Raw genomic sequence first — 144179 nt, 5'->3', positions numbered from 1 at the left:
ACTTCAAAACCAAGAGAGAAAAACCGAAGAAAGCTTTGAGTTTCTTAAGTCGGAAGCCGATGTTCATCATCCCGACTTAAGTTCAAAAATTCTCAAACTCCATGAACCACATGTTTTGGACCCAAGGAGTTCATTTATGAACTTATATTTTTGGTTTGAAGTCATTTGCTCATCATTTCAGGTTGATTTCTTCATTTCGGGTAAAGACCGTGCTCTCGGGAGAACAGTACCGGCGCGCATGTCCGCCAGCCGCGCGCACGCCGCGCGCCTGACCCCCTGCCGCGCCTGTGCATGCTCGCGCACGGCCCCGTGCGCCTAGCTCCCCGAACGTGCATGCCCTTGCACCCGAGCACCCTTCCAAGCGTTCAACCGAGTCACCCGACTCTCGAACACTTCCCCGAATCTTTTCTCGCATCCCGAGGCTAGGTTAAACATTCTCGACTTAGAGAAGTTAGAACATTTTACATTATTTGCATGGCTGTGGAGTAGTATGGTGTTTTATGCATGTTTAACTTGCAAGACTTAATTTTTATACACTTTCATGTTATATTATGCATGCTCGTCATCATATAACATGTTAGCATGTCGGGAAACGTTTGGATCGACCCTCGGAAGACCTTCCCGACCCGAAATAAGCAAAAGAGCTCTCGGGTTTGCCTCAAGAAGAGGTAACAGAGATTTGGCTTGCTTTCCTCGGGTTAAGAACGACCTTCTTAGCCCGATCCAAGTTCGATTCCCGAGTTTTCTCGTGTTTTCTTACATGCATGAAGTCGGTATTATTTTATCGATTCCTTAAATAACTTGTTTGTGCATGTTTGCATGTTCGAATGCGTTATTCAAATCATGGCAATACCGACTTTCGTTTAATCGTGTCATTTATCATGTTTGTCGTTTAAGCATGCGAGAAATTATTCGAAACGAGACCGGGAAACCTCGTGGAACCCCATTCGGGCCATGGGACGTCTCGGCTATCTCCAAGGAGAAGTAACCAAGAGCCTCTTAAACTCGTACGGGTTGCATGAGGCTTCCTCTTCCCGTTTTGAGTCCGTTCTTGGCTTTTGTGTGATCTGCAATTTACATTATCGTAGCAATATCGCATGAAAATGTCTTTTCAAAACAAAGCATGCCTGGATTCGGGTATCGATGACTCATTCGGGTCCATTCGGTTATGAGGGTAGTTTCGGTCATTGGACCAAATTATCCTCGATCCTTATGGAATCATCTTGGTCGCCGAGTCACGAATTGTTTTCATAATTAATGCATTCGGCATAACCTTAAGCATTAATTCCACAAACGGGTTAATCGGGACATTCACATGGTTAATTCATTCAATTTAAATAACTTTGCACGAATTGGACATTAATTTGTAACTCGTGTCGACGAATTATAAAACGGTGTTAATGCCCTTTTCAAAACCCTCATACTTTCAAATCCGTATTGTGTTATTCTGCTTTTCTGAAAAACAAATTTTCAAATCAAGAGCAAGTACATCATTTTGTGATTTGGCGTCATCTTAGTATCGTTTAAGATGTCAGTTGGGTATTCTGTATCAAAATTACAATCACCTGACTAATCATTTCATTCGACTTAACCAAATGCTAGAAAATTGTTAGGCTCTAGGTTCCAAATCTAGAGTCAAAACACGAGTTGGGTTAATTCAGTGGTAATTCAGTGTCACAACACCGAATCACTGTAAAAATAATCCACACACACGAAACTTGACTACGGACACCCGATATGTCAGGTTCTCAAACCAAAGCTAAATGCTAAAACATTGGCACGCGTTGTTTGCTTAGCATATGGCATTTGCTTGCAGAAACACACTTGGATTAATAAACTTGTTAATCCACGTACATTCGGTGAATACAAACACATTGTCTGTTATTTACCTGTTGATTGTTATCTTTTCGCACTTGTTTGCTATGCGGGTCGAGCCTGATCCCTAGGCCGAATAATATTAGGGTTCAACGCCCTAATCATCGATTACAGGGTCCAATGCCCTAATCAACACTCACAGGGTCCAACCCCCTATTTAGTGAGAGCGTGCATTGAATTTTAGTTTTTCGGTGTTTCTCTAAACTCACGGTGAGTTAGAGCGGAATAATAGCCGAACGCGAGTCGACTGGAATTCGGCCATTTATAATTTGTATTTATTGTTTTCAGGAGCATTGTAAGGACTTTTATTTTGTACATTCATTCTGTAAGAATTCCAGTCGGTAAACGAACGGTTCGAAAGTCGAATTAATCGAATCGGTTTAATGCTTGCCCAAAGGAAAGTAAATCCAAGAATTCGCTGTTCTGGTTTACGCAGAGATTCAACCTCTATGGTTCGATGAGCTGTAACACAAGATTGTGAACCAACTCCCCGACATACGGGTTTACTTCTCTCTCGGCTTCTCAACCGACATCGTTTAGTTCACCGAATCTCCGGTGTCAAAACGTGCGAGCCGAGTGCAACTTAATTCAAGCGGTAAATAATAAAACATGCAAGCCTAGCAAACCAGACTACCGAGAGGGCGTGCAGGATATAGGCCCGCACGTAACATGAACCCCCGAACACGAATTTTCCGGTTCCGCACAGATCAATGCCTTAACAACAAACCAGGTATTCCATACCCCCAGACCCGGGTAACTTATCCACCCTTGACCTACGGGTCGTAAAATGATAAGTGGCGACTCATTCTCTCACGCGTGTCCGTCACGCATCCCCACGGGAAGGTGGACACTCCCAAGCCGTGCGATCCAAAAGCGCGCATGCAGGCCCCGACGAGAGTCCACATTCGGGTCCGTACAACAATGATTGAGTAAAAGTATAAATGACACCCTTACAATGTGCTCTCAAATAATTGCAAAATACATACATAATATAGTACATGGACCTAGTCGGTTCGCGTTAGGCCAAATATTCCGCTCCAACTCGCTGTGAGATTTTGAACGACCAATAAATAAATTAAGGCAATGCGGGCTCAAAGAGCTGGGGGTCGGGTCCGACCGGACCAACGGATGGCAAAAGAGTCGCTCGACTCTCAAGACAGTTGTAGGATCGATCAAGCTCCCGGGCGATATCTAACCGCGATTCACACATCCGATCGTATTTGTCTTCCACATAGACACTACTCGGAGCAAGGCGATAACTCGAGGCTAGACCCCATTTCGCACTCGGGTTGCGTGCGTTCGCTTTGCATGGGGGGTTGGACACATGATCGATGGTTTGAGGCATTAGACCCATGCAAATCGTGTCTTATGGGTTCGAACTTGAACCGCATCAAATCAGCAAGTAATAGCATAAAACATATAAGAACTGATAGAAATAGATAAAAACAGATGAATACAAACAAGCTGTGTATTAAGTACCTTGTTTACGTGATTAGCCAATTATGAACCGGGGTTGATTAGCAAACAATTTCCTAACCTAGACAGACAAAATGCATGCTTGCGAGCGGTGCTAATTCGACTAAGTGTGTGTGGGTTCGTTTTAAAGTTATTATGTATGATGACAATGCGACTTTAAAAACTATGTCGGGAATGCGTCTTTTGACCCAAGATTCGGAATCTAAAGTTCCTCCTAACCATTTTCTAATGTTTGATTAAGTCATGTGAATGGTTAGTCCGTTTTGTAAACTCATGACAGAGATGCCAGTTCTAAATACCTAAATCTACGCTAGGATGACAAAAACACCTAGATCGAATGAAGCGAGCTATGCAAATGAGAATTCCACCCGAACGGGCTGCCCATCTTTGCCCGCAACTTGAAGTGTTTCGATCATCCTAACGCTTAGGGTGTCGGCGGATCATAAACAGACGGTTATGCACTCGAACTGTAAAATGTGTAAAGTGCTCATGCAAAAAATTGAGACCACGTGACACGGGCTATTGAAAGTCAGTAATTGACGTCGACCGATACCTTGGGCCTATTGGGGTTACACCGACCCAGAAATGACCGAGAAAACGGTCACTCCATCCGAGATTGGTCTAAGGAAAACTCGTGCATCCCGACTTGAGCAGCCTCAAATCGGGTCTAGACTCGAGTCAAGACACACGAGTGCTCTCTAGATGACCATGCTACGCGTGTCATGTGTCGCGATACTTTTCGAAATTGTGCATTTGAAAAGGGCATTTTCAACAGCTTAGAAACCGTCGACGCGATTACAGATTAACAACCGATTTGAGCGACTTGTTTTAGGCCAAGTGATTTATTTAGCCAAATTGCACGTCCCGTTTCCCGTTGGTGGAAATTTTTAATGCTTGTGGCCTAGCGCCTTGAGCGCACGGGTCGATGAAGCGATTTGAGACACGAGGATCGAGACGGGTCCTCGATGGCCAAGAATGCTTGGTCAGTGAGGGCCAGTGCACTCTTAGGCCTTTGTGGGCTCGAGGCGGTTATCGATACACAAATCCATGCAAGTTGCTCAAATTAACGTGCTCGACATGCGGTTTATCGTCCGGTTAATAGCAAAATGGAAAGTGCGATCATAACTAATCTGAGAATCGGTTTTAAACCGAAGGAAAGAGGCCACTCTTGACCCGAGATGGGTCAAGGAGTTCTCAGTTCACCTCCTATTGAGAAGGGCCGAGAGGGTCCTTGACCCGTAACGGGTCTTGTTCAGTCTCTTTGCCTTGGTTTTAATCATTTCTCATGTGCATCACATTCCAAATACAACACGCTCATAGAAAAACACATGCAAACGTTCAAACATGCTCAATAATAGATGGAATCAATAAAACAACACCGACTCATGCAACGACAAAACCTAAAAACACTGGAAGAGGCTAAGATCGAAGAGGAGGCCACCCTTGGCTCAAGAGAGCCAAGGAAGCTCTCGGCTAACCCCCTTGGAGGCATGGCCGAGAGGCCTCTTTGGCTTACTTGAGCCTGGATGGGCTCATCGACCCCGAGCTCGGCCTCTTCTCGTCATGCTAGCATATTACAGACATACATCGTTACAAAGCCAGAATAACGAAACAAGAACAAAATAAACGAAACATGCAAGAGAGTTGGTCGGGGACCGCTTTATCACCCCACAAACTTAAGGAACTAAGAGCCCTAACTTCTCTAAGTCGTAAGAGAGTTATACTTAGCCTCGGGACTTCTTGGATCCTAAGAGGTCATTTGAGGTGGCTGTGGATGGCTCATAGCACACACAAACCTGTGCTAGCCCGAAACACAAGAAGAAACTCGTGAAGTGCGAAGGAAGCCCGAGAAGGGAAAAGAGAGGAGTCTGATGGTTTTGCCAGGGGGCACGGTGGCTCTTCACTCCGAGAGGACCCCTGGGGCCTGCTTAAGGATGTGCTCGAGCCCAAAGGTCAAGAGGCAACCCGCTTAAGAGGAATAGCCCGGACCAAGGACGACTACCCATGAAACGGGTAAGGGACCCGTTTCTGTGTAGGGCTGGAACTGATAGAAGGGAGCTTCAAATGGCAAAACTAACACCACTAATGGACTCGGGAGGTGGAAAACATGGGTGTATGTATTTAGTTTGAGGCTCGGGATAAGTCGGGTGGATGGTCCCCGGAAAATGGTTTGTTTTTTGGTAAGTTTTGCCTTGATTTCGGTGGCTGCAAGGGGCAGAGCTTTTGAGAGGATTTCTTGAGAGGATTTTTTAGTGAAATGCTTGAGAGAAAATGCACTAAGAGAAGTGATTAAGTTGTCTTGCTTTTAGGGTTATATATGAGGGCTTAATGAAGCAAATTGACAAAATTAAGTGCAATTAAGGGAAAATTGGGTCATGGCCGGTGCAAGAGGGCCAATTAGGGGGGAGGATTGGTCAAATTTGGTGGGAAGTAAGTTGAATGCAAGTTGGCCTGATGGGAAGAAGATAGGTGTAAGAGTTGTGTAGAAGAAGAAGAAGAAGAAATTAAATGCAAATTGACAACTTGAGCAATTGGGCAAGGTGAAGTTGGCCAAGGAGGGAATTGCGGCTGGTTTGGTGGCTGAGTAGGTCCCACATGGTTTGGGGATGAATTGGGGGTGTTCGGGTCTCGGTCGATCGCGTGTTTGAGGTTCAAATGAGCGTCGAATTGTCGATGCACACGCAAAAGTGATCCTAACGAGCCCAAATTTGCTATGTTTGGACACTTGGAAATGTTAAAGTGGTCTTGGGTCCTACATGGCTCCGAGGGGGGGGGGGGGGGGTTGGGAAGGCTTAGGTCCCCGTTGTTTGTGCATTCAAGCCTAGCGACTGAAGTGAGCACTGAATAGGCAATGTGCGTGCAAAGGTTATTCGAATGTGCCTAAATTTGCTGTGCTCGGGCTACCCGAGGATGTTTAGGTGGCCCGAGGGTTCGGGGATCGGTTTTGCTCGATTCGGGTGGCCGGAGCAAAATTGACCATTTATGTCGCCTATTCGCGTATCTGCATGCTGTACCGCTCGTTTTAGCATGTTCTGCGCTTTTGGCGAGTCAAATGACCTATTTGCCCCTATCGAGAGGTCTGAAGTAAGAGATGTCCTGGGAATCTGTAATTGGTGATCCCTTGGTATTCTGATGTGCCGGAGACCCCTGTGTTATTTGTTTTATAAAAAAACGGATTTCGATTGTTCATCGAGCACGTGCGTTTGGGCCCATTTTGGATTTGCTCGAGAGATGTGAATCATTTCATGAATATGCTCGGGGCAAATCTCATGTTTGGCACCAAGTGTTCTGATGTACTCGATGATCCCTATATTAGTTGTTTTGTCGAAAATGAATCCCGACTGTTCGCTGAGTGCATTTGAGACCATTTTGGATATGCTCGGGAGATTTGAATGATTTCCCGAATATACTCGAGGCGAATTTCCAGTTTGGCACCAAAAGGGATTTTTGGAGTCTCACACTGAGTATTGTTTGGCGCTCCAATCAATCATTGAAGAATAGCACTGTAATGAACCGACTTATGTCATCTTGGAATCAAATGTCCGGTTAGTCTCTCCGGTTGCCTTCTGCGACTTGTATGGATGTCTTGATGCTTCTTCTGTAGCTCATGCTTCATAATTGTATGATTGCCCTCTGTTGATCCGACTATGAATAGTAGCCTGGGCATTTTTTTGCCTTGTTCTGTTATGTCTATCAGGTTGTGGCCAGATTTGCTACTGACATTATCTATTGGAGTCGATAGACCAAAATGGGGTGCTGACAGCCACCGTGGACCTTTACCTAGAATAGATTTGAGAAAAAAATTAAAATCATGGGATAGATTTGAGAAAAAAAATTAAAACCATAGGATAGATTGGAGAAAAAAATTAAAATCATGGGATAGATTTAGGACCTACTTACGTTTCATTAACGGAAAATATAACGACGTGATAGATTTGAAAATAAAATGTAAATCATGGGATATTTTTGATAATTTTAAAAGCATATGATAGATTTGAAAAAAAGACCATGGGATATATAGGGTAAAAACTCCGTTCGGAAATAATCGAGCAATTACGACTGATGTATTGCGAATGCTTGATGTCGATTTTTATCGAAATTCGATCTCCATCAATGCAAATTGGAATTCTCACAAAACTGATTATCTTTCGAATCTCTTAATTTTGAAGTATTCACTCCGAAAATATCAATAGATTCCGAGAAATTGAATGTTACCCGAAGGCGCCCGTACAAGTAAATAAATAATAAACAAAAAAAAAGGGGTAGAGGGGTCGGGTCAAGTTGTCAGCTTAGCCGACCCCCCATGCTGGCCATGATTCATTTGTTCTTTTCTTTTCTTTTCTTCTTCTTCTGCAGCTACCATTTATCTTCTGCTGCGCGTCCATTCTTACAGCTTCTTCTACAACCACGATCCTCTGCATCTTCTATGTATCTTTTTCTTCTTCTTTGCTCTCTCTCCCTCTCAGCAAGAAGAGGGGTAGCAAACAACAGCTGAAAGGATCAACTCAGATCATCATCTCCATCAACTCCATCAAGCTTCCTCTACAGCCTTGATCTTCTTATTTCATCATCATCGTCTGATCTCCTTCTTTTGTTCTTCCTTTTTTTGCTTCTTTGCATCAACTTGTTCTGGCACTTCTGCTTCCTGGCTTCTGGTCTCGAGCTTGCTACTCCTTGCTCCTTCCCATCCCCTACCTCTCACAACTCTCTCTAGTCTATGTTGTTTCTTCTTTCTTTTCCTTTTTCTCCCGTTTCAGCTGGAGCCTGCAACGTACTGCGGCTCTTGAAGCCTTCTGCATGCCCATCCCCCTGCAGCTTCTACTTTATGCTGCTCTTGAGTCCCCTGTAGCCTCCATGTACACTTCGCAGCTCCTAATCATCTCTGCCACCTCCTCCATTACAGCTACCTAATACAACCACCATAACCATCTTTTTCTGATATGCTACCTTTCACCTCTTTCACTCACTTTTGATCATCACCACCCTCAGTTCACTTCCATGATCATCATTTTAAGAGCCACGTTCACCATTTCCATCCCTTCCTCCTATTCTAATACTCATCTTTGCACCATCACCTCAGCTTACACTCCCTCAATCCAGTTTCACCCTCATCTTCCCTTTTTGCTTTATGCCTTAAGCTTCTCCGACCACCCCCCCCCCCCCCCCCCCCCCAATCTCTGTTCCTTGATCAGCATCATCATCCACCTCCATCCTCATCTTTCTCGGAATGACCATCAACTTCCTAGCCTTTTCCTTCAGCTAACATGCACAGACCAAGGAGCTTCCCCCTCTCCTTCACTGCCTTCAACTCCTCCCGCTCATGACTTTCATTATCCTCTTCTGACCATCATCTTCATCTCTTTCTTCTCCTTTCCTTCCTCTTTCTCAGCTCTAGCAATGTACACACACATAAACACACACACCCTTCACCTCCCTCATCTCCTCAACCGGGTTGCAGGTTGCTTGCTACAGCTTTCCTCTTCCCCTCACCAGCTGTAACTAGCTACTGAACCACTGTCCTCACATCCTCGAGCTCATCCAAGCTCCTTATTAAGCCGTTGCTGTACGGACCCGAATGTGGACTCTCGTCGGGGCCCGCATTGCGCGCTTTTGGATCACGCGGCTTGGGAGTGTCCACCTTCCCATGGGGACGCGTGACGGACACGCGTGAGAGAAGGAGTCGCCACTTATCATTTTACGACCCGAAGGTCGAGGGCGGATAAGTTACTCGAGGTCTAGGGGTATGGAACACCTAGTTTGTCGTTAAGGCATTGATTTGTGCGGAACCGGAAAATCCGTATTTGGGGGTTTATGTTACGTGCGGGCCTATATCCCGCACGCCCTTTCGGTACTCTAATTTGCTAGGCTTGCATGTTTTATGATTTACCGCATGAATTAAGCTGCACTCGGCTCGCACGTTTTGACACCAGAGATTCGGTGAATTAAACGATGTCGGTTGAGAAGCCGAGAGAGAAGTAAACCCGTATGTCGGGGAGTTGGTTCACAATCTTGCGTTACAATTCATCGAACCATGGAGGTTGAATCCCTGCGTGAACCAAAAACCGCGAGGTCTTGGATTTACTTGTGTCTGGGCAAGCATTAGACCGATTCGATTAATTCGACTCTCGGACCGTTCGCTCACCGACTGGAATTCTTACAGAACAAATGTACAAAATAAAAGTCTTTACAATGCTCTCGAAAATAATAAATAAAAATTACAAATGGCCGAATTCCAGTCGACTCGCGTTCGGTTATTATTCCGCTCTAACTCACCGTGAGTTTAGGGAAAAGACCGAAGAACTGAAATTCAATGCACGCTCTCACTGAATAGGGCGTTGGACCCTGTGATCAATGATTAGGGCGTTGAACCCTAATATTATTCGGCCTAGGGATCAGGCTCGACCCGCATGGCAAACAGGTGCGGAAAGATAACACGCAGCAGGTAAATAACAGACAATGTGTTTGTTATTATCGAGTATACGTGTTTTAACAAGTTGTTAATCCGGGGTATTTTGGTATGCAAATCCTACTCTAGACAAACAAGCACGTGCCAATGTTTTAGCATTCGGCTTTGTTTTGAGAACTTGACAAAGAGAGTCAAATCTCATGTGTGTGGATTGCTTTTACAATTGTTTTGTATCGTGACACTGAATTTCCACTAAATTAGCCAAAATCGTGTTTTGACTCTAGATTTGGAATCTAGAATTCCTCCTAACCATTATCTAGTGTTTGGTTAGGTCGAGTGAAAGGTTAATCGGCATTTTGCATGTTTTCTAACAGAGATAACCGTTCTAGTTACCCGAGTCTATGTTAGGATGACAGAAACTCATCAGTTAGATAAGAAAATGCTATGCAGATGAACCCGCACCTGAACAGGTAGCCCGTTCTTATCTCTTACTGTAGTGTTTCTGTCATGCTAACCCTAAGGGTGTCGCTGAATTGTGAAAAGACGATTTTGCCCTTTATTTGAAAATTGTTTTCAGAAAAAGGGAAACATCGCAGTGCGGGCCACCTCGGCCTGTAGCCGGTATCGACCAATTCCCTGGATTGTCCAGGGTTGTGCAAGAACCCCGAAAAAGCCAAAGAACCGGTCGATCTGCCCGGAAGTGATCTAAAAAGATCTTCTGTATCCTGACTTGAGCTACCTGGAATTAGGTAAAAACTCAAGTTAAGACACAGAAGTCCTTTTCAGAAGTCCATGCTACATCGAACCGCGTGTTTCGGGTTTTGAAATTGATAAGTTTGAAAAGGGCACCAACGTCATTTGACAACTCATCGACGCGAGTTATCAGTTAATGGTCAATTCGTGTAAACTTTATCAGTGTGAAGTGGGTTTAATCATGTGAGCGTCCCGATTAACCCGTTTGTGAAATTAATGCTTAAGGGTTGTGCTGAATGCATTAATTGTAAAAACGATTCGTGACTCGGCGACCAAGACGGGTCAAGAAAGACCGAGGATGATTCGGCCAACGATGGCCGAAACGCCCTTTGATCCTAATAGGCCTGAAAGGGTCTCCGAATTGCGAATCCATGCATATTTTGGTTTGGAAAGACATTTCATGTGAGATTCTCGATGTAATTGAACTTGCAAATTACACGAAATCCGAGAACGGATTTAAAACGGGAAGAGGAAGCCTCATGGAACCCGAATAACTCCATGAGACTCTCGGCCTATTCTCCTTGGAGAAAGCCGAGAGGTCTCATGGCTTGTATTTGTTTTCACGAGTTTTCCCCGTCTTGTTTTGAATCGTTTCTCGCATGCTCAAACATCAAACATGTTAAATAACACGATTAAACGAAAGTCGGTATTATCATGATTTAAATAACACATTCAAACATGCAAACATGCAAACATGCACAAACATATTATTTAAGGAATCGATAAAACAATACCGATTTCATGGATGTGAGAAAAACAATTAAACTCAGGAAATAATTTAAATCGGGGCAAAGGAATCCGGTCTTGACCCAAAAAGGTCAAGAATGCTCTAGGTTACCTCATGGAGAGGTTAACCCGAACGATCTCGGCTTTTCCGGGTCGGGATAGTTTCCTCGACTTTGATTTAAATATTTCCCGACATACTAGCACGTTAAACGATGATAAACATGCATGGTGTAATAAGGAAATTGCATAATATTAAAGTTCGGAATTAAAATCATGCTTAAAACCCCTTAAAACTCCATAAACACAACAATAATGTAAAAGTCCTAGCTCCTCTAAGTCGGGAATGGTCATACCTAGTCCCGAGATGCGGGATGGTACCTTCAAGAGTCGGGTTGGACCGTTGATGGGTCGGGTTTGGGCTGTTTTCCGTTGAACAGACCCGAATGGCACCAAACAGACCCGAATGGAAGGGTGGACAGACCCGACTGGCACAGGTCGGGTCGGACGTCGCCACGGAGGCTCCCGATGGAATTTTGAAGCAAGGTCGGCGGCCTTGGATAGCCAAGGGACCCCTCTAGGTGACCGTGGTGGTCGTTTGTTCCCAGAGTTATCGGGTCGACCCGTACAGTCCTGCAAAAATCACCCAAAACAGTGCACGTCTGGAATTTCGGACCCGACTGGCACAAGTCGGGTCGGATGTCGCCACGGAGGCTCCCGATGGAATTTTTGAGCAAGGCCAACGGCTCTCGACTTCTAACTCACCTCCGAAGGTGGCTGCGGTAGTCTTTTTCCTAAAAGAGTCCTGGATCGACCCGATCTGCAAGAAAAACGTACAAACAGTCAGAAATTTCGACCCGACTGGGCAGTCGGGCTGTTTCTTCTTCCTTGGGTTAAACCGACGGGTTTTTCTTGGATTTATTGCCTCCTTGACACCCTAGGGTTGTGTGGGGAGGTGTTTGATGGGTTTTGGTAGCTCAAACCGACTTGGAGAGGCTTGAAACCCGGTTTGACATTTTTGACCTGAGAAGGACGAAATTTGTCCAGATTTTGTTCAAGGCTGGTTCTATGGCTTAGAGGCTTCAAACTGAAAATCTAGACTCAGAAATGGATAGAGGGGGTCAAAAACATGTGGGATATGAAGTTTGGTGAAGTTTGGATTTAAGTCGGGATGGATTCCGACTTAAGTCTTGAGTGTTTTGCTTGGTTTTTGAGTGGTTCCTGCTTGCTGCGATTTTGCTGAACTCCTTGAGAGTTTGAGAGCTTTTGTTTGAGTGAGAAATGCTAGAGAGAGAGTGCTTGAAGGTGTCTCTTTAAGTTAATGACATTTGGACAATATATAGGCTATGCTTAAGTGCAATTAGTGAAAGAAAAGTGCAATTAAGGGGCATGGATTAGGAGATCCGAATTTGCTTAATGAAGGAAGAAGATATTCTTGCAAGTGGCATTGATGGAGAAGAGATAAGAAACATTAATGGCTTGGATTGGAAGTTGGAGTGTTGAATTGAAACACTTAGATATTTTGCAAAAGGAAGACAAAGGCAAGTTGTCTTCTTGGCTTGAAGAAGAAGATGACAAGAGAGGGGTGGTTCTTCTTGTCTTTGGCAAGGGGAAGAAGGTCCCGTGGGTCCCACACGAGATTGGAGGTGAATCGGGAATGCTCGGATGTCGATCGGTTACGTGTTCAAGTTCCGTGACTTGAAAGAACGTTGTATCGACAATGTGCGCGAGAAAACGATCCAGATAAGCCCAAGATTGTCAATTTTCGTGGAAGAATGCTTCGGGTGCGTTCGAGGCTCGGAAGCCGTTTTTGCCCGTTCCGGGTGACCGGAGCGAAGTTAACCGCTTCTGACAGCATATCTTGTATCTGCATCCCACGTCGGTCATTTTGACATAAATTGTCAAATTACGTGGGCACTTGACCCTTAAGCCGGTAAATGCAAATATGGAGCCGGAGATGTCCTAGGAGGCCGAAACTGGATTTCTCAGATTGATTTCTGAGTTTCTTGGGCGATCCGGAGATCACTGTGATCTCTGTTTGTCGAGATTGGGCCTCTAAGGACATGAAAAGTGCATCTGAGACCCTTAAAGCACTGCTCCGGGGATCTACATGAGTTGTGTGATTCATTCCGACGATTCCACATTGAGCCTTGAGAAGGCTATCACTATGTAGGGTAGACATCCGGCGTCAAGTTTCCATAAAAAGGACCTCCGGATATGCATTTCTATTGAAAAATGGAATTTCTGCTCCTCGGAGGTTACTCGGGAAACTGAAAAGGGTTTTGCTGTCTGATTTGCCCAATTGCGTCCGTCCGCTGGAGTTTTCAGGGCAATGCAGTATGAACTTCGTTTGCTGTAATTCCGTCAGACCAGTCTCCGGTTATGCATTTCCGAATAGGGGCATACCCGTTTTGTCACTCGAAAGTCATTTGAAGTGTCTGTGTGGCTTCCAAGAGACAATCTGAAGCATTGCTCATGTTCTGTATACTTGTGGGGCATGGTCGTATCTGACATTTGGAATTAACTTTTCTCCAGGAAACCGGCATTTTTAGACTTCCACTGAAAAGTTGTTTGTATACAGAAAGTTGTTATGTATAGAGCAGATGATTTGCGAAATGCGTTTGTAGACACTTTTCATTTGTTTGGCATCGATGTGGATTTTTGAAGTCCAATGTTGGCTATCTTCCGACGGTCGAGCGAACTATCGGAAAATAGGACTGTCCATGTGGTAAACTGGAAATGCCGGTTTTGGACATTATTGAGCTCTCTAGTCACTTTGTTGCCCTTTGGTGACCCCTGGAGTCCTTCTGTCGTGTGTACATGTCATCTGCTTGATTTTGCCGACTTGAGGATGAATAGTGATTTCCTGCTTAGTTGAGCCATTTTTCTGTATTCTGCTCAAGTCATGGCTTGGATCATTGCTGATGATGTAATTTAAATCGGTGAGCCAAAATGGGGTGCTAACAGCTTGCCCCTTTTTGACTGCGTGCTCGAGTAGAGGATGCAGCCAAAGACTTCAGAAGCACCCCAGTTTGATAGCAATGATCGATATAGAAATTCCTATAATGGTCTTCTCCTTCTTGTTTTGGATATATGGGATATTGTGCCTAATTGAAAATTAAAGGAAGTGAGGTGAGATGTGCATAAGTTTGGCAGCAACAAGCATGGTGCATGCATAAAGGAAATTGCAGTTAATGGAAAATTCCTTGTTTAATTAAAAAAACGATATGCCAAGTTTAATGAAAACTGCTGAGCTTAATGAAAGGTGTGTTACTTAGGTAGGTGTGGAATCCGAAAGTAATAAATGTAGGGTGTATAACCCGAAAACGGTAAATGTTGGGTGTGCATCCGGAAAGTAGTAAATGTAGGGTGTATAACCCGAAAGCAGTAAATGTGTGGGTGTGAAACCCGAAAGCAGTAAATGTGTGGGTGTATAACCCGAAAGCAGTAAATGTGTGGGTGTGTAACCCGAAAGCAGTAAATGTGTGGGTGTGAAACCCGAAAGCAGTAAATGTGTGGGTGTGTAACCCGAAAGCAGTAAATGCGCGGGTGTGTAACCCGAAAGCAGTAAATGTTGGGTGTGAAACCCGTGTGGGTGTGAAACCCGAAAGCAGTAAATGTTGGGTGTGTAACCCGAAAGCAGTAAATGTTGGGTGTGAAACCCGTGTGGGTGTGAAACCCAGAAGCTGTAGAATAGTGGTGGTGTGGCTGTATGGGACGGATGTTGCCCCGAAAGTGCTGATCCGTCAAAGGCACGTATTGCTGGAATGGTTACGCTTTGCTGAAGACCAGTTTTACTGGCTTTTGCAATCGTACTTTGACCTACTGGAAGTTCGCAAGGATTCGGCATCTTGTCCTGTGAGACTCAAGCTCTAGGGTAGGAGCGCCTACATATCCCATGTGGTCGGGAATCAGAGTCCGTCGTAGTTCTTGCGATGCTTGTGATACCTGTGATCCTGGCATTACTAGTAAATTATAAGAGAAATACTAATAAGTGATGGACACAGGTAAGCATGAAAATGTTGTTGCGACACGCAGATCTTCAGTTTTGGGTCGCCTGAGCAACCCATGAAGATTTTTGCTTTGAAAGTGTAAGTATGTCCCGTTCTCGGAGGCCTAGATGTGAGGCCTCCAGGGGCTCCCGTTAGCTATGTATTGGGCATATCGAGACATCCCCGACAATGTCCTAGCAGCTCTATCGGTTGTTCAACACGCTCGTCAGCTTTGGACCCTTCTCATCGGGATGCCATAAGGCGACTGCTTTTGTAACCTGCATGGAGATATTTACCCAGATTTGATCAGACTAGGTCTGACCATTTCCAGAATACTATGACTAGACCTCGGAAAGGAATGTCTGGGATTTGGCTTTGTGGTAGCCTGTTGAAGGGTGGCTGTGACCCATTCTGGAGTTATGCAAAGATAAAGAGAAAAGAGAAAGCTTGGGGGAACGCGCAGCCCCAAGCTAAAAGGATACACGAGTTCACGCCTGCAGCGAGATGTACCCCTTTTCCTCTGTTCTTCTGTTGTGAAGGCTATCCCAAACTGCTTGGATGGCATGCTCGGTTTGCCCACTGTGTTTGAGGAGGAATCCGCGTTGGACGGTTGAGCTGTGTTGGAGGGCTGATCGAGGATCATGTTGGAGTAGATAATCTGGCCACTTTCGTTGAGGATCCCTAGTCCGCTCGATGTGTGAGGAACCAGGGGGTCATTTTTATCCATCTCTCGTTTAACTCTCCTTTTGCAACGGTCACCCACCTCGGGGCCGTACCTCTCAACCTAAAGGGGATGAGCTCTCCTTTTGCCACGACTGCCCACAAAGGAGTTTCCGATCGTGCCTCTCGTTTGCCCTAACTTTTGCCTAGGCTGCCCCGAAAAGGGGTTTTCGACCTAGCGGGCTCGATTCTTTTATCTCTCGAGTTTGCAAGGGCGAAGGTTTTGAAGGATTCAATCTCGAGTGCATTGTGTTCTGTCTCCATCGAGGACTGGTGTCTGCTGCTTCCCCTTTTTGTCAGGGTTTGTTGATCGTCTGGATTGGCGGCGCCGGCGCTTTTGGTGAACGTCGGCGTTGCCCTGTTTTGTTGGTTGGCGGGTTTTTCCCGCTTCTTTTTCTCTCTCTTCATTGGCGGATTTTTCCGCTTCTTTTCACTTTGTTTTTTTCTTGCAGCTGGGGTTTGTTTTGTGCCCCGTGTCTTTGTTTGAAACTCCTCGACTTTGCATTGCCGAGGCCACTTTGGTATGCTTCGCCTCGTGGAGACTCGTTGCATGTTGCTAGCCCTATTTGTGAGGACCAGCTTTCTTAGAAGTTTGACTTTGGTGCACTCAGAAGCCGAACTCCGTGTCATTTGCCCTTGCAAGCATTGCATGTGAATTTCCCCTGTTGACTAGAAAGAGAATGTAAAATTGCCCCATGAATAGGGAACCGAGGTTGCCCCGGTGTGAATGTTGATCGGGGATGCCCCGGTCTTCATTTTGTGGAAGTGGCATATGGCAGGCGCCTTGTGCGATGTCTCCGATCATCTCTTGCTGTTCTTTGCAGTACGTGCCTCTTGGAGGGTGCACGCTGCTGAAGTCACTGGATGTTCAAGGAAGACGGTTGCATAAATGCTGAGTGATTCGTTTGATTGTCCTCGTCTTCGACTTCATAGGGGGTACCTAATCGTCGAACACCTCCCTCGTCAAAGTATAAGGAAAAGGTCCGAGATAAGTTCTCGGGGAAGCGTGAACTCGCGCATCGCTCTTCGCTTGTGGTCAATGTGCCCCTGTGAAGGATGACAAAGAAGACAATGCATTAGGCGATTATGCGGGGGGATATGTGGTAAGAAATATGGGGTGGACCCATGGGAAAATCCCTTTTGTCCCACACGCGACCCATGGGGTGTCGTGTGTGGGTGACATTTGTTTCCGAGAATCTAGTCATCACCACTCTGGAGTGGTTAGACCATGACTAAGGTCACATAAGCATGTTTTCCCTAATTGCGAGTAGGCATGTGCAGCCGTCCTAGGGAAGGCTCGAGGAGCCAGGTCCCATGAGGATAGGTGAGTCGAACAGGTCCAACAGAACTAATAGGGCGTCTTCGAGACTGTCCTAATGCTCCATTGAAGGATTTGTTCATGTCGAGAGCCCATTTGTGGGAATGCATTTGAATGAAAGCAACAGAGAGTTTAAAGGAAACTGCACGTGTTGGCCCAGTGTTTAGTCGGCGACCACAACGGAGGTGGATGAGATCCATTCTTTGATCGGAGGCATGACCGTGCTGGTCTGCGATCGAGAGTTGGGTCATGCTCTGTTTGTGGAGCTGTCATTTTCGGTCTTTGCAGTGGAAGGATTAGACTTGCTCCTCGAAGTATCGCTTGGATGAATTTGAATCCAAGTCTATTTTGGATTTCAGATGAGCAGGGCGTTGCAAAGCAGTGACGCTGATTTGCTTGCGGTCTTGCTCTGTGAAGCAAGGATGGGGACTTAGTGTTGAAATCCCAAGGAGCTGGATGAGAGACGTTTGTTGTCTCAATTGTGGTCGCTCAGTATTCAGGCTGCCTTCTTGTTGCGGATTTCCTGCAATGGAAGAAGGAAACAATGAAGGAGCATGAACTGTTTAAGATTTCAATGCAAGAGTGTAGAGAAGCGAACTAGCCTGGTAGGTGTTGTGCGAACCCGCCGAGAGACATGTATTGATACTCTGAGCATGCGTGTATGAGTTGCTGTGAACATGCTTGGACATGTGTGAGGCACGCTTGATCATTGGTAGATGCGTGGGGTCACGCGGAGGGATGTGCGTCAGATCACGCGGTGACACTCTCTGTTAGGAAGAAGTTAGTGTTGGTTAACTTCGCCTGGGAAGGTTGGTCGACCCTCGGGCCACAGCTCGTCTTGTCGTGGAGGAAGGGTGAAGGCCGCGAGTGGCCTACCCGCGAAAGTGGGCACGACTCGCCTGTCGTGCGGGGTGGGTGGCCGGGATGGACTCGGCTTCTGGTCATAGCACATCTCGCTATGGAGAAATAAAGACCGTGGGTGGTCTACCCGCAAAGGTTGGCATAACTCGTCTGTCGTGCGGGACATGGTAGTTGCTGTGCAAACATTGGATGCAGGCAATGTATGAGTTTTCAAAAGCTAATGTCGTTGCATTGATTTGATTCAAGTTCCCCGATTTACAAAGATGGTTCATTTGAAAAAGGGAACTTAAGCAATAAACCAATGCAATGTCCTAGTTTGTTTGAAAACATGCATGCAGTGCAGAAAAGTAAAGTATAATTGTATCTGTTACAATATACATCGCTCTTTGTGAAAAATAGCAAAAGGCCCGCCTAAAGGAAAAACTACAGGCCGACTCAAAGACTCAACTTTTGGGTCGGTTGACGGACTTAAAACGGGAGGAGGAAGCCTCGTGCAACCTGTACGAGTCTAAGAGACTCTCGGCCATTTCTCCTTGGAGAAAACCGAGAGGTCTCATGGTCCACATCGGGTTCCACGAGTTTTTCCCGTCTCGTTAAGAATCATTTCTTGCATGCTCAAACAACAAACACGATAAATGACACGTTTTTTACAAAAGCCGGTACTGCCATGATTTGTTTAGCGCATTCAAACATGGAAGCATGCACAAACATGTTATTTACGGAATCGATAAAACAATACCGACTTCATGCACGTAAGAAAATACGATAAGACTCGGGAATCGAGCTTGGATCGGGCTAAGAAGGTCGATCTTAACCCGAGGAAAGCAAACCAAGCCTCAGTCACCTCTTCTTGAGGCAAACCCGAGAGCTCTTTTGCTTGTTTCAGGTCGGGATGGTCTTCCGAGTGATGATCCAAACGTTTCCCGACATGTTAGCACGTTAATCGAGGATGAACATGCATGGCATAATGTGAAAATGCATAAAAATATAAACTTGCAAGTGAAACATGCGTAGAACGCCATATTACTTCATAAACATACAAATAATGTAGAAGTCCTAATTTCTCTAAGTCGAGAATGTTATACCTTGCCTCGGGATACGAGGAAAGAGTCGGAGAAGTGTTCGTGAGTCGGGTGACTCGGTTGAACGCTTGGAAGGGTGCTCGGGTGCAAAGGATGCACGATCAGCAAAGATGGGCGCGCGGGAGGACGTCAGGCGCGCGGACAGGCACGTGGGCGTGCGGGTGGTGCGCGGGGCGCAGGCGTGCGAGGCAGCGGGCGCGCTCGGGGCGCAGGCGTGCGAGGCAGCAGGCGCGCGCGGGGGAGCGCGATCATGCTCGAGCGCGCTGGGGACGCGCAGGCGTGCATGGTAGCAAGTGCGCGCGGGCGAGCGCGCGGGGGACGCGCAGGCGTGCGCGGCAGCGAGCGGATACGGGTGCACTGTTCACCTGAGAGCACGTCCTTCACCCGGAATGATGGAATTGACCTGAAATCATGAGCAAATGACTTCAAACCAAAAAACTAAGTTCATAAATGAACTCCTTGGGCCCAAAACTTGTGGTCCATGGAGTTTGAGAATTTTTGAACTTAAGTCGGGATGATGAACATCGGCTTCCGACTTAAGGACTCAAAGCTTTCTTCGGGTTTTCTTTGGTCTTTCTCTCTTGGTTTTGAAGTGTTGAAGCTTGCTGGTTTTGGCTATGGAGTTGAGAGCTTTTCTTGAGGGAGAAAGCTTGGAGAGAGTGTGCAAGAGGAGAAATGATTAACTTAATCACTTTTGGGCAATTTATAGGCAAAACTAATGAGCAATTAAGCAAAAGCAAGTGCTCTTAACCCCTTGGATTATGCTTGGACGGTTTGATTAAGAAAATATCAAGCCTCATCTTCTTCCATTGCATTAATGAAGAAGAGATAAGACATTGATGAGCATTGATGAAGATGGAGTGTTGTTTTCAAATTGTAGGCTTGATATTTTCCTAAGAGGATGCAAGTTGCATGGAGAAGATGACAAGGAGATGAGGGTGAATGTGGACCATGCAATCTTGATGAAGAAGAGCCAAGAAGCATGATGAGCATTGAGTGTTGTCTTGGAAGATTTAGAGATATTTTCGTGCAAGTGTGCAAGAGAAGCTTGGGGTGGACGGTTTGGCAAGGGAAGAGTTGCCCTTGGGCAATTCGTGGGTCCCATGACCGAAGAGGAGAAACTGGGAAAAAGCTCGGGTCTCGATTGATCGCGCATTCGAAGCTCGTGGTTCGAGCTGAACGTTGAATTATCGATATACGTGAGGAAACAGATTTAATGAGTCCGAGATTGGCATTTTTCATGAGAAATTGCCAAATGTCTGTAAGAGGCTCAGAAGCCGGTTTTGCTCCTTTTGCGCATTCAGAGCGAGGTTACCCACTTCTAACATCATATCTTGTATCTGCATCCCATGTCGGTCATTTTGACATAAATTGTCAAACTACGTAGGCACTTGACCCTTAAGCCGGTAATGCAAATATGGAGCCGGAGATGTCGTAGGAGGCCAAAACTGGATTTCTCAGATTGCTTTCTGAGTTGCTTGGGCGATCCGGAGATCACTGTGATCTCTGTTTGCCGAGATTGGGCCTCTAAGGATATGAAAAGTGCATCTGAGACCCGTAAAGCACTGCTCGGGGGGTCTAGATGAGTTGTGTGATTCATTCCGACAATTCCGCATTGAGCCTTGAGAATGCTAGCATTGTATATGGTAAGCATCCGGCATCAAGTTTCCCCAAAGAGGACCTCCGGATATGGATTTTCATTGAAAATGACCTTTTGTGCTCCTCGGAGGTTACTTGGGAAACCATGAAGGGTTTTGCTGTCTGATTTGCCTAATTGCGTCTGTTCGCTGGAGTTTTCGGGGCAATACAGAGTCAACTTCATTTGTCGTTATTCCATCATACCAGTCTTCGGTTGTACTCTTCCGAAGAGAGGTATGCCCATTTTGTTGCTCGGAAGTCATTCAAGGTGTCTGTATGGCTTCCAAAAAACAATATAAAGCACTGCTCGTGCTCTGTATGATTGTGGGGCATGGCCGCATCTGATATTTGGAATTAACTTTTCTCTGAGAAACCGACATTTTTGGACTTCCACTGAAAAGTTGTCTGTATACAGAAAGTTGTTCTGTATAGAGCAGATGATTTGTGAAATGCATTTGAAGACACTTTTCATCTGTTTGGCATTGATGTGGATTTTTGAAGTTCAATATTGGCTATATTCCGACGGTCGAGCGAACTATTGGAAAATAGGACTATCCATGTGGTACACTGGAAATGCCGGTTTTGGACATTGTTGAGCTCTCTAATCACTCTGTTGCCTTTTGGTGACCCCTGGAGTCCTTCTGTCATATTCCTATGTCATCTGCTCAATTTTGCCGACTTGAAGATGAATAGTGATTTCTTGCTCTGCCGAGCCGTTTTCTGTATTCCTGCTCAAGTCATGGTCTTGACCATTGCTGATATCGTTGTTTGGAATGGTGAGCCAAAATGGGGTGCTGACAAGCTTCTTTGGCACCTTACGATCCCTTCATCCTCCCACCACTGCAAGTCACGGACAACACATTCGTTCTTCGTTTGTCGGGTCCCGCACCCGTTTCATTATAACCATTTCCCCTCTCACCCATACTTGTATCTACTCCCGTCATTCTTCCTTACTTCAAAACCTTCTTGAAAAAAGAAAAAAAAAAGAGAATAACTTCCCGCTAGGTTGAAAACCTCCTCGAGGCGGCCTAGGCAAAAGCTAGGGAATGAGGGGCATGGCTTAAAATCCCGTAAATGGGAGCCTTAGCAAAATGAGGGCACAAATCAAGTCCTCGCTAGATCGAAAACCCGTAAAGGGCGGTCTAGGTAAAAGTTAGAGGAACCAAGAGGTGCGATCGAACCCTAACCCTGGCGTTCGTAGCAAAAGGAGAGTTTCATGAGAGAAATGTCAAAACAAAATACCCCGCTAGGTCGTCATGCACTTTGCGGTCTAGGCAAAAATAAGGGGCAATTATCGGCTTGACCATGAAAGAGCAGCGGCACTTCGCGTGAGGCTACAACGAGTAGTGGTTCGGCAGTCTTCGATACAAGCAAACTCTCTTCGACTCTCAAGGGCTCGAGACATGCTGTGAAATGGGTGCTAATTTCACGAGGCCTACAGAAGCATAAAAGGAATAGAAGGTACAGAAGTGTACCTGGAATCTTTTAAACCGTCGACCAAGCGTCCCGCGCGTGACGCCTCTACCGGTATCCACACCGACTTCGTCGACGAGTCTTCGAAATCAGCGGTACTAGCGGCCAATGCTCGAAGGAAACACCGGAATGACTCCGATTACAATAAGACTAATGGACATCTTCAAATCGAACAATTCGATCTGAACTCTCATACACCCATACACTTATATACACAAAACATACATGCACACACATATGTCATGTATATATATCTATCCATCCCATTTATATGCATTCCACAATGCATTGATTTTGCATGACTTTCATGCAAAAAGAGGCCACATGGAATGCACTTGGCATTCATGCAAATGACATGTGTCTCTTGGCATGTATGTGCCAAGTGGCTCCCAATTCGAGTCTCGTATGTCTCTGTGTCGTGTATCGAATTGAGTCCATTAAATCTAATAATTCGAGTCTAATTAGTCGGCAAATTTAATCTCATTAAATATTCGATTAACTAATCACACCGTAACTCGTCTAATCTCTATTAGACGGATTTAGTGTTTCAAAACCATCTCGTATGTGCGCACCCAAATTTTATCTCGTCAGGGCACGCATGCGCGTGCCTAAGCAATGCGGCTTGAGAGTGTCCACCTTCCCGGGGATGCGCGACGGACGCGCGTGAGAAGGAGTCGCCACTCGCCATTTTACGACCCGAAGGTCGAGGGCCGGCAAGTTACCCGGGTCTAGGAGTACGGGTTACACTTAAATACTGAGGCAATGGTCATGCGGAACCGGAAATTCCGAATTCGGGGGTTCTATTACGTGCGGGCCTATATCCTGCACGCCCTTTCGGTACTCTAGTTTGCTAGGCTTGCCGTTTTGTTTATTTACCGCGTGATTTAGGGTTGCACTTGACTCGTCCGTTTTGACACCGTAAAGTCGATGAATTGATCAAGTTGGGCCAAGAACCCAAAAGATGAGTAGGCTCGTGCGTCGAGGAACCGGTTCACTATCCTTACGTTTACAGTTCGTCAAACCACGGCGGTCGACTCCCTGCGTGAACCGACACCGCGAGTATTCGGGCTTACGCGTCTCTAGGCATTAATAGACCAACTTAACCGGTTCAACACTCGGACCTCTCGCTTGCCGATCGGGGATCCTTACAAATGAATGAATAGATGTAGAAATAAGATCCTCACAATGTACACTCGAATAATTACAGAATACAACTGATTAAGTAAATGGATCCCGATCGGTTTGCATTGGGCCAATATTCCACTTCGGCTCTCCGTGTATTTTGAATAACCGATAAATAAATTAAGGCAACGCGGGCTCGAAGAGCCGGGAGTCGAGTCCAATCGAACCGACGGTTTGCAGGAGAACCGATTAGTCCCCACTGTAACCGTTGGACTGATCGAGCTCCTGGGTGATATCTAAACACGTTTCCCACATCCAATCCAAATTGCCTTCCACATAGGCCACATTTGGAGGGTGATTGTGACTCGAGGCTAGATCCCATTTCGCACTCGGGTTGCACGCGCTCAGTTAGTTAGGAGGCGTTGGACCTCGTGTTCGGTGATTTAGGGCGTTGGGCCCCGTGCAGCACGTAACCTATGGACTCGGACTCGAACCGCAACAAATTAGCAAAAGTAAATGGAAAACAGAATAAAACTGATAAACTGATGAAAAACAGACAATAATTGACAAGTATGGATAAATACAGACAAGTTGTATATTAGGCCGATGTACGTGACTTAATCAGTTATTAACCGGGATTGATTACAAACAATGTATCTAGCCTAGGCAAACAAAGAAGTGGGCGAGGATATGGTTCTAGGCCAATTACATGTGTGAATTTGTTTTAGAATTCTATTCGGTGAGGTGTCACTGTGGTTTCACCGAATTGGCCAAACTTGTATTTTTGACTCTAGATTGGAGCCTAGCATTCCACCTATCCATTATCTAATGTTTGATCAAGTCAAGTACATGATTAATCTGGTTCTTCGTGTTTTGTAACGGAAATAAAATGTTCACCACCGAATCTACAATAGGGAGATAGAAACACCGAAAGTGAAACTCGCGCCCGAACGGGTTGCCCTTTTCCGTCCATAGATCAAGGTGTTTCCGACTCCCTAATGCCTAGGATATCGGTGAATCGTGGAATGACAATTATGCCCTTGATTGGTAAAACGCGTGTAGTTGACATATAAATTAAAGATCGTGTGACACGAAGAGGTCTAAAAAAGGACTCGCGCGTCACGACTCGAGCCGCCTCAAATTGGGCCCAGACTCGAGTCATAGTATGCGAGTACTCGCTAGACACCGATTCTATTCGTGTTACACGTCTCGGTGTTTTGAAATTATGAGTTTTTAAAGAAAAGGACATTTCGCCGTTCCGTGAACCATCGATGCGCTTACGAATTAACAATCAATTTATCCAATTATTTAGTCCGATTGATTTAATTAACCGAATAATACGTCCAGTTTCTTCCATTTGTGAAATTATTCGGTGATTATCATTTCATGTAGTTATTATGGTTTTGATGGAGGATTACCCAAAACTAACGTACTCATCATTTAATTATCACGTGATTAACGGTAAAAATGTAAAATACAGATACAATCAATTCCAAGAAATGATTCATGTCGTGTCTTGCATGCATAATACATTTAAACACAAGGGCAATACCCATTTCGACAAAACAAAAGGAAATCGACACCGCCAAGATCTCTAAACGCAATCAAACACACGAATAAGCACACGTAATACGTAACATAAAGGAATCAACAAAAACGGCGTCGATTCATACAATGGAAAAGTGTGAAATGCGGGAACCAACCTATTTCGGAGCCAAAGAGGCCACCTTGGACCCGTGTGGTTCAAAGGAGCTCTCGGCCACATCCCCTCAAGGATGGCCGTGAGCTCCCATGGCTCACATGGGTCAAGGCGGGCTCTTCGACTCCGATCTAAACCTTTTCCCGTCATGCCGATACATCACATGCAATAAACAACGATAAAGACATGGGAACCAACAAGTTTCGGGGAAGAGGAGGCCGATTAAGACTCGGAAGGACCAAAGGAGCCCATGGGTCCCTCCCTCGGGACATAGGCCGTGGGTTTCCATGGTCCAACCGTGGCTTAAATGCCTCTCCTACCTCAATCCTAATCCTTTCCCGTTATGTTAAGACATTATACGTGATAAGCGACGATAAATAAATGGGGACCAACCAAGTTCGGGGGAGAAGAGACCATCATAGCCACGGATGAGCCGAAGGAGCTCACGGGTCCCTTCCTTGAGACTAGGCCGTGAGTTCCCTCGGTTCGACCGTGGCTTGGACGTCTCTCTTACCCCGATCCGAGCCACTTCCCATCATGGCAGGCATGTTATAAGGACGTGTAACATGGTAATCGACGTACATTTTGCATGGGAATATAAAAAGTGTCAAACTTGCATGTATTTCGGTTTTTTTATCACCCTAACGCCTCATAACAAACAAACATTGAAGATCCTAACTTCTTTAAGTCGTAGAGGAGTCTTACCTAGCCTCGGAGTACGAGGAAAAGAGTCGAGGAAGTGGCAAGAGGGTTGGGTGACCCGGCTAGACGTGACGGGCGACGGTACCCGAGAGTAGCGGCAGCGGCAGTTTGAAGGAAAAGAGGTCGGAACGATGACTTCAACCACGGCACGGTGCAAGATCGGGCTCCTTGGACTCCTAAGGGACGGACCTAGACATTCGTGAACGGTCCCGAACGTGCCAAGGCCTGGACAAACCCGAAACAATGAGAGAAGACTCGATAAAAATCGATGAGACCCGATAAGAGGGAGAGAGTGGAACGGAGGTTGTGCACGGTTGTAGGGCTCTCGGACCGTGATCGCCTCTTCACGGGGGAGAGTGAGGCTTGTGAGGAACCCTTTGAATGTGATGGCACGACTCGCCAAGGTCGTGGAGGGAAATGGCACGTCTGGGGAGCTAGGTGCGCCCGATGGAGGCTCTCGGGACCCGACTCTCTTCACGGCTGGAACGTGATGTTGGGGACTTCCAATCGAAAATCTAAGCCCGGAAATGGACTTAGAGGGTGGGAAATATATAGGATAGGAAGTTTGGTTGTATTTGGCTTAAGTCGGGTCGGGTGGTTGTCGGAATACCGGGTGGTTTTCCGTCGGTTTTGGCCGGTTTCGGCCTTGAGATGGGCTGAATGAAATGAGGAAGAGGGCTGGGGCTTGAGAGGGTTTTAGAGAGAAGTTGGCTTGAGAGAGAGTGAGAATCAAGAAGTGATTAAGCTTAATGGTGCAAGGACTTATAAAGGGGAGCTTAATTAAGCAACTAAGGCAAGTTAAGTGAGATTATGGCATGCTTAGGGGGCTGCCGAAATTCAAAGAGGGATTAGGGAGGGGAAATGGTCACTTAGAGTGTGGGGGAAGCAAGAGGAGAAGTGATGGGAGGTGATGGATGTGAGTGTGTGTAAGAAGATATTTCAAATTGTGTGGTGGAGGGAAGAGAGGAGGGATTGAGCCGCCGGCCATAGGGATCTAGCCGTGGCCAGTGTGCGCACCCTAATTTTATCTCGTCGGGGCACGCATGCGCGAAGCCTAAATGCAACGCGGCTTGGGAGTGTCCACCTTCCCGGGGATGCGCGACGGACACGCGTGAGAAGGAGTCACCACTTACTGTTTACGACCCGTAGGTCGAGGGCCGTTTAGTCGCCCGGGTTTAGGGGTACGGGGTACACCTAAACGCTAAGGCAATGGTCGTACGGAACCGAAAATTCCGAATTCGGGGGTTCTATTACGTGCGAGCCTATATCCCGCACGCCTTTTCGGTACTCTAGCTTGCTAGGCTTGCCCGTTTTGTTTATTTACCGCGTGATTTAGAGTTGCACTCGACTCGCCCGTTTTGACACCGTAAAATCGATGAATTGATTTAATTGGGCCAAGAACCCGAAAGGTGAGCAGGCTCATGTGTCGAGGGATCGGTTCACTATCTTATCGTTACAGTTCATCGGACCAAGGCGGTCAATTCCCTGCGCGAACCGAGACCACGATTGTTCAAGCTTACTCATCATTCGGTGATGATAGACCAACTTAACCAATTCGACACTCGAACCTCTCGCTTGCCGATCGGGGATCCTTACAAATGAATGAATAGATGTACAAATAAGATCCTCACAATGTGCACTCGAATAATTACATAATACAATTGAATGAAGTAAATGTATCCCGATCGGTTTGCATTGGGCCAATATTCCGCTCCGGCTCAACGTGTGTTTTGAATGACCGATAAATAAATTAAGGCAACGCGGGCTCAAAGAGTAGGGGGTCAGGTCCAATCGAACCGACGGTTTAGAGGAGAACCGATTAGTTCCCACTGTAACCGTTGAACCGATCGAGCTCCTGGGTGATATCTAAACACGTTTCACACATCCAATCCAAATTGCCTTCCACATAGGCCATATTTGGAGTGTGATGGTGACTCGAGGCTAGATCCCATTCCGCACTCGGGTTGCACGCGCTCAGTGAGTTAGGAGGCGTTGGACCTCGTGTTCGGTGATTTGGGGAGTTGGACCCCGTGCAATACGTAACCTATGGACTCGGGCCCGAACCGCGACAAACTGGTAAAAACAAATGGAAAACAGAAGAAAAATGATAAAACTGACGATAAACAGACAATAATTGACAAGTACCGGTGAATACAGACAAGTGGTGTATTAAGTCGAGTGTACGTGATTTAATCGGTTATTAACCGGAGTTGATTAACAAACAATGTGTCTAACTTAGGCAAGCAAAGAGATGGGTTAGGATATGGTTCTAGGCCAATTACATGTATGAGTTTGTTTTAGAATTCTTATTCAGTGAGGTGACACTGCGGTTTCACCGAATTAACTAAACTCGTGTTTCGACTCTAGATTGGAATCTAGCATTCCACCTATCCGTTATCTAATGTTTGGCTAAGTCAAATGCACGATTAATCCGATTCTTCATGTTTTGTAATTGAAATAAAATGTTCACTACCGAATCTACGATAGGGGGATAGAAACACCGAAAGTGAACGGAATGGGCCGTGCGAATGAAACTCGCACCCGAACGAGTTGCCCTTTCCCGCTCATAGATCGAGGTGTTTCCAACTCCCTAACACCTAGGGTATCGGTGAATCACATAATGACGATTATGCCCTTGGATAATAAAATTGTGATATTCGTATGCAAATTGAAGATCGCGTCACACGAAGGGGTCTAAAAAGAACTCGCGCGTCTCGACTCGAGCCGCCTCAAATTGGGCCCGGACTTGAGTCATAGCACGAGAGTACTCGCTAGACACCGATCCTATTCGTGTCACGTATCTCGGTGTTTTGAAATTGTGATCTTTTAAGGAAAAGAGCATCCCCGCCGTTCCGTGAACCATCGATGCGTTTACGACTTAATAATTGACTTATCCAATTATTTAATCCAAGTAGTTTAATTAATCAAATAACACGTCCCATTTGCCCATTTGTGAGATTCTTCGGTGATTATTGTTCCATGTTGCGATTACGGTTTTAACGGGAAATATCCGGATCTAACAAGTCCCACAAGTAATAAGCATGTAGACAACGATTAAAAGGAAGCGTAATTACGAACAATTCCAAGGATATACTTCGGAACGATGAAGAGGCCAACCGAAACTCCAAAAGAGGTCATGGAGGAGTCGGCCACCCCCTCAAGGGTAGTTGGCCGAATGCTCCTTGACCCGATTTGGGTTTCGGTGGGTCTCTCGCGTCATTCCTAATCGTCCCTTGCATACATCATGTAATATGCACGTGATAACAACACACATTTCATTAAACCGACGTCGTCACGACCCCGATTTGCACAAATAACGTACGAGACACTCAAAACAACATATTCATGAAATCAACGAACGAAATTAACTCGTTTAACGATAAACTCGGAAATAACCCACGGGAATTACACGGCCTCAAGGAAAAAGAGCCTTAGGGCTTCGGGTGGGCCAAGGAACCTCACGATTCCCGTAGCAAGGGGGATGGCCGTGGGTCCTCTTGGAACAACCGAACCCTCCGAGGCCTCTCTCTCTTAGAATCCGAGTATTTCTCGTCATGCTCACACGTTACACGACGTTCGGGACAATAAAACGTGGGGAACGACGAACTTCGGGGCGAAAGAGCACCCGGTGTATCCGTGAGGGGCAAGGGAACTCTCGGCCATCTCTTCGGAAGACATGGCCGCGAGTTCCGTGACCCCCACGGACTTCGAGGGGCTCTCTAGCCACGAAATAAGTCATGCCCTACCATGGCATGCACGTTCATACGACATTAGGACGTAACAAAGGAAATAAAACAAGTAACGATGCATGGGATTGCATGGAAATTTGGATCCGAAAGAAAAAAGGAAGCTTTGATGCATTCGGGTTCTTTAGACCGTATAAACGATTCATATAAGCAAAAATCGAGGATCCTAGCTTCTCTAAGTTGTAAAGAGATGTTACCTAGCCTCGATGCACGAGGAAAAGAGTCGGGGAAGCGGCCTTGAGAGTCGCAAGACTCGGGTTAGACGTTACGGGTTGAGGGACTTGAGAGGTGGCAGCCGCGGTAGTTCGGGGAAATGAGGTTGGCACGCTAGCTCCGACCACGGCACGGTGCAAGATCGGGCTCGTTGGACTCCTAAGGGACGGATCTAGACGTTCGTGGGTGGTCCCGAACGTGCCAAACCCTGGACAAGCTTGAAACCGTGAGAGAAAGCTCGGTAAAGGAAAAGGGACCCGGTAAAGAAAAAACAAGTGGAACGGTGGTTGTGCACGGTGGATCGGCCCTCGGATCGTGACCACCTCTTCACGGGGGAGGGTGAGGATTGTGAGGAACCCTTTGAACGTGATGGCACGACTCGGCGAAGTCGTGGGAGGAAATGGCACGTCGTTAGGGCTCGGATGTGCCCGGCTAGCGGCTTCGGGACCCGATTCCTCGTGAGGGCAGAACGCGATGATGGTGGCTTCAAATGGAAGAACTAAGCCCAGAAATGGACTTAGGGGGCGGGAAATATGTAAGCTAGGGAGTTTGGTGATTTTTGGTTTAAGTCGGGTCGGGTGGTTACCGGAATACCGGGTGGTTTTCCGGTGATTTTGGCCGGTTTCGGCTTTGGCAAGGGCTGGACGGAAATGAGGGAATGGGCTGGAGCTTGAGAGGTTTTTGGAGAGAGATTGGCTTGAGAGAGAGTGAAGTTGAAGAAGTGATTAAGTCTAATGATGCTAGGGAACTTATAGGAGGCTCTAATGGTTCGGTTAAGTGAAGTTAATTGCGGTTTGGAGGCTTAAGCATGGGCTGCCGAAATTTAGAAGGGGATTAGGGAGGGGAAATAGTCATGTTGAGTGAGGGGAAAGCAAAGGAAAGTTGATGGGAGATGATGGAGAGGTGACAGGAAGTGATGGGTGTAAGAAGAATTTGAAATTTGTGGTGGAGGGGGCTTCTTGGGGCTTGGAGCCGCCGGCCATGGAGGGATCTAGCCGAGGCTTGGGCGGCCAAGCCGCGGCTTGGGGTTGAGCCGGGATCTTGGGTTTGAGCCGCGGCTTGGTGGCTTGGCTTGGTTGAGCTGTGGATCCCATTCGACTAAGAGAAAAGTCGGGAAACGCTCGAGACTTGATTGAACGCGCGTCCGATCTCCGGTGTTCGATTAATTAATAGATTTGGAATGCTTGCACGAAGAGGATTTGAATGAGCCTAATATCGCCATATATCATGTGAACGAATGTTCGGACGACTCGGCGCCTCGAGAGCTGGTTTTGTCCCGTTTGGGCATTCAGAGAGGAGTTAACTGTCCCCGTTCTCCGATTGCTCCTTTGTGCATTGTAGTGCTTGTCTCGGTGAGCTTTTTTGTCCAGTGCGGGATCGTTGGCTCGCCGTCCATGACCGAAGACTGTTAGCCGGGGGAGACCTAGGGACTCGGGACCGGGGCTTTCTCAGTGTTTCCTGAGTGTCTCGAGGTGTTCGGGGACCGCTGTGATCTCTGTTTTCCATGAATGTATCCCGAAGACTTGCCGAGGGGTGTTCGCGATCACTGAAATGTCACTCGGGAGACCGAACTGACTTGCTTGGCCCGAGGCGAAATGATTTCCCAAGTCCTAGGAGTTGTAGGGAGTGAGTGGTGTGAAACTCGGACGTCAATTTTCCACCGAATGAGCTCCGAGCGCTAGATCCCATCTGAAAGGGGCCCTTTTTCCGGGTTGGGAATCACCCGAGAGACCAAGACGAGCCCCGAAAGGCGGTCCGAAGCTTGTTCCATGGTCTTGGTGGTCCTTGGATGTGTGTAGGCCCATTCCCGGGTGCCGTTTACTTGTCCGTGGACCGGGTCCTTCGGGAGCCCTGTCAGAAAAGGCGTCTATGAGAGTTCGGGGGTGTCCCGGCTTAAGCAGGATGCCTCCGAAATGCTCTCGGACGTGTTATTGGTCACTTTGGCACCAAGAGGGATTTTTAAAGTCCCACATTGGGCACCTTTCGATGCTTCGGTGATTCGGTGATGAATAATGCCACAGTGCCGGCTCCTATCGCTTCGGGACTTGTCGTTTGTTTGCTCTTCCGATTGCCCTCTCATGCTCTCTTAGTGGACCCTGCTTTCTTTTGTCCTTCATGTCTCCATGCCCGCATGTTCGCCTCCAATTGTCGGGTGATGAATAGTAACCCGGGCTTTGGTCGGGGATTCTCGTGTAGGAAGCCGGTGGGCCGAAATGGGGTGCTGACAGCTAGATGCGGCCAAGCCGTGGCTTGGAGTTGGAGTCGAGGCTTAGGGTTGAGCCGAGGCTCAGGGATTGAGCCGTGGACTCTTGTTGGCTCGAGGAAAAGCCGGGAAAAGCTCGGGGCTCGATTGGTTACGCGCGTGCCTTTCGTGGTTTGTTTGAGCCTTGAATTATCGATTGCGTTGCAGTGGGCCGGGCCTTGGGCCACTTCGATTTCGAGAGGTTCGATGGTGTTTCCCTCTGAGATGCTCGCCATGGACGTGAGTGTTGCAAGTGCGTCCGCGAACTGATTCTTCGCGCGTGGAGTGTAGGTGAATGAGATCTTCTCAAAACTCTTCGCCAATTCTTCAAGGTACTCATGGTACGGGACTAACTTCGCGTCCTTTGTCTTCCATTGCCCCAGCATTTGGAAGATCGTGAGCATGGAGTCACCGAATACCTCTAGCTCCTTCACCTTGAAATCGATCGCCGCTTGCAAACCGAGGATGCACGCCTCGTACTCGGCCACATTATTGGTACAGGAGAAATCCACTTTCGCAGCGACCGGATAATGACGCCTGTCCGAGGATATCAAGACTGCCCCAACTCCTGATCCCACGGAATTGACAGCTCCGTCGAAGTACATCTTCCATGTTGGCTCCTCCTTCTCTTCATCTACCTGGAAATCTGTGTTAATCGGCGTATCGTCGTCGATTTGGAATTCTGCTAGGTGGTCGGCAATCGCTTGCCCCTTGACAGACGTGCGAGGCATGTACTCTATGTTGTATTCCGTCAATTGATAGCGCCATTTTGCGATGTTCCTCATGGAGGAGGGGCTATCGAGCAAATATCGTAGGGGGTCCGCTTTTGACAGCAAGCGGATCGTGTGATAGAGCGTGTACTGTCGGAGCCTCTGCATGACCCACACTAACGGGTAACACATTTTCTCAATCTCCGGATAATTAGATTCCCCTTCAGTGAACTTCTTGCTCAAGTAGTATATCGCCCTTTCCGTGCGCGTCGACTCGTCTTCTTGCCCTAGCATGCACCCCAAGGATTGTCGGCGCACCGTGAGGTATAAAATGAGGGGCCGATTCGGCGCGGGTGGTACCAATATCGGTGGCTGAATTAGGTAGGCCTTGATGGTGTCGAAGGCCTTCTGACATTCGTGGTCCCACTCCATCGCTGCATTTTTGCGGAGCAAGCGAAAGAGTGGTTGACATTTATCCGTCAGGTTTGCAATAAAGCGCGCAATGTAGTTCAGCCGCCCCAAGAAGTCGCTTACCTCTCGAACCGTTGACGGTGGGGGAAGCTCTTTGATCGTCTTGACTTTGTCCGGATCCACTTCGATACCGCGTTCGCTAACCATGAATCCTAGCAGCTTTCCTGATCGAGCACCAAATGTGCATTTTGCCAGATTAAGCCGGAGCTTGTATTCTTTTAAGCGATCGAAAAGGCGCTTTAGGTTGACAAGGTGGTCTTCTCCCTCTTTGGACTTGGCAATCATATCGTCGACATACACCTCGACCTCTTTGTGCATCATGTCGTGGAACAAGGTGACCATAGCCCTCTGATAAGTTGCCCCTGCGTTCTTGAGGCCGAAAGGCATAACGCGGTAGCAAAAAGTCCCCCACATCGTAGTGAACGTCGTATTGAGTTTGTCCTTTTCGGCCATCCGAATTTGATTGTATCCGGAGAAGCCGTCCATGAAAGAGAATTGGGCGTGGCGCGCCGTATTGTCGACTAGGACGTCGATGTGCGGCAGGGGGAAATTGTCCTTAGGGCTAGCTTTGTTGAGGTCCCGGTAGTCGACGCAGACTCGGACCCTTCCACCATTCTTTTCCACTGGCACAATGTTCGCCACCCACTCGGAATAGTTGCAAACTTTGAGGAACCCCGCGTTGATCTGTTTGACGACCTCTGCTTTGATGCGGAGGAGAAGACTAGCCCGTTGTCGTCGTAACTGTTGGCTCTTGGGCGGGAATTTCTCAGTGTCGAGTGGAAGGAAGTGCTCGACTATTGAGGGGTCTAAGCCGGGCATATCAGCGTAGGACCAGGCGAAGACCTCTTGGTATTCCCTTAAGAAATCAATCATCCAGGCACGTTGTGCGGGGTCAAGGGCTGTCCCGATTTTCAAGGTGCGAGGCTCTTCTTCGGTGCCCACGTTAATCTCCTCTGTTGGCTCGACCGAGGTGATTTGATGGTCCTCGAGGTGACGCAAACTCTCTTCTATCTCGGACACTTGACTGTCCTCGGGAAGCCCTTCCCCAAAGTATACGGGTTGGGGCTCATCGAGGTGCTCTTGGAATGGGTTCGATTCGAAGTGTCGGTGATTTGGATTCGAGTGGAGCCTAGAAATTCGAGAGAATCGTCTTAGAAAATTTAGAGTGCTGCAAAATAAAGAATAGGAAAAAGGAGATGAAACGCATGAGAGTTCAAAAGATGCATGTAGAGATTTCATTGATAATGTGAACATGAAGCCATAATAGAAACCCCTCTCCCGTCGTGTGGCGCATGGCTATGTCGACACGCGGGGAACATCTTATACATAGATAAGCCTTACACATCGGCAATCACAGCCGAGTAGCGTAGGACTGAGGTCCAGTTGTCAAGCTCCTCATTTTCCTGCGCTAAGCGGATGTGAACCCCTGAAGGAATCTCCTCGATGACGGCGTACACGGCTGACGGAGCGGCAGGAGTGTCGTCGGAGTCCGAGGAAGGGCCATCAAGGGTGGCCCCGATGGTGTGTGAAGGCCCAGGGAAGAAACGAGACAACGGGGGGATTGGAATGCCTCTGTTGAGCCTCCCATAGTGTGCGGCGAGGCGGTGGAGGTGGTGGCCCCTGCGGGCTTCGATGATTTCATGATAGGAGGGGCGAAAGCCGAGTCCCCTCCTGTGCTTGTATTCCTCGATTTCGATAGGGCGGCTGATCCCTTGTCCGAGTGCCCCGAGGCCGGTGTCGGGGATGTAGTTGTTGCGCTAAAGCACCTTCCCTATCATGCGGTCGGTGCGGGATGGTCCAATCTCTCCATAATCCCGGATGACCGAGATGGTTTCGAACGAATGGAATGGGAAGTTTCCATCATCGCCGACGCTGATGTAGGGCACCGCCGTCTCCTTGTAGATGGCGTAGTCCTCCTCTCCTTTCACCGTGATGAGCTTCTCCTCTACGATAAATTTCAGCCTTTGGTGTAGAGAAGAGGGGACGGCGCCGGCCGAGTGGATCCAAGGCCTCCCGAGTAATAGGCTAAACGCGTTCGGGATGTCGAGCACTTGGAACGTGATGCTGAACAAGCACGGGCCGACGTCTATGAGGAGGTCAATCTCCCTGTTTACCTCCCTTCGTGAGCCGTCGAAGGCTCGGACCGCTGTTTTGCTCGGGCGGACTCGGTTGAGGTCCACATTCATCTGCTTCAAGGTGGTCACCGGGCAAACGTTGAGCGCGGATCCATTATCAATCATGACCCGGCCGATGATGTAATTGTTGCATTTGCAGACAATGTGCAATGCCCGCGAATGTGACCAGCCTTCGGACGGAAGCTCGTCGTCCGAGAACGAGATGGTACTGGAGAAGATGGAACCGACGGTCTCCTCTATCCTATCAGGAGGCGTTTCCTTCGGGACCTGCGCCGCCGTCAATACCCGCAGGAGAGCCTCCCGGTGAGGTTCCGAGCTGAGGAGGAGAGCAAGCAGTGAGATGTGGGCCGGGGACTTGGCCATTTGCTCAACCACTTTGTACTCGCTCGCCTTAATGACCTTCATAAATGCTTCGGCTTCCTCTTCGGTTACCCTCTTGGATGAGAAAGGCTAGCTTTCGGGCACTGCCCTAACTTCAGTGGTGGGCGCCTTCCCTTTGTCCCTGGCTGCTGGGTTCTCGTACACCCGCCCCGAGCGTGTCATACCCATGACACTGAACTGTTGCTCGACGCTCCCGATGCTTCCTTCATATGTCCAAGGGACCTTGTTATCCGAGTATGGCTCTCGAGCGGGGATATCCACGACAAAGGGGGCCGGCGAGACCATGTGTCCCGCGAATCCGACCGTGGGTTCTTCGGGAGTGTAGTCGATCACGAAGGGAAAGGGGTTTTCTTGTGCGTCCTCGTCCCTCCCCGAGGTGCATACGGTGATCATATTGATGGAGGGCCCCGAACTCGGCCTATGATCCGGGAGAGGGTTGTCCTGCACGTTCGGGGGCCTGACGGCATTGAAGGTGAGCCTGTTGCTGTCGATCCTCTTTTGGATCTCGTCTCGCAACCTCCAACAATTATCGAGAGTGTTCACCAGCGCGCCTTGATGATACCCGCAGCGTTTGGATTGATCTTGAACGGACGGGTCAAAATTCGGGCCTGGGGATATCGGTCGAATCTGATCGCCCGCAAGGAGTTGTCGATATATGTGAGAAAGAGGGGCAGGCAGAGGTGTGTACTACCTGCGGGGCCGGTGTGGACCTTGCGAAGTGGGGTTCTGCTGCGCCGGTGGAGGAGCTCTCGACACAGGGGGCCTGGGCGAACTCGGCGCGGGTGCGTTGTGGTGGTCGAACGGTTGTGAGGCCATTGGCGGCGGGACCAGTGGAGCCGAGTAATAAACCGATTGATGTTGATGCTGTGGAGGCGGGGGGAAGTAGGCAGGAGCGGCAGTTGGTGAAGTCGTTGTGCGCACCCGAATTTCATCTCGTCGGGGCGCGCGTGCGCGAAGCCTATGCAACGCGGCTTGGGAGTATCCACCTTCCCAGGGGTGCGCGACAGACACGCGTGAGAAGGAGTCGCCACTTACTGTTTACGACCCATAGGTCGAGGGACGTTGAGTCGCCCGGGTCTAGGGGTACGGGGTACACCTAAATGCTAAGGCAATGGTCATGCGGAACCGAAAATTCCGAATTCGGGGGTTCTATTACGTGCGGGCCTATATCCCGCACGCCCTTTCGGTACTCTAGTTTGCTAGGCTTGCCGTTTTGTTTATTTACCGCGTGATTTAGGGTTGCACTCGACTCGCCCGTTTTGACACCGTAAAGTCGATGAATTGATCAAGTCAGGCCAAGAATCCGAAAGATGAGTAGGCTTGTGCGTCGAGGAATCGGTTCACTATCTTAGCGTTATAGTTCATCGAACCGTGATGGTCGATTCCCTGCGCGAACCGAAACCACGAGTACTCGAGCTTACTCATCTCTTGGTAACAATAGACCGCTTTGACCGGTTCGACACTCGGACCTCTCGCTCGCCGATCAGGGATCCTTACAAATGAATGAATAGATGTACAAATAAGATCCTCACAATGTTCTCTCGAATAATTACAAAGTGTAACTGAATAAGTAAATGGATCCTGATCGGTTTGCATTGGGCCAATATTTCGCTCCGGCTCACCGTGTGTTTTGAATGACCGATAAACAAATTAAGGCAACGCGGGCTCAAAGAGCTGGGGGTCGGGTCCAATCGAGCCGACGGTTTGCAGGAGAACCGATTAGTTCCCACTGTAACCGTTGGACCGATCGAGCTCCCGGGTGATATCTAAACACGTTTCACATATCCAATCCAAATTGCCTTCCACATAGGCCATACTTGGAGTGTGATGGTGACTCGAGGCTAGATCTCATTCCGCACTCGGGTTGCACGCGCTCAGTGAGTTATGAGGCGTTGGACCTCGTGTTCGGTGATATGGGGCATTGGGCCCCGTGCAACACGTAACCTATGGGCTCGGACTCGAACCGCAACAAATTAGCAAAGGTAAATGGAAAACATAAGAAAACTGATAAAACTGATGAAAGACGGATAACAACTGACTAATATAGGTGAATACAGACAAGTTGTGTGTTAAGTCGAATGTATGTGATTTAATCAGTTGTTAGCCGGGGTTGATTAACAAACAATGTGTCTAGCCTAGGCAAACATAGATGGTGGGCTAGAATATGGTTCTAAGCTGATTACATGAGTGAATTTGTTTTAGAGCTCTTATTCGATTAAGTGTCACTGTGGTTTTACCGAATTAGCCAAACTTGTATTTTGACTCTAGATTGGAACCTAGCATTCCACCTATCCATTATCTAATGTTCGTTTAAGTCGAGTGCATGATTAATCCGGTTCTTCGTATTTTGCAACTGAAATAAAATGTTCACCACCGAATCTACGATAGGAAGATAGAAACACCGAAAGTGAACGGAATGGGCCGTGCGAATGAAACTCGCACCCGAACAGGTTGCCCTTTCTCGCTCATAGATCGAGGTGTTTCCAACTCCCTAACACCTAGGATATCGGTGAATCTCAAAATGACGATTATGCTCTTGGATAATAAAACATGTGATGTTCGTGTACAAATTGAAGATCGTGTGACACGAAGAAGTCTAGGGAAGACTCGCGCGTCTCGACTTGAGCCGCCTCAAATCGGGCCCAGACTCGAGTCGTAGCACGCGAGTACTTGCCAGATGTCGATTCTATTCGTGTTACACGTCTTGGTGTTTTGAAATTGTGGGCTTTTTAAGGAAAAGGGCATTCCCGCCACTCCGTGAACCATCGATGCGTTTACGAATTAAAGATCGATTCACCCAATTGTTTAATCCAAGTGATTTAATTAGTCACATGATACGTCCCATTTATCCGTTTGTGAGATTCTTGGACATTTATTATACCATGTTACGATTACGATTTTGACGGTTGACATCCGGATATAACATGTCTAATAAGTAATGAACGCGTAGACAACGATTAAAAGGAAGTGTAATTACGAATAATTCCAAGGATCGATTTCGGAATGAAGGAGAGACCAACCGAGGCTCCAAGGGGATCACGGATGACTCAGCCACCCCTTTTGAGGGTGAATGGCCGAATACTCCTTGACCCGATTCGAGTTTCGGTGGGTCTTTCACGTCGTTCCTAATCACCCATTGCATGCAACAAACAACATACACACGAGGATGACATACGTTTTATTAGATTGACATCAACGCAACACCGATTTACACAAATAAACACACAAGACATTCAAAAATATCGTATTCACGAAATCAACAAACAATCTTAGCTACTTTCACGGTGGGATTAGGAGTGGTGTGCGGGAATTATGCGGCCTCGAGGAAAGGAGAGCCCGAAGGCTTCGGGCACACCAAGGAGCCTCACGGCCCCTATTGCAAAGGGGATGGTCGTGGGTTCCTTGGCATGGCCGAACCCTTCTAAAGCTCTTCTTCCTAGATCCCGTATTATTCCCTTCGTTTAATCACGTTTTAGCCATGGTCATAATCATATAAAACCGGGCCAAAATACACACGAATAAAGCGTTTAAACGAGAACAACAGTACGGTATCATTTCAACTAATAACGAAACGGATAAAACACGGGAATTGACCCGTCTCAAGGTGGAAGAAAGCCTCCCGGACTCGTGTGGTCCAAGGAAGCTCTCGGCCACATTCCTCCAAGGATGGCCGTGAGCTTCCATGACTCACACGGGTCGGGAGGACTTCTTCGACCCCGATTCGGATCGTTTCTCGTCATGCTAACATGTTACGTATGATTAACGGTAGAGGGACATAGGAATCCACTCGATTCGGGAGGAGAGAGATCGTCCTTGCCCCGGGTAAGCCAAGGGAGCTCACGGGTCTCTCCTTAGAGACTAGGCCGTGAGTCCCGTGGCTCAACCGTGGCTAAGAAGGCCTCTCCCGTCCGGATCCGAGCCGTTTCCTATCATGGCACGCAAGCTCTTGCATCATATAAACACGGCATGGTCACACGAATGGATATCACGGATGCACGTTGCATGGAAATGCATGGGAATCATGGATCCGAAAGAAAAATATAAACTTTCATGCATTCCGGATCTTGAACTATATTAACGTTTCATGTAAACAAATGTCAGAGATCCTAGCTTCTCTAAGTCGTGAAGAAGTGTTACCTAGCCTCGATGCTCGAGGAAAAAAGTCGGGGAAGCGGCCTTGAGAGTTGCGAGACTCGGTTGAAGCTACGGGTGGAGTGACCAGAGAGGGGGTACAGCCGCGGCAGTTTCGGGAAAATGGGTCGGCACGCTTGCTCCGGCCACGGCACGATGCTAGATCGAGTTCGTTGGACTCCTAAGAGACGGATCTAGAGGCCCGTGGGTATTCCCGAACGTGCCGAGCCCTGGACAAGCTTGAAAATGTGAGAGAAAGTTCGGTAAAAACGTGAAGAACCCGGTAAAGAAGAAACAGATGAACGATGGTTGTGCACGGTTGATCGGCCCTCGGACCGTGACCACCTCTTCACGGGGGAGGGTGAGGGTTGTGAGGAACCCTTTGAACGTGATGGCACGACTCGGTAAAGTCGTGGGAGGAAATGGCACGCGTGGAAGGCTCGGTGCACCCGGCTAGTGACTCTCGGGACCCGATTGTTCTTGTGGCTGGAACGTGATGTCGGGGGCCTCAAATGGAAAATCTAAGCCTGGAAATGGACTTAGAAGGGGGGAAATATGTAGGCTAGGGAGTTTAGGAATTTTTGGCTTAAGTCGGGTGGGTGGTCGTCGGAATACCGGGTGGCTTTCCGTCAGTTTTGGCGGGGTTCGGCCTTGGGACTGGCTGTGCGAGGATGAGGGAAGAGGCTGAAGGTTGAGAGCTTTTTAGAGAGAGGTTGGCTTGAGAGAGAGTGAGCATGAAGAAGTGATTAAGCTTAATGATGAATGAGAATTTATAGGGAAGACTAATGGCTTGCTTTTGTGAAGTTAATTGCGGTTTTGAGGGTTAAGTGAGGGCTGCCGAATTTTGAGGGAGGATTAGGGAGGGGTTTGTGTCATGTTGAGTGTGGGGAAAGGAAGGGAAAGTTGATGGGAGGTGATGGGTGTGCGCACCCGAATTTCATCTCGTCGGGGCACGCATGCGCGCGCCTAAGCAAACGCGGCTTGGGAGTGTCCACCTTCCCGGGGAAGCGCGACGAACGCACGTGAGAAGGAGTCGCCACTTACCATTTTACGACCCGAGGGTCGAGGGCCGGCAAGTTACCCGGGTCTAGGGGTACGGGGTACACCTAAATGCTAAGGCAATGGTCGTATGGAACCGAAAATTCCGAATTCGGGGGTTCTATTACGTGCGGGCCTATACCCCGCACGCCCTCTCGGTACTCTAGCTTGCTAGGCTTGCCATTTTGTTTATTTACCGCGTGATTTAAAGTTGCGCTCGACTCGCCCGTTTTGACACCGTAAATTCGATGAATTGATCAAGTTGGACCAAGAGTCCGAAAGATGAGTAGGCTTGTGCATCGAGGAGTCAGTTCACTATCTTAGCGTTACAGTTCGTCGAACCGTGATGGTTGATTCCCTGCGTGAACCGAAACCACGAGTATCCAAGCTTACTCACCCTTTGGTGGCGAAAGGCCAACTTAACCGATCCAGCACTCGGACCTCTCGCTCACCGATCGGGGATCCTTACAAGGAGATGAATGAACATACAAATAGAATCCTCACAATGTTCTCTCGAACAATTACAAAGTATAACCGAATAAGTAAATGGATCCCGATCGGTTTGCATTGGGCCACTATTCCGCTCCTGCTCACCGTGTATTTTGAATAACCGATAAATAAATTAAGGCAATGCGGGCTCAAAGAGCCAGGGGTCGGGTCCGATCGAACCGTCGGTTTGCAGAAAAACGACTTGTTTCCACTGTAACCGTTGGATCGATCGAGCTCCCGAGTGATATCTAAACACGTTTCACGCGCTCAATCCAAATCCGCCTTCCACATAGGCCGTATTCGGAGTGTGACGGTGAATCGAGGCTAGATCCCATTCCGCACTCGGGTTGCACGGGCTCGGTGAGTTAAGAGGCGTTGGACCTCGTGTTCGGTGATTTGGGGCGTTGGACCCCATGCAACACGTGACCTATGGGTTCGGGCACGAACCGCAATAAATCATCAAAAGCAAGAATAAAACGGAAGAAAACTGATGTAACTGACACGATACAGAAAGCAACTGACAATTGTCGGTGAATACAGACAAGTGGTGTATTAAGTCGAATGTACGTGATTTAATCAGTTATTACCCGTGGTTGATTGGCAAACAATGCATCTAACCTAGGCAAACATAGAGGGCGGGCTAGGATAAGGTTCTAAGCCGATTACATGTGTGTGTTCGTTTTATGACTCTTATTCAGTTAAGTGTCACTGCGGTTTCACTGAATTAGCCAAACTCGTGTTTTGACTCTAGATTGGAATCTAATATTCCACCTATCCATTATCTAACGTTTATTTAAGTCAAGTGCATGATTAATCCGGTTCTTCGTCGTTTTCAACTGAAATAAAAAGGTTCACCACCGAATCTACGATAGGAAGATAGAAACACCGAAAGTGAACGGAATGGGCCGTACGAATGAAACTCGCACCCGAGCGGGCCGTCCCTTTCCGTCCATAGATCGAGGTGTTTTCGACTCCCTAAAGCCTAGGATATCGATGAATCACGGAATGACGACTATGCCCTTGAGTGGTAAAACATGTGATGTTCATATATAAATTAAAGATCGTGTGACACGAAGAGGTCTAAAGAGGACTCGCGCATCTCGACTCGAGCCGCCTCAAATTGGGCCCGGACTCGAGTCATAGTACGCGAGTACTTGCTAGACACGATTCTATTCGTGTTACACGTCTCGATGTTTTGAAATTATGAGCTTTTAAGGAAAAGGGCATTTCCGCCGTTCCATGAACCATCGATACGTTTACGAATTAATATTCAATTTGTCCAATTATTTAGTCCGAGTGATTTAATTAATCAAATGATGCGTCCCATCTCTCGTTTGTGGAATGGTTTAGTGATTGAGGAGTTAAACCTTGATTATTATGGGCTAATGAGATGATTGTTCGGGGTTAATGCGCCTAACATGTAAATTAATCGTGAAGCTAATGATTTAAACAAAAAAATATAATTGCAATCAATTACAAGAATCGGTTTTAATCGTTTCTTGCATGCGTAAGACGCCAAACATAATAAGAACACACACATTTACAAAGTCGATGCCACCATGGTCTTGGAATCACAAATAAACATGTAATACAAACACAAACATGATATATAATGGAATCAATAAAATGGCATCGGCACGAAAAACGAGGTAAATCGAAAATGTAATAAACATGAAAACAGAGTCGGATCAGGGTCAAGGGGTCTATTTTGGATCTAGATTCAGTTTGGAGAGGGCTAAATTAGACCCAAAAAAACAGTGTGATCTGATTTGTCGAATATACGAAAAGTTCGGTAAATAATTTTTATTTGGAGTTTCAGCGCCCATAAATATATGAAATTTTGTGTGGAACCTTAAAATAACATCAGGAATGTGTGGTAAAAATTTCAGTTCATTTTGAAGTCGGATGGTTCGGGAGATCTATCAAAATCAGACCGGAAACACAGAAATAACGGGTAAACATTTTTTATCCGGAGATTCAGTGCACAGAAAAATCTGAAATTTTGTATGGAGACTTAAAATAACATCAAGTGTCTGTGGTAAAACTTTCAGCTCATTTCGAACTCGGATGGTTCACGAGACGTATCAAAATCTGGCCGAGAATACCGAAATAACGGGTAAACATTTTTTATCCAGAGATCCAGCGCCCAGAAAAATCTGAAATTTTATGTGGGGACTTAAAATAACATCAAGAGTCTGTGGTAAAAATTTCAGCTCATTTCGAAGTCGGATGGTTCACGAAGTTGCTCAAGGGCCAAACCCGGGATCTAAGGAAAATCATGCGAAATGAGCCCCTAACACCCCATATCAAACAAATATCGAAGAACTTAGCTTCTCTAAGTCATAGAGGAGTCTTACCTAGCCTCGGAACACGAGGTAGGAGTCGGAGAAGTGGCCGTGGGAGTCGCAAGACTCGGCTTGAAGTCGCGGAAGTGAGCAATCCGAGAGAAAACAGCCGCGGCTAGTCTCGGGAGAACGGCTTGGCACGCGAGCTCCGGGCACGGCACGGTGCAAGGTCGGGCTCGTTGGACTCCTAAGAGGTAGATCTAGACGAGCACGGGCAGACCCGAGCGTGCCGAGCCCTAGACAAGCTCGAAAAACGTGAGAGAAGTTCGGGTATGAACACGGAAAACCCGGTAAGTGAAAAACAAAGAAACGGAGGTTGTGCACGGTGGATCGGCCCTCGGATCGTGACCACCTCTTCACGAGAGAGGGTGAGGGTCGTGAGGAACCCTTTGAACGTGATGGCACGACTCTCCGAAGTCGCGGGAGAAAATGGCACGTCGAGGAGCTCGGTTGCACGCGGCTTGGAGACTCGGGACCCGATTACAACATTGGCTGGAAAGTGATGTTAGGGACCTCAAATGAAAAATCTAAGCCCGGAAACGGACTTAGGGGATGGAAAATAGGTAGGCTAGGGAGTTTGGTGATTTTTGGTTTAAGTCGGGTCGGGTGGTTACCGGAATACCGGGTGGTTTTCCGACGGTTTTGGCCGGTTTCGGCCTTGGCAAGGAGTGGTACGAGCTGTGGGAGTGGGCTGACAGTTGAGAGGATTTTAGAGGGAGATTGGCTTGAGAGAGAAGGAGAATAAAGAAGTCATTAAGTCTAATGGTGAAAGGGCTTATAAAGGGAAGGCTAATGACTTGCTTTTGGGGAGTTAATTGCGGTTTTTGGGCTTAATGGGGCTGCCGAAATGGCTTAATGGGGCTGCTGAAATATATCATGGGATTAGGGAGGGGGAGATGTCACATAGTGTGTGGGGGAAGCAAGGTGGAAGTGATGGGAGGTGATGGGAGTTGATGGGTGTGTAAGAGGAAATGAAAGAAGTGAGGGAAATTTGAAATGTGTGGTGGGGGGTGCTTGGAGCCGACGGTGGGAAGGGCTTGAGCCGCGGCTTGGGCTGTCCAATCCGAGCCGAGGGTTGAGCCGTGGCTTGGGGTTGAGCCGTGGCTTAATGGCTTGGCTTGGCTAGGCTGTGGGTCCCATCCGATTAGGAGAAAAGCCGGCAAACGCTTGAGACTTGATTGAGCTCGCGTCCGACCTCCGATGTCCAATTAATTTGAAGATTTGGAATGCTTGGACTACGAGGATTTGAGCGAGCCCAATATCGCCATGCGTCGCGTGGACGAACGTTCGGGCGACTCGGCGCCTCGGGAGTCGGTTTCGCCCCGTTTGGACGTTCGGAGTGGAATTTAGCGCCCCTCGACCCCCGATTGACCTTTGTGCATCCTTGCATTTGTTTTGACGATCCTTTTGCCCCGCGGGGGATCATTGGCCCGTTGTCCTCGGTCGGGGACCGTTGGCCCGGGAAGGCCTAGGGACTTCGACCGGGATTTTCTCAGTGTGCCCTGAATGCCTTGAGGTGCTTGGAGGTTATCGTGAGGTACTCAGAGATCGTTGTGGTCTCTGCTTTCCGTGGAAATACCCGAAGGTTCATCGGGAGGCGTTCGTGATCACTGAAGCGTACTTCGGGAGATCGAGCCGAGTTCCGGAAGGTTGTCTGAAACTTGTTCCCCGGCCCTGGTGGTCCCTGGGCGCCTGTAGACCCGTTTTGAGGGGCCGTTTGCTTGTCAGTGGAGCGAACCCCGGGAGCTCTGTCAGAAAAGGCGTCCGTGGGGGATCGGGGTGTCTCGGCTTAAGCAGGATGTCCCGGAAATGCGCCCGGACGTGTCATTGGTCATTTTGGCACTGGGAGGGATTTTTGGAGCCCCATATTGGGCACCTTTCGGTGCTTCGGTGACTCAGTGATGAATAGTGCCATAGTGCCAGCTCCGTTGTTTTCGGGATTCCTCGTTCGTCTGTTCTTCTGACTGCTTTCTTCCGCCTTTCTCAGTGGACCGTGTTTTTCTTTATTGTTCATGACCCCGTGCCCGCCTATTTGCCTCCGATTGCCGGGCGATGAATAGTGTCCCGAACTTCAGTCGGGAATCCTTGTGCGGGAAGCCGGTAGGCCAAAATGGGGTGCTGACAGCTTGCCCCTCTTTGGTTGCATGCTCGGTTAGAGGATGTAGCCAAAGACCATGAGAGGCACCCTTTTTGGCCTCGGCGACCACTTCTGTCGTCGCTCTCTGTGATAACTTGCTCCCTCGTGTTGGATACTTAGGGAGGATGTGCGAAGGTGCCCGGACCTGTCATAGGGTAACCACTTGTTTAGGAAGCGAACATTATGAAATTTAGATGAGGGGTCTAAACCCCGTACAACAGCATGCGCAGGGCCAAGGCCCGTGGGAAGCAGTAAAATGGACGCGAAGTCCGTGGACGCGAAATCCGGAAAGCAGTGAAATGGACGCGAAGCCCGTGGACGCGAAGTCCGGAAAGCGATACAGTCACTAGGCCGAAGCCCGAGGAAAGCAGTAAAATGGACGCGAAGTCCATGGACGCGAAGTCCGGAAAGAAGTAAAGTCACTAGGCCGAAGCCCGAGGAAAGCAGTAAAATGGACGCGAAGTCCGGAAAGCGATAAAGTCACTAGGCCGAAGTCCGAGAAAAGCAGTAAAATGGACGCGAAGTCCATGGACGCGAAGTCCGGAAAGCGATAAAGTCACTAGGCCGAAGCCCGAGGAAAGCAGTAAAATGGACGCGAAGTCCGTGGACGCGAAGTCCGGAAAGCAGTAAAGTCACTAGGCCGAAGCCCGAGGAAAGCAGTAAAATGGACGCGAAGTCCGTGGACGCGAAGTCCAGAAAGCGATAAAGTCACTAGGCCGAAGCCCGAGGAAAGCAGTAAAATGGACGCGAAGTCCGTGGACGCGAAGTCCGGAAAGCGATAAAGTCACTAGGCCGAAGCCCGAGGAAAGCAGTAAAATGGACGCGAAGTCCGGAAGGCAGTAAAGTCACTAGGCCGAAGCCCGAGAAAAGCAGTAAAATGGACGCGAAGTCCGTGGACGCGAAGTCCGGAAAGCGATAAAGTCACTAGGCCGAAGCCCGAGGAAAGCAGTAAAATGGACGCGAAGTCCGTGGACGCGAAGTCCGGAAAGCGATAAAGTCACTAGGCCGAAGCCCGAGGAAAGCAGTAAAATGGACGCGAAGTCCGTGGACGCGAAGTCCGGAAAGCGATAAAGTCACTAGGCCGAAGCCCGAGGAAAGCAGTAAAGTGGAGAGAGCGAGGGGAAGTAAGGGTGGGGAAGGATGCTAAGCGGTTCGTCGGGGACGTCGGCAGGGGCAGATTGTCCCATTCCAGGTTGAGCTTGTCATTTGTCGTTTCCTTGAGTCAGGGTCGGAAGGGTTCCTTATCATGCCCTTCGTTTGGTTCGGTGCCCCGATCTGCCGCACAAGCCAAATGCGCATTCGTCAAGAAGGAGATGCCTCCTGGGATTCCCGATCACACCTGTGCATGGAAATGAAGGAACCTACAAAGGGCGTCAGTTGCACTTAGTCGGCGAGACAGGCATACGTAAGAGGAATCTATGTAAAGATGCGTAGGGGATTTGATATCGGTGACTATTGTAGGGTGGTCGTGTCCCTATCGAAGAATGGCTTTTTTAGAAACGGGTAGCCCGTGGAATATGTGCGTAAAGGTAAGAGGAGGGATCTCATGGGATCCTCCAAGTCAAGGATACGTTGATTCGACCCCCATTTCGAAGCGTGTCTCGAGCTTGGAGAGTTGAAGAGAGTTTGCTTGCGTCGGAGAGTGCCGAACCACTACTCGGTGTAGCTTCACAGGGAGAGTGTCGCTTTTCTTTCGTGGTCGAGCCGACATTTTTTTCCCTAACTTTTGCCTAGGCCGCGGGATGCGTGACGGCCTAGCGGGGTATTTTATTTAATTTCTCTCACATGAATGCTCACCTTTTGCTACGATTCCCCATGTTTAGGTGGGATCGTACCCCTCGGGTCCTCTAACTTTTGCCTAGGCCACCTCAAAGAGGTTTTCGACCTAGCGAGAAGTGATTTGTGCTCTCCTTTTGCCGCGACCCCCCTTTGCGGGATTTTAAGTCGTGCCGCTCGTTCCCTAGTTTTTGCCTAGGCCGCCTCAAAGAGGTTTTCGACCTAGCGGGAAAATTTATTTTTCTCTCAAGAAAGCTTAGTGTTGGACAGATGGTGGGAATTGAAGCTCGTCCACGGAAATATAAATGTCTTACAATGAAAGGGGCACGACGCCCGGAGAATAAAGAATATACAAGTGTTCACGGATAATACTTCTTAATGGCGTCAGCGTTGACGGGAAGGGCATTTTCAGTGCCGTCCATGTCGCTCAAGATGACCGCTCCTCCGGAGAAAACCTCTTTGACGACAAAGGGGCCATCGTATTTGTACGAGAACTTCCCTCGAGAGTCCGGCGTGACGTGTAAAACTTTCCTTAAAACGAGGTCGCCGGGGTTGAAATCGCGGTGGCGGACTCTTGCGTTGAAGGCTCGAGCCATTCTTTGTTGATAGCACTGTCCGTGGCATAGCGCTTTCAGCCTCTTCTCATCAATGAAATTTAACTGTTCGAACCGCTGCTTTGCCCATTCCGCTTCTTCAAGCTCGGCCTCGGCAAGAATCCTCATGGAAGGGATCTCTACTTCGATTGGGAGGACGGCCTCCATGCCATAGACTAGCGAGTACGGGGTTGCCCCGGTTGAGGTCCGTATGGACGTACGGTACGCCAAGAGTGCATAGGGGAGCATCTCGTGCCAATCCTTATAGTTCACCGTCATTTTTTCGATGATATTTTTGATGTTCTTATTCGCCGCTTCCACCGCACCGTTTATTTGGGGACGGTACGGGGTGGAATTGCGGTGTCGGATTTTGAATTGTGCACAAAGCTCGTCGATGACCTTGTTGTTCAGGTTCTTGGCGTTGTCTGTGATGATTGTCGCAGGGACCCCGTATCGGGCAATGACGTCGCGTCTGAGAAAACGGGCCATAGCCTTTGCGGTGACTGACGCAAGAGTGACGGCTTCGATCCACTTGGTAAAGTAGTCAATTGCCACCAAAATGAACATGTGACCGTTGGACGCTTTGGGGTTGATCGGGCCGATCACATCCATTCCCCACATTGAAAAAGGCCATGGTGCCGTCATGGGGCGCAATTCGTTGGGCGGCGCTTTGATTTGATCGGCGTAGACCTGACATCGGTGGCAATGCCTAACATGCTTCACACAATCAGTCTCCATGGTGGACCAATAATAACCCAGGCGCATGATCTTCTTAGCGAGCATGAGGCCGTTCATATGGGGTCCACAGTTTCCCCCGTGCACCTCCTCCATGAGACGTCGCGATTCGTGTTCGTCGATGCACCGGAGGAGTGTGGAGTCGAAGGAGCGGCGGTAGAGTATCTCGCTACTCAAGAAGTAGTGTATCGCGAGGCGTCTGAGAGTCTTCCGGTCGCGGCGGTCGGCGAATGGGGGGTATTGGCCGGTTCGCAGAAGGTTCTTGATGTCTTCGTACCACGGCTTCGCCTCGGATGCTTCGATTGAATTGCAGTGCGCCGGTCCTTCGGCTATCTCAATCTCGAGGGGCTCAATAAGGTTCTCCTTCGTGATGCTCACCATGGAGGCGAGCGTTGCAAGCGCGTCCGCGAATTGATTTGTCATGCGCGGAGTATAGGTGAACGAGATGTCCTCGAAGTTCTCGGTTAACTTCTCGAGGTACTCGTGGTACGACACCAATTTTGCGTCCTTTGTCTTCCATTGCCCCAATGTCTGGAAGATAGTGAGCATGGAGTCACCGAACACTTCGAGCTCTTTTACTTTGAAATCAATCGCCGCTTGGAGGCCGAGAATACATGCCTCGTACTCAGCCACATTATTGGTGCAGGGAAAGTCGATCTTTGCCGCTACGGGTAATAGCGCCCGTCCGGGGATATCAGTACCGCGCCGATGCCTGATCCCGTGGAATTGACAGCACCGTCGAAATACATCTTCCATCCCGGCTCCTCTCCCTCGTCGTCTACTCGGAGGATTCCCTCATCCGGGAAGTCGGGATTAATTGGTGTGTGGTCTTCAATTGGGAATTCTGCCAAATGATCCGCAATCGCTTGCCCCTTGACCGAAGTGCGGGACACGTATTCAATATCATACTCCGTTAATTGACAACGCCACTTGGCGAGGTTCCGCGTGGAGGAGGGACTATCAAGTAAGTACTTCAAGGGGTCTGCCTTTGACAGCAAGCGGACCGTGTGATAAAGCGTGTATTGTCGGAGCCTTTGCATGACCCACACCAATGCACAGCACATCTTCTCGATTTCCGGATAATTTGACTCTCCATCGGTGAACTTTTTGCTCAGATAGTAGATCGCGCGTTCCGTGTGCGTGGACTCCTCCTCCTGTCCCAACATGCATCCTAATGATTGGCGGCGTACCGTTAGATAAAGTACGAGGGGACGACCCGGTGTAGGCGGGACCAATACCGGTGGTCGGACCAAATACGCCTTGATGGTGTCAAAGGCCTTCTGACATTCTTCGTCCCATTCAATCGCCGCGTTCTTGCGGAGCAAGCGAAAGAGTGGTTGGCATTTGTCTGTCAGGTTCGCAATGAATCGTGCGATGTAATTCAGCCGCCCCAAGAAGCCTCGTACTTCGCGGACCGAAGATGGCGGAGGAAGCTCCTTGATCGCCTTGACTTTATCGGGATCTACTTCGATGCCGCGCTCGCTGACCACGAATCCTAGTAATTTTCCCGATCGAGCGCCGAACGTGCATTTCGCCGGATTGAGCCGAAGCTTGTACTCTTTTAAGCGGTCGAAGAGACGCTTCAGATTAACGAGGTGGTCCTCTCCTTCTTTGGACTTGGCAATCATGTCGTCAACATAGACCTCGACTTCCTTATGCATCATGTCGTGGAACAATGTGACCATAGCCCTCTGATAAGTTGCCCCGGCGTTCTTGAGACCGAAAGGCATGACGCGATAACAGAAGGTTCCCCACATGGTAGTGAATGTCGTCTTGATCTTGTCTTCCTCGGCCATCCGAATTTGATTGTATCCGGAGAAGCCGTCCATGAAAGAAAACTGAGAGTGGCGCGCCGTGTTGTCAACTAGTATGTCGATGTGGGGCAAGGGAAAGTTGTTCTTGGGGCTGGCCTTAATGAGGTCCCGATAGTCGACGCAGACTCGCACCCTTCCATCTTTCTTCTCCACCGGCACGATGTTTGCAACCCATTCAGAATAATTGCAGACCTCGAGGAAGCCCGCGTTGGTCTGCTTGACAACCTCCTCCTTGATGCGGAGAAGGAGGCTTGCCCGTTGCCGTCGCAATTGTTGTCGTTTGGGCGGGAACTTCTCGGTGTCTAGCGGGAGGAAGTGCTTCACTATTGACGGGTCTAGCCCCGGCATGTCGGCGTAGGACCAGGCAAAAACTTCTTGATACCTGGTCAAGAAATCGATCATTCGGACCCGTTGTGTTGGGTCGAGGCTTGTGCCGATCTTTAGGATGCGGGGCTCCTCTTGAGTACCCACGTTGATCTCTTCTGTTGGCTCGAGCGAGGTGAGTTGGCGATCCTCGAGGCGGCGCAAACTCTCTTCTATCTCAGGCACTAGACTGTCTTCGTCGAGCCCTTCCCGAAGTATATGGGTCCGGGCTCTCCGAGACTTTCTTCGGATGGGTTCGAATCAACGCATCGAAGATTTGGATTCGAGTGGAGCCTGGAGAATTGAAAGAATTGTCTTAGAGAAATTTAGAATGATATGAACAAAAGAGTAAGGAAGAGAGAGTGGAATAGACAAGGATTCAAAAAATGCATATAGGGAATTCATTGATAGTGAGGATCACGAAGCCATAACAGAGTTCCCTCTTCCGTCGTGTGGCCTACGGCTACGCCGACACGCGGGAAACATCTCATACATAGATAAATCTTACACATCGGCGATCACAGCCGAGTAGCGCAGGACTGAGGTCCAATTGTTAAGCTCCTCGTTTTCCTGCGCCGGGCGGATGGGAACCCCTGAAGGAATCTCCTCGGCGACGGCATACACGGTTGGCAAGGTGTCAGTCGCGTCGTCGAAGTCCGAGGAAGGGCCGTCAGAGGTGCTCCCGATGATGAGTGGAGGCCCGGGGAAGAAATGTGATAGCGGGGGGACTGGAATGCCCCTGTGGAGCCTACCATAGTGCGTGGCGAGGCGGTGGAGGTGGTTGCCCCGGCGGGCCTCGATGATTTCATGGCAGGAGGGGCGAAAGCCAAGTCCCCTCCTATGCTTGTACGCTTCAACTTCAATGGGGCGGTTGATTCCTTGCCCGCGCGCCCCAAGTCCGGTGCCGGGAATGTAATTATGGCGCATAAGGACCTTCCCTATCATGCGGTCGGCGCTGGAGGGTCTGACCTCTCCGTAATCCCGGATAACGGAGATAGTCTCAAAGGAGTGGAAAGGCAGGTTTTCGTCGTCCCCGACACTGATGTAGGGAACCGCCGTCTCCTTATAGATGGCGTAATCCTCCTCACCCTCAACCGTGATGATCTTCTCCTCGACGATGAATTTCACCCTCTGATGCAGTGAGGACGGGATAGCGCCGGCCGAGTGGATCCAAGGCCTTCCAAGGAGTAGGCTGAAGGCGTTCGGGATATCCAATACCTGGAATGTGACGCTGAAGGAGCATGGGCCGATATCTATGAGGAGATCGATTTCACCGTTCACCTCTCTCCTCAAACCATCAAAGGCTCGGACCGCTGTTTTGCTAGGGCGGATGCGGTTGAGATCCACATTCATCTGCTTCAAAGTGGTCACCGGGCATACGTTGAGCGCGGAACCGTTGTCGATCATGACCCGGCCCACGATATGGTTGTTGCACTTGCAGACGATGTGCAGTGCCCGGGAGTGCGCGCATCCTTCAGAGGGGAGCTCATCGTCCGAAAACGAGATGGTGTTGGAGAAAATAGAGTTGACGGTTTCCTCTATCCGGTCCGGGGGCGTCCCTTTGGGGACTTGCTCGGCCGTCAGGACGCGCATGAGGGCCTCCCTGTGAGGTTCCGAGTTGAGTAGGAGGGCAAGTAACGAGATGTGGACCGGAGATTTGGCCATCTGCTCTACCACCTCATACTCGCTTGCTTTGATGACCTTCATGAAGGCTTCGGCCTCCTCTTCTGTCACCTTCTTGGACGAAGCAGGCAGGGTGCTAGGCCTCCTCTTTTCTTCGGCAGCGGGTGCCTTCCCTCTGTCAGTGGTCGTCGGATTTTCATATAGTCGCCCTGAGCGGGTTATGCCCATGACACCAAATTGTTGCTCCAGGTTTCCGACAGCTCCGTCATAGATCCAGGGGACCCTATCGCTCGAGTATGGCTCCGGGGCGGGGACGTCTATAACTAGCGGGGCGTGAGGTATGTCCGTCCCGGTGAACCCGACTGCGGCTTCCGCGGGTACGTATTCGATCACTAAGGGGGAGGAACAACTTGGCTCGCCTTCGCCCTCTCCCGATGCGCATATAGTGATCATATTGATAGAGGGCCCCGGAGCCGGTCCATGGTCGGGGAGAGGATTAGCCTGTACGTTCGGAGGCTTTACAGCATTGAATACGAGCTCCTTCGCATCGATCATCTCTTGGATCCTCTCCCTCAATCTCCAACAGGTGTCCAGGGTATGCCCCGGCGCCCCCCGATGATATTCGCACTGCTTGCTTTGATCTTGAATGGTTGGATCGAAGCTCGGGCCGGGCGCTATTGTTCCGATCTTCTCGCGAATTTGTCGGTAGATGTGGGAAGGCGGAACCGGTAGGGTCGGGTATTGTCGGCGGGGTCGCGACGGTGCTGCACCGCCCTGTTGACTTTGCGGGGGCGGGGCCCGTTGTGCCGGCTGAGTAGTCCTAGGAGCCGGAGGTTGATATTGAGGGGCTTGGGATGGAGCAGGGGCATAATGGTGGACGACGGGCGATGATACTGCAGGTAGGGGCGGAGGCGGCGGTGCGGAATAGTAGATCGATTGGGCAGGGGCTTGAGACCGGTATTGAGGCGCCTGCGGGGCGTAGGAGGGGGCCGTGGGAGGCGCCGCCGTGTAGTTCATCGAATATTGCTGAGGGACCTGTTGGGCCGTGTTGACGGTATTCACCGTAACTTCCTTTCCCCTCCTCCCGCTCGAAGATGATGATGTCGTGGGGACCTTCTTTGACGACTCATCTCCTTTGCTGGTGGGGTCCTCCATCCAGCTTTTTCCCTGCCTCGATGAGGTCGGAGAACGAGGAGGTGTGCGCCAACAAGTGCGAGTAATATACCCCTCTCAACGTGGAGTGGAACAATTGGATCTGTTGCACCTCGCTGATTGGAGGGATGTGCTTTGCTGCTTGGGCCCGCCACTTGGCAGCATACTCCTCAAACCCTTGGCCCCTCGCCATCTCTTTGGTGCTTAGCTCCAACAGGGTGGGGGCGCTTCTGCGCAATACCGATACTAGTCGGTGAACTTCCGGGAGAGGTCCTCCCACGTTGGGATGTCTTCGGCCTTCAACGACATGAACCAATCGAGGGCCGATCCTGACAGGCTATCCTGGAAGGAGTGGATGACGAATTCCTCATGTTCCCAATACTGCAGCATCTTCCCTCGATAATGGCGGAGGTGGTGGCGCGGATCCGTCGTGCCTTCATAGGTCTTGAACTCTGGAACCTTGAACTTCGGGGGCAGACGCATGCCCGGGAATAGGCTACAGTCGCCGTAGCGGGTGTTGGGGTGAACGTCGTTCGCTTGCAGGGCCCGTATAGTTTCCTCCACTCGCTTCAACCTACGCTCCTGTTCGGCGTCGGCCTCGGGGAAGAAGTGCGTCGGTGAGGCGAGTTGGGCCGCATGAGTCGGCGTGCCCGGTTCGTGGAAGGTGGTGTTTATGGGGGGTGGTGCCTGGTAGGAGAGACCGACGTGAGGCTGCAGAGTCGGATAAAGAGGGAGCTCCGTGGCTTGAGGATGAGTTGGAGCAGGTGCGGTGGTTGCCGGGAAAACCGTCGGCGGAGGGGCCGTGTAAATCATAGCCGGAGCCGGTATGGGAGCAGGTGGAGGTGCAGACAGGGTGTGCTCCGCGGATAGGAAGGTAGCTGGTGGAAGAGGGACTACCGAAGGGGCCGGCGGTGGCGGAAATTGACTTGTGAAGGGGTGGACCGTGAACGTATACAGCGTTGGTGGTGCGGGAGCTTCAACGTTCTCCGGGGCTTGGATCGGTGGAGCCCACAGGGTCGGATCGACTGTTGGTCCCGGTCCCGGGGGAGGAGTAGAACTCGAGGAGGCCCGGTTAGGTCCTCTGAGCAGGGCGAGTAGCTCCGCCATATTAGTGGCCATTTGGTTGACCGTGCCCTCGAGGGCCGCAATGCAGGCTTGGTCATTGGTGGCGGCGGATGTTGGTGAGGCCGGTGGGAGAGGCGCCCCTGAAGGTGCCGGGGGCGGGAGATGCGTCGGAAGGGCGCCGGAGTATGCCAGGAGTACGCCTGCAGGAGTAAGAGGTGGTAGAGCGTGTGTCTGCGGTGGTTGAGAGAGGGTCGGGACCGAAGGGTTGACTTCTTCGGAAATATCGACGTGATCTCCTTCCGCCATCCTGAGACGTTGACGAGTCGGGTAGTGGTGTGACACCAGTGGTAATCACCTAGATTCCAAGAATGTGTAAGGACAGACACCAATATCTCAAATGATAAGTGCGGAATTAAGTAGAATGACAAAATGTATGAGATGCATGAGCTTTCAAAACACTAATGTCATTACATTGATTGGCTCCAAGTTCCATGGTTTTACAAAATAGAACATTCGGAAGAAAGGAAAGGAACATAAATGTAAAGCCGACATCCCTTTGCGCTCGGTGGCCGCTCGAAAGTGGCGTGGGCCCGAGCGAGGGCAAAAATGGGTGCGTGAATCTGAGCCAACCCGCTCTAAAGCTCTCTGTGGTCAGTGAGTTCCGCGTGAACGTCCGCAAGCTCACAACGGAGTCGATCTCTCTTCTTCGATGGACTGCAACTCTGTGTGCATGACTCCTTGGACTGAGCTCTCCGCGTCTGGAACGTCTGCATGCAGTGTGCGGGGAATCCGTGGCAAACGTCGTCGACGAACGGGTGTGAGTCCCTGCGGATGGAATTGCGCCACATATGCTACGGTAGCTGAGAAAGCTCGTTCGTCGTCGGTAGGGTGCCCCGGGAAATGGAGCTCTTGAACGGTGCGCGTGTTCCATAGATGTTGAACTTCTCTAATCCGCAGAACTCTATCTGGAAGTAAAGTTACAATATCCGTCCACGTGAAGCGGTGGGGAGTGCGATCTGCCTCCCTAGGAATATCCTGTAGGCCGCCAAGTTGTCTGATGACTCGGGCTGGGAAAACAAGTGTGCTCCCTAAGTGACTGATCAGAGGGAGTCCTATGATTGTAGGACATCCAATGGTCATGGGACCACCGGGATTCCAGTGAGCAACCCACAAAAACTGTGCCGGGGTGAGTCTCTTGAAGAACTGGATCCAGTCAGTGTAGTCGCGATCGGAGGGCCGAAACACTTGAAGTAGGCGAGCGATGAGCGAACGCTTGTCAGTGATGCGGGAAAAGGGATGTGATGAACAGAATGGCCTGATGTGTCCGAGGAGCCAAATCTGAAGAAGATGCGGAGCTCCTCTCATTTTACCACGTCGAACCTCTCGTACATAGTCAAGAGACCGAATGGTCTCAGCTAAGACGGCTTCTACATAACTATGGCCCCCTACCACTTGGAGGACAACTTGGGCCAGTGCCCCGTCTATGAGATTCGACGAGTGGGGGAACAGGATGGTCCCGAAGATGAGCAGGAGGAACCCGTGACAGGCGTCACGCTGGTATGATTCCTCCCTGGCATTGAGAGAACGAGCATGTATGAAGTCTATGAGCCATGCGGTCCTAATGCTATGCTCCCGCCCATGTTGAAGTTCAAGACGAATTTCTTCGTCGCGGAGATCTAAGAGGATGGCGAGTCTACTCCGTATTGTGGCGAATTGGTTGGGCACCACGATGTCGAAGGTCGGCGCGGGTCGCTGAATGAGCACCGCGTACTCCTCTACTGTAGGAGCCAGCTCTGACCCCTGAAAACTGAATACAGCCCGCTGAACGTCCCAATAACTAATAGCAGCTTCAAGTAGGGTCCAATCAATGGGGGAATCAGCGAGTAATGGCAAGTCTCCTATGATGAGCCGAAGGAATGCACGGTCAACAGGGCGGAATGTGTTCCAGAGGCGAGTAATGTCTGCGGATGGCGTGATGACGTCATCGAGTCTGAGACAGGGATGCGAGCGATCCATCCTTACCTAGATGGGGGAGATGTCGACTTAACATTTTTAGGATCAAATCAATGTAATGTCCTAGGTTTTTCGAAAAAATGTATGCAGTGCGGAAAGATAAACTATAGTTGTGTTCTTTACAGTATACATCGCTCTTTCTTATAAAAACAACAAAAATGCCCGTCCTAAAAAAAAACTACGGGCTGACTCAAGGACTCGACTTGGGGTCGGTTGACGGCATGGAGGTAAAAATTGGTCCAGCATGACGGTCCCTGTGTATGCATGGTTTTCGGTGCTACTGGGAGAACCGCTAACTAGGGATGGGGGCTCCCGACTCAAGGGTGTGAATTCCTTAAAATCGAGCGAGGATCTTTGGGGGCCGGTTCGGTGGCATAGCCGACTCGATCCATTCCCTTACTCGGAACCTCTGACTAACCTAGCTTACTATATTGGTGCCCGTGGAATGTCGGACAAGGTCCCTAAGAATCTAGTATGATGTGCAATGCATGTGCGGGAAATAAGATGCGTAAAGTAGATAAGCGGGAAATGCGGAAAGCGGTAAATGGACAAGCAAACAAACAAGCGGGAACGAGCCCGAACCCTCTAAGTCCCCAGTGGAGTCGCCAAGCTTTGCGCACCCGAATTTCATCTCGTCGGGGCAAGCATGCGCGCGCCTAAGCAAACGCGGCTTGGGAGTGTCCACTTTCCCGGGGAAGCGCGACGGACGCACGTGAGAAGGAGTCGCCACTTGCCATTTTACGACCCGAGGGTCGAGGGCCGGCAAGTTACCCGGGTCTAGGGGTATGGGTACACCTAAATGCTAAGGCAATGGTCGTACGGAACCGAAAATTCCAAATTCGGGGGTTCTATTACGTGCGGGCCTATACCCCGCACGCCCTCTCGGTACTCTAGCTTGCTAGGCTTGCCATTTTGTTTATTTACCGCGTGATTTAGAGTTGCGCTCGACTCGCCCGTTTTGACACCGTAAATTCGATGAATTGATCAAGTTGGACCAAGAGTCCGAAAGATGAGTAGGCTTGTGCATCGAGGAGTCGGTTCACTATCTTAGCGTTACAGTTCGTCGAACCGTGATGGTTGATTCCCTGCGTGAACCGAAACCACGAGTATCCAAGCTTACTCACCCTTTGGTGGCGATAGACCAACTTAACCGATCCAGCACTCGGACCTCTCGCTCACCGATCGGGGATCCTTACAAGGAGATGAATGAACATACAAATAGAATCCTCACAATGTTCTCTCGAACAATTACAAAGTATAACCGAATAAGTAAATGGATCCCGATCGGTTTGCATTGGGCCACTATTCCGCTCCTGCTCACCGTGTATTTTGAATAACCGATAAATAAATTAAGGCAACGCGGGCTCAAAGAGCCGGGGGTCGGGTCCGATCGAACTGTCGGTTTGCAGAAAAACGACTTATTTCCACTGTAACCGTTGGATCGATCGAGCTCCCGGGTGATATCTAAACACGTTTCACGCGCTCAATCCAAATCCGCCTTCCACATAGGCCGTATTCGGAGTGTGACGGTGAATCGAGGCTAGATCCCATTCCGCACTCGGGTTGCACGCGCTCGGTGAGTTAAGAGGCGTTGGACCTCGTGTTCGGTGATTTGGGGCGTTGGACCCCATGCAACACGTGACCTATGGGTTCGGGCACGAACCGCAATAAATCATCAAAAGCAAGAATAAAACGGAAGAAAACTGATGTAACTGACACGATACAGAAAGCAACTGACAATTGTCGGTGAATACAGACAAGTGGTGTATTAAGTCGAATGTACGTGATTTAATCAGTTATTACCCGTGGTTGATTGGCAAACAATGCATCTAACCTAGGCAAACATAGAGGGCGGGCTAGGATAAGGTTCTAAGCCGATTACATGTGTGTGTTCGTTTTATGACTCTTATTCAGTTAAGTGTCACTGCGGTTTCACTGAATTAGCCAAACTTGTGTTTTGACTCTAGATTGGAATCTAATATTCCACCTATCCATTATCTAATGTTTATTTAAGTCAAGTACATGATTAATCCGGTTCTTCGTCTTTTTCAACTGAAATAAAAAGGTTCACCACCGAATCTACGATAGGAAGATAGAAACACCGAAAGTGAACGGAATGGGCCGTACGAATGAAACTCGCACCCGAACGGGCCGTCCCTTTCCGTCCATAGATCGAGGTGTTTCCGACTCCCTAAAGCCTAGGATATCGATGAATCACGGAATGACGACTATGCCCTTGAGTGGTAAAACATGTGATGTTCATATATAAATTAAAGATCGTGTGACACGAAGAGGTCTAAAGAGGACTCGCGCATCTCGACCTGAGCCGCCTCAAATTGGGCCCGGACTCGAGTCATAGTACGCGAGTACTTGCTAGACACGATTCTATTCGTGTTACACGTCTCGATGTTTTGAAATTATGAGCTTTTAAGGAAAAGGGCATTTCCGCCGTTCCATGAACCATCGATACGTTTACGAATTAATATTCAATTTGTCCAATTGTTTAGTCCGAGTGATTTAATTAATCAAATGATGCGTCCCATTTCTCATTTGTGGAATGGTTTAGTGATTGAGGAGTTAAACCTTGATTATTATGGGCTAATGAGATGATTGTTCGGGGTTAATGCGCCTAACATGTAAATTAATCGTGAAGCTAATGATTTAAACAAAACAATATTATTGCAATCAATTACAAGAATCGGTTTTAATCGTTTCTTGCATGCGTAAGACGCCAAACATAATAAGAACACACACATTTACAAAGTCGATGCCACCATGGTCTTGGAATCACAAATAAACATGTAATACAAACACAAACATGATATATAATGGAATCAATAAAATGGCATCGGCACGAAAAACGAGGTAAATCGTAAATGTAATAAACATGAAAACAGAGTCGGATCAGGGTCAAGGGGTCTATTTTGGATCTAGATTCAGTTTGGAGAGGGCTAAATTAGACCCAAAAAAACAGTGTGATCTGATTTGTCGAATATACGAAAAGTTCGGTAAATAATTTTTATTTGGAGTTTCAGCGCCCATAAAAATATGAAATTTTGTATGGAACCTTAAAATAACATCAGGAATGTGTGGTAAAAATTTCAGTTCATTTTGAAGTCGGATGGTTCGGGAGATCTATCAAAATCAGACCGGAAACACCGAAATAACGGGTAAACATTTTTTATCCGGAGATCCAGTGCACAGAAAAATCTGAAATTTTGTATGGGGACTTAAAATAACATCAAGTGTCTGTGGTAAACATTTCAGCTCATTTCGAACTCGGATGGTTCACGAGACGTATCAAAATCTGGCCGAGAATACCGAAATAACGGGTAAACATTTTTTATCCAGAGATCCAGAGCCCAGAAAAATTTGAAATTTTATGTGGGGACTTAAAATAACATCAAGAGTCTGTGGTAAAAATTTCAGCTCATTTCGAAGTCGGATGGGTCACGAAGTTGCTCAAGGGCCAAACCCAGGATCTAAGGAAAATCATGCGAAATGAGCCCCTAACACCCCATATCAAACAAATATCGAAGAACCTAGCTTCTCTAAGTCATAGAGGAGTCTTACCTAGCCTCGGAACACGAGGAAGGAGTCGGAGAAGTGGCCGTGGGAGTCGCAAGACTCGGCTTGAAGTCGCGGAAGTGAGCAATCCGAGAGAAAACAGCCGCGGCTAGTCTCGGGAGAACGGCTTGGCACGCGAGCTCCGGGCACGGCACGGTGCAAGGTCGGGCTCGTTGGACTCCTAAGAGGTAGATCTAGACGAGCACGGGCAGACTCGAGCGTGCCGAGCCCTAGACAAGCTCGAAAAACGTGAGAGAAGTTCGGGTATGAACACGGAAAACCCGGTAAGTGAAAAACAAAGAAACGGAGGTTGTGCACGGTGGATCGGCCCTCGGATCGTGACCACCTCTTCACGAGAGAGGGTGAGGGTCGTGAGGAACCCTTTGAACGTGATGGCACGACTCTCCGAAGTCGCGGGAGAAAATGGCACGTCGAGGAGCTCGGTTGCGCGCGGCTTGGAGACTCGGGACCCGATTACAACTTTGGCTGGAAAGTGATGTTAGGGACCTCAAATGAAAAATCTAAGCCCGGAAACGGACTTAGGGGATGGAAAATAGGTAGGCTAGGGAGTTTGGTGATTTTTGGTTCAAGTCGGGTCGGGTGGTTACCGGAATACCGGGTGGTTTTCCGACGGTTTTGGCCGGTTTCGGCCTTGGCAAGGAGTGGTACGAGCTGTGGGAGTGGGCTGAAAGTTGAGAGGATTTTAGAGGGAGATTGGCTTGAGAGAGAAGGAGAATGAAGAAGTCATTAAGTCTAATGGTGAAAGGGCTTATAAAGGGAAGGCTAATGACTTGCTTTTGGGGAGTTAATTGCGGTTTTTGGGCTTCATGGGGCTGGCGAAATGGCTTAATGGGGCTGCTGAAATATATCATGGGATTAGGGAGGGGGAGATGTCACATAGTGTGTGGGGGAAGCAAGGTGGAAGTGATGGGAGGTGATGGGAGTTGATGGGTGTGTAAGAGGAAATGAAAGAAGTGAGGGAAATTTGAAATGTGTGGTGGGGGGTGCTTGGAGCCGACGGTGGGAGGGGCTTGAGCCGCGGCTTGGGCTGTCCAATCCGAGCCGAGGGTTGAGCCGTGGCTTGGGGTTGAGCCGTGGCTTGATGGCTTGGCTTGGCTAGGCTGTGGGTCCCATCCAATTAGGAGAAAAGCCGGCAAACGCTTGAGACTTGATTGAGCTCGCGTCCGACCTCCGATGTCCAATTAATTTGAAGATTTGGAATGCTTGGACTACGAGGATTTGAGCGAGCCCAATATCGCCATGCGTCGCGTGGACGAACGTTCGGGCGACTCAGCGCCTCGGGAGTCGGTTTCGCCCCGTTTGGACGTTCGGAGTGGAATTTAGCGCCCCTCGACCCCCGATTGACCTTTGTGCATCCTTGCATTTGTTTTGACGATCCTTTTGCCCCGCGGGGGATCATTGGCCCGTTGTCCTCGGTCGGGGACCGTTGGCCCGGGAAGGCCTAGGGACTTCGATCGGGATTTTCTCAGTGTGCCCTGAATGCCTTGAGGTGCTTGGAGGTTATCGTGAGGTACTCAGAGATCGTTGTGGTCTCTGCTTTCCGTGGAAATACCCGAAGGTTCATCGGGAGGCGTTCGTGATCACTGAAGCGTACTTCGGGAGATCGAGCCGAGTTCCGGAAGGTTGTCTGAAACTTGTTCCCCGGCCCTGGTGGTCCCTGGGCGCCTGTAGACCCGTTTTGAGGGGCCGTTTGCTTGTCAGTGGAGCGAACCCCGGGAGCTCTGTCAGAAAAGGCGTCCGTGGGGGATCGGGGTGTCTCGGCTTAAGCAGGATGTCCCGGAAATGCGCCCGGACGTGTCATTGGTCATTTTGGCACTGGGAGGGATTTTTGGAGCCCCATATTGGGCACCTTTCGGTGCTTCGGTGACTCAGTGATGAATAGTGCCATAGTGCCAGCTCCGTTGTTTTCGGGATTCCTCGTTCGTCTGTTCTTCTGACTGCTTTCTTCCGCCTTTCTCAGTGGACCGTGTTTTTCTTTATTGTTCATGACCCCGTGCCCGCCTATTTGCCTCCGATTGCCGGGCGATGAATAGTGTCCCGAGCTTCAGTCGGGAATCCTTGTGCGGGAAGCCGGTTGGCCAAAATGGGGTGCTGACAATGGGGAAGTGATAGGAAGTGATGGGTGTAAGAGGGATTTGAATCTTGTTGTGGAGGGAAGGGGAAAACCCCATGGAGCCGCCGGTTAGAGGGAATAGCCGCGGCTGATTTCGGCTAGCCGAGGCTTGAGGGGTTGAGCCGTGGCTTTGGGTTGAGCCGCGGCTTGATGGCTTGGCTTGGCTGAGCTGTGGGTCCCATTTGACTAGGAGAAAAGCTGGAAAAAGCTTGAGAATCGATTGAACGAGCATCCGATCTTCGATATCCGATTAATTTATAGGTTTGGAATGCTTGAACGAAGAGGATTGGAATGAGCCTAATATCGCCATACGTCGTGTGAACGAGTGTTCGAGCCACTCGACGCCTCGAGAACCGATTTTGCCCTGTTCGGACGTTCGGAGTGGAGTTGAATGCCCCCGGTCCCCGATTGCTCTTTGTGCATCTTAATATTCGTCTCGGTGACCCTTTTGCCTCGTGGGAGATCGTTGGCTCGTCGTCCTCGGCCGAAGACCGTTGGCTCGGGAAGACCTAGGGACTTGTGACCGGGGCTTTCTCAGTGTTCTCTAAATGTCTCGGGGTGTCCGGGGATCGTTGTGATCTCTGTTTTCCGTGAATGTGCCCCGAAGATTCATCGGGAGGCGCTTGCCACCACTGAAACATCACTCGGGGAGCCCCGTAGAGTTCCGGAAGGTCACCTGAAGCTTATTCCCCGACCCTGGTGGTCACTGGGTGCCTGTAGGCCCGTGTCTGGGTGCCGTTTACTTGTCAGTGGTCGAGCCTCCCGGAGCCCCGTCAGAAAAGGCGTTTGTGAGGGATCGGGGTGTCCCGGCTTAAGCAGGATGTCTCCGGAGCGCGCTCGGATGTGTCATTGGTCAATTTGGCACCGAGGGGGATTTTTAGAGTCCCATATTGGGCACCTTTCGATGCTTCGGTGATTCGGTGATGAATAGTGCCACAGTGCCAGCTCCGCCGTTTTCGGGATTCCTTGTTCGTCTATTCTTCTGACGGTTCTCCTCCGCTTTTCTCGGTGGACCATGCTTTTCTCCCGCAATCCATGACTCTGTGACCGTATGTTTGCCTCTGGTTTCCCGATTGTGAATAATGTCCCGAGCTTTGGTCGGAAGTCCTCCGTTGGAGCCGATGGACCAAAATGGGGTGCTGACAGCTTGCCCCTCTTTGGTTGCGTGCTCGATTAGAGGAGGTAACCAAAGATCATGAGAAGCAACAGTTTTTGGTCCCGGCGACCGCTTCGACCTCACTCCCGATGGCCACTAGTTCCTGAGCTTTGAATGCGCGGGAAGGAATTAAGCATACGTACCTAAATGTATCGAATAGATGTCAGAATCAGCGAATAAGAAGAAGATCAGTCAGATTTAAAGCAATAAATTGTGGGTTCATGGAAAGTAAGAACACGAGTTTATGGGCTCGTGTGATGCATGAAAAGTAAAGACACGGGTTTACCGGCCCGCGCAGTAGGAAAAGTAAAGACACGGGTTTACCGACACGGGTTTATGGGCCCGTGCGGTGCAAGAAAAGTAGGACACGGATTTATGGGCCCGTGCGGCGGGAAAAGTAAGACACGGGTTTATGGGCCCGTGCGGCGGGAAAAGTAAGACACGGGTTTATGGGCCCGTGCGGCGGGAAAAGTAAGACACGGGTTTATGGGCCCGTGCAGCGGGAAAAGTAAAGACAGGGGTTTATGGGCCCGTTCAGCGGGAAAAGTAAAGACACGGGTTTATGGGTACGTGCAGTGCAAGAAAAGTAAGACACGGGTTTATGGACTCGTGCAGTGGGAAAAGTAAAGACACAGACACGGGTTTATGGGCCCATGCAGCAGGAAAAGTAAGACACGGGTTTATGGGGTTCATGGGCCCGTGCACAGGAAAAGTAAGACACGGGTTTATGGGCCCATGCAGTGCAAGAAAAGTAAGGCACGAGTTTATGGGCCCGTACAGTGCAAAAAAGTAAGGCACGGGTTTATGGGTCCGTACCGTGCAAGAAAAGTAAGACACGCATGGAATGCAGGATCAAAGATCAATGTTAAGGAATGGCGCTTTAGTGTTGGAAGGACAGTTCGCTTGACACTCGGCCAAAACCGCACTGGGTGATGCAGTGAAGATTATGGCTTGCGGAACGTCGTGTGACCGAAGCGCTTGTTTGATGATGGCATCATGCATGGCCCCGAGGTCTTCAATTTGTCGAGGACCGGTCTTGCGCTGAGGAGGCTGTTTCACTGGGGATGCCCCGGTCGTGCGATGAGGGGAACGAGCTCTGGGGTAGAGTGCCTATGTATCCCGAAGAGTCGGGGATCAAAGTCTGCCGTGGTTCCCGCCTTTGCTGCACCTTCTCTTTGGTAGGGTTCTCCCCCCAGCTTGAGGTCGCGACCTGCTACATGAACCAATCGCGCGTCCGTCAGGGAAAAGATGCCTCTCAGGGTTCCTAATTGCACCTGCGCGCGGAGAAGAGGAAACCTGCCAAGGATTTCAGTTGTGCTCCATCAACGAAATCTTGATGTGTAAGAGAAATCTATGTGAAGATGTATCGGGGATTTGCTATTGGTGACCGTTGGAGGGCGGTCGTGTCCCTATCGGAGAATGGCTTTTCGGAACGGGTAACCCGTAGAATATGTACATAACGGTAAAGGGAAGGATCTTATGGGATCCTCCAAATCAAGGATACGTTGATTCGACCCCATTACGAGGCGGGTCTTGAGCCTGGAGAACCGAAGAGAGTTTGCTCGCGTCGAAGAATGCCAAACCATTACTCAGTGTAGCTTCATGAGAAAGTGCTGCTGTTCTTTCGTGGTCAAGCCGACAATTGCCCCCTAATTTTTTTTGCCTAGGTCGCAAGATGCGTGGCAACCTAGCGGGGCATTTTTATTTGACTTTTCTCACATGAGTGCTCACATTTTGCTACGATCGCCTCTATTCGGGTCCGATCGCACCTCTCGGTTCCCTTAACTTTTGCCTAGACCGCCCTTTGCGGGTTTTCAGCCTAGCGAGGAATTGATTTATGCTCTCCTTTTACCACGACTCCCCTTTGCGGGATTTAAAATCGTGCCCCTCGTTCCCTAACTTTTGCCTAGGCCGCCTCAAAGAGGTTTTCGACCTAGCGGGAAAATTATTATTTTTCTTTCTCTCAAGAAGGCTTCAGGGTGAAGAGAATGATGAGGGTCTGTATGGGAGAATGAAGAAAGTACTGTAAAAGAGATAGACACGAGATCCAGTCACTGAGATACAAACATGGGCGATCATGGATAATATTTCTTGATGGCGTCCGCGTTGACCGGGAGTGTATTTTCAGTCCCATCCATGTCGCTTAGAATGACGGCTCCTCCGGAGAAGGCCTCCTTGACAACAAAGGGTCCGTCGTATTGGTACGAGAACTTTCTCCGGGAGTCCGGCGCGACGTGGAGGACTTTCCTCAAAACGAGGTCACCGGGGCTGAACTCGCGGTGACGGACTCTCGCGTTGAATGCCCGAGCCATTCTTTGCTGATAGCACTGTCCATGGCACAGCGCTTTCAATCTCTTTTCATCAATGAAGTTTAGCTGTTCATAACGCTGTTTCGCCCATTCTGCTTCTTCAAGTTCGGCTTCGGCAAGGATCCTCATGGAAGGGATTTCAACCTCAATTGGGAGGACTGCTTCCATGCCGTAAACCAAGGAATATGGAGTTGCCCCCGTGGAGGTCCGGATTGATGTTCGGTATGCCAAAAGGGCGTAAGGGAGCATTTCGTGCCAATCTTTGTAATTCACTGTCATCTTCTCAATGATCTTCTTGATGTTTTTGTTCGCTGCTTCCACTGCGCCGTTCATTTGTGGACGCTATGGAGTGGAGTTGCGGTGCTGAAATCTTAAATTGGGTACAAAGCTCGTCGATGACTTTATTGTTCAAATTCTTGGCATTATCCATGATGATCGTCGCCGGGACTCCATATCGGGCAATGACGTCGAGTCTGAGAAAGCGGGCCACTGCTTTTGCAGTGACCGACGCGAGAGTGATAGCCTCGATCCATTTGGTGAAGTAATCGATTGCCACCAAGATAAACATATGTCCGCTAGACGCTTTGGGATTGATCGGGCCAATCACATCCATTCCCCACATTGAAAAGGGCCATGGTGCCGTCATGGGGCGCAGTTCGTTGGGCGGCGCTTTGATCTGATCGGCGTAAACCTGACATCGGTGGCAATGTCTGACATGCTTCACACAATCAGTCTCCATGGTGGACCAATAATAGCCTAGGTGCATGATCTTCTTAGCGAGCATGAGACCGCTCATATGGGGTCCACAGTTTCCCCCGTGCACTTCCTCAATGAGACGTCGCGACTCGTGTTCATCGATACACCGAAGGAGCGTGGAGTCAAAGGAACGGCGGTAAAGTATCTCGCCGCTCAGAAAATAGTGTACCGCGAGGCGTCTGAGCGTCTTTCGGTCGCGGCGATCGGCGAATGGAGGGCATCGGCCGGTTCTTAGAATGTTCTTGATGTCTTCGTACCACGGCTTCGCCTCGGACGCCTCAATCGCGTTGCAGTGTGCCGGTCCTTTGGTTATCTCAATCTCGAGGGGCTCCATAAGGTTTTCCTTTGTGATGCTCACCATGGAGGCAAGCGTTGCGAGCGCATCTGCGAACTGATTATTCATGCGCGGGGTGTAGGTGAACGTGATGTCTTCGAAGTTCTCGGTTAACCTCTCGAGGTACTCGTGGTATGGCACTAACTTCGCATCTTTTGTCTTCCACTGCCCCAATGTTTGGAAGATTGTGAGCATAGAGTCGCCGAATACTTCTAGCTCTTTTACCTTGAAATCAATCGCCACTTGTAAGCCGAGAATACATGCCTCGTATTCGGCCACATTATTGGTTCACAGGAAGTCGATCTTTGCCGCTACCGGGTAATAGCGTCCGTCCGGGGATATTAGCACTGTGCCAATGCCGGACCCCGTGGAATTGACGGCGCCGTCAAAATACATCTTCCATTCCGGTTTCTCTCCCTCATCATCTACTTGAAGAATCCCCTCATCCGGGAAGTTGGGGTCGATCGGCGTGTTGTCTTCAATTGGGAATTCCGCCAAATGGTCCGCGATCGCCTGCCCCTTGATCGAGGTGCGGGACACGTATTCGATGTCATATTCTGTTAACTGACAACGCCATTTGGCGATGTTCCGCATGGAGGAAGGCCTGTCGAGTAAATACTTTAGAGGATCCGCCTTTGACAGCAAGTGGATCGTGTGATAAAGCGTGTATTGTCGGAGCCTCTACATGACCCACACCAATGCACAACACATCTTCTCGATTTCCGGATAATTGGACTCTCCGTTGGTGAACTTTTTGCTTAAATAATAGATCGCGTGCTCTGTGTGTGTGGACTCCTCCTCCTGCCCTAACATGCATCCTAATGATTGTCGGCGCACGGTTAGGTAAAGTATGAGGGGGCGGCCTGGTGTAGGCGGAACCAATACCGGCGGTTGAACCAGATATGTCTTGATGGTGTCGAAGGCCTTCTGACATTCTTCATTCCATTCGATCGCCGCGTTCTTGAGGAACAGGCGAAAGAGTGGTTGGCATTTGTCTGTCAAGTTTGCAATGAATCGCGCGATGTAATTCAATCGCCCTAGAAGGCCTCGTACTTCACGGACCGATGATGGCGGGGGAAGCTCTCTGATTGCCTTGACTTTATCCGGATCTACCTCGATACCGCGCTCGCTGACCACGAATCCTAGCAATTTTCTCGATCGGGCGCCGAACGTGCATTTTGCCGGATTAAGCTTGAGTTTGTACTCTTTTAAGTGGTCGAAAAGACGCTTCAAATTGACGAGGTGATCTTCTCCTTCTTTGGACTTGGCAATCATGTCGTCAACATAGACCTCGACTTCTTTGTGCATCATATCATGGAACAATGTGACCATAGCCCTCTGATAGGTTGCCCCAGCATTCTTGAGACCGAAAGGCATGACGCGGTAACAAAAGGTCCCCCACATTGTAGTGAACGTCGTCTTGATCTTGTCTTCCTCGGCCATCCGAATTTGGTTGTATCCGGAGAAGCCGTCCATGAAAGAAAATTGGGCGTGACGCGCCGTGTTGTCAACTAATATGTCGATGTGGGGAAAGGGAAAATTGTCTTTGGGGCTAGCCTTGTTGAGGTCTTGGTAGTCGACGCAAACTCGAACCCTTCCGTCCTTCTTTTCTACCGGCACAATGTTTGCCACCCATTCGGAATAGTTACAAACTTTGAGAAAACCTGCGTTGATCTGCTTGACAACCTCCTCTTTGATGCAAAGGAGGAGGTTTTCCCGTTGTCGTCGTAATTGCTGCCGTTTGGGCGGGAACTTCTCAGTGTCTAGCGGGAGGAAGTGTTTCACTATCGACGGGTCTAGACCCGGCATGTCGGTGTAGGACCAGGCAAAGACTTCTTGGTATCTTGTTAGGAAGTCGATCATTCGGGCTCGTTGCGTTGGGTCGAGACCCGAGCCAATTTTTAAGGTGCGGGGCTCGTCTTCGGTGCCCACATTAATCTCTTCCGTTGGCTCGACTGAGGTGAGCTGGCGACCCTCGAGGCGGTGCGAACTCTCTTCAATCTCAGGCACTTGACTGTCTTCGTCGAGCCCTTCCCCGAAGTATACGGGTCGGGGCTCTCCGAGACACTCTTCGGATGGGTTCGAATCGACGTGTCAATGATTTGGATTCGAGTGGAGCCTGGAAAATTGAAAGGATCGTCTTAGAAAAATTAAAATGCTGTGAACAAGAGAGCAGGGAAAGAAAAGTAGAACACACGAGAATTCAAAAATTGCATGTAGGGAATTCATTGATAGTATGGATCGTGAAACCATAATAGAAATCCCTCTTCCGTCGTGCGGCCGATGGTTGCGCTAACACGCGGGAAACATCTTTTACATAGCTGAATCTTACACATTGGCGATCACAGCCGAATAGCGCGAGACTGAGGTCCAGTTGTTAAGCTCCTCATTTTCCTGCGCCGGGTAGATGTGAACCCCTGAAGGAATCTCCTCGGTGACGGCATACACGATTGGCAAAGTGCCAGGCGTGTCGTCGAGGTCCGAGGAAGGGCCGTCAGGGTGCTCCCGATGATGAGTGAAGGTCGGGGAAAGAAGTGAGAAAGCGGGGGAATTTGCATGCCCCTGTTGAGCCTCCTATAATGCGTGGCGAGGCGGTGTAGATGGTTGCCTCGGCGGGCTTCAATGATTTCATGGCAGGAGGGGCGAAAGCCGAGTCCCCTCTTATGCTTGTATTCCTCAACCTCAATGGGGCGACTGATCCCTTGCCCGCGCGCCTCAAGGCCGGTGCCGGGTATGTAGTTGTGGCGCAAAAGGACTTTCCCTATCATGCGGTCGGCGCGGGACGGTCCGATCTCTCCGTAGTCCCGAATGACGAAGATGGTCTCGAAGGAATGGAAGGGTAGGTTTTCGTCGTTTCCGATGCTGATGTAAGGGACCGCCGTCTCTTTATAGATGGCGTAGTCTTCCTCCCCCTTGACCGTGATAAGCCTCTCTTCGACGATGAATTTCAGCTTTTGATGTAGAGAAGAGGGGACGGCACCGGCCGAATGGATCCAAGGTCTTCCGAGTAGTAGGCTGAAGGCGTTTGGGATATCGAGCACTTGGAACGTGACGCTGAAAGAGCATGGGCTGACCTCTATGAGGAGGTCAATTTCCCCGCTCACCTCCTTCCGCGAGCCGTCGAAAGCTCGGACCGCGGTCTTGCTCGGGCGGACGCGGTTGAGATCCACGTTCATCTGTTTCAAAGTGGTCATCGGGCACACGTTGAGCGCAAAGCCGTTGTCGATCATGACTCGTCCCACAATATGGTTGTTGCACTTGCAGACAATGTGCAACGCCCGAGAATGTGCGCATCCTTCAGAGGGGAGCTCATCGTCCGAAAACGAGATGGTACTGGAGAAGATGGAGCCGACGGTCTCCTCTATCCGATCCGGAGGTGTCCCTTTTGGAACCTGTGCAGCCGTTAAGACCCGCAGGAGGGCTTCCCTATGTGGTTCTGAGCCAAGGAGGAGAGCGAGCAATGATATATGGACCGGAGATTTGGTCATCTGTTCCACCACCTTATATTAGTTTGCCTTGATGATCTTCATGAAGGCTTCAGCTTCTTCTTCGGTCACTTTCTTGGGCGGAATAGGCGGGGCTTCGGGCGTGGCCTCAACTCCTGCTGCGGGTGCCTTCCCTTTGTCTGTGATTGCCGGACTCTCATATAGCCGTCCCGAGCGGGTTATGCCCATGACGCCAAATTGTTGCTCGAGGTTCCCAACACCTCCCTCATAGGTCCAAGGGACCTTGTCGCCTGAGTACGGTTCTCGGGTGGGAATATCTATGATGAACGGAGCAGGAGGTGCGTCAATCCCGGTGAACCCGACTGCGGCTTCTGCGGGTACATACTCAATCACGAAGGGAGAGGGACAACCTTGCTCGCTCTCGCCCTCCCCTGATGTGCATATGGTGATCATGTTGATGGAGGGCCCCTGAGCCGGTCCATGGTCGGGAAGGGGATTAGCTTGTACGTTCGGGGATCTTACGGCGTTGAATACAAGCTCCTTCGTGTCAATCATCTCCTGGATCCTCTCTCTTAACCTCCAACAAGCGTCCAAGGTGTGCCCTGGCGCCCCCCGATGGTACTCGCACTGCTTGCTTTGATCTTGGTTGGTTGGGTCAAAGCTCGGCCCGGGTGCTATTGTCCCAATCTTGTCGCGAATTTGTTGGTAGATGTGGGAAAGCGGGACCGGCAGGTTCGGGTATTGCTTGCGGGGCCGCGGAGGTGCCGCACTGCCCTGTTGACCTTGTGGGGGTGGGGCTCGTTGCGTTGGCTGAGAAATCCTCGGAGCCGGGGGTTGGTATTGGAGTGCTTCGGATGGAGTAGGGGCATAATGGTGGACGACGGGCGACGGCACCGTAGGTGGGGGTGGAGGCGGTGGTGCGGAATAGTAGATCGGTTGGGTAGGGGGTTGAGGCCGGTATTGAGGTGCATGCAGGGCCTAGGAAGGCGCCACGGGAGGTGCGGTCGTGAAATTCGCCGAATACTGCTGGGACGCCTGATGTGCCGTATTGACGGCGTTCACCGAAACTTCCTTCCCTCTCCTTCCGCCGGAAGATGACGACATTGCGGGGACCTTCTTCGATGACTCATCTCCTTTACTGGCGGGGCCTTCTATCCTGCCAAGCTTAATGCCCAAGTCGAGTTTTTTCCCGGCCTTGATGAGATCGGAGAATGAGGAGGTGTGGGCCAACAAATGCGAGTAATATACTCCTCTCAACGTGGAGTGGAATAGCTGGATCTGTTGTGTCTCGCTGATCGGAGGGATGTGCTTTGCCGCTTGGGCACGCCATTTGGTGGCGTATTTCTCGAATCTTTGGCCTTGCGCCATCTCTTTCATGCTTAGTTCCAAGAGGGTCGGAGGCGTTTCCGCACAATATTAGTACTGGTCAATGAACTTCTAGGAAAGGTCCGCCCATGTTGGAATGTCCTTGGCTTTCAGAGACATGAACCAATCGAGAGCGGATCCCGACAGGCTGTCTTGGAATGAATGAATGACGAATTCCTCGTGGTCCCAGTATTGTAGCATCTTCCCCTAGTAATGGCGGAGATGGTGCCGCGGATCCGTCGTGCCTTCATAAATCCTGAATTCCGGGATCTTGACCTTCGATGGTAATCGCATGCTCGGGAACAGACTACAGTCACCATAGTGTGCATCGGGTCGAATATCGCTTGCTTGTAGGGCCCGTATTGTCTCTTCCATCCTCTTGAGTCTTTGCTCCTGCTCGGTCTCAGCCTCGGCGAAAAAGTGAGTCGGCGAGGCCAATTGGGCCTCGTGAGCTGGTGTGCCCGGTTCGTGGAAAGCGGTGTTTATCGGCGGCGGTGCTTGGTAGGGAAAACTGGTGTGAGGTTGTAGAGGCGGGTAGGGGGGAAGCTCTGCGGCTTGAGGATGAGTCGGAGCAGGTGCGCTTGAGGCCGGGAAAATTGTCGGTGGTGGGGCAGTATAGATCGCGGCCGGGACCAGCATAGAAACCTGTGGCGGTGCGGACAGGACCTGATCCAAAGTGAGGAATGCCGTCGGTGGAAGATGGACGGCCGTGGGGGCTGGCGGAAATGGGCCGGTAAAGGGGTGAGCCATGGACGTATGCAGTGTTGGCGGCGCGGGCACCTCCATGTTCTCCGGGGCCTGAGTCGGCGGAACCCAAGGAGTCGGGTCGGCTGTTGGTCCTTGTCCCGGCGGAGGCGTGGAGCTCGAGGAGCAGCTCTGCCATGTTGGTGGCCATTTGGTTGACCGTGCCCTCGAGTGCCGCGATGCGGGCTTGGTCGTCGGAGGCGGATGAAGTCAGTGAGGCCGGCAGGAGGGGCGCCCCTGAAGACGTCGGGGGCGGGAGATGTGTTGGAGGGGCGCCCGAATACGCCGGGAGTACGCCTGCGGGAGTCGGAGGTGGCGGAGCGTGCATCGGGGGTGGTTGAGAATGGGCCGGAACCGGCGGGTTGACTTCTTCAGAGATATCGACTCGATCCCCTTCCGCCATCCTGAGACGCTGACGAGTCGGGTAACGATGCGACGCCAGTTGCGATCACCTAGATTCCAAGAATGTGTAAGGGCAAACATCGACATTTTGAGATGATAAGTGCGGAATAAATAAAGGGACAAGATGTATGAGATGCATGAGTTTTCGAAATGCTAATGTCATTACATTGATCAGATTCAAGTTCCATAGTTTTACAAATAGAACGCGCGAAAGAAAAGGAACATAAATGTAAAGCCGACATCCCTTTACGCTCGGTGGCCGGTTGAGAGTGGCGTAGATCCGAGCGAGGGCAAAAAAATGGGCGCGTCCGCTAATCCTAGGGGTGTGCAATCTCGCGCGCCCTTGCCCGCACTCGGTCCAACCTCACGCTCAAGCGGGCCATCTCCCTGTCTAGATGCGCGACTCGAGCGCGTGCTCGAGCCAACTCCGTTTGAAGCTCCCTGTAGTCGGCGACCTCTGCGCGGGAATCAACAAGCTCGCAACAGAGCCTATGTCGTTCCTCCCTAATGGCCCGTAGCTCCGCGCGCATGGCCGCTTGGATAGAGTTTTCGGCTTCGGGAGCGGGGGTAGATGTAGCTCGAGGAGTCGGGGTGACCTGGGACCGTTGTGGTGGTGTCGATCCCTGCGGGTAGAACCGGGCCACGTATGCTGATGTGGCGGAGAATGCTCGCTCCTCGTCGGTGAGGTGCTCGGGGAAATACAGACGTTGTATGGCGCTAGCGTCCCGTTGGCGGCGGATCTCCCGAATCTGTAGGAATATTGCGGGGGCCGTGGATGTAGAGTCGGCCCATTGGATGTGGAAAGGTAGGCGGTCCACCTCGGCGGGAATGTCCTGTAGGCCGCCAAGTTGTCTGATTACCCGGCCGGGGAATATGAGCGTGCTCCCCAAGTGGCTAAGAAGGGGGACTCCCACAATCCCGGGACATCCTGTAATCATGGGGCCACCGGGATTCCATCGGGCGACCCATAGGATCCGTGTGGGCGTCAGCTCGCGCCAAAAGTGCCTCCATTCCGAGAAGCTGTGCTCGGGAGGTGGGATAACTGGTACCAGGCGCTCGATCAGCGAGCGCTCGTCGGCGATGTAGGAGAACGGATGTGATGAGCAAAAGGGGCGGATATGGGTGAGAAGCCAAAGCTGCAGTAGGTGCGGGGATCCCCTTATCCTGCTGCGCCGAATCTCTCTAACATACTCTAGAGACCGAATGGTCTCGGCTAGTAAAGCCTCCACGTAACTATGGCCTCCCACCGCTTGGAGGACGACTTGGGCTATAGCCCCGTCAATGAGCTCCGGCGAGTACGGGAACAGGAGAGTGCCAAAGACTAAGAGCAGGAATCCATGACATGCGTCGCGCTGATAGGATGCCGTCGAGGGTGTCAATGCACGGAGGAGCGTCCAATCGGAGAGCCACGCGATCCTGATGTTGTGATCCCATCCTTGGTGAAGCTTTTCGTGGATGTCTTGGGTGGGTATTCCGAGGAGGCTGGAGAGCTGACTCTGAATGATCGCGAACAGGTTGGGCACGAATATGCCTTGGGTCGTGGACGTGGGCCTCTGGATGAGTGCCGTGTACTCCTCGATCGTAGGGGCTAACTCCGTCCCTTGAAAGTTGAATACTGCATGCTCGGGGTCCCAAAACTCCATGGCGGTCCTCAAGAAGATCCAATCCACCGGAGTTTCCGTGAACATGACCATATCTCCGATGATGCCCTGAATTTAGGCGTGATCTACCGGTCGGAGAGTCCTCCAAATGCGCATGATGTCATGCCTTGGTGGGGTGATCGCTTCGAGTCTGAGGCCAGGAGCCGGACGGTCCATCCTTGCCTAGATAGAGGAGATGTCGGCTTAACGCCTTAAGAATCAAATCAGTGTAATGCCCTAAGTTTTTCAGAAATAATGCATGCAGTGCAGAAAGATAAACTATAGTCGCGTTCTTTACAGTATACATCACTCGTTCTTACAAAAAAAACACAAAATCCCCGTCCTAAAGAAAAAACTACGGGCTGACTCAAGGACTCGACTTTTCAGGTCGATTGACGGCATGGAGGCAAAAAAAAATGGGTCCAGCATGACGGTCCCTGTGTATGCATGGTTTTCGGCGCTACTGGGAGAACCACTAAATAGGGATGGGGGCTCCCGATGCAAGGGCGTGAATTCCTTGAAATCGAGCGAGGATCTTTGGGGGCCGGTTCGGTGGCATAGCTGACTCGATCCGTTCCCTTACTCGGAACCTCTGACTAACCTAGCTTCCTATTTCGGTGCCCGTGGGATTTCGGACAAGATACCTAGAAACCCGCTAGAATGATGCGATGCAAATGTGTAAAGTAAATGCTTAAAATAAATGTACGGAAAGCGATAAATAGACACGCAAGCAGGCAAACGGAATCGAGCCCGAAACCACTAAGTATTCCCCAGTGGAGTCGCCAAGCTGTGCGCACCCGAATTTCATCTCGTCGAGGCACGCGTGCGCGAAGCTTATGCAACGCGGCTTGGGGGTATCCACCTTCCTGGGGGCGCGCGACAGACACGCGTGAGAAGGAGTCGCCACTTACTGTTTACGACCCGTAGGTCGAGGGCCGTTGAGTCGCCTGGGTCTAGGGGTACGGGGTACACCTAAATGCTAAGGCAATGGTCATGCGGAACCGAAAATTCCAAATTCGGGGGTTCTATTACATGCGGGCCTATATCCCGCACGCCCTTTCGGTACTCTAGTTTGCTAGGCTTGCTGTTTTGTTTATTTACCGTGTGATTTAGGGTTGCACTCGACTCGCCCGTTTTGACACCGTAAAGTCGATGAATTGATCAAGTTAGGCCAAGAATCCGAAAGATGAGTAGGCTTGTGCGTCGAGGAATCGGTTCACTATCTTAGCGTTACAGTTCATCGAGCCGTGATGGTCGATTCCCTGCGTGAATCGAAACCGCGAGTACTCGAGCTTACTCATCTGTTGGTAACAATAGACCGACTTGACCGGTTCGACACTTGGACCTCTCGCTCGCCGATCGGGGATCCTTACAAATGAATGAATAGATGTACAAATAAGATCCTCACAATGTTCTCTCGAGTAATTACAAAGTGTAACTGAATAAGTAAATGGATCCCGATCGGTTTGCATTGGGCCAATATTTCGCTCCGGCTCACCGTGTGTTTTGAATGACCGATAAACAAATTAAGGGAACGCGGGCTCAAAGAGCCGGGGGTCGGGTCCAATCGAACCGACGGTTTGCAGGAGAACCGATTAGTTCCCACTGTAATTGTTGGACCGATCGAGCTCCCGGGTGATATCTAAACACGTTTCACACATCCAATCCAAATTGCCTTCCACATAGGCCATACTTGGAGTGTGATGGTGACTCGAGGCTAGATCCCATTCCGCACTCGGGTTATGAGGCGTTGGACCTCGTGTTCGGTGATTTGGGGCATTGGGCCCCGTGCAACACGTAACCTATGGGCTCGGACTCGAACCGCAACAAATTAGCAAAGGTAAATGGAAAACAGAAGAAAACTGATAAAACTGATGAAAGACAAATAACAACTGACTAATATAGGTGAATACAGACAAGTTGTGTGTTAAGTCGAATGTACGCGATTTAATCAGTTGTTAGCCGGGGTTGATTAACAAACAATGTGTCTAGCCTAGGCAAACATAGATGGTGGGCTAGAATATGGTTCTAAGCCGATCACATGAGTGAATTTGTTTTAGAGCTCTTATTCGGTTAAGTGTCACTGTGGTTTCACCGAATTAGCCAAACTTGTATTTTGACTCTAGATTGAAACCTAGCATTCCACCTATCCATTATCTAATGTTCGTTTAAGTCGAGTGCATGATTAATCCGGTTCTTCGTATTTTGCAACTGAAATAAAATGTTCACCACCGAATCTACGATAGGAAGATAGAAACACCAAAAGTGAACTGAATGGGCCGTGCGAATGAAACTCGCACCCGAACGGGTTGCCCTTTCTCGCTCATAGATCGAGGTGTTTCCAACTCCCTAACGCCTAGGATATCGGTGAATCTCGAAATGACGATTATGCCTTTGGATAATAAAACGTGTGATGTTCGTGTACAAATTGAAGATCGTGTGACACGAAGAAGTCTAGGGAGGACTCGCACGTCCCGACTCGAGCCGCCTCAAATCGGGCCCAGACTCGAGTCGTAGCACGCGAGTACTCGCTAGACGTCAATTCTATTCGTGTTACACGTCTTGGTGTTTTGAAATTGTGGGCTTTTTAAGGAAAAGGGCATTCCCGCCACTCCGTGAACCATCGATGCGTTTACGAATTAAAGATCGATTCACCCAATGTTTAATCCGAGTGATTTAATTAGTCACATGATACGTCCCATTTATCCGTTTGTGAGATTCTTGGACATTTATTATACCATGTTACGATTACGATTTTGACGGTTGACATCCGGATATAACGTGTCTAATAAGCAATGAACGCGTAGACAACGATTAAAAGGAAGTGTAATTACGAATAATTCCAAGGATCGATTTCGGAATGAAGGAGAGACCAACCGAGGCTCCAAGGGGATCACGGATGACTCAGCCACCCCTTTTGAGGGTGAATGGCCGAATACTCCTTGACCCGATTCGAGTTTCGGTGGGTCTTTCACGTCGTTCCTAATCACCCCTTGCATGTAACAAACAACATACACACGAGGATGACATATGTTTTATTAGATTGACATCAACGAAACACCGATTTACACAAATAAACACACAAGACATTCAAAAACATCGTATTCACAAAATCAACAAACAATCTTAGCTAATTTCACGGTGGGATTAGGAGTGGTGTGCGGGAATTATGCGGCCTCGAGGAAAGGAGAGCCCGAAGGCTTCGGGCACACCAAGGAGCCTCACGGCCCCTATTGCAAAGGGGATGGCCGTGGGTTCCTTGGCATGGCCGAACCCTTCTAAAGCTCTTCTTCCTAGATCCCGTATTATTCCCTTCGTTTAATCACGTTTTAGCCATGGTCATAATCATATAAAACCGTGCCAAAATACACACGAATAAAGCGTTTAAACGAGAACAACAATACGGTATCATTTCAACTAATAACGAAACGGATAAAACACGAGAATCGACCAGTCTCAAGGTGGAAGAAAGCCTCCTGGACTCGTGTGGTCCAAGGAAGCTCTCGGCCACATTCCTCCAAGGATGGCCGTGAGCTTCCATGACTCACACGGGTCGGGAGGACTTCTTCGACCCCGATTCGGATCGTTTCTCGTCATGCTAACATGTTACGTATGACTAACGGTAAAGGGACATAGGAATCAACTCGATTCGAGAGGAGAGAGATCATCCTAGCCCCGGGTAAGCCAAGGGAGCTCACGGGTCTCTCCTTAGAGACTAGGCCGTGAGTCCTGTGGCTCAACCGTGGCTAAGAAGGCCTCTCCCGTCCGGATCTGAGCCGTTTTCCGTCATGGCACGGAAGCTCTTGCATCATATAAACACGGCATGGTCACACGAATGGATATCACGGACGTACGTTGCATGGAAATGCATGGGAATCATGGATCCGAAAGAAAAATATAAACTTTCATGCATTCCGGATCTTGAACTATATTAACGTTTCATGTAAACAAATGTCGGAGATCCTAGCTTCTCTAAGTCGTGAAGAAGTGTTACCTAGCCTCGATGCTCGAGGAAAAGAGCCGGGGAAGCGGCCTTGAGAGTCACGAGACTCGGTTGAAGCTACGGGTGGAGTGACCTGAGAGGGGGTGCAGCCGCGGCAGTTTAGGGAAAATGGGTCGGCACGCTTGCTTCGGCCACGGCACGATGCGAGATCGGGTTCGTTGGACTCCTAAGAGACGGATCTAGAGGCCCATGGGTAGTCCCGATCGTGCCGAGCCCTGGACAAGCTTGAAAATGTGAGAGAAAGTTCGGTAAAAACGTGAAGAACCCGGTAAAGAAGAAACGGATGAACGATGGTTGTGCACGGTTGATCGGCCCTCGGACCGTGACCACCTCTTCACGGGGGAGGGTGAGGGTTGTGAGGAACCCTTTGAACGTGATGGCACGACTCGGCAAAGTTGTGGGAGGAAATGGCACGCGTGGAAGGCTCGGTGCACCCGGCTAGTGACTCTCGAGACCCGATTGTTCTTGTGGCTGGAACGTGATGTTGGGGGCCTCAAATGGAAAATATAAGCCTGGAAATGGACTTAGAAGGGGGGAAATATGTAGGCTAGGGAGTTTGGGAATTTTTGGCTTAAGTCGGGTCGGGTGGTCGTTGGAATACCGGGTGGCTTTCCGTCGGTTTTGGCCGGGTTCGGCCTTGGGACGGGCTGTGCGAGGATGAGGGAAGAGGCTGAAGGTTGAGAGCTTTTTAGAGAGAGGTTGGCTTGAGAGAGAGTGAGCATGAAGAAGTGATTAAGCTTAATGATGAATGGGAATTTATAGGGAAGACTAGTGGCTTGCTTTTGTGAAGTTAATTGCGGTTTTGAGGGTTAAGTGATGGCTGTCGAATTTTGAGGGAGGATTAAGGAGGGGTTTGTGTCATGTTGAGTGTGGGGAAAGGAAGGGAAAGTTAATGGGAGGTGACGGGGAAGTGATAGGAAGTGATAGGTGTAAGAGGGATTTGAATCTTGTGGTGGAGGGAAGGGGAAAACCCCATGGAGCCGCCGGTTGGAGGGAATAGCCGCCGCTGATTGCGGCTAGCCGAGGCTTGAGGGGTTGAGCCATGGCTTTGGGTTGAGCCACGGCTTGATGGCTTGGCTTGGCAGAGCTGTGGGTCCCATTCGACTAGGAGAAAAGCCGGAAAAAGCTTGAGACTCGATTGAACGCGCGTCCGATCTCCGATGTCCGATTAATTTATAGGTTTGGAATGCTTGAACGAAGAGGATTGGAATGAGCCTAATATCGCCATACATCGTGTGAACGAGTGTTCGGGCGACTCGGCGCCTCGAGAGCCGGTTTTGCCCTGTTCGGACGTTCGGAGTGGAGTTGAATGCCCCCGTTCCCCGATTGCTCCTTGTGCATCTTAATATTCGTCTCGGTGACCCTTTTGCCTCGTGGGAGATCGTTGGCTCGTCGTCCCCGGCCGAAGACCGTTGGCCCGGGAAGACCTAGGGACTTGTGACCGGGGCTTTCTCAGTGTTCTCTGAATGTCTCGGGGTGTCCGGGGATCGTTATGATCTCTGTTTTCCGTGAATGTGTCCCGAAGATTCACCGGGAGGCGCTTGCCACCACTGAAACATCACTCGGGGAGCCCCGTAGAGTTTCGGAAGGTCACCTGAAGCTTATTCCCCGACCCTGGTGGTCCCAGGGTGCCTGTAGGCCCGTGTCTGGGTGCCGTTTACTTGTCAGTGGGTCGGGCCTCCTGGAGCCCCGTTAGAAAAGGCGTCTGTGAGGGATCGAGGTGTCCTGGCTTAAGCAGGATGTCTCCGGAGCGCGCTCGGATGTGTCATTGGTCACTTTGGCACCGAGGGGGATTTTTAGAGTCCCATATTGGGCACCTTTCGATGCTTCGGTGATTCGGTGATGAATAGTGCCACAATGCCAGTTCCGCCGTTTTCGGGATTCCTTGTTCGTCTGTTCTTCTGACGGCTCTCCTCCGCTTTTCTCGGTGGACCATGCTTTTCTCCCACAATCCATGACTCTGTGCCCGCATGTTTGCCTCTGGTTTCCCGATTGTGAATAATGTCCCGAGCTTTGGTCGGAAGTCCTCCGTTGGAGCCGGTGAACCAAAATGGGGTGCTGACAGTCGTGAAATTCACCGAGTATTGCTGGGGCGTCGGCTGTGCTGAATTGACGGCGTTCACTGAAACTTCCTTCCCTCTCCTTCCGCTGGAAGACGATGTCGTGGCAGGGACCTTCTTCGAGGATTCCTCTCCTTTACCGATGGGGCCCTCTATCCTGCCGAGCTTGATCCCCAAGTCAAGCTTTTTCTCGGCTTCGATGAGGTCGGAGAATGAAGAGGTGTGGGCCAACAGGTGCGAATAATATATCCCTCTCAGCGTGGAGTGAAACAACTGAATCTGTTGTGCTTCGCTGATCGGAGGGATGTGTTTCGCCACTTGGGCACGCCACTTAGTAGCGTATTTCTCGAACCTTTGGCCCCGCGCCATCTCTTTTGTGCTTAATTCCAAGAGGGTGGGAGGTGCTTCGACGCAATACTGATATTGGTCGATGAACTTCCAGGAAAGGTCTGTCCACATCGGAATGTCTTCGGCCTTCAGTGACATAAACCAATCGAGAGCGGATCCTGAGAGGCTGTCTTGGAAGGAGTGGATGACGAACTCCTCGTACCCCCAATACTGTGGCATCTTCCCCCGATAATGGCGGAGGTGGTGTCACGAATCTGTCGTGCCTCCGTAGGTCTTGAACTTCGGGATCTAAAATTTTGAGGGCAGCCGCATCCCGGGAAAAGACTACAGTCACCGTAGCGCGCATCCGGTGGAGAATCACTTGCTTTTAGGGCTCGTATCGTCTCTTCCATCCTCTTGAGTCTTCGCTCCTGCTCGGTGTCAGCCTCGGCGAAAAAGTGGGTCAGTGAGGTGAACTAGGCCACGTGAGTCGGCGTGCCTGGTTCGTGGAAAGTGGTTTTTACGGGCGGTGGTGCTTGGTAGGGAAAGTTGGTGTGAGGTTGTAGAGGCGGGTAGGAGGGAAGCTCTGCGGCTTGAGGGTGAGTCGGAGCAGGTGCGCTCGGCGCCGAAAAGACCATCGGCGGAGGGACGGTATAGATCGCGGCCGGGGCCGGCATGGAAACAGGTGGCGGCACGGATAGGACCTGATCCGAAGTGAGGAACGCCACCGGTGGAAGAGGAACGGCCGTGGGGGCCGGCGGTGGCGGAAATGGACTGGTAAAGGGGTGAGCCACGGGCGCATCCATGTTCTCTGGGGCTTGAGTTGGCGGAACCCAAGGGGTCGGATCGACTGACGGCCCTTATCCCGGCGGAGGTGTGGAGCTCGAGGATGCGCGGTTCGGTCCTCTATGCAGGGCGAGCAGCTCTGCCATGTTGGCGGCCATTTGGTTGACCGTGCCCTCGAGTGCCGTGATGCGGGCTTGGTCATCGGCGGCGGATGATGTCAGTGAGACTGGTGGAAGGGGCGCCCCTGAAGACGTCGAGGGCGGGAGATGTGTCGGAGGGGCGCCCGATTACGCCGGGAGTATGCCTGCAGGAGTCGGAGGCGGCGGAGCGTGCACCGGGGGCGGTTGGGAATGAGTCGGAACCGGTGGGTCTACTTCCTCGGAGATATCAACTCGGTCCTCTTCCGTCATCCTGAGACGTTGACGAGTCGGGTATCGGTGCCACTCCAGTTGCGATTTGCCTAGATTCCAAGAATGTGTAAAGGCAACATCGACATTTTGAGATGATAAGTACGGAATAAATAAAGGGACAAGATGTATGAGATGCATGAGTTTTCGAAATGCTAATGTCATTACATAGATTTGATTCGAGTTCCATTGTTTTACAAAATATAACGCACGAAAGAAAAGGAACATAAACGTAAAGCCGACATCCCTTTGCGCTCGGTGGCCGTTTGAGAGCAGCATAGGTCCGAGCGAGGGCAAAAACGGGCGTGTGCGCTAATCCTAGAGGTGGGAGATCTCGCGTGCCCTTGCACGCACTCGGTCCAACTTCGTGCTCAAATGGGCCATCTCCCTGTCTAAATGTACGACTCGAGCGTGTACTCGAGCCAACTCCGTCTGAAGCTCTCTGTAGTCCACGACCTCCGCGCGAGAGTCGACAAGCTCGCAACAGAGCCTATCTCGTTCCTCCCTGATGGCCTGTAGCTCTGCGCGCATAGCTGCTTGGGTGGAGCTTTCGGCTTCGGGAGCGGGGGTAGGTGTAGCTCGGGGAGTCGGGGTGGTCTGGGACCGTTGCGGCGATGTCGATCCCTGTGAATAGAACCGGGCCACGTATGCTGATGTGGCAGAGAGTGTTCGCTCTTCGTCGGTGGAGTGCTCGGGGAAGTAAAGACGCTGTATGGTGCTAGCGTCCCGTTGACGGTGGATCTCCCGAATCTGCAGGAATCTTGCGGGAGCCGTGGATGTGGAGTCGGCCCACTGGATGCGGTAGGGTAGGCGGTCAGCCTCGGCGGGAATGTCCTATAAGCCGCCGAGTTGTCTGATTACTCGACCGGGGAATATGAGCGTGCTCCCCAAGTGGCTAAGAAGAGGGACTCCCACGATTCCGGGACGTCCTGTGATCATGGGGCCGTCGGGATTCCATCGAGCGACCCATAAGAACCGTGCAGGCGTCAATTCGCGCCAAAAGTGCCTCCATTCCGAGAAGCTGTGCTCGGGAGGTGGGATGACCGGTACCAGGCGCTCGATCAGCGAACGCTCATCAGTGATGTAGGAGAAAGGATGTGATGAGCAAAAGGGGCGGACGTGCGCGAGAAGCCAAATCTGCAGTAAGTGCGGGGATCCTCTCATCCTGCCGCGCCGAACCTCTCTAGCATAGTCTAGAGACCGAACGGTCTCGGCTAACAAAGCCTCCACGTAACTATGGCCTCCCACCGCTTGGAGGACGACTTGGGCTATAGCACCGTCAATGAGGTTCGGCGAGTACGGGAACAAGAAAGTGCCGAAGACCAAGAGCAGAAATCCGTGACATGCGTCGCGCTGATAAGATGCCGTCGAAGGTGTCAATGCGCGGAGGAGCGTCCAATCAGAGAGCCATGCGATCCTGATGCCGTGGTCCCATCCTTGATGAAGCTCTTGGTGGATTTCTTAGGTGGGTATGCCGAGGAGGTTGGAGAGCTGACTCCGAATGGTTGCGAACGGGTTGGGCATAAAGATGCCTTGGGTCGTGGACGTGGGCCTCTGGATGAGTGCCGTGTACTCTTCGATTGTGGGCGCCAACTCCGTCCCCTGAAAGTTGAATACTGCGTGTTCAGGGTCCCAAAATTCGATGGCGGTCCTCAAGAAGATCCAATCCACCGGGGTTTCAGTGAACATAACCATATCTCCGATGATGCCCTGAATGAAGGCGCGATCCACCGGTCGGAGAGTCCTCCAAATGCGCATGATATCTTGTCTCGGCGGTGTGATTGCTTCGAGTCTGAGACCGGCAGCCGGGCGGTCCATCCTTACCTAAATGGAGGAGATGTCGGCTTAACGCTGTAAAGATAAAACCAATGTAATGTCCTAAGTCTTTTTTGGAAATAATGCATGCAGTGCGGAAAGATAAACTATAATCACGTTCTTTACAGTATACATCACGTTTTCTCGCGGAAAAACAACAAAAGGCCCGTCCTAAAGGAAAACTACGGGCCGACTCAATGACTCGACTTTGGAGTCGGTTGACGGCATGGAGGCAAAGATTAGTCCAGCATGACGGTTCCTGTGTATGCATGGTTTTCGGCTCTACTGGGAAAACCGCTAACTAGGGATAGGGGCTCCCGATACAAGGGTGTGAATTCCTTGAAATCGAGCGAGGATCTTTGGGGGCCGGTTCGGTGGCATAGCCGACTCGATCCGTTCCCTTACTCGGAACCTCTGACTAACCTAGCTTCTTATCTTGGTGCCCGTGGGATTTCGGACAAAGTGCCTAAGAACCCGCTAGAATGATGCGATGCAAATGCAAGAAATAAATGTGCTTAAGAATAAATGTACGGAAAGCGATAAATAAACATGCAAGCAAGCAAAAGGAATCGAGCCCGAACCCTCTAGATGTCCCCAGTGGAGTCGCCAAGCTATGCGCACCCGAATTTTATCTCGTCGGGGCACGCATGCGCGAAGCCTATATGCAACGCGGCTTGGGAGTGTCCACCTTCCCGGGGATGCGCGACGGACACGCGTGAGAAGGAGTCGCCACTTACTGTTTACGACCCGTAGGTCGAGGGCCGATTAGTCGCTCGGGTCTAGGGGTACGGGGTACACCTAAACGCTAAGGCAATGGTCGTACGGAACCGGAAATTCCGAATTCGGGGGTTCTATTACGTGCGGGCCTATATCCCGCACGCCCTTTCGGTACTCTAGATTGCTAGGCTTGCCCGTTTTGTTTATTTACCGCGTGATTTAGAGTTGCACTCGACTCGCCTGTTTTGACACCGTAAAATCGATGAATTGATTAAATTGGGCCAAGAACCCGAAAGGTGAGCAGGCTCGTGTGTCGAGGGATTGGTTCACTATCTTATCGTTACAGTTCATCGGACCAAGGCGGTCAATTCCCTACACGAACCGAGACCACAATTGTTCAAGCTTACTCATCCTTTGGTGATGATAGACCAACTTAACCAATTCGACACTCGGACCTCTTGCTTGCCGATCGGGGATCCTTACAAATGAATGAATAGATGTACAAATAAGATCCTCACAATGTGCACTCGAATAATTACAAAATACAATTGAATGAAGTAAATGGATCCCGATCGGTTTGCATTGGGCCAATATTCCGCTCCGGCTCACCTTGTGTTTTGAATGACCGATAAATAAATTAAGGCAACGCGGGCTCAAAGAGCCGGGGGTCGGGTCCAATCGAACCGACGGTTTGCAGGAGAACCGATTAGTTCCCACTGTAACCGTTGGACCGATCGAGCTCCCGGGTGATATCTAAACACGTTTCACACATCCAATCCAAATTGCCTTCCACATAGGCCATATTTGGAGTGTGATGGTGACTCGAGGCTAGATCCCATTCCGCACTCGGGTTGCACGTGCTTAGTGAGTTAGGAGGCGTTGGACCTCGTATTCGGTGATTTGGGGCGTTGGACCCCCTGCAATACGTAACCTATGGACTCGGGCCCGAACCGCAACAAACTGGTAAAAACAAATGGAAAACAGAAGAAAAATGATAAAACTGACGATAAACGGACAATAATTGACAAGTACCGGTGAATACAGACAAGTGGTGTATTAAGTCGAGTGTACGTGATTTAATCGGTTATTAACCGGAGTTGATTAACAAACAATGTGTCTAAGTTAGGCAAGCAAAGAGATGGGTTAGGATATGGTTCTAGGCCAATTACATGTATGAGTTTGTTTTAGAATTCTTATTCAGTGAGGTGACACTGCGGTTTCACCGAATTAACCAAACTCGTGTTTCGACTCTAGATTGGAATCTAGCATTCCACCTATCCATTATCTAATGTTTGGTTAAGTCGAATGCACGATTAATCCGGTTCTTCATGTTTTGTAATTGAAATAAAATGTTCACCACCGAATCTACGATAGGGGGATAGAAACACCGAAAGTGAACGGAATGGGCCGTGCGAATGAAACTCGCACCCGAACGGGTTGCCCTTTTCCACTCATAGATCGAGGTGTTTCCAACTCCCTAACACCTAGGGTATCGGTGAATCACGGAATGACGGTTATGCCCTAAGATAATAAAATTGTGATATTCGTATGCAAATTGAAGATCGCGTCACATGAAGGGGTCTAGAAAGAACTCGCGCGTCTCAACTCGAGCCGCCTCAAATTGGGCCCGGACTTGAGTCATAGCACGCGAGTACTCGCTAGACACCGATCCTATTCGTGTCACGTATCTCGGTGTTTTGAAATTGTGATCTTTTAAGGAAAAGAGCATCCCCGCCGTTCCGTGAACCATTGATGCATTTACGAATTAATAATTGACTTATCCAATTATTTAATCCAAGTAGTTTAATTAATCAAATAACACGTCCCATTTGCCCATTTGTGAGATTCTTCGGTGATTATTGTTCCATGTTGCAATTACGGTTTTAACGAGAAATATCCGAATCTAACAAGTCCCACAAGTAATAAGCATGTAGACAACGATTAAAAGGAAGCGTAATTACGAACAATTCCAAGGATAGACTTCGGAACGATGAAGAGGCCAACCGCAACTCCAAAAGAGGTCATGGAGGAGTCGGCCACCCCCTCAAAGGTAGTTGGCCGAATGCTCCTTGACCCGATTTGGGTTTCGGTGGGTCTCTCGCGTCATTCCTAATCGTCCCTTGCATACATCATGTAATATGCACGTGATAACAACACACATTTCATTAAACCGACGTCGTCACGACCCCGATTTGCACAAATAACGTACGAGACACTCAAAAACAACATATTCATGAAATCAACGAACGAAATTAACTCGTTTAACGATAAACTCGGAAATAACCTACGAGAATAACACGGCCTCAAGGAAAAAGAGCCCTAGGGCTTCGGGTGGGCCAAGGAACCTCATGATCCCCGTAGTAAGGGGGATGGCCGTGGGTCCTCTTGGAACAACCGAACCCTCCGAGGCCTCTCTCTCTTAGATTCCGAGTATTTCTCGTCATGCTCGCACGTTACACGACGTTCGGGACAATAAAACATGGGGAACGAGGAACTTCGGGGCGAAAGAGCACCCGGTGTGTCCGTGAGGGGCGAGGGAACTCTCGGCCATCTCTTCGGGAGACATGGTCGCGAGTTCCGTGACCCCCACGGACTTCGAGGGGCTCTCTAGCCACGAAATAAGTCATGCCCTACCATGGCATGCACGTTCATATGACATTAGGATGTAACAAAGGAAATAAAACAAGTAACGATGCATGGGATTGCATGGAAATTCGGATCCGAAAGGAAAAAGGAAGCTTTCATGCATTCGGGTTCATTAGACCGTATAAACGATTCATATAAGCAAAAATCGAGAATCCTAGCTTCTCTAAGTTGTAAAGAGATGTTACCTAGCCTCGATGCATGAGGAAAAGAGTCGGGGAAGCAGCCTTGAGAGTCGCAAGACTCGGGTTGGACGTTACGGGTTGAGGGACCCAAGAGGTGGGAGCCGCAGCAGTTCGGGGAAACGGGGTTGGCAAGCTAGCTCCGGCCACGGCACGGTGCAAGATCGGGCTCGTTGGACTCCTAAGGGACGGATCTAGATGTTCGTGGGTGGTCCCGAACGTGCCAAACCCTGGACAAGCTTGAAACCGTGAGAGAAAGCTCGGTAAAGGAAAAGGGACCCGGTAAAGAAAAAACAAGTGGAACGGTGGTTGTGCACGGTGGATCGGCCCTCGGATCGTGACCACCTCTTCACGGGGGAGGGTGAGGATTGTGAGGAACCCTTTGAACGTGATGGCACGACTCGGCGAAGTCGTGGGAGGAAATGGCACGTCGTTAGGGCTCGGATGTGCCCGGCTAGCGGCTTCGGGACCCGATTCCTCGTGAGGGCAGAACGCGATGATGGAGGCTTCAAATGGAAGAACTAAGCCCAGAAATGGACTTAGGGGGCGGGAAATATGTAAGCTAAGGAGTTTGGTGATTTTTGGTTTAAGTCGGGTCGGGTGGTTACCGGAATACCGGGTGGTTTTCCGGTGATTTTGGCCGGTTTCGGCTTTCGCAAGGGCTGGACGGAAATGAGGGAATGGGCTGGAGCTTGAGAGGTTTTTGGAGAGAGATTGGCTTGAGAGAGAGTGAAGTTGAAGAAGTGATTAAGTCTAATGATGCTAGGGAACTTATAGGAGGCTCTAATGGTTTGGTTAAGTGAAGTTAATTGCGGTTTGGAGGCTTAAGCATGGGCTGCCGAAATTTAGAAGGGGATTAGGGAGGGGAAATAGTCATGTTAAGTGAGGGGAAAGCAAAGGAAAGTTGATGGGAGATGATGGAGAGGTGATAGGAAGTGATGGGTGTAAGAAGAATTTGAAATTTGTGGTGGAGGGAGCTTCTTGGGGCTTGGAGCCGCCGGCCATGGAGGGATCTAGCCGAGGCTTGGGCGGCCAAGCCGCGGCTTGGGGTTGAGCCGGGATCTTGGGTTTGAGCCGCGGCTTGGTGGCTTGGCTTGGCTGAGCTGTGGATCCCATTAGACTAAGAGAAAAGCCGGGAAACGCTCGAGACTTGATTGAATGCGCGTCCGATCTCCGGTGTCCGATTAATTAATAGATTTGGAATGCTTGCACGAAGAGGATTTGAATGAGCCTAATATCGCCATATATCATGTGAACGAATGTTCGGACGACTCAACGCCTCAAGAGCCGGTTTTGTCCCGTTTGGGCATTCAGAGAGGAGTTAACCGTCCCCGTTCTCCGATTGCCCCTTTGTGCATTGTAGTGCTTGTCTCGGTGAGCTTTTTTGTCTTGTGTGGGATCGTTGGCTCGCCGTCCCTAACTGAAGACAATTAGCCGGGGGAGACTTAGGGACTCGAGATCGGGGCTTTCTCAGTGTTTCCTGAGTGTCTCGAGGTGTCCGGGGACCGTTGTGATCTCTGTTTTCCATGAATGTATCCCGAAGACTTGCCGAGGGGCGTTCGCGACCACTGAAATGTCACTCGGGAGACCCAACTGACTTGCTTGGCCCGAGGCGAAACGATTTCCCAAGTCCTAGGAGTTGTAGGGAGTGAATGGTGTGAAACTCGGACGTCAATTTTCCACCGAATGAGCTCCGAGCGCTAGATCCCGTCTGAAAGGGGCCCTTTTTCTGGGTCGGGAATCACTCGAGAGACCAAGACGAGCCCCGAAAGGCAGTCCGAAACTTGTTCCATGGTCTTGGTGGTCCTTGGATGTGTGTAGGCTTTTTCCCGGGTGCCGTTTACTTGTCCGTGGACCGGGTACTTCGGGAACCTTGTCAGAAAAGGCGTCTGTGAGAGTTCGGGGGTGTCCCGGCTCAGGCAGGATGCCTCCGAAATGCTCTCGGACGTGTGATTGGTCACTTTGGCACCAAGAGAGATTTTTAGAGTCCCACATTGGGCACCTTTCGATGCTTCGGTGATTCGGTGATGAATAGTGCCATAGTGCCGGCTCTTGTCGCTTCAGGACTTGTCGTCTGTTTGCTCTTCCGATTGCCCTCTCATGCTCTCTTAGTGGACCCTGCTTTCTTTTGTCCTTCATGTCTCCATGCCCGCATGTTCGCCTCCGATTGTCGAGTTATGAATAGTAACCGGGGCTTTGGTCGGGGATTCTTGTGTAGGAAGCCGGTGGGCCGATGGGGTACTGACCGCTAGATGCGGCCAAGCCGTGGCTTGGAGTTGGAGCCGAGGCTTAGGGTTGAGTCGAGGCTCAGGGATTGAGCCATGGACTCTTGTTGGCTCGAGGAAAAGCTCGGGGCTCGATTGGTTACGCGCGTGCCTTTCGTGGTTTGTTTGAGCCTTGAATTATTGATGCACACATGATTACGGTTTAAATGAGCTCAATATTGGCACGCCTTCCATGCGGGATTATTTGGGTGTCCTAGGGCTCCAAAGCCGGTTTTACCTCGTTCGGGCATTCTAAGTGGAGTTGACCGTCCCTATTCTCGAATGACTTCCCTGTGCACTGTATTGTTCGTCTTCGCATGCTCTTTGTTCCTGGGATCATTGGATCACCGTCCTCGATCGAAGACCATTAGCCGAAGGTGACCTAGGGGCTCGTGATCCGGGTTTTATCAGTGTTTACCGAGTGCCTTGAGGTGTTCGGGGACCGCCGTGGCCTCCGTTCGTCAAAAACGAGCCCCGAAGACTTGCCGGGAGGCGTTCGCGACCACTGAAATGCCACTCGGGAGACCTAAATGACTTGTTTTGCTCGAGGCGAAATGATTTCCCCAGTCCTAGGAGTTGTGGGGAGTGAGGGGTGCGAAACTCGGACGTCAACTTTCCACCGAATGAGCTCTGAGCGTTAGATCCCGTTTGAAAGGGCCCATTTTCGGGTCGGGGTCTACTCGGGAGACCAAGTCGAATTCCAAAGGGCAATCTAAAACCTGTTCCAAGGTCCAAGTGGTCCTTGGGTGCGTGCAGGTCCGCTTCCGGGTGCCGTTTATCTGTTTGTGAATCGGGCCTCTCGGGGGCCCCGTTAGGAAGGTGTCTGTGAATGTTCGGGAGTGCCCCGGCTTAAGCAGGGTGCTTCTGAAGTGTGGCCGGATGTGCCATTGGTCATTTTGGCACCAAGAGGGATTTTTAGAGTTCCATATTGGATACCTTCTGACGCTCCAGTAATCCGGTGATGAATAGTACCACAGTGCCGACCCTATTGTTTTCGGGGCTCGTCGTCCGTTTACTCTTTCGATTGCCCTCCTCTGCCTTTTTTAGTGAACCCCGCTTTTCTCTTGTTAATCATGACTCTGTGCCCGCACGTTCGACTCCGGTTTCCCGATCGTGAATAGTGTCCCGAGCTTTTGTCGGAAGTCCTTTGTTGGAGCCGGTGGACCAAAATGGGGTGCTGACATCGTCGATTTGGTCGTAGTGTTTGACCTTGTAGGTTCCCGATTACGTTGACAGTAATATCGAAATCTCTATTTCAATATTACAAATAGTGAGCGGAATCTATCAATACATCACTACTACTCAAGTAATCGGAAAGTCTATTTCTCGACGAACCTTGTGACCTATGTTACCGTGCAGTATAATCCCTTTGTCCTCTATATCTCTATTGGGCATGGTCGCTGTCATCCTTGTATGGCTCAATCTTTCTTTCTTGGTTTACCGGGTAAGTCTATCAAAACAAATGAGATCAATATCTCTATATCGACTCATTTGGGTGTACGGACCCCGAATGTGGACTCTCGTCGGGGCCCGCATGCGCGCTTTTGGATCCGCGGCTTGGGAGTGTCCACCTTCCCGTGGGGACGCGTGACGGACACGCGTGAGAGAAGGAGTCGCCACTTATCATTTTACGACCTGAAGGTCGAGGACGGATAAGTTACCCGGGTCTAAAGGTATGGAACACCTAGTTGTTGTTAAGGCATTGATTTGTGCGGAACCAGAAAATCCGTGTTCGGGGGTTCATGTTACGTGCGGGCCTATATCCCGCACGCCCTTTCGGTACTCTGGCTTGCTAGGCTTGCATGTTTTATTATTTACGGCTTGAATTAAGTTGCACTCGGCTCACATGTTTTGACACCGAATATTCGTTGAATTAGACGATGTCGGTCGAGAAGCCGAGAGAAAAGTAAACTCGCGTGTCGGGGAATTGGTTCACAATCTTGCGTTACAGTTCATCAAACCACGGAGGTTGAATTCCTGCGTGAACCAAAACCACGAGATCTTGGATTGACTTTTATCTGGGTAAGCATAGGACCGATTCGAATGATTCGACTCTCGAACCGTTCCTTCACTGAATGGGATTCTTACAATAACTAATGTAAAAATAAATCCTTACAATGTGCTCTCAGAATAAATACAATAAATTATAAATTACAAATGATTGAATCCCATTCGGTTCGCTTTCAGTTAATATTCCGCTCGACTCGCCGTGAGTTTAGGAAATAACCGAAAATGCAATTCAAAGGGCTCTCAGTGAGTAGGGCCTTGAACCCTGTGAGTGTTGATTAGGGTGTTGGACCCTGTGATCGACCTAGGGATCAGGCTCGACTCGTATGACAAACAAGTGTTGAAAGATAATACGCAGCAGGTAAATAACAGACAAGGTGTTTGTTATTATCGAGTGTACATGTTTTAACAAGTTGTTAATCTGGGGTATTTTGGCATGCAAATCCTACCCTAGGCAAACAAGCACGTGCCAATGTTTTAGCATTCGCCTTTGTTTTGAGAACTTGACAAAGAGAGTCAAATCTAATGTGTGTGGATTGCTTTTACAATTGTTCTGTATTGTGACACTGAATTTCCACTGAATTAGCCAAACTCGTGTTTTGATTCTAGATTTGGAATCTAGAATTCCTCCTAACCATTATCTAGTGTTTGGTTAGGTCGAGTGAAAGGTTAATTAGCATTTTGCATGTTTTCTGACAGAGATAACCGGTCTAGTTACCCGAGTCTATGTTAGGATGACAGAAACTCATCAGTTAGATAAAAAAAGGCGATGCAGATGAACTTGCACCTGAACAGGTAGCCCGTTCTTATCCCGTACTGTAGTGTTTCTGTCATGCTAACCCTAGGGGTGTAGCTAAATTGTGAAAAGACGATTTTGCCCTTTATTTGAAAATTGTTTCCAGAAAAGGGGAAACATCGTAGTGCGGGCCACGTCGGCCTGTAGCTGGTGTCAACCAATTCCCTGGATCGTCCAGGGTTGTGCAAGAACCCCAAAAAAGCCAAAGAACCGGTCGATCTGCCCGGAAGTGATCTAAAAAGATCTTCTGTATCCTGACCTGAGTTACTTGGAATCAGGTAAAAACTCAAGGTAAGACACATAAGACCTTTTCAGACGTCCATGCTACATCGGACCACGCATTTCAGGTTTAGAAATTGATAAGTTTGAAAAGGGCACCAACGTCATTTGACAACTCATCGACTCGAGTTATCAGTTAATGGTCGATTCGTGTAAACTTTATCATTGTGAAGTGGGTTTAATCACGTGAGCGTCCCGATTAACCCGTTCATGAAATTAATGCTTAAGGGTTGTGCCGAATGCATTAATTGTGAAAAACGATTCGCGACTCGACGACCAAGACGATTCCATAAGGATCGAGGATAATTTGGTCCAATGACCGAAACTACCCTCGTAACCGAATGGACCTGAATGAGTCATCGATACCCGAATCCATGCATGCTTTGTTTTGAAAAGACATTTTCATGCGATATTGCGACGATAATGTAAATTACAAATTACACGAAAGCCGAGAAATGACTCAAAACGGGAAGAGGAAGCCTCATGCAACCCGTACGAGTCTAAGAGGCTCTCGGTTACTTCTCCTTGGAGATAGCCGAGAGGTCCCATGGCCCGAATGGGGTTCAACGAGGTTTCCCCATCTCGTTTCGAATCATTTCTCGCATGCTTAAACGACAAACATTATAAATGACACGATTAAACGAAAGTCGGTATTGCTATGATTTGAATAACGCATTCGAACATGGAAACATGCACAAACAAGTTATTTAAGGAATCGATAAAACAATACCGACTTCATGCACGTGAGAAAATACGATGAAACTCGGGAATCGAACTTGGATCGGGTCAAGAAGATCGTTCCTTGTCCGAAAGGAGCAAGAGAGCATTCGGTCACCTCCCTTAGAGGGAAACCCGTGAGCTCTTTGCCTTTCCCGGGTCAGGATGTTCTTCTCGACTACGATCCAAGTGTTTCCCGACATGCTAGCATATAAATCAAGGATAAATATGCATGATATAACATGGAAAATGCATAAAGATTAAAACTTGAAAATAAAACATACATAAAACCCCTTATAACTCCATAAACGCAACGAGAATGTAAAAGTCCTAGCTCCTCTAAGTCGGGAATGGTCATACCTAGAACCGTGATGCGGGATGGGACCTTCAAGAGTCGGGTTGGACTGTTGATGGGTCGGGTTTGGGCTGTTTTCCGTTGAACAGACCCGAATGGCACCAAACAGACCCGGCTGGAATACTGGACAGACTCGACTGGCACAAGTCGGGTCGGACGTCGCCATGGAGTCTCCCGATGGAATTTTGAGACAAGGTCGGCGGCCTTGGGTAGCCAAGGGACCCCTCTAGGTGACCGTGGTGGTAGTTTGTTCCCAGAGTTGTCAGGTCGACCCGTACAGTCCTGCAAAAATACCCAAAACAGAGTAAGGGATGTCGGCTTTACGTTTATGTTCCTTTCTTTTCCGTCGTATGTTCTATTTTGTAAAACTATGGAATTCGAAGCTAATCAATGTAATGACATTAGTATTTTGAAAACTCATGCATCTCATACATCTTGTCATTTTACTTATTCCGCACTTATCGTTTGAGACATCGGTGTTTGCCCTTACACATTCTTGGAATCTAGGTGATCACAACTGGCGTCTCTTCGTTACCCAACTCGTCAACGTCTCAGGATGGCGGAAGGGGATCACGTCGATGTTTCCGAAGAAGTCAACCCGTCGGCCCTGACTCTCTCTCAACCACCGCAAACGCACGCTCCACCGCCTCTCACTCCTGCAGGCGTACTCCCGGCGTATCCCACCGCCCTTCCAACACATCTCCCACACCTGGCGTCTTCGGGGGCGCCTCTGCCACCGGCCTCACCAACTTCCGCTGCCACCAATGACCAAGCCCGCATTGCGGCCCTCGAGGGCACTGTCAACCAAATGGCCACTAACATGGCGGAGTTGCTTGCTTTGCTCAAAGGACCTAACCGGACCTCCTCGAGCTCCATACCTCCGCCGGGATCGGGGCCAACAGTCTATCCAACCCCGTGGGCCCCACCGACCCAAGCCCCAGAGAACGTTGAGGCCCCCGCACCGCCAACGCTACAAACGTCCGTAGCCCACCCTTTCACTAGCCCATATCCGCCACCACCGGCCCCCACGGCCGTCCCTCTTCCACCGGCGACCTTCCTATCCTCGGGGCACATCCTGTCCACGCCTCCACCCGTTTCCATACCGGCCCCAGCTGTGGCCTACACTGCGCCTCCGATGGTTTTCCCAACGTCCAGTGCACCTGCCCCGACTCACCTTCAAGCCACGGAGCTTCCTTCCTATCCACAGCTTCACGCCGGCTTCTCCCACCAAGCACCGCCCCCCATAAACACTGTACGGACCCGAATGTGGACTCTCGTCGGGGCCCGCATTGCGCGCTTTTGGATCGCGCGGCTTGGGGGGTGTCCACCTTCCCGTGGGGACGCGTGACGGACACGCGTGAGAGAAGGAGTCGCCACTTATCACTTTACGACCCGAAGGTCGAGGGCAGATAAGTTACCCGGGTCTAGGGGTATGGAACACCAAGTTTGTTGTTAAGGCATTGGTCTGTGCGGAACCGGAAAGTTCGTGTTCGGGGGTTCATGTTATGTGCGGGCCTATATCCCGCACACCCTTTCGGTACTCTGGTTTTCTAGGCTTGCATGTTTTATGATTTAACGCATGAATTAAGCTGCACTCGGCTCGCACGTTTTGACACCGGAGATTCGGTGAACCAAACGATGTCTGTTGAGCAGCTGAGAGAGAAGTAAACCCGTATGTCGGGGAGTTGGTTCACAATCTTGTGTTACAGTTCATCGAACCATGGAGGTTGAATCCCTGCGTGAACCAGAACCACGAGTTCTTGGATTTACTTGTATCTGGGCAAGCATTAGACCGATTCGATTAATTCGACTCTCGGACCGTTCGCTCACCGACTGGAATTCTTACAGAATAAAAGTACAAAATAAAATCCTTACAATGCTCTCGAAAACAATAAATACAAATTACAAAAGGGTTGAATTCCAGTCGTTTTGCGTTCGGTTATTATTCCACTCTAACTCACCGTGAGTTTAGGGAAAAGACCGAAGAACTGAAATTCAAGGGACGCTCTCACTGAATAGGGCGTTGGACCCTGTGAGTGTTGATTAGGGTGTTGGACCCTGTGCTCGATGATTAGGGCGTTGAACCCTAATATTATTCGGCCTAGGGATTAGGCTCGACCCGCATGGCAAACAGGTGCGGAAAGATAACACGCAACATGTTAATAACAGACAAAGTGTTTGTTATTGTCGTGTTTACGTGAATTAACAGATTATTAACCCAGGGGTGTTTTGCAAGCAAATGCCATATGCTAAACAATCAAACATGTGCCAATGTTTTAGCATTCGGCTTTGTTTTGAGAACTTGACAAAGAGAGTCAAATCTCAGGTGTGTGGATTGCTTTTACAGTTGTTCCGTATTGTGACACTGAATTACCACTGAATTAACCAAACTCGTGTTTTGACTCTAGATTTGGAATCTAGAATTCCTCCTAACCTTTATCTAGTGTTTGGTTAGGTCGAGTGAAAGGTTAATCAGTATTTTTGCATGTTTTCTGACAGAGATAACCGTTCTAGTTACACGAGTCTATGTTAGGATGACAGGAACTCATCAGTTAGATAGGAAAAGGCTATGCAGATGAACCTGCACCTGAACAGGTAGCCCATTCTTATCCCGTACTGTAGTGTTTCTGTCATGCTAACCCTAAGAGTGTCGCTAAATTGTGAAAAGACGATTTTTGCCCTTTATTTGAAAATTGTTTTCAGAAAAGGGGAAACATCGTAGTGCGGGCTACCTCGGCTTGTAGCCGGTGTCAACCAAATCCCTAGATCGTCCAGGGTTGTGCAAGAACCCCGAAAAAGCCAAGGAACCGGTCGATCTGCCCGGAAGTGATCTAGAAAGATCTTCTGTATCGTGACCTGAGCTACCTGGAATCAGGTAAAAACTCAAGTTGAGATACAGAAGCCCTTTCCAGACGTCCATGCTACATCGGACCGCGCGTTTCGGGTTTTGAAATTGATAAGTTTGAAAAGGGCATCAACGTCATTTGACGACTCGTCGACGCGAGTTATCAGTTAACGGCCAATTTGTGTAAACTTTATCAGTGTGAAGTGGGTTTAATCATGTGGGCGTCCCGATTAACCCATTTGTGGAGTTAATGCTTAAGGGTTATAGCCGAATGCATTAATTAGGAAAACGATTCGTGATTCGACGACCAAAATGAATCCATAACGATCAAGGATAATTCAGTTGAATAACCGACAATATCCTTATAACCGAATGGATCCAAATGAGTCCTCGATACATGAATCCATGCGCGTTTATTTTAAAAGAGTCTTTAAACGATACTTTAACACAGGAATCGTAAAGACATTGAAGTTAAAAAACTCACACCATCCCATAAACGAATTAAACTTGAGATAAGGAAATCATTCTTGACCCAAGGAAGGCCAAGAAGCCCTCGGCTTCATCTTATAAAAGGTGGCCGAAGGTTCTCATGGCTCTATCCGAGTCACAAATGATTTCCTAGTCGTGGTTTAATTATTTTTCGCATGCTCAAACATCAACCGTGATAAATAACACTCCTTTTTAACAAAAAGCCGGTGTTATCATGATTTGTTTAGCTCATTTAAACATACAAACATTCACAAACGTGTTAGTTAAGGAAAGGATAAAATAACATCGGCTTCATGCGTGCAATAACGATAAAACAAGCTCGGAAACTAACTTGGATCGGCTAAGGAGACCGATCATAACCCGGAAAGAGCAATTTAAGTCTCAACCCTCTCATTTAGAGACTTGGCCGAGAGTTAGTTTGCCATAGTCGGGTCGGGATAGTCGTCTTTACGACGATCCAAGCCCTTTTCCGATATGCTAGCAAGTCATGAGGTAGTGCACATGCATAATATAATGTAAAATTGCATAAAAATTGGATCTTGCAAGTTAAACATGAATGAAACACCATAATACTCCATAGCCATGCAAAAATATGAAAAGCCCTAACTCCTCTAGGTCGAGAATGTTTTACCTAGCCTCGGGATACGAGGAAAGAGTCGGGGAAGTGTTTGAGAGTCGGGTGACTCGGTGGAACCCTTGAAAGAGTATTCGGGTGCAAGGGTGGGCGTGCACGAGCACGGTCAGGCACGGTGACGGGCGTCGGGCACGATGACGGGTGACGGCAGGCACGATGACAGGCGCTGGTGAAGCTGGTGACGGGCGCTGGTGGCGCTGGTGACGGACGCTGGCGACGCTGGTGACGGGCGCTGGTGGCGCTGGTGACGGACGCTGGCGACGCTGGTGACGGGCGCTGGGGGCGTTGGTGACAGGCGCTAGTGGCGCTGGTGACAAGCGCTGGTGACAAGCACGGGCGTGCTCGATGACGGACGCTAGGGTGCTCGGTGACGGGCGCTGGTGAAAAGCACGGGCATGCTCGATGACAGACGCTGGGGTGCTCGGTGACGGGCGCTGGTGGCGCTGGTGACGGGTACTGGTGACAGGCACGGGCGTGCTCGATGACGGACGCTGGGGTGCTCGGTGACGGGCGCTGGTGGCGCTGGTGACGGGTGCTGGTGACAGGCACGGGCGTGCTCGATGACGGACGCTGGGGTGCTCGGTGACGGGCGCTGGTGGGTGCTGGTGACAGGCACGGGCGTGCTCGATGACGGACGCTGGGGTGCTCGATGACGAGCGCTGGTGGCATCGGTGACGGGTGCTGGTGACAGGCACGGGCGTGCTCGATGACGGACGCTGGGGTGCTCGGTGACGAGCGCTGGTGGCACCGGTGACGGGTGCTGGTGACAGGCACGGGCGTGCTCGATGACGGACGCTGGGGTGCTCGGTGACGAGCGCTGGTTGCGCTGGTGACGGGTGCTGGTGACAGGCACGGGCGTGCTCGATGACGGACGCTGGGGTGCTCTGTGACGGGCGCTGGTGACGCTGGTGACGGGTGCTGGTGACAGGCACGGGCGTGCTCGATGACGGACGCTGGGGTGCTCGGTGACGGGCGCTGGTGGCGCTGGTGACGGGTGCTGGTGACAGGCACTGTTCACCCGAGAGCTCCAACTTCACCCGAAATGATTAAAACGACCCGAAACAACCAGCAAATGACTTCAAACTAAAAAACTGGGTTCAGAAATGGAATCCTTGGGTTCGAAACATGTCGTCCATGAAGTTTGAGGAATTTCGGATATAAGTCGGAATAGTGCCCGCTATGGATCCCGACCTAAACTCTAAGGATATTTGGCTTGGTTTTCGGTTTTCATCAAGTTATTTGCTTGCTGCTGGTTCCTAAGAAGTTGAGAGCATTTTCTAGAGGGAGAAACTAGCAAGATCATGTGTGCTTCATGAATGATTAACTTAATGACAAGTATGCAATATATATGTGAAGCTAATGAGCAATTAAGCAAAACAAAGCACCATTAAGGGCCTCATTAGCAAAAGTCGGTTGCCCTAATGGAGATGAGGATGAATGTCCTCCATGTATCTTGATGAGGAAGAGCCAAGAAGCATTAATGGAGGTGGAGTTAATGGCTTGAGTGTTGACTAGAAAGACCAAAGATATTTTGGGCTAGGTGAGGGCAAGAGAGGAAGAGGAAAAGGCCGAAAGTTTGGGGGCAAAGGGCGGTTGCCCTTGGGCAGCCCGTGGGTCCCACGGCTCGATTGGTTGCGTATTCGAAGTTCGTGGTTCGAATTGAACGTCGAATTGTCGATATACGTGTGAAAACGGAGTTAATGAGCCCGAGATTGACATTTTTCATAGAGAAATGTCCCGGATGTGTGTGAGGCTCGGAAGTCGGTTTTGCTCATTGCAAGTGACCAGGGCGAAGTTGTCCGCTTCTGACAGCATATCTCGTATCTGCATCTCACGTTGGTCATTTTGACATAAGTTGTCAGACAACGTGAACAATCATCCCTTGAGCCGATAATGCTAACGTGGGGCCGGAGACGTCCTAGGAGGCCGAAACTGGATTTCTCAGGATGACTTCTGAGTTGCTTGGGTACTCCGGAGATTACTGTAATCTCTGTTTGTCAAGGTCAGACCTCCAAGGACTTGAAAAGTGTATCTGAGACCTCTAAAGCATTGCTCGGGAGGTCTAGATGAGTCGTGTGGTTTATTCCGACGATTCCACGCTGAGCCTTGAGAAGGCTAACATGATGTAGGGTAGACAATCGACATCAAGTTTCCGTGAAAAGAACCTCCGGATATGCATTTCCACTGAAATGGCCATTTCCGCTCCTCGGAGGTTACTCGGGAAACTGATAAGCGTTTCCCTGTCTGTTTTTGCCCAATTGCGAATGTCCGCTAGAGTTTTTAGGGCAATGCGGTATGAACTTTGTATGCCGTAATTCCATCAGACCAGTCTCCGGCTATGCTCTTCTGAAGAAGGGTATGCTTGTTTTGTCGCTCAGAAGTCATTTGAAGTGTCAGTGTGACTTCCAAGAGACAATCTGAAGCATTGTTCATGCTTTGTGTGCTGGTGGGGCATGGCCGCGTCTGATATTTGGAATTAACTTTTCTCCAGGAAACCAGCATTTTTGGACTTCCACTGAAAAGTTGTCTGTATACAGAAAGTTGTTCTGTATAGAGCAGATGATTTGCAAAATACCTTTGGGGACACTTTTTATCTGTTTGGCATTGGAGTGGATTTTTGGAGTCCAATATTGGCTATCTTCCGACGATTGAGCGAACTATTGGAAAATAGTACCGTCCGTATGATATACTGAAAATGCCGGTTTTGGACATTGTTGAGCTCTCTGGTCGCTCTGTTGCCTTTTGGTGACCACTGGAGTCCTTCTGTCACGTCCATGGGTCATTTGCTCAATTTTGCCGACTTGAGGATGAATAGTAATTTCTTGCTCTGCCGAGCCGTTTTCTGTATTCTGCTCAAGTCGTGGCTTGGACCATTGCTAATATCGTTGTTTGGAATGGTGAGCCAAAATGGGGTGCTGACAAACACCACCTTCCACGAACCGGGCACGTCGACCCATGCAGCCCAATTCGCCTCACCGACGCACTTCCTCCCTGAGGCCGACGCCGAGCAGGACCGTAGGTTGAAGCGAATGGAGGAAACGATACGGGCCCTACAAGTGAGCGATGCCCGTCCCGATGCGCGCTATGGCGACTATAGCCTATTCCCGGGTATGCGGCTGCCCCCGAAGTTTAAGGTCCCAGAGTTCAAGACCTATGAGGGCACAACGGACCCACGCCACCATCTTCGCCATTACCGAGGGAAGATGCTACAATATTGGGAATACGAGGAGTTTGTCATCCACTCCTTCCAAGATAGCCTGTCGGGATCGGCCCTCGACTGGTTCATGTCATTGAAGGCTGAGGACATCCCGACGTGGGAGGATCTCTCCCGGAAGTTCACCGACCAATACCGATATTGCGCGGAGACACCTCCCACCCTCCTGGAGCTGAGCACGAAAGAAATGGCGCGGGGCCAAAAGTTCGAGGAATATGCCGCCAAGTGGCGTGCCCAAGCCGCGAAGCACATTCCCCCGATCAGCGAGGCGCAACAGATCCAGCTGTTCCACTCCACACTGAGAGGAGTATACTATTCACACCTGTTGGCACACACTTCGTCGTTCTCCGACCTCATCGAGGCCGGGAAAAGCTGGATTTGGGAATCAAGCTAGGAAGAATGGAGGACCCCACCAACAAAGGAGAGGAGTTATCAAAGAAGGCTCCCGCGGCGCCGTCGTATTCCAGCGGGAGGAGAGCGAAAGAAGTTTCGGTCAACGCCGTCAATACGGCACATCAGGCGCCACAACAATATTCGGTGAATCTCACGACCGCACCGACCACCGCTCCTACCTACTTTCCCCCGCCTCCACAGCACCAACTTCAGTCGATCTACTATTCAGCCCCACCGGTCCCACCGCCGACGACCTCACAGTCATACGACCCCTTTGCGCCTGCCCCCGCTCAACCCTCTCAACCCAAGCCCTCGGTGTCGAGAACTCCTCCACCGGCGCAACAGAACCCCACTTCGCAGGGTCAACAGGCCGGCGGCGTGCCGAGCCGACCCCGCAAATAATAGTCGCCGCTGCCTGCTCCTCTCTCTCACATATATCGGCAACTCTTGGCGGGAAATCAAATTTAGCCGATATCCTCGGGTCCGAACTTCAACCCGTCCGTCCAGGATCAATCCAAGCGCTGCGAATATCATCAGGGCGCGCCGGGGCACACTCTCGACAATTGTTGGAGGCTGAGGGACGAAATTCAGAGGAGGATCGACAGCAACCGACTCACTTTCAACGCCGTCAGACCTCCAAATGTGCAGGCCAACCCCCTCCCGGACCATAGGCCGAGCTCGGGGCCATCCATCAACATGATCTCTATATGCGTCTCGGAGAGGGGCGAAGAAGCGCAGAAGAATCCCCCTCCCTTCATTATCAATTACACTCCCGAAGAACTCACGGTCGGGTTCACGGGACACGTGGCCTCGCCGGCCCCATTCGTCGTTGACGTCCCTGCTCGGGAGCCGTACTCAGATAGCAAGGTCCCTTGGACCTACGAAGGAAGCATCGGGAGCGTCGAACAGCAATTCAGTGTCATGGGGTTGACACGCTCGGGACGGGTATATGAGAACCCGACGGCCAAGGACAAAGGGAAAGCGCTCGCTATTGAAGACGGAGCGACACCCGAAAGCTCACCTTTCCCGTCCAAGAAGGTGACCGAGGAGGAAGCCGAAGCTTTCATGAAGATCGTGAAGGCAAGGGAATACAAGGTGGTCGAACAAATAGCCAAGTCCCCGGCCCACATCTCATTGCTTGCCCTCCTCCTCGGTTCGGAACCTCACCGAGAAGCCCTCCTCCGGGTACTGACCGCGGCACAAGTGCCGAAGGAAACGCCCCCGGACAGGATAGAGGAGACAATCGGGTCCATCTTTTCCAACACTATCTCGTTCTCGGATGACGAGCTCCCGTCCGAGGGTTGGTCACATTCACGGGCGTTGCACATTGTCTGCAAGTGCAACAATTACATCATCGGCCAGGTCATGATTGACAACGGGTCCGCCCTCAACGTTTGCCCGGTGACCACCCTGAAACAGATGAATGTGGACCTTAACCGAGTCCGCCCAAGCAAAACAGCGGTCCGAGCCTTCGACGGCTCTCGCAGGGAGGTGAACGGGGAGATCGACCTCCTCATAGACGTTGGCCCGTGCTCGTTCAGCATCACGTTCCAGGTGCTTGACATCTCGAACGCGTTCAGCCTATTGCTCGGGAGGCCTTGGATCCACTCGGCCGGCGCCGTCCCTTCTTCTCTGCACCAACGGCTAAAGTTCATGGTCGAAGAGAAGCTCATCACGGTGAAAGGAGAGGAGGATTACGCCATCTACAAGGAGACGGCGGTGCCCTACATCAGCATTGGGGACGATGAAAACCTCTCGTTCCACTCCTTCGAAACCATCTCCGTCATCCGAGACTACGGAGAGAGTTGACCATCCCGCGCCGACCGCATGATAGGGAAGTTTCTCCTGCGCAACAACTATATTCCCGGCACCGGCCTTGGGGCGCGCGGACAAGGGATCAGCCGCCCTATTGAGATCGAGGAGTACAAACACAGGAGGGGACTCGGCTTTCGCCCCTCCTGTCATGAGATCATCGAGGCCCGCAAGGGCAACCATCTTCACCGCCTCGCCGCATACTACAGGAGGCTCAACAGGGGCACTTCAGTCCCCCCGCTATCTCATTTCTTCCCCGGGCCTTCACACATCATAGGAGGCACCCTTGACGGCCCTTCCTCGGACTCCGACGACACTCCTGCAGCTCCGTCAGCCGTGTACGCCGTCACCGAGGAGATTCCTTCAGGGGTTCACATCCGCTTGGTGCAGGAAAACGAGGAGCTGGACAACTGGACCTCAGTCTCGCGCTACTCGGCTGTGATTGCCGATGTGTAAGGCTTATCTATGTATAAGATGTTCCCCGTGTGTCGGCATAGCCATGCACCACACGGCGGGAGAGGGGTTTCTATTATGGCTTCTTATTCACAACATCAATGAAATCTCTCACGCATTTTTTGAATTCTCTTGCATTCTTTCTCCCTCTCCTATTCTCTTTTTCGCAGCGTTATAAACTTTCTAAGACGATTCTCTCGAATTTCCAGGCTCCACTCGAATCCAAATCCTCGACGCTTCGGTTCGAACCCATCCCGAGAGCAACTCGATGAGCCCCAACCCGTATACTTTGGGGAAGGGCTTCCCGAGGATAGTCAAATGCCCGAGATAGAAGAGAGTTTGCGTCGCCTCGAAGACCATCAAATCACCTCGGTCGAGCCAACGGAGGAGATCAACGTGGGCACCGAAGAAGAGCCCCACACCTTGAAGATTGGGATAGCCCTCAACCCCGCGCAACGAGCCCGGATGATCGACTTCCTGAAGGAATATCAGGAGGTCTTCACCTGGTCTTACGCCGACATGCCCGGCCTAGATCCCTCAATAGTCGAGCACTTCCTCCCACTCGACACCGAGAAATTCTCGCCCAAGCGGCAACAGTTACGACGACAGCGAGCTGGCCTTCTCCTCCGCATCAAGGAGGAAGTCGTCAAGCAGATCAACGCGGGGTTTCTCGGGGTCTGCAATTATTCCGAATGGATGGCGAACATTGTGCCAGTGGAAAAGAAGGACGGAAGGGTCCGAGTCTGTGTTGACTACCGAGATCTCAATAAGGCCAGCCCCAAAGACAACTTCCCCTTGCCGCACATCGACGTCCTGGTCGACAATACGGCGTGCCACGCCCAATTCTCTTTCATGGACGGCCAGATCCGGATGGCCGAGAAGGACAAACTCAAGACGACGTTCACTACGATGTGGGGAACCTTTTGCTACCGCGTTATGCCTTTCGGCCTCAAGAATGCGAGGGCAACTTATCAGAGGGCTATGGTCACATTATTCCACGACATGATGCACAAGGAAGTCGAGGTATATGTTGATGACATGATTGCCAAGTCCAAAGAAGGAGAAGATCACCTTGTCAACCTGAAGCGCCTTTTCGACCTCCTAAAAGAATACAAACTCCGGCTCAATCCGGCAAAGTGCACATTCGGCGCCCGGTCAGGAAAACTACTGGGATTCGTGGTCAGTGAGCGCGGTATCGAGGTAGACTCGGATAAAGTCAAAGCGATCAAAGAGCTTCCACCACCGTCGACGGTCCGAGAAGTGCGCGGCTTCTTGGGGCGACTGAATTACATCGCACGCTTCATTGCGAACCTGACAGATAAGTGCCAACCACTCTTTCGCTTGCTCCGCAAAAATGCAGCGATTGAATGGGACCACGAGTACCAGAAGGCCTTTGACACCATCAAGGCCTACCTGATTCAGCCGCCGATATTGGTACCACCCGTGCCGAGCCAGCCCCTCATTCTGTACCTCACAGTGCGCCGATAGTCCTTAGGGTGCATGCTGGGGCAAGAAGAAGAGTCGACGCGCACGGAAAGGGCGATATACTACTTGAGCAAGAAGTTCACCGAAGGGGAATCCAATTATCCGGAGATCGAGAAGATGTGTTGCGCGTTGGTATGGGTCATGCAAAGGCTCCGACAGTACACACTCTATCACACGATCCGCTTATTCTCAAAAGCGGACCCCCTGAAGTATTTACTCGACAGCCCCTCCTCCATGCGGAACCTCGCCAAATGGCGTTGTCAATTGACAGAGTACGATATCGAATACGTGTCCCGCACTTCGGTCAAGGGGCAGGCGATCACGGATCATTTGGCAGAATTCCCAAATGAAGACCACACACCGATTAATCCCGACTTCCCGGATGAGGGAATTCTCCAAATAGATGACGAGGGAGAGAAACCGGGATGGAAGATGTATTTCGACGGTGCCGTCAATTCCACGGGATCAGGTATTGGCGCAGTACTGATATCCCCGGACAGACGCTATTACCCGGTAGCAACAAAGATCGACTTCTCGTGCACCAATAATGTGGCCGAGTACGAGGCATGTATTCTCGGCCTACAAGCAGCGATTGATTTCAAGGTAAAAGAGCTCGAAGTGTTCGGCGACTCGATGCTCACTATCTTCCAGACATTGGGGCAATGGAAGACAAAGGACGCAAAGCTAGTGCCATATCACGAATACCTCGAGAAGTTAACCGAGAACTTCGAGGACATCTCGTTCACCTATACCCCGCGCATGACAAATCAATTTGCGGACGGGCTTGCAACGCTCGCATCCATGGTGAGCATCACGAAGGAAAACCTTATCGAGCCCCTTGAGATTGAGATAGCCGAAGGACCGGCACACTGCAACTCGATCGAAGCATCCGAGGCAAAGCCGTGGTACGAAGACATCAAGAACCTTCTACGAACCGGCCAATACCCCCCATTCGCCGATCGCCGCAATCAGAAGACTCTTAGACGTCTCGCGATACATTACTTTTTGAGCGGCGAGATACTCTACCACCGCTCCTTCAACTCCACACTCCTCCGGTGCATCGACGAACACGAATCACGACGTCTCATGGAGGAAGTGCACGGGGGAAACTGCGGACCCCATATGAACGGTCTCATGCTCGCTAAGAAGATCATGTGCCTGGGCTATTATTGGTCCACCATGGAGACTGATTGCGTGAAGCATGTCAGGCATTGCCACCGATGTCAGGTTTACACCGATCAGATCAAAGCGCCACCCAACGAACTGCGCCCCATGACGGCACCATGGCCTTTTTCGATGTGGGGGATGGACGTGATTGGCCCGATCAACCCCAAGGCGTCTAACGGACATATGTTCATTTTGGTGGCGATCGACTACTTCACCAAGTGGATCGAAGCCGTCACTCTTGCGTCAGTCACCGCAAAAGCCGTGGCCCGTTTTCTCAGACGCGACGTCATCGCTCGGTACGGGGTCCCTGCGACAATCATCACGGACAACGCCAAGAACCTGAACAACAAGGTCATCGATGAGCTCTGTGCACAATTCAAAATCCGACACCGCAACTCCACCCCGTACCGTCCCCAAATGAACGGTGCGGTGGAAGCGGCGAATAAGAACGTCAAAAAGATCATCGAAAAAATGACGGTGAACTACAAGGATTGGCACGAGATGCTCCCCTATGCACTCTTGGCGTACCGGACGTCCATACGGACCTCAACCGGGGCAACCCCGTACTCACTAGTCTATGGCATGGAGGCCGTTCTCCTAATCGAAGTGGAGATCCCTTCCATGAGGATTCTTGCCGAGACCGAACTTGAAGAGGCAGAATGGGCGAAGCAGCGGTACGAACAGTTGAACTTCATCGATGAGAAAAGGTTGAAAGCGCTATGTCACGGACAGTGCTACCAACAAAGAATGGCTCGCGCCTTCAACGCAAGAGTCCGCCACCGCGACTTCAGCCCCGGCGACCTCGTTTTGAGGAAAGTCCTACATGTCACGCCGGACTCTCGAGGGAAGTTCTCGTACAAATACGACGGCCCCTTCATCGTCAAAGAGGTTTTCTCTGGAGGAGCGGTCATTTTGAGTGACATGGACGGCACTGAAAATGCCCTTCCCGTCAATGCCGACGCCATCAAGAAGTATTATCCATGAGCGCTCGTATGTGTTTTCGTTTTTATCATTCGCCGGGCTCCGCGCCCATTCTTACTGTAAGACACTTCTGTTTCCGCGGACGAACGTCAATTCCCACATTTTGTCCAATACTAAGCTTTCTTGAGAGAAGAAATAGATTTTCCCGCTAGGTCGAAAACCTCTTCGAGGCGGCCTAGGCAAAAGCTAGGGAACGAGTGGCACGACTTAAAATCCCGCAAAGGGGAGTCGCGGCAAAAGGAGAGCATAAATCATTTCCTCGCTAGGTCGAAAACCACTTCGGGGCGGCCTAGGCAAAAGTTAGAGGACCCGAGAGGTGCGGTCTCACCCGGACGCGGGAACTGCAGCAAAAGGTGAGCACGTATGTGAGAAAGATCAAATAAAGCACCCCGCTAGGTCATCACGCATTTTGCGGCCTAGGCAAAAGTTAGGGGACAATTTCTGCTCGACCACGAAAGAATAGCAACACCTCTCCGTGAAGCTGCACCAAGTAGTGGTTCGGCATTCTCCAACGCAAGCAAACTCTCTTCGACTCTCCAAGCTCGAGACTCGCCCTGGAATGGGGTCGAATCGACGTATCCTTGATTCGGAGGATCCCATAAGATCCCCCCATTACCTTTATGTACATAATTCTACGGGTTATCCGTCTCAGAAAAGCTATTCTTCGATAGGGACTCGGCCGCCCTCCAAATGGCCACCAATGTCATGTCCCCAACACATCTGTACATAGATTCATTTACGCGTCGTAGTCTAAACGATTTCACGCGGCTGACATCCTTTGTAGGTTTCTCCTTCCCCTGTACAGGTGCGATCAGGAACCCTAGGGGACGCTCCCCGCCGACGGATCCGCGTCTGCCTCATGTGGCAAGCCGTGTTCTCGAGGACTTGGAAATCGTCGAGGGATGCGTCGCATCGCCCAAACCAACGACGTTCAGCAAAGGACGAGCGATAAGAGATCATCAATAGTCGCCGCGCATGAAGCAATCCGTATCCAAATGCCAAGCGAGCTGTATCTCACAACGCTTTGCGCAAATTCCAAATTTCGAATTCCTCATCAGGTCCATCCCGGCTTTTAAATTCTAGTTCAGGTCTATCCTGGCCCCTCGGGTCCATCCCGGCTTTTAAATTCCAGTTCAGGTCTATCCTGGCCCCTCGGGTCCATCCCGGCTTTTAAATTCCAATTCAGGTCTATCCTGGCCCCTCGGGTCCATCCCGGCTTTTAAATTCCAGTTCAGGTATATCCTGGCCCCTCGGGTCCATCTCGGCTTTTAAATTCCAGTTCAGGTCTATCCTGGCTCCTCGGGTCCATCCCGGCTTTTAAATTCCAGTTCAGGTCTATCCTGGCCCCTCGGGTCCATCCCGACTTTTAATTTCTGTTCAGGTCTATCCCGGCTTTTAATTTCTTGTTCAAGTCTACCCTGGTTTCTTTCAGATTTATCCTGTTTTCTTTCGGGTCTATCCCAGTTTCTTTCGGGTCCGTCCCGATCTTAATTTCCGGCGCAATGTCTCGACATGTCCAAGCGAGGTACAAGCAGCAATGGGGGGGGGGACGTTATCAGAACTATCGCCGGGCCCAAAAAGGGGATGCTTATTATGGTTTTTGGCTACATCCTTTAACCGAGCATGCAACCAAAGAGGGGCAAGCTGTCAGCACCCCATTTTGGCCCATCGGCTTCCTACACGAGAATCCCCGATCAAAGCTCGGGATGCTATTCATCATCCGGCAATCAGAGGCAAATAGGCGGGCACGGAGTCATGAACAATGGGAGAAGAGCTGGGTCACTGAGAAAAGCAAAGGAAAGCCATCGGAAGAACTTACAGGCAAAGGACCCCGAAAACAGCGGAGCTAGCACTGCGGCACTATTCATCACCGAATCACTGAAGCACCGAAAGGTGCCCAATATGGGACTCTAAAAATCCCTCTTAGTGCCAAAGTGACCAAAGACACGTCCGGGCGCATTTCCGGGGCATCCTGCTTGGGCCGGGACACCCCGATCTCTCACAGACGCCTTTTCTGACAAAGCTCTCAGGGGCCCGCCCCACTGACAAGCAGACGGCCCCCAAAACGGGCCTACAGGCACCCAGGGACCACTAGGGTCGGGGAACAAGCTTTAGATGACCTTCCGAAGCTCGACTGGGTTTCCCGAGGGACGTTTTAGTGGTCATGAACGTCTCTCGGCGAGCCTTCGGGGTACGTCCACGGAAAACAGAGATCACAACGATCCCCGAGCACCTCAAGGCATTCAGGGAATACTGAGAAAATCCCGGTCACAAGTCCCTATGCCTTCCCGGGCCAACGGTCTTCAGTCGGGGACAACGAGCCAACAATCCTTCACGGGGCAGAAGGGTCCCCAAAGCGAATGTTAGGATGCACAAAGAGCAATCGGGGACCGAGGGACACTAAACTCCGCTCCGAACATCCAAACAGGGCAAAACCGACTCTCGAGGCGCCGAGTCGCCCGAACGACCGTTCACACGATGCATGGCGATATTAGGCTCATTCAAATCCTCGTCGTTCAAGCATTCGAAATCTTCAAATTAATTGGACATCGGAGGTCGGATGCAAGCTCAATCAAGTTTCAAGCATTTTCCGGCTTTTCTCTCAACCAAATGGGACCCACAGCTCGGCCAAGCCAAGCCATCAAGCCGCGGCTCAACCCCAAGCCACGGCTCGACCCTCCAAGCCACGGCTTGGCCGCACCTAGCCTCGGCTAGAACCCATGGCCGGTGGCTCCATCCCCCAAGGCTTTCCCTCCACCACACATTTTGAATTTCTCTCACATCCATCACCTCCCATCACCCATCCATCACTCCATCACTTCCCTCTTGCTTCCCCTATACTCAACAAGACATCTACCCCTCCCTAATCACCTTGGAATTTCGGCAGCCCATGCTTAGGGCTTCAAACCGCACTTAGCCTCCCCTAATCCTCCCATTAAGCTAGCCTATAAGTTCCCCTCCATCATTAACTCTAATCACTTCTTCATTCTCGCTCTCTCTCAAGCCAATCTCTCTCAAGAACCCTCTCAGACTCCAGCCCATTCTCATCCATTCGTCCGCCCCAAGCCAAGGCCAAAACCGGCCAAAACCGTCGGAAAACAACCCGGTATTACGGTAACCACCCGACCCGACTTAAGCCAAAATCATCAAACTCCCTAGCCTACATATTTTCCATCCCCCAAGTCCATTTCCGGGCTTAGATTTTCGATTTGAAGCTTCCTACATCACGTTCTAGCCATGAACACAATCGGGTCTCGAGACCCCTAGCCGCGCGTACCGGAGCCCTCCACGCGTGCCATTTCCTCTCACGACTTCGGGGAGTCGTGCCATCACGTTCAAAGGGTTCCTCACAACCCTTACCCTCCCCCGTGAAGAGGTGGTCATGGTCCGAGGGCCGGCCAATCGTGCACAACCATCATTCATCCGTTTCTCTCTTACCGGGTTCCTCTCATTTTCACCGAACTTTCTCTCACATTTTCGGGTTTGTTCAGGCCTTGGTACGCTCGGGTCTGCCCACAGTCATCTAGATCCACCTTTTAGGAGTCCAACGAGCCCGACCTTGCACCGTGCCGTGACCGGAGTAAGCGTGCCGACTCGTTTTCCCGAAACTGCCGCGGCAGCCTCTTCTCGGGTCCCTTGACCCGTAGCTCCCAACCGAGTCTCGCGACTCTCACGGCCACTTCCCCGACTCTTTCCCTCGTACATCGGGGCTAGGTAACATCCTTTTTGACTTAGAGGAGCTAGGATCTTCGGTCTTTACTTGTACGAAGTGTTTATGTGCTTTAAAGACCCGGAATGCATGAAAAAAATCACATTTTTCTTTCGGATCCTCATTTCCCATGCATTTCCATGCAACGTGCGCCGTTATACTCGTTCACATGACCATGCCATGTCCGTATGATGCCCGAGTTCGCATGTCATGATGGGAAAAGGCTCGGACCCGCACGGGAGAGGTCCCCTTGGCCGCATTTGAGCCACGGGACTCACGGCCTAACCTTTAGGGAGAGGCCCGTGAGCTCCCTTTGGCCTACCCGGGGCTGGGGTGCCCTCTCTTCTCCGGGAATGGGTCGGTTCCCATGTACTTTTATCATTAATCGCACGTGACGTGGTGGCATGACGGGAAAAGATCCGAATCGGGGCCGGAGAAACCCTCCCGACTTGTGAAAGTCACGGAAGCTCACGACCACCCTTGGAGGAATGTGGCCGGGAGCTTCCTTGGACCACACAAGTCTGGGAGGCTTTCTTCCGCCTTGAGACGGGTCGGTTCTCGTGTTTCATCTATTTCGTTATTATTCAAGTCAAGTCCGCCTTGTTATTTCCGTTTAAATATCTCGTTCATGCACGTTTGTATGGTTCCATGTAATTATGGTCGTGGTGGTATTGAGATGACTAAAACATGTATTACTATCGTGATTGACGTGTTGTGTATGCGAGAAACGATTTGAATCGGCGCGGGAGATCGCTCAAAATTCGAGATGAGTCAAGGGCCACTCGGCCCCTTCCTTCAGGGAGTGGCCGAGAGTCCCCGGACTCCTCCCGAATTTAAGCCGACCTCCCTAGTCGTTCCGGATCGCTCCTTGGAATTGGATGTCTTAATGCTCGGGTCTTATTGTTAGCTACGTGGTACATACGTGACTGACGCGTTGGTCTCAGATAATTACTCATCGGATCTATAATGTCCGTAATGCAAGGGCATTGTCACTGAATGATTTCAAAATGGGATAAACGGGACGTGCCACTCGATTAATTAAACCATTTGGACTAAATAATTGGGCAAATCGATTATTAATTCATAAACGCATCGATGATTTATGGAACGACGATAATGCCCTTTTTCTCTTAAAAAACTCACAATTTCAAAACACCGAGACACATAACAAGAATGGAATTGATGTCTAATGAGCACTCGTGTGCCACGACTCGAGTCCGGGCCCGATTTGAGGCTGCTCAAGTCTAGGCGTGCGAGTCCTCCTCAGACTCCATCGTGTTACGCGATCTCCAATTTATACCCAAACATTGCAACTTTATCATCCAAGGGCATAATCGTCATTCCGTAATTCACCGATACCCTAGGCTCTAGGAAGTTGGAAACACCTCGATCTATGGATGGAAAGGGGCAACCTGTCCGGGTATGAGTCTCATTCGCACGGCCCATTCCGTCCACTTTCGGTGTTTCTATCTTCCTATCGTAGATTCGGTGGTGAACATTTTATTTCAAATACAAAACACGAAAAACCGGATTAATCATGCATTTGGCTTAATCAAACATTAGATAATGGATAAGCGGAATGATAGATTCCAATCTAGAGTCAAAACGCGAGTTTGGCTAATTCGGTGAAACCGCAGTGTCACCTCACTGAATAAGAGTCTTAAAACAAATTCACACATATAATTGGCTTAGAACCGTATCCTAGCCCGTCCCCTATGTTTGCCTAAGTTAGATATATTGTTTGCTAATCAATCCCGGTTAATAACTGATTAAATCACGTACACTCGACTTAACACACCACTTGTCTGTATTCATTGATAGTTGTCAGTTATTGTCTGTATCATGTCAGTTTTATCAGTCTTCTTCCGTTTTTATCCTTGCCTATGATGATTTATTGTTGTTCGGGCCCGAACCCATAGGTTACGTGTTGCACGGAGTCCAACGCCCCAAATCACCGAACACGAGATCCAACGCCTCCTAACTCACTGAGTGCGTGCAACCCGAGTGCGGAATGGGATCTAACCTCGAGTCACCATCACACTCCAAATATGGCCTATGTGGAAGGCAATTTGGATTGGATGTGTGAAACATGTTTAGATATCACCCGAGAGCTCGATCGGTCCAACGGTTACAATGGGAACCAATCGGTTCTCCTGCAAACCGTCGGCTCGATTGGACCCGACCCCCGGCTTTTTTTTGAGCCCACGTTGCCTTAATTTATTTATCGGTCATTCAAAACACACGGTGAGCCGGAGCGGAATATTGGCCCAATGCAAACCGATCGGGATCCATTTACTTATTCAATTACACTTTGTAATTATTCGAGAGAACGTCGTGAAGATTTTATTTGTATATTCATTCACTTGTAAGGATCCCCGATCGGTGAGCGAGAGGTCCGAGTGTCGAATCGGTCAAGTTGGTCTATTATCACCAAGAGATGAGTAAGCTCGAATACTTGCGGTCTCGGTTCGCGCAGGGAATCGACCATCACGGTTCGATGAACTGTATCGCTAAGATAGTGAACCGATTCCTCGATGCACAAGCGTACTCACCTTTCTGATGTTCGGCCCAACTCGATCAGTTCATCGTATTTACGGTGTCAAAACGGGCGAGTCGAGTACAACCCTAAATCACGCGATAAATAAATAAAATAGCAAGCCTAGCAAGCTAGAGTACCGAAAGGGCGTGCGGGATATAGGCCCGCACGTAATAGAACCCCCGAATTCGGAACTTCCGGTTCCGTACGACCATTGCCTTAGCATTTAGGTGTACCCCGTACCCCTAGACCCGGGTAACTTGCCGGCCCTCGACCTTCGGGTCGAAAAATGGCAAGTGGCGACTCCTTCTCACGTGCGTCCGTCGCGCGTCCCCGGGAAGGTGGACACTCACAAGCCGCGTTGCACAGGCTTCGCGCATGCGTGCCCCGACGAGATGAAATTCAGGTGCGCACACCGGCATTTTCAGTATATCACACGGACAGTTCTATTTTCCGATAGTTCACTCGATACAGATAGCCAATATTGGACTCCAAAAATCCACTCCAATGCCAAACAGATGAAAAGTGTCCCCAAAGGCATTTTGCAAATCATCTGCTCTATACAGAACAACTTTCTGTATACAGACAACTTTTCAGTGGAAGTCCAAAAATGCCGGTTTCTCGGAGAAAAGTTAATTCCAAATATCAGATGTGGCCATGCCCCTCAATCATACAGAGCACGAGCAGTGCTTCATATTGTCTTTTAGAAGCCATACAGTCACTCTGAATGACTTCCGAACGACAAAACGGGCATACCCTTCTTCGGAAGAGCGTAACCGAAGACCGGTCTGATGGAATTACGGCAAACGAAGTTCACACTACATTGCCCTTAAAACTCCAGCGGACATTCGCAATTGGGCAAAACAGACAGCAAAACCCTTCACGGTTTCCCGAGTAACCTCCGAGGAGCACAAAAGGCCATTTTCAGTGAAGATCCATATCCGGAGGTTCTCTTTGGGGAAACTTGACGCCGGATGCTTACCTTACACAATGCTAGCCTTCTCAAGGCTCATTGTGGAATCGTCGGAATGAATCACACAACTCATCTAGACCCCTCGAGCAGTGCTTTAAAGGTCTCAGATGCACTTTTCATATCCTTAGAGGCCCAATCTCAGCAAACAGAGATCACAGTAATCTCCGGATCGCCCAAGAAACTCAGAAAGCAATCTGAGAAATCCAGTTTCGGCCTCCTAGGACATCTCCGGCTCCATATTTGCATTTACCGGCTTAAGGGACAAGTGCCCACGTAATTTGACAATTTGTGTCAAAATGATCGACGTGGGACACAGATACAAGATATGTTGTCAGAAGTGGATAACCTCGCTCTGAATACATAAAAGGAGAAAAACTGGCTTTCGAGTCTCATACAGATATTTGGCAATTCCTCACGGAAAATGTCAATCTCGGACTCATTAAATCCGTTTCCTCGCGTATATCGATAATTCGACATTCAATTCAAACAACGAACTTCAAATGCGCGATCAATCGAGACTCGAGCTTTTTCCCGGTTTCTCCTCTTCGGTCGTGGGACCCACGGACTACCCAAGATGAGTCACCCCTTTGCTCTAGAAGCTTCCTCTTCTTCTTCAATGCAAGAAGCCAACTTGCATTCTTAGCCAAAATATCTAAAGAGTTTGAAGACAACACTCCAGCTCTTCTTCAATGCCATTTAATGCTTTGATCTCTTCTTCATTAATGCAAATGAAAGAGGATAGGGCTAGATATTTCCTTAAGCAAAACGTCCATCCTAAGCATGCCCACTAACGATGCTTTGTTTCACTAATTGTGTCATTAGTTTTGCCTATAAATGGCCCAAAAGTGATTAAGATAATCACTTTTCCTCTTTGTACGGACCCGAATGTGGACTCTCGTCGGGGCCCGCATTGCGCGCTTTTGGATCGCGCGACTTGGGAGTGTCCACCTTCCCGTGGGGACGCGTGACGGACACGCGTGAGAGAAGGAGTCACCACTTATCATTTTACGACCCGAAAGTCGAGGGCGGATAAGTTACCCGGGGTCTAGGGGTATGAAACACCTAGTTGTTGTTAAGGCAATGGCCTGTGCGGAACCGGAAAGTCCGTGTTCGGGGGTTCATGTTACGTGCGGGCCTATATCCTGCACGCCCTTTCGGTACTCTGGTTTGCTAGGCTTGCATGTTTTATTATTTACCGCATGAATTAAGCTGCACTCGGCTGGCACGTTTTGACACCGTAAGTTCGACGAATCAAACAATATCGGTTGAGAAGCCGAGAAAGAAGTAAATCTGTGTGTCAAGGAATTGGTTCACAATCTTGCGTTACAGTTCATCGAACCATGGAGGTTGAATCCCTGCGTGAACCAAAACCGCGAGTTCTTGGATTTACTTGTATCTGGGCAAGCATTAGATCGATTCGATTAATTCGACTCTCGGACCGTTCGCTCACCGACTGGAATTCTTACAAAATAAATGTACAAAATAAAATCCTTACAATGTTCTCGAAAACAATAAATACAAATTACAAAAGGGTCGAATTCCAGTCGTTTCGCGTTCGGTTATTATTCCACTCTAACTCACCGTGAGTTTAGAGAAAAGACCGAAGAACTGAAATTCAATGGACGCTCTCACTGAATAGGGCGTTGGACCCTGTGAGTGTTGATTAGAGAGTCGAACCCTGTGTTCGATGATTAGGGTGTTGAACCCTAATATTATTCGGCCTAGGGATCAGGCTCGACTCGCATGGCAAATAGGTGCGGAAAGATAACACGCAGCAGGTAAATAACAGACAAGATGTTTGTTATTATCGAGTGTACGTGTTTTAACAAGTTGTTAATCCGGGGTATTTTGGCATGCAAATCCTACCCTAGACAAACAAGTACTTGCCAATGTTTTAGCATTTGGCTTTGTTTTGAGAACTTGACAAAGAGAGTCAAATCTCATGTGTGTGGATTGCTTTTACAGTTATTCTGTATTGTGACACTGAATTTCCACTGAATTAGCCAAACTCGTGTTTTGACTCTAGATTAGGAATCTAGACTTCCTCCTAACCATTATCTAGTGTTTGATTAGGTCGAGTGAAAGGTTAATCAGCATTTTGCATGTTTTCTGACAGAGATAACCGTTCTAGTTACCCGAGTCTATGTTAGGATGACAGAAACTCATCAGTTAGATAAGAAAAGGCTATGCAGAAGAACCTGCACCTGAATAGGTAGCCCATTCTTATCCTGTACTGTAGTGTTTCTGTCATGCTAACCCTAAGGGTGTCGCTGAATTGTGAAAAGACGATTTTGCCCTTTATTTGAAAATTATTTTCAGAAAAGGGGAAACATCACAGTGCGGGCCACCTCAGCCTGTAGCCGATGTCGACCAATTCCTTGGATCGTCCAGGGTTGTGCAAGAACCCCGAAAAAGCCAAAGAACCGGTCGATCTGCCCGGAAGTGATCTAAAAAAATCTTATGTATCCTGACCTGAGTTACTTGGAATCAAGTAAAAACTCAAGTTGAGACACAGAAGCCCTTTTCAGACGTCCATGCTACATCGGACCGCGCGTTTCGAGTTTTGAAATTGATATGTTTGAAAAGGGCACCAACGTCATTTGACAACTCATCGACGCGAGTTATCAGTTAATGGCCAATTCGTGTAAACTTTATCAGTGTGAAGTGGGTTTAATCATGTGAGTGTCCCGATTAACCCGTTTGTGGAATTAATGCTTAAGGGTTGTGCCGAATGCATTAATTGTGAAAACGATTCGCAACTCGATGACCAAGACAATTCCATAAGGATCGAGGATAATTTTGTCCAATGACCGAAACTACCCTCGTAACCGAATGGACCCGAATGAGTTATCGATACCCGAATCCATGCATGCTTTGTTTTGAAAAGACAATTTCGCGCGATATTGCGACGATAATGTAAATTGCAAATTACACGAAAGCCGAGAACGGACTCAAAACGGGAAGAGGAAGCCTCATGCAACCCGTACGAGTCTAAGAGACCCTCGGTTACTTCTCCTTGGAGATAGCCGAGAGGTCCCATGGCCCGAATGGGGTTCCACGAGATTTCCCCGTCTCGTTTCGAATCATTTCTCGCATGCTTACGACAAACATTATAAATGACACGATTAAACGAAAGTCGGTATTGCCATGATTTGAATAACGCATTCGAACATGGAAACATGCACAAACAAGTTATTTAAGGAATCGATAAAACAATACCGACTTCATGCACATGAGAAAATACGATGAAACTCAGGAATCGAACTTGGATCGGGTCAAGAAGATCGTTCCTTGCCCGAAAGGAGCAAGAGAGCATTCGGTCACCTTGCTTGGAGGGAAACTCGTGAGCTCTTTGCCTTTCCCGGGTCGGGATGTTCTTCTCGACTACGATCCAAGTGTTTCCCGACATGCTAGCATATAAATCAAGGATAAATATGCATGATATAACATGGAAAATGCATAAAGATTAAAACTTGAAAATAAAACATACATAAACCCCTTATAACTCCATAAACGCAACGAGAATGTAAAAGTCCTAGCTCCTCTAAGTCAGGAATGGTCATACCTAGTCCTGAGATGCGGGATGGGACCTTCAGGAGTCGGGTTGGACCGTTGATGGGTCGGGTTTGGGCTGTTTTCCGTTGAACAGACCCGAATGGCACCAAACAGATCCGGCTGGAATGCTGGACAGACCCGACTGGCACAAGTCAGGTCGGACGTCGCCACGGAGGCTCCCGATGGAATTTTGAGGCAAGGTCGGCAGCCTTGGGTAGCAGCCTTGGGTAGCCAAGGGACCCCTCTAGGTGACCGTGGTGGTCGTTTGTTCCCAGAGTTGTCGGGTCGACCCGTACAGTCCTGTAAAAATCACCCAAAACAGAGCACGTCTGGAATTTCGGACCCGACTGGCACAAGTCGGGTCGGACGTTGCCACGGAGGCTCCCGATGGAATTTTTGAGCAAGGCCAACGGCTCCCGACTGCTAACTCACCTCCGGAGGTGGTTGTGGTGGTCGTTTTCCAAAAAAAGTCCTGGATCGACCCGATCTACAAGAAAACCGTATAAACAGTCAGAAATTTCAACCCGACTGGGCAGTCAGGCTTTTTCTTCTTCCTGGGGTTAAACCGACGGGTTTTTCTTGGATTTCTTGACTCCTTAACACCCTAGAGTTGTGTGGGGAGGTGTTTGATGGGTTTTGGTAGCTCAAACCGACTTGGAAACGCTTGAAACCCGGTTTGTCATTTTTGACCCGAGAAGGACCAAATCTGTCCAGATTTTGTTCAAGGCTGGTTCTATGGCTTAGAGGCTTCAAACTTAAAATCTAAGTTCAGAAATGGATAGAGGGGGTCAAAAACATGTGGGATATGAAGTTTGGTAAAGTTTGGATTTAAACCGGGATGGATTCCGACTTAAGACTTTGCTCGGTTTTGCTTAGTTTCTGCTTGCTGGAAATGGCTGAAGCTTGCTGCGGTTTGCTATGGAGTTTGAGAGCTTTTGAAGAGTGAGAAATGCTAGAGAGAGAGTGCTTGAAGGTGTGTGATTAAGTTAATGACATTTGGACAATATATAGGAAAGCTTAAGTGCAAGATTAATGAAGAAAAGTGCAATTAGGGCCATGGATTAGTGGAATCCAAATTTTTTAATCAAGATAAGGATGAAGACTTCTTCCATTGCATTGATGAGGAAGATCCAAATGCATTGATGGAGATGGAGTTGATGGCTTGAGTGTTGAATAGAAAGACTAAAGATATTTTGGTGCAAGTGTGCAAGAGAGGAAGAGGATAAGGCCGAATTGTTTGGGGCAAAGGGGTGATTGCTCTTGGGCAGCCCGTGGACCCCACGGCTCGCGAGGAGAAATCGGGAGAAAGCTCGGGTCTCGATTGGTCGCGCATTCGAAGTTCGTGGTTCGAATTGAACGTCGAATTTTCGATATACGCTAGAAAACAGAGTTAATGAGCCCGAGATTGACATTTTTCATGGAGAAATGTCCCGGATGTGTGTGAGACTCGTAAGCCGGTTTTGCTCATTGCAGGTGATCAGAGCGAAGTTGTCCGCTTCTGACAGCATATCTTGTGTCTGTGTCTCACGTTGGTCATTTTGACATAAATTGTTAGACAACGTGAGCTATTGTCCCTTAAGCCGTTAATGCAAACGTGGAGCCGGAGATGTCCTAGGAGTCCGAAACTGGATTTCTCAGATTACTTTCTGAGTTGCTTGGGCGCTCCGGAGATCACTGTAATCTCTGTTTGTCGATATCAGACCTCCAAGGACTTGAAACGTGTATCTGAGACCTCTAAAGCATTGCTCGGGAGGTCTAGATGAGTCGTGTGGTTTATTCCGACGATTCCACGTTGAGCCTTGAGAAGGCTAACATGATGTAGGGTAGACACTCGGCATCAAGTTTCCGTGAAAAGGACCTCCGGATATGCATTTCCACTGAAAATGGCCATTTCCGCTCCTCGGAGGTTACTTGGGAAACTGAAAAGGTTTTTGCTGTCTGTTCTGCCCAATTGTGAATGTCTGCTAGAGTTTTCTGGCCAATGCGGTATGAACTTCGTTCGCCATAATTCCATCAAACCAGTCTCTGGCTATGCTTTTCCGCAAAGGGGTATGCTTGTTTTGCCGCTCGGAAGTCATTTGAAGTGTCTGTGTGACTTCCAAGAGACAATCTGAAGCATTGTTCATGCTCTGTGTGCTGGTGGGGCATGGCCGCGTCTGATATTTGGAATTAACTTTTCTCCAGGAAACCGGCATTTTTGGACTTCCACTGAAAAGTTGTATGTATACAGAAAGTTGTTCTGTATAGAGCAGATGATTTACAAAATGCCTTTGGGGACACTTTTCATATGTTTGGCATTGAAGTGGATTTTTGGAGTCCAATATTGGCTATCTTCCGACGATCAAGCGAGCTATCGGAAAATAGTACCGTCCGTGTGATTTACTGAAAATGCCGGTTTTGGACATTATTGAGCTCTCTAGTCACTTTGTTGCTGCTTGCTGACCCCTGGGGTCCTTCTGTCAGGTGTATGTGTCATTTGCCCGATTTCGCCGACTTGAGGGTGAATAGTGATTTTCTGCTCTGTTGAGTCGTTTCTTTGTATTCTGCTCAAGTCATGTTTTGGATCATTGCTGATAATGTAATTTGGAATGGTGAGCCGAAATGGGGTGCTGACAGCTTGCCCCTCTTTGACTGCTTGCTCGAGAAGACGATGCAACTAAAGATTTCAGAAGCACCCCAGTTTGATAGCAATGATCAAGATGGAATTTCCTATATGGCCCTCTCCTTCTTGCTTTGGATATGTGGGATGTTGTACCTAATAAAATGGAGATACAGTGAGATGCGCACAATGGACGTGTATAGTCCGGAACAGAGCTGAGATAGGCAATTAAAGTCGGGATTGACCCAACGGGGACTGACCCCAATGCAGATGGTAAAGTCGGGATTGACCCGAAGGGGATTGACCCCGGTGCAAAAGGGTAAAGTCGGGATTGACCCGAAGGGTTTGCAATATGCACGGGGCGCATACCGAATGAACTGCATGGTTCAAAGGCGCCTACCCAGTGGACTTGCGGGGTGCACGAGCGCTTACTCGGCGGGTTTGTAAGGTGCACTGCATTCCTGAGAAGGTGCACGCCAATTGAAAGTGCATTGCGGAAATAAAAGGTGCACTGCGTTCTTGAGAAGGTGCACGCCAATTGAAAGTGCATTGCGGAAATAAAAGGTGCACTGCGTTCCTGAGAAGGTGCACGCCAATTGAAAGTGCATTGCGGAAATAAAAAGTGCACTGCGTTCCTGAGAAGGTGCACGCCAATTGAAAGTGCATTGCGGAAATAAAAGGTGCACTGCGTTCCTGAGAAGGTGCACGCCAATTGAAAGTGCGTTGCAGAAATAAAAGGTGCCCTGCGTTCCTGAAAAGGTGCACGCCAATTGAAAGTGCGTTGCGGAAATAAAAGGTGCACTGCGTTCCTGAGAAGGTGCACGCCAATTGAAAGTGCGTTGCGGAAATAAAAGGTGCGCTGCGTTCCTGAGAAGGTGCACGCCAATTGAAAGTGCGTTGCGGAAATAAAAGGTGCACTGCGTTCCTGAGAAGGTGCACGCCAATTGAAAAGTGCCTTGCGGAAATAAAAGGTGCACTGCGTTCCTGAGAAGGTGCACGCCAATTGAAAAGTGCATTGCGGAAATAAAAGGTGCACTGCCTTCCTGAGAAGGTGCACGCCAATTGAAAAGTGCATTGCGGAAATAAAAGGTGCACTGCATTCCTGAGAAGGTGCACGCCAATTGAAAAGTGCATTGCAGAAATAAAAGGTGCACAAAGTAAATGCAAACGTTGAGGAGTTGCGTGAGGTGTGGAAGGAATCATTGTGATTCCTCCATCACTGAGCTTGCCCGCGTTGCAATCGATGTGGTGGCAAAATGCTTCGTTACTTGCCAAGTGATTGCGATGCAACTGAGTGCCTGGAGTACTGCTCTGAAGATTCTCCTCTTGGGTTGAGATTGTCACCCGTCACATGAAGTAGAGATGAATCGATCTTGGGGAGACATCTTCCAAGGAGAGTTGATTTGTCGGAGGCAGACGTTGATGCTGGGACGAAGTCATTTCACTGAAGCCTTACCTCTGTGGCAGTGATGTGTTTGATCTGCCGAAAGCCGGGCTCGCCGCTAGGCGGTTACCTATTGAGCTACCGGAAATCGGCTTTGCTGCTGAGGAATGATTGTGCTTTGTCGGAGGCCAGCTCCGCTGCTTGGGCGGTCATGCTTTGACCTGCAAGAAGTTCGCCGAAAGTCGGCGTCTTGTATTACGAGACTCGAGCTCTAAGACAGAGCGTCCACGTATCCCGTGGAACTAGGAATCAGAGTCTGTTGTAGTTCATGCCGTTTGCAGTACCTGTGATCCTGACATTACTAGTAAATCATGTTAGAAATACTAACAAGTAATGGACACAGGTAAGCATGAAAATGTTGTTGCGACACGCAGATCTTCAGTTTTGGGTCACCTGAGCAACCCATGAAGACTTTTGCTTTGACAGTGTAAGTGGGTCCCGTTTTCGGAGGCCTAGATGCGAGGCCTCATGGGGCTCCCGTTAGCCATGCTTGGGCATATCGAGACTTTCCAACGATGCCCTAGCAGTTCTATCGTTTGTTCGACGTGCCCGTCGGCTTTGAACCCTTCTCAATAGGGTACCGTAGGACGGCTGTATTTGCAACCCGCTTGGGGATTTCTGTTCAGATTTGGTCAGACTCGGTCTGACCATTTCCAAAGCGGAATGTCTAGGATTTTGGCTCTGTGGTAGCCTGTTAAAGGGTGGCTATGACCCATTTGGAGTTATGCAAAGACAAAGAGAAAAGAAAAAGCTTGGGAAGCACGTTGCCCCAAGCTAAAAGGATACACGGGTTCACGCCTGCAGTGAGATGTACCCCCATTTTCCTTCGTCCTTTTGTTGTGTAAGTTGTACTGAACTGCTTGGACGGCATATTCAGTTACACACTGTGCTTGAGGAAGGTTCCTTCTTGGACGGTTGAATGGTATTGGAGAGCCGATCGGGGATCGTGTTGGAATAGATAAACTGGCCACTTCCCTTGGGGATCCCTTGTCCACACGATGTGTGAGAGACTAGGGGGCAATTTTATCTATCTATCGTTTTGTTCTCCTTTTGCTACGGTCACCCACCTCGGGGCCGCACCTCTCAACCTAAAGGGGAAGAGCTCTCCTTTTGCCACGACCACCCTAAAGGGTTTCCGGTCGTGCCTCTCTTTTTCCCTAGCTTTTGCCTAGGCCGCCCCAAAAGGGGTTTTCAACCTAGTGGGCTCGATTCTTTTATCTCTCGAGTTTGCAAGGGTGAAGGGTTCGAAGGATTCAACCTCCAAATGCATTGTTTTTTTTTGTCTCCGTCGAGGAGTTGTATCTGCTGCTCCCCTTTTGTCGGGGTTTGTTGATTTCTCTGGATTGGCGGCGCCGGTGCTTTTGATGAACCTCGGCATTGCCTTTCTTTTGTTGGTTGGCGGGTTTTTCCCGCTTCTTTCCGCTCTGTTTTTTTCTTGCAGCCAGGGTTTGTTTTGTGCCCCGTGTCTTTGTTTGAAACTCCTCGACTTTGCATCGCCGAGGCCGCTTTGGTGCGCTTTGCCTCGTGGAGACTCGTTGCATGTTGCTAGCCCTATTTTGTGAGGGCCGGCTTTCTTGGAAGTTTGACTCTCGTGCACTTAGAAGTCGAACCCCGTGTCATTTGCCCTTGCAAGCATTGCATGTAAATTTCCCCTGTTGACTAGAAAGAAAATGTAGAATTGCCCCGTGAATAGGGAACCGAGGTTGCCCCGGTGTGAATATTGATCGGGGATGACATGGTCTTCATTTGTGGAAGTGACCTGTGGCAGGTGCCTTGTGCGATGTCTCCGATCATCTCTCGCTGTTCTTTGCAGTACGTGCCTCTTGGAGGGTGCATGCTGCTGAAGCCACTGGATGTTCGAGGAAGACGATTGCATCAATGCTGAGTGATTCGTTCGATTGTTCTCGTCTTCGACTTCATAGGGGGTACCTCATCGTTCGACACCTCCCTTGTTAAAGTATAAGGAAAGGGTCCGAGACAAGTTCTCAGGAAAACGTGAACTCGTGCATCGCTCTTTGCCTATGGTCAATGTGCCCCTGTGAAGGATGACAAAGAAGACAATGCATTAGGCGATTATGCGGGGAATATGTGGTAAGAAATATGAGGTGGTCCCATGGGAAAATCCCTTTTTGTCCCGCCCGCGACCCATGGGGTGCCGCTTGCAGACGACATTTGTTTCCGGGAATCTGGTCATCACCACTCTGGAGTGGTTAGACCGTGACTGAGGTCACCTAAGCATATTTTCCCTAATTGCGGGTAGGCCTGTGCAGTCGTCCTAGGGAAGGCTCGAAGAGCCGGGTCCCATGAGGACAGGCGAGTCGAACAGGTTCAATAGAACTAATAGGGCGTTGCAAAGACCGTCCTAATGCTCCGTTGAAGGATTTGTTCATGTCAGAAGCCCATTTGTGGGAATGCATTTAAATTAAAGCAAAGGAGAGTTTAAAGAAGACTGCGCATGTTGTTCCAGTGCTTAGTCGGCGACCACAACGAAGGTGGATGAGATCCATTCTTTGATCGAAGGCATGACTGTACTGGTATCTCCTGCGATCGAGAGTTGGGTCATGCTCTGTTTGTGGAGCTGTCACTTCCGGTCTTTGCAGTTGAAGGATTAGACTTGCTCCTCGGAGTATCGCTTGGATGAATTTGAATCCAAGTCGATTTTGGATTTCAGATGAGCATGCGAGGTCGAAGCCCGAAAGTGGGGCCGAAGCCCGATACAGTAAATGCATGCTCGATAAGAAAGTGCAAGAGATGCAAAAGCAAAGGTCAATGCTAAGCAACAGTGCAAGGCGCTGCAAAGCAGTGACTCTGATTTTCTCGCATTCATTGTGGAGGGAGGGTGGGAACTCAGTGTTGAAATCCCAATGAGATGGATGAGAGACGTTTGTTGCCTCAATTGTGATGGTTCAGTATTCAGGCTGCCATCTTGTTGGGGGATTTCCTGCAATGGAAGAAGGAAACAATGAAGGAGCATGAACTGTTCGCAATTCCAATACAAGGGTGTAGGGAAGCGAACTGGCCTAGTAGGTGTTGTGCGAGCACACCATGAGACGTGCATCGATACATTGAGCACGCATGCATGAGTTGGTGCAAACATGTTTGGACATGTATGAGGCGCGCTCGATCGCTGGTAGATGCGCGGGGTCACGCAGAGAGACGTGCGTCCGATCACGCGATGACACTCTCTGTTAGGAAGAAGTTAGTGTTGGTTAACTTCGCCTGGGAAGGTTGATCGGCCCTCGGGCCACAGCTCGTCTTGCCGTGGAGGAAGGGTGAAGGCCGCGAGTGGCCTGCCCGCGAAAGTGGGCACGGCTCGCCTATCGTGCAGGGTGGGTGGCCGGGATGGACTCGGCTTCTGGTACCAGCACATCTCGCTATGGAGAAGTGAAGACCGCGGGTGGTCTACCCGCGAAGGTTGGCACGACTCGCCTGTCGTGCGGGGTGGGTGGCTGGGATGGACTCGGCTTCTGGTCACAGCACATCTCGCTATGGAGAAGTGAAGACCGCGGGTGGTCTACCCGCGAAGGTTGGCACGACTCGCCTGTCGTGCGCGGTGGGTGGCCGGGGTTGGACTCGGCTTTTGGTCACAGCACATGTCGCTATGGAGAAGTGAAGACCGTGGGTGGTGTACCCGCAAAGGTTGGCACGACTCGCTTGTCGTGCGCAGTGGGTGGCCGCGCTGGACGGCCTCTGGTCATAGCACGTCTCGCCATGGAGAGGTGAAGACTGCAAGTGGTCTACCCGCGAATGTTGCCACGACTCGCCTGTCGTGCGAGGTGGGTGGCCGGGCTGGACGGCCTCTGGTCATAGTACGTCTCGCCATGGAGAGGTGAAGACCGCAAGTGGTCTACCCGCGAATGTTGGCACGACTCGCCTGTCGTGCGAGGTGGGTGGCCGGGCTGGACGGCCTCTGGTCATAGCACGTCTCGCCAAGGAGAGGTGAAGACCGCAAGTGGTCTACCCGCGAATGTTGGCACGACTCGCCTGTCGTGCGAGGTGGGTGGCCGGGCTGGACGGCCTCTGGTCATAGCACGTCTCGCCATGGAGAGGTGAAGACCGCAAGTGGTCTACCCGCAAATGTTGGCACGACTCGCCTGTCGTGTGAGACATGGCAGCTGCTGTGCAAACATAGAAATAGATAGAATGCATGCAGTGTATAAGTTTTCAAAAGCTAATGCCATTGCATCGATTTGGTTCAAGTTCCTTAATTTACAAAGATAGTTAGTTTGAAAAGGGAAGCTTAAACATTAAACCGATACAATGTCCTAAGTTGTTTTGAAAACATGCATGCAGTGCAAAAAAGTAAAGTATAATTGTATCTGTTACAATGTACATTGCTCATTGTAGAAAAACAACAAAAGGCCCGCCTAAAAGAAAACTACGGGCCGACTCAAAGACTGGACTTTAGGTCGGTTAGCGGCATGAGGTTTGTTTTGGTCCAGCATGACGATCCCTGTTTACGCATGGTTTCAGTGTTCTACTGGGAAAACCACTAACTAGGGATGGGGGCTCCCGATTCAAGGGGATCAATTCCTTGAAATCGAGCGAGGATCTTTGGGGGCCGGTTCGGTGGCAGAGCCGACTCGATCTGTTCCCTTACTCGGAACCTCTGACTAACCTAGCTTCCTAAATCGGCGCTCGTGGGATTTCAAGCGAGGTACCTAAATCCACTAGAATGATGCAATGCAAGTGCAGAAAAGTAAATGTGCGTAAAATAGATAAGCGGGAAAGTTGCAGAAAGCGGTAAATGAACATGCAAGCAAGCAAACGAATCGAGCCTGAACCCACTAAGTGTGTCCCCAGCGGAGTCGCCAAGCTGTACGGACCCGAATGTGGACTCTCGTCGGGGCCCGCATTGCGCGCTTTTGCATCGCGCGGCTTGGGAGTGTCCACCTTCCTGTGGGGACGCGTGACGGACACGCGTGAGAGAATGAGTCGCCACTTATCATTTTACGACCCGAAAGTCGAGGGCGGATAAGTTACCCGGGGTCTAGGGGTATGGAACACCTAGTTGTTGTTAAGGCAATGGTCTGTGCGGAACCGGAAAGTCCGTGTTCGGGGGTTCATATTACGTGCGGGCCTATATCCGGCACGCCCTTTCGGTACTCGGGTTTGCTAGGCTTGCATGTTTTATTATTTACCGCATGAATTAAGCTACACTCGGCTGGCACGTTTTGACACCGTAAATTCGACGAATCAAACAATATCAGTTGAGAAACCGAGAAAGAAGTAAATCTGTGTGTCAAGGAATTGATTCACAATCTTGCGTTACAGTTCATCGAACCATGGAGGTTGAATCCCTGCGTGAACCAAAACCGCGAGTTCATGGATTTACTTGTATCTGGGCAAGCATTAGACCGATTCGATTAATTCGACTCTCGGACCGTTCGCTCACCGACTGGAATTCTTACAAAATAAATGTACAAAATAAAATCCTTACAATGTTCTCGAAAACAATAAATACAAATTACAAAAGGGTCGAATTCCAGTCGTTTCGCGTTCGGTTATTATTCCACTCTAACTCACCGTGAGTTTAGGGAAAAGCCCGAAGAACTGAAATTCAATGGACGCTCTCACTGAATAGGGCGTTGGACCCTGTGAGTGTTGATTAGGGCGTGGAACCCTGTGTTCGATGATTAGGGTGTTGAACCCTAATATTATTCGGCCTAGGGATCAGGCTCGACTCGCATGGCAAACAGGTGCGGAAAGATAACACGCAGCAGGTAAATAACAGACAAGATATTTGTTATTATCGAGTGTACGTGTTTTAACAAGTTGTTAATCCGGGGTATTTTGGCATGCAAATCCTACCCTAGACAAACAAGTACTTGCCAATGTTTTAGCATTCGGCTTTGTTTTGAGAACTTGACAAAGAGAGTCAAATCTCATGTGTGTGGATTGCTTTTACAGTTGTTCTGTATTGTGACACTGAATTTCCACTGAATTAGCCAAACTCGTGTTTTGACTCTAGATTTGGAATCTAGAATTCCTCCTAACCATTATCTAGTGTTTGATTAGGTCGAGTGAAAGGTTAATCAGCATTTTGCATGTTTTCTGACATAGATAACCGTTCTAGTTACCCGAGTCTATGTTAGGATGACAGAAACTCATCAATTAGATAAGAAAAGGCTATGCAGAAGAACCTGCACCTGAACAGGTAGCCCATTCTTATCCCGTACTGTAGTGTTTCTGTCATGCTAACCCTAAGGGTGTCGCTGAATTGTGAAAAGACAATTTTGCCCTTTATTTGAAAATTATTTTCAAAAAAGGGGAAACATCACAGTGCGGGCCACCTCGGCCTGTAGCCGGTGTCGACCAATTCCTTGGATCGTCCAGGGTTGTACAAGAACCCCGAAAAAGCCAAAGAACCGGTCGATCTGCCCGGAAGTGATCTAAAAAGATCTTCTGTATCCTGACCTGAGTTACCTGGAATCAGGTAAAAACTCAAGTTGAGACACAGAAGCCCTTTTCAGACGTCCATGCTACATCGGACCGCGCGTTTCGAGTTTTGAAATTGATAAGTTTGAAAAGGGCACCAAGGTCATTTGACAACTCATCGACGCGAGTTATCAGTTAATGGCCAATTCGTGTAAACTTTATCAGTGTGAAGTGGGTTTAATCATGTGAGCGTCCCGATTAACCCGTTTGTGGAATTAATGCTTAAGGGTTGTGCCGAATGCATTAATTGTGAAAACGATTCGCAACTCGACGACCAAGACAATTCCATAAGGATCGAGGATAATTTGGTCCAATGACCGAAACTACCCTCGTAACCGAATGGACCCGAATGAGTCATCGATACCCGAATCCATGCATGCTTTGTTTTGAAAAGACATTTTCATGCGATATTGCGACGATAATGTAAATTGCAAATTACACGAAAGCCGAGAACGGACTCAAAACGGGAAGAGGAAGCCTCATGAAACCCATACGAGTCTAAGAGACTCTCGGTTACTTCTCCTTGGAGATTTGAATAACGCATTCGAACATGGAAACATGCACAAACAAGTTATTTAAGGAATCGATAAAACAATACCGACTTCATGCACGTGAGAAAATACGATGAAACTCGGGAATCGAACTTGGATCGGGTCAAGAAGATCGTTCCTTGCCCGAAAGGAGCAAGAGAGCATTCGGTCACCTCGCTTGGAGGGAAACCCGTGAGCTCTTTGCCTTTCCCGGGTCGGGATGTTCTTCTCGACTACGATCCAAGTGTTTCCCGACATGCTAGCATATAAATCAAGGATAAATATGCATGATATAACATGGAAAATGCATAAAGATTAAAACTTGAAAATAAAACATACGTAAACCCCTTATAACTCCATAAACGCAACGAGAATATAAAAGTCCTAGCTCCTCTAAGTCGGGTATGGTCATACCTAGTCCCGAGATACGGGATGGGACCTTCAAGAGTCGGGTTGGACCGTTGATGGGTCGGGTTTGGGCTGTTTTCCGTTGAACAGACTCGAATGGCGCCAAACATATCCGGCTGGAATGCTGGACAGACCCGATTGGCACAAGTCGGGTCAGACGTCGTCACGGAGGCTCCCGATGGAATTTTGAGGCAAGGTCGGCGGCCTTGGGTAGCCAAGGGACCCCTCTAGGTGACCGTGGTGGTCGTTTGTTCCCAAAGGTGTCGGGCCGACCCGTACAGTCCTGCAAAAATCACCCAAAACAGAGCACGTCTGGAATTTGGGACCCGACTGGCACAAGTCGGGTCGGACGTCACCACGGAGGCTCCCGATGGAATTTTTGAGCAAGGCCAATGGCTCCCGACTGCTAACTCACCTCCGGAGGTGGCTGTGGTGGTCGTTCTCCAAAATAATTCCTGGATCGACCCAATCTACAAGAAAACCGTATAAACAGTCAGAAATTTCGACCCGACTGGGCAATTGGGCTGTTTCTTCTTCCTGGGGTTAAACCGACGGGTTTTTCTTGGATTTCTTGACTCCTTGACACCCTAGAGTTGTGTGGGGAGTTTTTTGATGGGTTTTGGTAGCTCAAACCGACTTGGAAACGCTTGAAACCCAATTTGTCATTTTTGACCCGAGAAGGACCAAATCTGTCCAGATTTTGTTCAAGGCTGGTTCTATGGCTTAGAGGCTTTAAACTTAAAATCTAGGTTCAGAAATGGATATAGAGGGTCAAAAACATGTGGGATATGAAGTTTGGTAAAGTTTGGATTTAAGCCGGGATGGATTCCGACTTAAGACTTTGCCCGGTTTTACTTAGTTTCTGCTTGCTGGAAATGGCTGAAGCTTGCTGCGGTTTGCTATGGAGTTTGAGAGCTTTTGAAGAGTGAGAAATGCTAGAGAGAGAGTGCTTGAAGGTGTGTGATTAAGTTAATGACATTTGGACAATATATAGGAAAGCTTAAGTGCAAGATTAGTGAAGAAAAGTGCAATTAGGGCCATGGATTAGTGGAATCCGAATTTTTTAATCAAGATAAGGATGAAGACTTCTTCCATTGCATTGATGAGGAATATCCAAATGCATTGATGGAGATGGAGTTGATGGCTTGAGTGTTGAATAGAAAGACTAAAGATATTTTGGTGCAAGTGTGCAAGAGAGGAAGAGGATAAGGCCGAATTGTTTGGGGCAAAGGGGTGATTGCTCTTGGGCAGCCCGTGGACCCCACGGCTCGTGAGGAGAAACCGGGAGAAAGCTCGGGTCTCGATTGGTCGCGCATTCGAAGTTCGTGGTTCGAATTGAACGTTGAATTTTCGATATACGCGAGAAAACAGAGTTAATGAGCCCGAGATTGACATTTTTCATGGAGAAATGTCCCGGATGTGTGTGAGACTCGGAAGCCGGTTTTGCAGGTGATCAGATCGAAGTTGTCCGCTTCTGACAGCATATCTTGTGTCTGTGTCTCACGTTGGTCATTTTGACATAAATTGTCAGACAACGTGAACTATTGTCCCTAAAGCCGTTAATGCAAACGTGAAGCCGGAGATGTCCTAGGAGTCCGAAACTGGATTTCTCAGATTGCTTTCTGAGTTGCTTGGGCGCTCCGGAGATCACTGTAATCTCTGTTTGTCGATATCAGACCTCCAAGGACTTGAAATGTGTATCTGAGACCTCTAAAGCATTGCTCGGGAGGTCTAGATGAGTCGTGTGGTTTATTCCGACGATTCCACGTTGAGCCTTGAGAAGGCTAACATGATGTAGGGTAGACACTCGGCATCAAGTTTCCGTGAAAAGGACCTCCGGATATGCATTTCCACTGAAAAATGGCCATTTCCGCTCCTCAGAGGTTACTCGGGAAACTGAAAAGGTTTTTGCTGTCTGTTCTGCCCAATTGTGAATGTCTGCTAGAATTTTCTGGGCAATGCAGTATGAACTTCGTTCGCCATAATTCCATCAAACCAAACTTTGACTATGCTCTTCCGCAAAGGGGTATGCTTGTTTTGCCGCTCGGAAGTAATTTGAAGTGTCTGTGTGACTTCCAAGAGACAATCTGAAACATTGTTCATGCTCTTTGTGCTGGTGGGGCATGGCCGCGTCTGATATTTGGAATTAACTTTTCTCCAGGAAACCGACATTTTTGGACTTCCACAGAAAAGTTGTATGTATACAGAAAGTTGTTCTGTATAGAGCAGATGATTTGCAAAATGCCTTTGGGGACACTTTTCATCTGTTTGGCATTGAAGTGGATTTTTGGAGTTCAATATTGGCTATCTTCCGATGATCAAGCGAGCTATCGGAAAATAGTACCGTCCGTGTGATATACTGAAAATGCCGGTTTTGGACATTGTTGAGCTCTCTAGTCACTTTGTTGCTGCTTGCTGACCCCTGGGGTCCTTCTGTCAGGTGTATGTGTCATTTGCCCGATTTCGCCGACTTGAGGGTGAATAGTGATTTTCTGCTCTGTTGAGTGGTTTCTTTGTATTCTGCTCAAGTCATGTTTTGGATCATTGCTGATAATGTAATTTGGAATGGTGAGCCAAAATGGGGTGCTGACACTCTTACACACTCTCTCCAACCTTTCTCCTTCAAGAAATCCTCTCAAACTCCATAGCCAAGAACACTCAAGAACCAGAAAACTTCAGCACTTAGAAGGAAAAGAAAAGAGAACCGAAAAGATCCAAAGAGAGCCTTGAGTTCTTAAGTCGGAAGCCGATGTTCATCATCCCGACTTAAGCTAAAAAATTCTCAAACTTCATATCCCACTCATTTTGGACCCATGGAGTTCATTGGTGAAGTTGGTTTTTCCATTTGATGTCTTTAAATTATTGTTTCAGGTCATTTAGAGCATTTCGGGTGAAGAATCGTCACTCTCGGGTGAATAGTGCCAGCCGTGCGCTGGCCAGCGCACCCGCGCACGTCCCGCACGCACGCCGCGCGCCCCGCGTGCCTGCCTGCGCGCACAGCCGCGCGCCCGCGCACCTGCCCGCTCGCCCCGCCAGCTTGACGCCTCCCATGCGCCTCCCGTGCACTCCAACCGTACGCCCGTGTGCCTAGCTTCCCGAAAGTGCATGTCCTTGCACCCGAGCACTCTTTCAAGCGTTCAACCGAGTCACCCGACTCTCGAACACTTCCCCAACTCTTTCCTCGTATCCCGAGGCTAGGTAAATCACTCTTGACTTAGAGGAGTTAGGTTTTTTTACATTTATTGCATGGCTATGGAGTATTATGGTATTTTATGCATACTTAACTTGCAAGACTTAATTTTTATACACTTTTATGTTATGTTATGCATGTTTACCACTTTATAACTTGCTAGCATGTCGGAAAAAGGTTTGGATTGTCGTTTGGAAGACCATCCCGACCCGGAAATGGCAAGCAAGCTCACGGCTAAGTCTCTAAATGGGATGGCCGAGACTTAAGTTGCTCTTTTCGGGTTAAGATTGGTCTCCTTAGCCCGATCCAAGTTAGTTTCCGAGTTTATTTTTGTTGTTCTTGCATGCATGAAGCCGGTATTGTTTTATCGATTCCTTAAATAATATGTTTGTGAATGTTTGCATGTTTAAATGAGTTAATCAAATCATGGTAATACCGGCTTTTGTCAAAAACGTGTTATTCATCATGTTTGATGTTTGAGCATGCGAAAAATGATTAAACCAAGGCAAGGAAATTATTTGTGATTTGAATCGAGCCATGAGAGTATTCGGCCATCTTTGACAAGGTGAAGCCGAGGGCTTCTTGGCCTTTTTGGATCAAGAATGATTTCCTTATTTCGAGTTTAATTCATTTCTCGGATTGTATGAAATTGTAATTTCGATATTTCCACGATTCCCATGTTAAAACATCGTTTACATGTCTTTTCAAAACAAAGCATGCATGGATTCGGGTATCGTTGACTCATTCGGGTCCATTAGGTTACGAGGGTAGTTTCGGTCATTGGACCAAATATCCTCGATCCTTACGGATTCGTGTTGGTCGTCGAATCACGAATCGTTTTCACAATTAAAGCATTCGGCAATAATCTTAAGCATTAATTCCACGAACGGGTTAATCGGGACGTTCACACGGTTAATTCATTCAATTTAAACAATTTGCATGAATTGGACATTAATTTGTAACTCGCGTCGACGAATTACAAAACGGTGTTAATGCCCTTTTCAAAACCCTCATACTTTCAAATCAAGGGCAAGAACATCATTTCGTGATTTGTCGACATCCAAGCGCAGTTTAAGATGTCAGTTGGGTATTCTGTATCAAAATACAATTATCGGACTAATCATTTCACTCGACTTAACCAAATCCTAGAAAATGGTTAGGCGGAACTCTAGGTTCCAAATCTAGAGTCAAAATACAAGTTTGGATCAATTCAGTGGTAATTCAGTGTCACAACACCGAATCACTATAAAAGCAATCCACACACATGAGATTCGATTCTCTTTTCCAAATTTCCAACAAAAGCAGAATACTAAAACATTGGCACGTGTTTAATTGCTTAACATATGGCATTTGCTTGCAAAAACACCCTTGGATTAATAAACTTGTTAATCCACGTACATTCGGTGAATACAAAACACCTTGTCTGTTATTAACATGTTGCGTGTTATCTTTCCGCACCTGTTTGCCATGCGGGTCGAGCCTGATCCCTAGGCCGAATAATATTAGGGTTCAACACCCTAATCATCGATCACAGGGTCCAACGCCCTATCAACACTCACAGGGTCCAACGCCCTATTCAGTGAGCGCGTCCATTGAATTTTAGTTATTCGGTCTTTTCCCTAAACTCACGGTGAGTTAGAGTGGAATAATAACCGAACGCAAGTTGACTGGAATTCGGCCATTTGTAATTTCTATTTATTGTTTTCGAGAGCATTGTAAGGACTTTTATTTTGTACATTTTGTTCTGTAAGAATTTCAGTCGGTGAGCGAACGGTCCGAGAGTCGAATTAATCGAATCGGTTTAATGCTTGCCCAAAGGAAAGTAAGCCCAAGAACTCGCGGTTTTGGTTCACCCAGGGATTCAACCTCCATGGTTAGATGAACTGTAACGCAAGATTGTGAACCAACTCCCCGACATAAGGGTTTAATTCTCTCTCAGCTTCTCAACCGACATCGTTTAGTTCACCGAATTTCCGGTGTCAAAACGTGCGAGCCGAGTGCAGCTTAATTCATGCGGTAAATCATAAAACATGCAAGCCTAGCAAACCAGAGTACCAAAAGGGCGTGCGGGATATAGGCCCGCACGTAACATGAACCCCCAAACACGGATTTTCCGATTCCACACAGACCAATGCCTTAACAACAACTAGGTGTTCCATACCCCTAGACCCGGGTAACTTATCCGCCCTCGACCTACGGGTCGTAAAATGATAAGTGGCGACTCCTTCTCTCACGCATGTCCGTCACGCGTCCCCACGGGAAGGTGGACACTCCCAAGCCGCGCGATCCAAAAGCGTGCAATGCGGGCCTCGACAAGAGTCCACATTCGGGTCCGTACAACGTAAATTGTCAAACAACGTGAACAATTGTCCCTTAAGCCGGTAATGCAAACGTGGAGCCGGAGATGTCCAAGGAGGTTGAAACTGGATTTCTCATATTGCTTTCTGAGTTGCTTGGGCGCTCCGGAAATCACTGTGATCTCCGTTTGTCGAGATTGGAACTCTAAGGACTTGAAAAGTGTATCTGAGACCTCTAAAGCGCTGCTCGGGAGGTCTAGATGAGTTGTGTGATTCATTCCGACGATTCCACGTTGAGCCTTGGGAAGGCTAGCACTGTGTAGGGTAGGCACCCGGCGTCAAGTTTCCCCAAAGAGGACCTCCGGATATGGATTTCCACTGAAAATGGCCTTTTGTGCTCATCGGAGGTTACTCGGGAAACCGAGAAGGGTTTTGCTGTCTATTTTGCCTAATTGCGAATGTCCGCTGGAGTTTTCAGGGAAATGTAGTGTGAACTTCGTTTGCCGTAATTCCGTCAGACCAGTCTTCGATTATGCTCTTCCGAAGAGGGGTATGCCCGTTTTGTCGCTCGGAAGTCATTCAGGGTGTCTGTATGGCTTCCAAAAGACAATCTGAAGCACTGCTCATGCTCTGCATGATTGTGGGGCATGGCCGCATCTGATATTTGGAATTAACTTTTCTCCGAGAAACCGGTATTTTTGGACTTCCACTGAAAAATTGTCTGTATGCAGAAAGTTGTTATGTATAGAGCAGATGAATTGCGAAATGCGTTTGAAGGCACTTTTCACCTGTTTCGCATCGATGTGGATTTTTGAAGTCCAATATTGGCTATCTTTCGACAGTCGAGCGAACTATCGGAAAATAGGACTGCTTATGTGGTATACTGAAAATGCCGGTTTTGGATATTGTTGAGCTTTCTAGTCGCTCTGTTGCCTTTCGGTGACCCCGGGAATCCTTTTGTTGTATGGACATGTCATCTGCTTAATTTTGTTGACTCGAGGATGAATAGTGATTTCTTGCTCTGTTGAGCCTTCTTCTGTATTCCTGCTCGAGTCGTGGCCTGAATTACTGCTGATACTATTGTTTGGATTGATGAGCCAAAATGGGGTGCTGACATTGGGTATGCATACACTTATAAACTCTGCCCACCAAGCGGCCGTGAGATATCACTCCCATTACGTAGGAAGGACAAATCCTATCTTGGTCACTCACATTCCTCTCCATGCTCTGTGGTATACCCAATAACTATCTTTATAACCAGCCTGTTACGGTGGCGTTTAACAGTATCAAAGTGTACGACAATACATGTAGGAAACCATGGTGACCTCAAGTCAAAGGACCACTGCGTCATAGTCACTATGAGATCTGCTAATGACAGTCACGTAACAACCCATGTAGCAGTCTCATGACAGGTTAGTCCAGTACACATTACTCCTAATGTATACCTGCGGTGTGACTCGATGTCTCCACATCCATGACCTGTGAGACTTGGTTATCAATCAACACCCACATTAGTCTAACCACACTATTGTCGTCCTAATTAACGATAATACTTTGACTAAGGACATTTAGGAATAGTGTTCAGTCATTATAGGATTTCACAATCAAGTCATACTTGATGCCTGTTGAACCTACTATTCCAAGGACATTATTGTGTAAAATTAATATTCGGCGCAACCCACACAATAACATAAATGCCTCGTATTATAATGAAATATATGTCATATTACAGAATGGATGACAAATTGCCTCTAGGGTATATATCAATTCCCAACGATGGGATCGAATCGTCGTATCCTTGATTTGGAGGATCCCAAAAGATCCCTCCCTTTACCTTTACGCATACACTCCACGGGTCGCACCCGTTCTACGAAAGGCCTTTTTCTTTCAGGGACACGGCCACCCTCAAATGATCACCCAATTGAAATCCCAAAAACATCGTTACATAGATTCCTTGTACACATCGCAATTTCAATGGTCTCATGCGACTGACATCCACCGTTAGCTACTGTTTTCTCATGCGTGCAGATGCGGCATAGAATCCCAAGGGGCATCTCCTACTTAACGGACTCACGATTGCCTCACGCGGAAGGTCGCAATCTCAAATCGAGTGGAGGGTCCTCTGGGTCACCTGATGACATTCCCCTGCGACTTTCCCACCATGTAACAGTCGGCATCCCACGTCACCCACACGTGACTCCGGTTCACTATCAAGCACTATTGTCTAACATGGACTTCTGCTTCTATTTTCGCTATCCCCCTCCTATCAAATTTGCATTTACCTTCTCATTGCTTTTCGGACTTCGTGTCCGATGTTTCGGACTTCGCGTCCACATTTACTACTTCCCGGATTTCGCGTCCACATTTAATGCTTTTCGAACTCCGCGTCCACGGACTTCACGTCCACATTTACTGCTTTCCGGACTCCGCATCCACGGACTTCGCGTCCACATTTACTGTTTTACGGACTCCGCGTCCACGGACTTCGCGTCCACATTTACTGTTTTCTGGACTTCGCGTCCAAATTTACTGCTTCCGGACTCCACGTCCACGGACTTCGCGTCCACATTTACTGTTTTTCGGACTTCGCGTCCACATTTACTGCTTTCCGAACTCCGCGTCCATGTTTACTGCTTTTCGAACTCCGCGTCCATGTTTATTGCTTTCCGGACTCCGTGTCCACGGACTTCGCGTCCACGGACTTCACGTCCACGAACTTCGCATCCACCTTTACTGCTTTCCGAAACTCCGCGTCCACATTAACTGCTTTTAGGACTCCTTGTCCACATTTATTGCTTTTGGGACTCCGCGTCCACATTTACTGCTTTTTGGACTCCGCATCCACGGACTTCACATCCACAATAACTGCTTTTAGGACTTTGTGTCCACATTTACTGCTTTTGGGACTTCGCGTTCACATTTACTGCTTTCCGAACTCCACGTCCACACTTACTACTTTCCCATACCTTCCCATTTCCTAACCCCCGATTCTTCCATTTTTCCTACAGCAGGTTTATACATTTGCGTAATTTTCACTCGCACATTCAAAGCAAGAGGGCTAGTGACTATCGAGGAAGCCAAGGGAGGTTGCCGGGACGAAAAGGGGCGCTTCTCATAATCTTTGGCTACACCCTCTAATCGAACCTGCAACCAAAGAGGGGCAAGCTGTCAGCACCCCATTTTGGCCCACCAGCTCCAACAGAGATCGCCCGACCAAAGCCTGAGTCACTATTCACGACCGGGCCGACGGACGCGGATGTGCGGACCCGGAGACACGAAATGCCTCCGAAAATGACCAACGGCACCTCCGAGCGCATTTTCAGGAGTCCCCTGCTTAAGCTGGGGTACCCCCAAACATTGTAGGCGCCTTCCTAACGGGGCTCCCGGGATGCCCGATCCACGAACCAATAAACGACACTCGGAAATAAGCCTGCACACACCTGAGGGTCATCAGGACCAAGGAACAGGTTTCTGACTGCTTTTCGGAACCCATTTTGGTCTCCCGAGTGGATCTCGACCCGGAAAAAAGGGGCCCTTTATACACAGAAACATAGTTGGAGACCCCTTTAACAAATCTTCAGTACACGAGATCTATGCCAATCAATCCCAGGGACCTCAAGGGCTTGGAAAATGAACGCTAATCACATTGCATAATCCATTTAGGTTTCCCGAGTACCACTCCGGCGACAAAAGGGCCCCTTTCAGACGGAATCACGCGCTTAGAGCCTATTCAGGGAAATGTTGACGTCCGAGCTCCGCACCACCCACTCGCAACAACCCCCGGGGGCTAGGAAATTATTTCAGCTCGGACCAAGCAAATCATACCGAGCTCTCGAGTGACATTTCAGTGGTCACGAATGCCTACCTTCGGGACTCGTTTCTCACAAACGGAGATCGCAGTGGTCTCCGAACACATCAAAACACTTGCGAAACACTGGGAGGACCCCGTTCGCAGATTCCTAGGTCATCTCTGGCTATCGATCTCCAGCTGGGGTCGGTGAGTAAACCGTTCCACTCAATGCGAAAATTACACAGGTGCGAGCCTTACAACACGCAGAAGTGCAAATAGGCATCAGAAGCGGACAACTTCGCCCCGATCATCCAAACGAAGCAAAACCGGCTCTCGAGTCCCCGAGTCACCCGAGCATTCGCTTACAAGAATCATGTCAATATTAGGCTCACTAAAATCGTATTCGCGCGCACATCGATAATTCGTCGTTCAAGCGAACCACGGAAATCGAACGCACGATCAATCGAGCCCAATCGAGCCCCGACCTTCTTCCGGCTTTCTTTCTAGTCAAGTGGGACCCACGGCTTAGCCAAGCTAAGCCTTCAAGCCCCACCAAGCCACAACAAGCCACGGCTTAACCCCAAATTCGGTGGCTCAACCTCAAGAGTTTCCCTCCTCCACACATTTCAAATATCTCTTACACACTCTCACATCCATCACCTCCCATCACTTCTCCTCTTACTTCCCCTACACTCTAAGTGACACAAACCTCACCCTAGTCCCCTCTCAAAAATCCGGCCACGCCTAACCTCCCCCTCTAATTACACTTAGCTTGCCCTAATTGCACCATTAGTCATCCTTATAAGTTCTCATCCATCATTAACCTTAGTCACTTCTTCAACTCCACTCTCTCTCAAGCCAACTTCTCTCTTGGATCCTCTCAACTCCCCATCACCGTCCAGCCATCGTCCAGCCCACTCCAAGGCCAAAAGCAACGAAAAATCGTCTGGTTTTCCGACCATCGCCCGACCCAACATGAGCCAATCACAACCAAACTTCATATCCCACATGCCTTTGGCCTCCTAAAGCCATTTCCAGCATTAGCTTTTCGGTTCGAGGCCTCCGTCCATCCGTTTCACCCCTGTCCAGAATCGGAACCCCCAGGCGGGTCCACGGCTCCCTCACGTGTGCCATCCTTTCCCGTGACTTCGGCGAGTCGTGCCAACATGTTCTAAGGGTTCCTCACGACCCTCACTCTCCCCCATGAAGAGGTGGTCACGTGCCGAGAGCTGATCAACCGGACATAACCTCCTTCCCCTCTCTTTTCTCTTTATCGAGTTCTTCTAGTGTTACCGGATTTTCTTTGTATTTTTTGGGTTTACTCAGGCTCTTGCACACTCGAAATGGGTCACAAACACCAAGAGCAGTACCTTGGGAGTTAAGGTAACTCGTGCCAACACGTGCAACCATCCCGAACCGTCCGAGCTAGCCGCTTTCCTCCCAGGTGTCGCTGCTGCCTTCTCAGGTCAATTTCGGCGCTCATTGTCCAGCCGAGTCACCCGACCCTCTCACCACTTCTCCAACTCCTTTCCTCGTACATCGAGGCTAGGTATAATTCCTCTACGACTTAGAGAAGTTAGGTCTTTGATTCTTGTTTGTTTCAGGAAGATAAGGTGGTTAATGAGCATGATGCACACAAGTTTGAATTTTTATAGGATTCCATGCAATCCCATACAATTTCATGCAAGTTTACATCTCTTGTCACGTTCGCATGTCGTGGAATCTCATATATCATGATGGGAAACGACTGGAGTCGAGGTGGGAGAGACCGCCATAACGCGATTGAACCATGGAAGCTCACGGCAAGGTCCCAAGGGAGGGACCCGTGAGCTCCCTTGGTTCACCTGAGGTTAAGGTGGCCTCTCCTTCCCCGAAGTTCGTTGGTTCCCATATTTTTACGTGTATCAATCTCATATAACATGTTTATGTGACTGGAAAAGATTAAGATCAAGGTAGGAGAGATCATCTTGATCCGTTTGAACCATAAGAACTCACAGCCATTGGACCAAATATCCTCGATCCTTACGAAACCGTCTTGGTCGTCGAGTCACGAATCGTTTTTTTATATAATTAATGCATTCAGCACAACCCTTAAGCATTAATTTCACGAACGGGTTAATCGGGACGCTCACACGGTTAATTCATTCGATCTTAAACAACTTTGTACGAATCGAACATTAATCTGTAACTCGCGTCGACGAATTACAAAATGATGTTAGTGCCCTTTTCGAAACACGCATACTTTAAATTCGAAAAGCGCAACGTGATGTAACATGGATATCTAGGAGAAATTTGTGTGTTTTGACTTGAGTTCACCTGATTTCAGATAATTCAGGTTAGAATACAAAAGTTCCTTTTAGATTGCTTCCGGATAGATTGACCGAATCTTCGACTTTCACGGGGTTCTCATATAACCCTGAGAGATCCAAAGGATTGGTCGACGCCGGTTACAGGGCGAGGTGGCCCGCATTGTGTTGTTTCCCTTTTTCTGAAAACAAATTTTCCAATCAAGGGCAATAACATCACTTCGTGATTTGGCGACACCCCAGGGGTTAGTTTGATAGAAACACGACGATATCGAAATAAGAACGGGCTACCTGTCGAGGCGTAGGTTCATCTGCATAGCCCTTCTTATTCCTGTGCGCACCCGAATTTTATCTCGTCGGGGCACGCATGCGCGAAACCTATGCAACACGGCTTGGGAGTGTTCACCTTCCCGGGGACGCGCGACGGACGCGCGTGAAAAGGAGTCGCCACTTACTGTTTACGACTCGTAGGTCGAGGGCCGTTGAGTCGCCCGGGTCTAGGGGTATGGGGTACACCTAAATGCTAAGGCAATGGTCGTGCGGAACCGAAAATTTCGAATTCGGGGGTTCTATTACGTGCGGGCCTATATCCCGCACGCCCTTTCGGTACTCTAGTTTTCTAGGCTTGCTGTTTTGTTTATTTACCACGTGATTTAAGGTTGCACTTGACTCGCCCGTTTTGACACCGTAAAGTCGATGAATTGATCAAGTTGGGCCAAGAACCCGAAAGTTGAGTAGGCTTGTGCGTCGAGGAATCGGTTCACTATCTTCGCGTTACAGTTCGTCGGACCGTGATGGATGATTTCCTGCTCGAACAGAGACCACGAGTATTCGAGCTTACTCCTCTCTTGGTAACAATAGACCAACTTAACCAGTTCGACACTCGGACCTCTCGCTCGCCGATCGGGGATCCTTACAAATGAATGAATGAATGTACAAACAAATCCTCGCAATGTTCCCTCGAGTAATTACAAAATACAACTGAATAAGTGAATGGATCCCGATCGGTTTGCATTGGGCCAATATTCCACTCTGGCTCACCGTATGTTTTGAATAACCGATAAATAAATTAAGCCAACGCGGGCTCAAGGAGCCGGGGGTCGGGTCTAATCAAACCAACGGTCTGCAGGAGAACCGATTGGTTCCCACTGTAACCGTTGGATCGATTGAGCTCCCGGGTGATATCTAAATGCGTTTCACACATCCAATCTAAGTTGCCTTCCACATAGGCCATACTCAGGATGTGATGGTGACTCGAGGCTAGATCCCATTCCGCACTCGTGTTGCACGCGCTTAGTGAGTTAGGAGGCGTTGGACCTCGTGTTCGGTGATTTGGGGCGTTGGACCCCGAGCAACACGTAACCTATGGGCTCGGACCCGAACCGCAACAAAGCAGCAAAAACAAATCGAAAACAGAAGGAGATTGATAAAACTCATGAAAAAACAGACAATAACTGACAAATATAGATAAATACAGACAAGTTGTATATTAAGTCAAATGTACGTGATTTAATCAGTTATTAACCGTGGTTGATTAGCAAACAATGTATCTACCAAAGAGGTGGGCTGGAATATGGTTCTAGGCCGATTACATGTGTGAATTTGTTTTAACACTTTATTCAGTGATGTGTCACTATGGTTTCACCGAATTAGCCAAACTTGTATTTTTTTTCTCTAGATTGGAACCTAGCATTTCACTTATCCGTTATCTAATGTTTGATTAAGTCAGATGCATGATTAATCCGGTTTTTTGTGTTTTGCAATGGAAATGAAAATGCCCACCACCAAATCTACAATAGGGGGATAGAAACACCGAAAGTGGACGGAATGGGCCGTGCGAATGAAACTCACACCCAAACGGGTCGCCCTTTTTTCGTCCATTGATCAAGGTGTTTCCAACTCCCTAATGCCTAGGATGTCGGTGAATCATGGAATGACGACTATGCCTTTGAGTGGTAGAACGTGTGTAGTTCACATATAAATTGAAGATCGTGTGACACGAAGAGGTCTAAAGGGGACTCGCGCATCTCGACTTGAGCCGCCTCAAATTGGGCCCGGACTCGAGTCATAGTACGCGAGTACTCGCTAGATACCAATTCTATTCGCGTCACACGTCTCGGTGCTTTGAAATTGTAGGCTTTTAAAGAAAAGGGCATTTCCGCCATTCCATGGACCATCGATGCGTTTACAAATTGATATTCGGTTTGTCCAATTATTTAGGCCAAATGGTTTAATTAGTCAAATGACACGTCCCATTTCCCTGTTTGTGGGATTATTTAGTGATTATGTCTTTGAGTCACGAATCTTATGGGTTCGATGGGCGATCGTCCAAAACTAACGCGCCTAACATGGGAGCTAACGTGTAATCAACGATTAAACGAAAAAAGAAATTACACCCAATTCCAAGAGCCGATTTCGAAGCGACAAAAGAGGCCAACTTAAACTCAAAGAGGGTCACGGGGAATTCGGTCATTCCATAATGGAGATGACCGAATATTTTCTTGGCTCAATTTGAATTCCGGATGGTCTCTCGTATCGGTTCTAATCGTTTCTTGCATGTATGAAACGTCAAACATGATAATAACACACATTCTATAAAGCCGATGCTGCCATGATCTTGGGTGCGCAAACAAGCACGTGATGCAACCGCAAATATCGTATTTAAAAGGAATCGATAAAGCGACACCGACTCATGTGATAATGATAAG

This window comes from Punica granatum, chromosome 6 (assembly GCF_007655135.1).
Source record: "Punica granatum isolate Tunisia-2019 chromosome 6, ASM765513v2, whole genome shotgun sequence".
In the NCBI taxonomy this organism is placed as follows: domain Eukaryota; kingdom Viridiplantae; phylum Streptophyta; class Magnoliopsida; order Myrtales; family Lythraceae; genus Punica; species Punica granatum.
This window is presented reverse-complemented; position numbering follows the sequence as displayed.